Below are 106,897 nucleotides of genomic sequence, written 5' to 3'. Positions count from 1 at the left end.
GCCAGGAGTAACTGATAGGTCAAGATTCATATATGGTGGCTGGTGGCCATTAAACTCAGAACTCGTGCTGACACAATTATTTCTCAGCATCTACATGGTGGCAGACTGCCCCCAGAGAGAGATTTATATCATTGATTTCATGGGACCATTGTGATCATCTAGTCTGAATTCCTCCAGGCCATAGGACTTCCCTGTATTAGTTCCTGCTTCAAGTCCAATAGCCCTGTTTAAACTACATCTCTTTTAGAAAACCATCCAGTCTGAATTTAAAAACTGCCACTAACGGCGAATCCACCACAATGGAGGTTCCAAAGTCGTTACAATGAGGAACAATTTGCATCTTATTTCCTGTCTGAATTGGTCTAACTGTGGATCTTGTTGTACCTTTTTCTGTCAGACTGAAGAGAGTGCTCATGAAATTTCTGTTCCACACGTAGGTACTTATAGACTATCAAGTCACCCCCTAAACCTTCTCTCTGATAAGGAGCTGAGTCTATTTAGCTTAAGTCTTTCACTATAAGGAATGTTTTCTTTCAATCCTTGACTCATTCTCATGGCTCTTCTCTGAACCCTCTCCAATTTATCAACATCCTTCTTGAACTGGGGACTCAGTATTCCAGCAGCAGTTGCACCAGTGCCAAATACAGAGGTAGTATTACTATTACTTTCTACTCTTACTCAAGAATTCCCATTCATACATCCAAGGATCGCATTAGCCCTTTGGCCACACTGGGAACTCATGTTCAGCTAATTATCTAGCATGATGCCCATGTCTTTTTCAGTGGCACTGCTTCCCGGAATCGAGTTGGCCATCCTTTTAGGATGGCCTACATTCTTTGCGCCTTTGTATTCTTTGTGTGGCCTTATACTTAGCCATACTGAAATGCATATTGTTTGCCTGTGCTCAGTTTACCAAGCAATCCATACTATTCTCTATCAGTGATTGTCCTCTTAATTATTTACCACTCACCCAATCTTTGTGTCATCTGAAAACTTTATCAGTAATTATTATACATTTGTTTCCAAGTCACTGATTAAAAATGTTAGCATCGCACCAAAAAACAATCCTTGTGGACCCCCATAGTTGCTTAATGATGATTTCCAGTTTTCAGTTAAATTTTGAGACCTATCATTTTAACCACTTTTTAATCAATTCATGTATGCCATGTTGATTTTGCATCATTCTAGTTTATCAATCCAGATTATGTCATACCAAGTCAAATACCTTACAGAGGAATATTACATCGACACTATTACTTTTATTAACCAAACTCATCAAAAAGTGATATGAAGTTAGTTTGACAAGACTTATTTTCCATAAACCCATATTGATTGCCATTCATTATATTACCCTCCTTTAATTCTTTATTAATTGAGTCCCATAGAAGCTGTTCCATTATTTTGCCTTGGATCAATGTCAGGCTCACAGGCCTACAGTTAACTGGGTCATCCCACTTGCCTTTTTAAAATATTGGCACAACATTAGCTTGCTTTCAGTCCTCTGGAGATTCCCCAGTGTTCAAAGGCTTATTGAAAATCTACATTGCTGGTCCACAGAGCGCCTTAGCCAGCTCTTTTAAAACTCATAGATGCAAGTTATCTGGACCTGCTGATTAAAACATGTCTAACTTTAGATAGCGACTGTTTAACATCATCCTTAATTACTGTGATTGGAAAAATCTATCATCATATGATATAAATACATCATCTTTTTTTCCTCAAATACAGAACAGAAATATGGATTGAACACTTTGGCTTTTTCTGTATTATTTACTGGTCTACCATAGCCATACAGTAATGAACCAATATCTAGGACTGTTAAGATTCCTTTTGTTTGTTATATAATTTAAAAACCTTATTTTTATTTGACTGTACTGCCCACAGATTTCTCCTTGTGTCCTTTTGCTTTCCTCATTAATTTTCTATACTTTCTAGCTTCTAATTTATATGCATTGCTATCAACTTCTCCTTTTCTTCTATTTCTATTGTAATAGATGATTATCCTTCCCCTTTGAGCCAGGCTGTTTTTTACCAAAAACCATAAGAGCAAGAGAACATATATAGAACGAGCATTGCAGTCACTCCAGTTTTGTCCCCCATGGTTTGCAATGTCCCATGCTATTGAGGACAATACCAACTGAGTCAAACCACTCCAAATATATTACAATCGAAAATTAGAAAAGGTCTCAGAAGTGAATGAAGGATACTAAAATTACTCTTTTTCTTCAGGGCTGCTGATTAAACATTTGCAACACTACCATGGGGTCAATTGGAAAGCCAACATGCACAGTAAATTCATTAACACAAACAGGGAGTGATGCAAAGCCCAGTAAAGTCAATGGAAAGATTCCCACTGGCTTCGGTGGGGGTTGGATCAGGCCCATATATAGCAACTATAGTTTTCCAACAACAGATGTTTAAAAATTGTAAACGCTTTGCGTGTTTTAGAAATAGCAGCCTTCCTTGACATCAGATTGTGGAAAACCAAGATATTACTTTAACCTCCGAGCAGTCAATAGGATTGGTTTGTGCTTCGTGTGGGCATTAGCAGGTCTTCTTAAAATACAATATCCTGTTACATTAAGTTCACAATAATAACTCCTGAAAGTCACTCATGACAAAAGTACCAAATTATATAAAAAATATAAATTACATGGTTGCTCCTTATTACAGCCTCCATCCATCTTTTGTAAGAACATTTGCCATTTGTGAGGTCCCCGAAGTTTGGTAATTTTTAAGAGGTAGTTGCTGTCTTCCAATAATTCATAAATAAAGTAGAATATGTAAACAGCAAACTGTGAGTACAATTTTTCATGCTTGAAAGCATCAATGTCTGTATTTCTCATTAGCTCCAGCCAGTTACATTCTTGATAAAAGTGCTAGTTGTGTGATTAATTTATGATCTTCCCCCTTTAAAATGTAGATCATGTAGGCCTGGCTAACATGCTTAATGTATTTATATATTTGATCATTCAAAATAGAGATGAACCCACTCTTACAACATTATGTTTATCATTGACACATATCTGAATAAATTCAGATTAATTAAATTTGAGTGTAAATGCCTTAATCCGCATTAGCTTTGTCAGGCTACAACACAGTAACTGAGTTTGCATGAGTTCACTGTGGATGAAATCCACCCCTGTGCACAAGGAATAGCCCTCTTTTGAGGCCCATATGATCCCACAATATTAAGAAATTGACAAATTCTTGATTTCACTGGTGCCGCCCACCACTGGAAACAGGATGGTGAACTGGATGGACCACTGGTCTGATGCAGTATGTTTGTAAACTGGGTAAAGTCAAGTGGAACAATATGTCCATAATATGTGAATTTTTTTCTTTAAAATAATCTGATTACAGTGCCACCATTAAAGTGATACAGAATAAGGTCAGTTTCCACATTTGATACCCAATGATTCACTGGAGTCTCAGGACAAGATTTTGATAGGCCTCTCTTTCACAGTTCCATGAGTGGTGTTTCTTCACATACGCTTTTGCCTTTGACACAATTTCTCTTTCCAAAGTGGGGTCATTCATCAGACTTTTGGAAAGCTGGACAAACTCCTAAAAAGTTAAAGAAAAAATAAATGTTACTTGAGGTTCTACTGATCCCGAAACAATCCTGGAACTGCAGTAAAGCAGTTGAACTTAGAGTGAATACACACACCAAGCAGTTCAAGAACCATTCTTCAGAGCTAAGCACCATTTTATATATACGTACAGATCAATAAATAACACATACAATTTTTAATCTTTTAAACAGCCCACCAACTAGAGAACTTAAAACCACGGTTAAATCCCTAGAGCGCTAAATCAGATGAAAATATAGACAATTTAATGAGACAGAAAAGTGTTTGAACACCCGACATTTACAGCAATGAAGTGTGCCATAGCTGGGTAAGAAGTTACAAATTCAACTGGTTTCCTGGATGACGGAGAGCTGGTAGCAGACAGTTTTGATCTAGGCTCAACTAGGCATATGCCTGGTTGCAAATGAGGCATCTTTAGCTAACTGCATGCTTTTAATGAGGTTGAGAAAAACACTTCACAAAGATGTCTATTGTATGAAGTAAAGAACACACACTCAGCGGCAAATTATCTGTATTGTGCCAGGGCCTGGATGCAAGATTGATCCAAGCTAATAAAGAACTGTTGCACTGTGTGGTGCTGGAGGCTCGTGACCTGGAAGCTAGGCAGCAGCTGCTGCACGGTAGCAAAAGATCTGCAAAATGCAGTATATGAAATCCCTTTAGCCCTATGGGACTTGATAGAACAAGACACTTCCCTGGCCAGTTGCTCTGCCATTCCAATTTTGTTTTTAAGAAGTGAAGATACCAAACTAGTGAACGTGAGAGCTGATGTCACAGTTGGAGGCTTCTAAGTAAACGAATCCACTTCTGCACGGCCAGTCTGATTTTCTGCCATTAAGGGATGACTTTCAACATTGAAGCTGGATTATAGAAGTAGCTCAAACCCACTACAGCAATGTGCACTAGCTTAGAAATGTCAACAGCTGTTAGATCAATAAAAAGTGAAGATCATTAGTTGCTACACAAATCATGATGAAAATCAGTGATAGATTCCAAGTGGAACATAAGGGCATTTGGACACAGATGTCATTTTCCTGACAATAAGCTGTCAACTGTTAAGGAGAAGATCACTGAGGCCCTCCGACAGAGAGCTGAAAATACAAATAAGACTGAAATTTGGTCAACAACTCATTCATTAACCAACTGTACTTAAACTAAATTATACAGTTTACCTACAAAAAACTTGGTTATCAAAGAGTTAAGATTGCTGATGTAAATTCATATGGTCCATGTGCAAAATATGTAACTACAGCATGACCACTGGGAACCAATGCTGATATGTGAAATCATACTATACACATCCCAAGCACAGCCTTTGATACTCAGTGACAAGACATGCAACGCTTTCAATATATGTATCGCTATGACATGTAGTTTATACAGTCAAAGAGGCACATATATTAGGGGTGCCTATGTTGGGTTTGCAAGTAAGTTTCAGAGTCAGAGTTATGGTGGATACTAGACTAAGTAAGGTGAATTCTCACACGTCTTACATTCAGTCAAAGTATAGCTTCAATCTTGCATGAAGATCTACATTGGAAGACTGCTATGCTTGTACAGTGCAAAGGTAGCAGAAAATGTACATATGTTACCTTAGTTGGCCATTACCAGTCTTTTCCAACCTTCCAGAATTTTTTTCAATGGCTATGTGACGAAGTGGGACTGTTCTTAATGTTTCCTCTGAATACTGTGTGGGTGCCTCAGTTTCTGGCCAACACTCTGTCTCCTGGCAACTAATGACTGGGGCCCTTCCCCGCTGCAAGGGAATGCTAAAGGTGTGGAAGAACAAAGAGGTCAGGTAACAACCTGGCCCAGGAAAAAACACAAAGGCCAGAGAGGAGGGGCTGGGGAGGTTTCAGTTTGGAGCTGGCTGGGGACGGGAAGTGAGTGCAGACGGGGTTTTCTGGCTCGCTGGGGCTCAGAATGGGCCCAGCTGAGGGGTCCCGTTCTCTGTACCTACAAGCTCTGTTTTAGACCGTGTTCCTGTCATCTAATACACCTCTATTTTACTGGCTGGCTAAGAGTCATGTCTGACTGCAAAGTGGGGGTGTATGCAGGAACCTCTGGCTTCCCCAGGACCCCACGTGGGCGGACTCGCTATGGAAAGCGTACGGAGGGGCTTATGCTAAATGCTCCAAGGTCAAACCCAGGAAGGTAAAGCCATGTAACCTTTTTGCCCTAAAAACAGTCTGTTCCAAGAGAAAGGAGGCTCCCCAAAGTCCTGACTGGCTTTGTGGGGAGCAGTTCCAGAGCATCGCCTGGGGACTCCGTAACAGGCCATGCCTTAGACATGTGGTTAATATTAAGTTTATATGAATCACATCAGCAGCTGTAATTCTAAATTAACTGAAGAAATTCCCACAAACAACTTTAATTAAAAAAAAAAAAGACCTCTGAAAATGTAACCTGGATTGGGGGATGAAGCTTCATCTGTGGGATGTATAATATTACCTACCACGTCAGGCTACTAGGTGTTCATGCAGGAAACATTATGCAAGAGGTTTATAAAGTTTTCTACATCACCAGGCTCCCCTCCTAAGGTTCACAAGAAAGAGCAAAAGAGCTTCCTTACTTGGGCTAGCAGAGAGGACTGCATTAGTAAGGCTCCCATCCTGTAATGATACACAGGAGGGCATTTCACTACTTGAAGTGCACAGAAGATGAGCTCCTCTTCTGCATAAATGCCAAAGATTCATCTGAGGAATTCTCTGTACGTATTATTTCTTCTGGGTCCATTTGTCTTCCAGTCAGCATTATTAAACAGAATGACCACTTGTCGGAAAGGTATCTGATTAATTCACAATGGGGCCCTTCACGAACTCAAAGATTCCTACTGGTGTGATCATCTTTAGCAATATCTGTAGTTGTGAAGCCTCTGAATGGAATAAAAGTATTCCTGCAAAATGCTTTCAGAATTCAGGGAAGTGCTTCCCAAAGGATCTTCCAGCCAGCAGTGCAGATTAATAAGTTTGGTGCTATAATGATAACATCAGACACATTTAATATATTCTCTTCTAAACCCCCTCTGCTTTCCCCATTCTCTGTTGCAGTTGCCAGCACCAGCATTCTCCATTGTCGTCCAGCATTGCAGCCATCTCTGACTCTTCCTTTTTCGTCTCCCGCTATATCCAGACCCTGCTGCCTTTTTTTCCCCTTCACAACACACACAAAAAATCTGATCTTTCTTGCCCATGTGGCCAAAATGCTTGTCCATGCCCAAAGCCTCTCCCATCTTAACTATGGCAACTTACTACAGTCTAGCCCTCTAGATATGTACATTGCCTGTACCAGTCCATCCAAAACATGACTGCAAAGGTTATTTTCCTTGGTCAGTGATCTGACCATGATAGAACACCCCCTATTCACCCCACTCCCTTGCATTCATCTACTGGCAACTCTTAAAATACAACACAGAGTTCTAACTTCACATTCTCCCCTTCAAGGCACAGCACAACCTGGACAAGCTTTCAAGACTTGTCTCCTACTGCGTTCCCAATTATTTCTTCTGTTCCCCCAATGAGTCCAATCTTGATACTCCTTTCACTTCCGTCTTCCACAACCCATCTCTGTGCTCTTTTCCATACTGCCAAGAACACACGGAAGCAGGATAAGTGGGGAAAGCCTTTAAATGCCTTCACCTATTTAAAGCCAATCTCTTACGCTATCATAACAATAAATAATCATTTTCACTCCACCACATTCCAACTTTAATTTTATGCTCCTGTGGAGGATTTTATTTTGTTTAAAAACAATTTATGTAAATTATACATATCAGAAGCCGCAATGTACCATTGCTTGATGAGTAGTTCAATTAATATTCTTTAAAAATATGTGGATACAGAGGATGAAAACTTGGAAACATGTAAGTGATAGAAGCAATGAGATATTGCCACACAGTTAAAATCCCTTTTGCTGGTGATCATTTCAGCATAATATTAAACATGAATCCAAAGAGGAAAGGGAGAGATGGCAAATGATAAAGCCAGGACTTCAGCTGTAGCTGTTCTACTGACTCAGAGTGTAACCTCAGGCAAGTCACTCAAGATGAGATCTGAAGCCACGGTATTCTGCATTCATGTCACTAGGTTTCGGATCCTGCCCCTGGAGCATCGAATTTAGGGTCCCTCCATTTTTGGATGCTGAACTTAAGACTGCAAGGGCCTGATATTCAGGTGGTCCCCACAACTCTCACTGATGTCAGCTGGAGCTGCAGTTGTTTGGCACCTCTGAAAATCAGGCCCCAGGTTGCTGAATCTGAGCATCCAAAAATGGAGGCAACCCAACATTGGATGCCGCTTCTGAAAATGGAGGCCTTAATTTCTTTCTGCCTCCGTTCACCCATATAAATGTGAGTATAACAACATTTACCTACCTCACAACTGATATGTGATGTAAAGAGTGAAGGCTGAGTTGTTAATTACAGGGCAGAAAAGTTGGGGCAAAGACTAGGATGCTTAGATTTATAAGTAATGTGACGCATGCCCTATTTCTGGACAGTAGCTATCCTTCTTATCCCGTTATCTTCAAAAGTAATGTCACTAATATGTTTCTCCCTCAGGCAGACTGGCAATTAGCTTTAAAGAAAATGCAAACAGCACATATAAAAAAATTCAGTACAGTATTTTGCAAACAGCCCTACAGACCCAGATGTCTTTGGCAGATGAACCCTGAAAATACAGCAGGCACCAAGCTAATAAAATGCATGTCCTCTGAATTACTGTAAGAACCAGGCTGGTGCCATTTCACAGCACAGACACTAGGCAATTAAGAAGTGTGTTTACACACACACACACCATTTCCGCGGCAGGAGAGGAAAGGAACATGGAACTTAGTTCAGTGTAAACGCAGGGAAGACAAATTCCAGCTATAAAAGTAAATGAACAATTAAGAATAGCAACGCACCTGCTAGTTACGGCAGCGCACAGCAGCTGCAGGGCAACAGATTGGTATTTCCCAACCACCTGAACAATCATTGCTGGCATTGCCTAAAACAGCAAGCTGCTCTATTCAACCCTGTCCTGACAGCAAAACTAAAGTCCTCAAGACTAGAAACAGCCCCAGGGCTAAATGCTGGCCATGTGGCCATAACGCCTTACAGTAGGAATGGCAAGCACCCACACTGCCACAGGAGGGCAACATGCCCCTATCTGTAGCTCCACTAATCGGTTCAGAGGAGCCTCCACTTCTTCCCTGCCTCCCTTACACAGGTTAGTGTTGCTGATTCCTGCTGCTCCATTACAGCTAGAACCACTATTTTGCCTGGGGCTGGAGAGGTTTATATACCCCCCCACACCCTCTTTTTGTGAGCCTTCACAGATGCTGGGCATTCCATAACCCTAAAGCTTAGGCTGCTGAATAATGGTGCATGTCCTCCATTTGAACATGCTTCTGTGATTATTTATGGCCTAAACATGGCCCGCTACTCCTTTATTTCTTAGTTATCCATTTTCCTTTCGGGTCACATTAACTCAGTGTCACATATTCCATAAACTTGCAAATTTGAGTAATGGCAGGAATAAAACATGGCTTTAAAAGAAGGGTGCATAATAACTCAAGCATCAAGGTCAACATGTTTTGTGACTTTTCACTTTTATGTTAACTGCTGCGGCCAGCTGGATATTTCCTTTGTTATATTCCCTTTGTTGTCTATGTACACGGTCATGAGGGCTCAGAATACCCACCAAGGATTAAGTGTAATGAGTATAATTAGACAAGAAAAGTTGGCTAATTTCTTTGTAAGCCAGGAGAGGTCACTTTTTTCCACTAAAAAGGGAAGTTTGTGCTTCAAATTATTATTGTTTCATAAATCAACTCAAACCCATTTAATTTAGTTTCCCAACATAAGAAGACGTAAAATAACCACAGACTGTTCCACATACCAGGTACAATAACCCAGCCCCTACGTTATCTAGCTTGCTCCTTTTCAGAGTTACTATTTTGGGGGGAAGGAAATAAAACAAATGTTTTTAATAAAGTAGATCTAGGTTTAAATACACAACTCTGCTACGTCTGCCGCGTATCCGAGGCAATGGAGCAATAAAAGAATAAATCCAGTATATCCGTCAAACAGGCTAGAAAGTCAGTTCTGGGGATTGCAAAGGAGGGCACCTCCTGAGGAAGAGGAAAAGCAGCATGAACAAGAGGCTTATCTGAAAGCTGATTGATGAAGGAGTAGGGCTGTGCAGTAGTTATGTAAGGAGGAAGGACACTTGTAAGAAACTACAATGAAAAAACCCTCACAATTTTACTGGACCTTCAATAAGGCCACCCAGATTGCACCATAATGTTTACTGTGGAAAGGAAAAAATACTAATTGTAAAGAAATAAGACTCAAAACTAGATCCAATTATACTGGCTACCCATCAGCTAAACTGTGGACAGGGAAAGAATGATCTAGGATACTGCTTCAGAATGCAAACACCAGCAGGAACATGACTGAGGGTGGGAGTTAACCTGCCCTGGGAATAAACCTTTCTTGGCTGACTAAAATCTGGACAATTCAGATAATGTATTTAACAGCTAGCAAGTGGCGTCTTCTGCTTCCTGAACGATCTGAATCAGAATCAGACAGGGATGCAACTACATGTAAACCTTTGTTCTTAAAGGAATTCCAAAGGAATAGCTCTAAACAGTTGGTTCTGACAGACAGCTAATTTAGAAGCAAACTAACTGAGGTTACTGTGGGAAATATTTTATCAAATACTTAAGAGCACGTGAAGTACTCGGAAGAGGGTGAAAAAACATATTGCTTTCCAGCATGTAGGTTGTCCTGCCTCTACTCGCATACCAGGTCCTCTAAGAGGAGACAATGCGAAGTGCTACAAAATGTATTACTGCCATTTCCAACAATACAAACAAGTTTTAGCAACAGGTTGAAATTAGAAGTCTTCTAATTTATCTGAACTCTTTGATCTATTATCCCACTCTTGATTTCATGATATATTATATATGGAGGTTTGAAAAACTGTATTTGATACAGATCGGTGGTGTCAAGAAATATGGGATAATCCTGTAATTGTCACTTTATCTTTAAGATTTAGTGAAACTGATTGGCATTCTGTCAGACACTTCAGCTGAAAGTTATCCAGCAATCCCCTGGTGAAATCAGACTATTAACATGCAAACAAACCTTATTCTGACACATTGTAAACCTTGATACTTTATACAATATTTAACACCAAAGAAATTTTAAAGGAGTGTTATTAAATGTGATACAATTGCTAGTGTACAGAGAAAGGACAGAGATTACTTCACTTTCCAAGATAGGGCACTTGCACAAATATTAATTATCCCAATGTAAATACTACCTAGGAAAATGCTAGTTCATATGGTAATACAAGTTAACACCTTTACTTAGAAGACACTCAGAGATGTAGAACAAGAATATCAGGAAAAAAGGGGTTACTGATCGTAGAGACAGTATTTTGGGGGAGAGCAGCAGAAGACCAGACTGAAATGGGATAGAGAAATTGAGAAGTACAGAACTCTAGAAATAACGACATCATATTTACAGTCTTTCTGTACTTCTGATCGAGTAAAAAATTTAAGCATAAGAACAGCCTCACTGAATTCGGTTTAAACACATGTTTAAAGTGAAGTGTTTTGTCACAACTTTACGGTTTTAGGTGAAGGGGTCAGTGCTTAAGTATGGAGAAATGGTCTGAAGTAAATGGGATTCAATAAGGACAAATGCAAAGTACTCCACTTAGGAAGGAACAATCAGTTGCACACATACAAGATGGAAAATGACTGCCTAGAAAGTAGTACTGCGGAAAGGGATCTGGGGGTCTGTAGGGAGCCTGGGTGGCCCCCTACCGAGCAGGGCCAGGACGCGCCGCGGCCCCCGCCGACTGGGGCGGGGCCCCGGCACGTCCGCTCTGCTCCCAGCCGCAGAGCGGGCCAGGACGCACCGCGGCCCCCGCCGACGGGGGCGGGGCCCCGGCACGTCCGCTCCGCTCCCCGCCGCAGAGCAGGCCAGGACGCGCCGCGGCCCCCGCCGACTGGGGCGGGGCCCCGGCACGTCCGCTCCGCTCCTAGTAGCAGAGCGGGCCGGGACGCGCGGCACGTTCCCCAGGAGGGGGCGGAGCCAGGGAAGTTTCACCCCGTCCCCAGCTGTGGGAGGGGCGGAGCAGAGCGTACAAAGGGCAGGGCCCTTTGCTCCAGGGGGGGGGCGCCTTGGGTGGAGGTAGAGGCTGACGCCGGACTGCTTCCACCCGCTTCAGCTGCTGACCCCGGGGAAACGGAGGACCCTGAACCCATCGACGAGCCGGAGCTACCTGCCGCCACCTACCCGACCAAGTCGGAGGTTTGTGCATCCGGACCTTTGCCAGCGGCCCCCTGCTAAAAGGGGCCCGCTAGAGACTTTTCCCGGCGTTCCCCTGCCTGGGGCGCGCCGTGGGCCACTGCCCGCGGTCCCCTGCCACAAGGGGTCCGCCAGAGACTTTTGCCGGCGTTCCCCTGCTTGGGGCACGCCGTGGACCACTGCCTGCGACCCCCTGCCACAAGGGGTCCGCCAGAGACTGTTGCCAGCGTTCCCCTGCCTGGGGCACGCCGTGGGCCATTGCCAGCGGCCCCCTGCTAAAAGGGGCCCGCCAGAGACTTTTTGCCGGCGTTCCCCTGCCTGGGGCGCGCCGTGGGCCATTGCCAGCGGCCCCCCTGCTAAAAGGGGCCGCTAGAGACTTTTACCGGCGCTCCCCTGCCCGGGGCGCGCCGTGGACCAGTGCCCGCGGTACCCCGCCAAAAGGGGGCCCGCCAGAGACTTTTGCCGGCGTTCCCCTGCCTGGGGCACGCCGTGGACCATTGCCTGCGGCCCCCCGCCCTAAGGAGTCCGCCAGAGACTTTTGCCGGCGTTCCCCCGCCTGGGGCGCGCCGTGGGCCATTGCCAGCGGCCCCCTGCTAACAGGGGCCCGCCAGAGACCTTTTGCCGGCATTCCCCTGCCTGGGGCGCGCCGTCGGCCACTGCCAGCGGCCCCCCTGCGAAAAGGGGCCGCTAGAGACTTTTGCCGGCGCTCCCCTGCCTGGGGCGCGCCGTGGACCACTGCCCGCAGTCCCCCGCCAAAAGGGGGCCCGCCAGAGACTTCTCCCGGCCCTTCCCGACCGGAGGGCGCTCTGTGGACAATTGCTGGCCGGCCCGTGCTAGAAGGGCGTGGGCCGGGCTCCTCGCCCCGCCCCCTCCGCCAGCGGAGGTAGCAACGGCGGCCCAGCTTACAGTGGCACCTGACCAGGGACCTCGACCCATCCCTGCTGAAAGGGATCCGAACCAGGGTGCAGTGATTGCCCTGGGCCGGACATGGAGGTAGAGGCCCTGATCAAACTCCTGGCCGAGAGCCAGCAGCAGCAGCAGCAGCAGCTCGTGCAGCAGCTGGGAGCCCACCAGCAGCAGCTGCTCCAGACCTTGGGGGTCCAGCATCGAGACCAGCAGGCCCAATGCCTTCAGCAGCTCGCCACCCTATGGCCGAGCCCCGGCGCCGCCGCACCCGGGGGGGCTGCGTCCCCCGCACCACCCGCCCCACCGATCCGTCTGGCCAAGATGGGGCCCGACGACGATCCCGAGGCATATCTCGTCACCTTCGAACGGGTGGCGACGGTAGCCGGGTGGGCCCCGGATCACTGGGCGACCCTCCTGGCCCCCTATCTGACGGGGCCGGCGCAGAAGGCGTACCGGGGACTCCCGGACGACGAGGCTCGGGTGTATGCGCGAGTGAAGGCCGCGATCCTCGACGCTCTCGATATTACCCCCGAGACCTTTCGGCGGCGGTTCCGGGGAAAGCGATATCCTCCCGGCGCCCGGCCCCGAGCCGTCACCCAGGAACTACAGGACGCGGCCAGCAGGTGGCTCCAGCCGGAGCATAGAACCGCCAAGGAAGTAATAGAACAGGTCGTTATCGAACAGTTCACCCACATCCTCCCGACCCCCGGGCGGGCATGGGTGCTGCGGCACCGACCCCAAACCCTGCGGGCGGCCGTAACCCTCATGGAGGACTTCCTAGAAGCGGAGGCCCCCCTAGGGCCGGCAGCCCGCGGCCACCCGGCCGGGCCAGGCGCCCAGAGGCCAGATCGGGCCCCCAGCTCCAAGCCGGGAACCCCGCCCCGGGCTCGGCGCCCAGAAGGCGGGGGAACCTCTTTCTCCCGACCCCCTGATCCGCCACCACGTACCGGCTCCGGACGCTGGAGCCAACCCCCAGGACCGGGCCAGCCCCGCGGGGCCCCGAGCGCCCCCACCCGGGCCGCGCGCTCAGAGCTAGGCCCCTGCTTCCGCTGTGGCGAGAGCGGTCACCTGCAACGCGACTGCACGGCCATGGAGTGTGACTTCGGTCACGTGGATACAGGGGAACGACGAGCTCGCCCGCCCTCAGCGGCCAAATTGACGGCCCCCATGGAGGTCGCCGGGAACCCCGTGGTGGGTCTGATCGACTCCGGTTGCGGACAGACTCTTGTTCGACGGGCACTCCTTCCGGAGGGCCAGAAAACCACGGGGGAAGTTCGAATTCAATGCATCCATGGGGATGTGAGGCCGTATCCCACCGCTCAGCTCCCGCTGACGATAGGCGGAGCAACCCAGCTGCTCAGCGTGGCCGTGGCCCCGTCCCTGGCCTATCCGGTCATTTTAGGCCGAGACTGGCCCGAGTTTGTCAACGTGCTCCGGTCCGTCGGCCCGGCCGAGGCATTCGAGGGCGCGTCCTCTGAGCCTGATACCAGCCCCCGTATCCAGGCCGACCTGGACGACGCCTCTCCCCCACCCCCTGGTCTGGACGAACGGGGGATCACGGACACCGCAGACGGCACCTCGGACTTTAGTCGGGATCAGCGGGAGGACCCTACCCTCAGGTTCGCATACGAACAACTAGCCCGAGTCGAGGGGGAGGTCGTGGACCCCCGCCGAATCACCCACTGGCCTAGGTTCGAGCTCCGCCACGACCGCCTCTACCGTCTTGAGCGAGACCCCCGAACCGAGGAGGTTCGGACCCAACTCGTGGTTCCCCGCATCCACCGGCGGGCCGTCTTGAAGCTAGCCCACGACATCCCCGCCGCGGGCCACTTGGGGCCGGAGAAGACCGCAGCCAGGGTCCTCGCCAGGTTTTTCTGGCCCGGTATTCACCGTGAGGTGAAGGACTACTGTAACTCCTGCCCGGACTGCCAACACGCTGCCCCCGCGGGGGTCCGGAAGGCCCCCCTGGTCCCCTTGCCAGTCGTAGGGGTGCCATTTGAGCGGGTGGCAATGGACCTCGTCGGGCCCTTCCCCAAAAGCCAGGCGGGGTATCAGTACATTCTGGTGGTGATGGATTATGCCACCCGCTTCCCGGAGGCCGTGCCCTTACGCAGTATCACCGCGCGCACTATTGCCGCCGAGCTCCTGAAAATCTTTGCCCGGGTAGGCCTCCCGCGCGAGGTTCTCACCGACCAGGGGACCAGCTTCACATCTAAGCTGTTCCGGCAAGTATGTGCCCTCCTGGGGATCCAGAAGTTGCAAACCTCCGTATACCACCCCCAGACCGATGGACTCGTCGAGCGGTTCAACCGCACCCTGAAGGGGATGCTTCGACGCTTCCCCACCCCGGACCTCCACCAGTGGGACCAACTACTTCCTCCGTTGTTACTGGCAATCCGGGAAGTCCCGCAAGCCTCTACGAAATTCTCGCCCTTCGAGCTCCTCTATGGACGACGACCCCGCGGCGTGTTGGACCTCCTGAGGGAAACGTGGGAACACACCCCGTCTGCGGCGCAAGGGCTCCTGCAGTACGTCCTAAAGCTACAGGGGCGTCTCGCCCAGGTAGGGGAGATCGCTAGAGAAAACCTGAGCACCGCCCAGAGAGCTCAGGAGAGGCAATATAATCGGGGCGCGCAAGCGCGGACGTTTACACCGGGGGACCGGGTCCTCCTCTTACTCCCCTCGGAGGAGTCAAAGCTTTTCGCCCGCTGGCAGGGCCCCTACGAGGTGCTTCGACGAGTGGGTCCGGTTACTTATGAAATTCGACAGCCCGGACACCGGAAAGAAAAACAGGTCTACCACATAAACTTGTTAAAACCGTGGAGGGAATCAGAAGGGCTACTGATTGCCCCATACCCCCCCGAGCCAGACCTGGGCCCGGAGCCCCCTGAGATCTCTGAAACCAGCCGGCCCCAGCTCGCCGAGACCCTCACCCCCGAGCAGCAGCACCAAGCCAGCCGCTTGATAGACGCCTTCCCCACGACCTTCACCTCAAGACCCGGAAGGACTACCCTGGCCCAACATGTGATCCGAACCGACCCCGGGGTGGTAGTCCGGGGGACGACGCGGCCCTTGCCTCGGCGAATGCAGGGGGCCGTGGAGGACGAAGTCCGAGCAATGTTGGAGCTCGGGGTTATTGAGCGCTCCCAGAGCGAGTGGCGGAGCCCTGTCGTCCTTGTCCCCAAGCCCGACGGGAGCCGCCGGTTTTGTATCGACTTTCGGAAGGTCAACGCCATTTCCAAGTTTGACGCGTATCCCATGCCTCGCGTCGACGAGCTCCTGGAGCGGCTCGGGGACGCCCGATATATTACCACCCTAGACCTTACAAAAGGATATTGGCAGATCCCCTTGGAGCCGCTATCTAAGGAGAAGACTGCCTTCGCCACTCCCTCGGGGCTTTATCATTTCACTCGAATGCCGTTCGGCCTCCATGGGGCTCCCGCAACCTTTCAACGATTGATGGATCGGGTTTTGCGACCCCATACGACCTACGCGGCGGCTTACCTTGATGATGTAGTCATCTACGGCAGCGACTGGGAGGGCCACCTCAATCAGGTAGCCGCTGTCCTCCGCGACCTTCGCGCCGCCGGACTTACGGCCAACCCCAAAAAGTGCCAAATCGGTCGAGAGGAGACGACGTACCTGGGCTACACCTTGGGCCGAGGACTGGTGCGGCCCCTCATAGGGAAGGTTCAAGCCCTCCAAGCGTGTCAGCCGCCGACTACCAAACGACAGGTACGGCAGTTCCTGGGCCTAGCCGGCTATTACCGACGGTTCATACCCCATTTCGCAACCCTTACGGCCCCTTTGACCGACCTCCTGACGAAGGATAGCCCCCGTCGAGTGCGGTGGTCAGCCGACTGTGATGGAGCCTTTCTAGCGGTCAAGGCCCGGCTGTGTAGCGAGCCGGTACTTTTCAGTCCGGACTTCCACCGCGACTTTGTCGTACAGACCGACGCCTCCGACGTCGGGCTGGGCGCCGTCCTCTCGCAGGAGGTCGATGGGGAGGAACACCCAGTTGTTTACCTAAGCCGAAAGCTGTTCCCCCGGGAACGGAACTACTCCGTTCTGGAGAAAGAGGCCCTGGCGGTTAAGTGGGCAGTAGACGCCCTCCGCTATTACCTCCTTGGTGCCCCCTTTACGCTTGTTACGGACCACGCCCCCCTGAAGTGGCTCAACGCCATGAAGGACACAAACCCCCGGCTGCAACGGTGGTACCTCGCGTTGCAGCCCTACGCCTTTACGGTTCGGCACCGGGCGGGGCGCGAGCACACTAACGCGGATTTCCTGTCCCGCCTCGGCGAGGCTGAGGACGCCAGCTCCGGTGATCGGGAGCTGGACTTGAGGGGTGGGGTATGTAGGGAGCCTGGGTGGCCCCCTACCGAGCAGGGCCAGGACGCGCCGCGGCCCCCGCCGACTGGGGCGGGGCCCCAGCACGTCCGCTCTGCTCCCAGCCGCAGAGCGGGCCAGGACGCACCGCGGCCCCCGCCGACGGGGGCGGGGCCCCGGCACGTCCGCTCCGCTCCCCGCCGCAGAGCAGGCCAGGACGCGCCGCGGCCCCCGCCGACTGGGGCGGGGCCCCGGCACGTCCGCTCCGCTCCTAGTAGCAGAGCGGGCCGGGACGCGCGGCACGTTCCCCAGGAGGGGGCGGAGCCAGGGAAGTTTCACCCCGTCCCCAGCTGTGGGAGGGGCGGAGCAGAGCGTACAAAGGGCAGGGCCCTTTGCTCCAGGGGGGGGGCGCCTTGGGTGGAGGTAGAGGCTGACGCCGGACTGCTTCCACCCGCTTCAGCTGCTGACCCCGGGGAAACGGAGGACCCCGAACCCATCGACGAGCCGGAGCTACCTGCCGCCACCTACCCGACCAAGTCGGAGGTTTGTGCATCCGGACCTTTGCCAGCGGCCCCCTGCTAAAAGGGGCCCGCTAGAGACTTTTCCCGGCGTTCCCCTGCCTGGGGCGCGCCGTGGGCCACTGCCCGCGGTCCCCTGCCACAAGGGGTCCGCCAGAGACTTTTGCCGGCGTTCCCCTGCTTGGGGCACGCCGTGGACCACTGCCTGCGACCCCCTGCCACAAGGGGTCCGCCAGAGACTGTTGCCAGCGTTCCCCTGCCTGGGGCACGCCGTGGGCCATTGCCAGCGGCCCCCTGCTAAAAGGGGCCCGCCAGAGACTTTTTGCCGGCGTTCCCCTGCCTGGGGCGCGCCGTGGGCCATTGCCAGTGGCCCCCCTGCTAAAAGGGGCCGCTAGAGACTTTTACCGGCGCTCCCCTGCCCGGGGCGCGCCGTGGACCAGTGCCCACGGTACCCCGCCAAAAGGGGGCCCGCCAGAGACTTTTGCCGGCGTTCCCCTGCCTGGGGCACGCCGTGGACCATTGCCTGCGGCCCCCCGCCCTAAGGAGTCCGCCAGAGACTTTTGCCGGCGTTCCCCCGCCTGGGGCGCGCCGTGGGCCATTGCCAGCGGCCCCCTGCTAACAGGGGCCCGCCAGAGACCTTTTGCCGGCGTTCCCCTGCCTGGGGCGCGCCGTCGGCCACTGCCAGCGGCCCCCCTGCGAAAAGGGGCCGCTAGAGACTTTTGCCGGCGCTCCCCTGCCTGGGGCGCGCCGTGGACCACTGCCCGCAGTCCCCCGCCAAAAGGGGGCCCGCCAGAGACTTCTCCCGGCCCTTCCCGACCGGAGGGCGCTCTGTGGACAATTGCTGGCCGGCCCGTGCTAGAAGGGCGTGGGCCGGGCTCCTCGCCCCGCCCCCTCCGCCAGCGGAGGTAGCAACGGCGGCCCAGCTTACAGGGTCATAGTGGACCACAAGCTAATTATGAGTCAACAATGTAACACTGTTGTAAAAAAAAAGCAAACATAATTCTGGGCTGTATTAGCAGGAGTCGTGTAAGCAAGATCCGAGAAGTAATTCTTCCACTCTACTCTGATTAGTCCTCAACTGGAGTAGTGTGTCCAGTTCTGGGGGCCACATTTCAGGAAAGATGTGGACAAATTGGAGAAAGTCCAGAGAAGAGCAACAAAAATGATTAGCAAACATGACCTGTGGGGGAGGATTTTAAAAATTGAGTTTGTTTAGTCTGGAGAAGAGAAGACTCAGAGGGGACATGAAACAGTTTTCAAGGACATAAAAGGTTGTTACAGGGGAAGGGAGAAAAATTGTTTTTCTTGACCTCTGAGGATGGGGCAAGAAGTAATAGGCTTAAATGGCAGCAAGGGAGGTTTAGGTTGGACATTAGGAAAAACTTCCTAACTGTCAGGGCGGTTAAGCACTGGAATAAATTGCCTAGGGAGGTTGTGGAATCTCCGTCACTGGGGATGGTCTAGATATTACTTAGTCCTGCCATGAGTGCAGGGATTGGACTAGATGACCTTTCGAGGTCCCTTCCTGTCCATGAATCTATGCTGTTGTACCATTCGTTTTTGTTAATTTGACCTCGCATAGGCCCTGCTCCTGCAAAGATTTATGCATGTGCGTAACCTGTTTCATGATCAGGGCCTAACTGAAGGTGTGTGGGAGGCATTGTGTGTGTTCCTGCTATTTATTAATACCAGGAAGGTCACCAGTATGAATTTCAATATTAGGCCCCAATCCTGCAACTACATCCATGCTGATGGACCCCCTGGGCCTGTGTGCATCCCCACTGAAGTCAATGGGACTCCATGTGGACATAGTAGCAGAATCAGGGTTTAATTACATAAATAGGTCTAGCTTAGAACAGTTTATGACAGCTCTGCCTCTGCCACCCAGAGAGTAATTAAAAAAACCCAAAGGAAAACAAACTGCCGTAATTAACAAAGATTCAGTTGTGAAAACCATAGAGAACAATGAGTGAATTCTCCAGAGAGACAAATGTTACTTGAAATAATTTTTTCAGTTAAAAAACTAATGAAAATAAAAAGAATCCACCTTCCCAAGACTATACTTAATAGCATACATTAATCACACACATACAGCAAAGCTGGTAAATGTAATGCATTTCCACTTTCCAAAATGAGCAAATAATCTGTTTGAGGAAGTTTTATTTTATTTGGGGTTGGATAAAAAACTACCATGTTTAGCTGCTGATTGGTATTAGTAAATTATGGTTTATGTAATAAACAGATTGATTCATACCCCCCTCCGAAAACCCCAAACCATCTCATTAGCTTAACTGGGATATTGTCTGACCTGAAAAAACAATGCTTTTCACATAGAGGAGAGCATGGAGACTTGGAAAACTGTATATTAAAACTCTAATAGATTTTCATCACAGCCACTAATAGAATTCCTTGGGTACTAGGGTATTGGGTGTTTTAGGAATACACAGTAATAGAGCAATAATCCAATACACTGACATGCCAAACAAATAGAAACTACAGTACAACCTCTCTGTCACACTCATGATGAGAAGAGATTTTTGCAGTTTAAGGAATATCGGCCCAGCCCAACTCCAGTGGGACTTGTATCGGAGCCCGGGTGACTATCTAGGGATACCACATTAAACAAATGTCCTGCAGAATAAGTTTGTCTTTCTAATCAAAACATTATTCGGCTCTGTCTTAGATTATGAATTAAAAATATTGGTGTCTATTTCTAATCATTGAGTCTTCCCTCTTCATTATCAAAACTAATGACTGCATGGTGAATAAGCAGGTTTTTGACTTCACAGAGCCTTCATAATAAAAATTTAAAACGTCTTTAGATATAATTAAGCTTGAGTCTAGCCGTTTTAATTGTCAAAGCACTAATTAACTTTTGCCATATTCCTATGGTATTACCGTCTCTGTTTTAATGATGGGGAAAGTGAGGCAGAAAAATTATGTGATTTACTCAAGACTGGAAGGAATTTGTGGCAGAGTCCCTTATGCACACAGTGCACCAGGGCAATGGCAAACCACATTGGATAAAAACCCACCCAAATCAAAGAATCTCTAGGACGTAAATATATACAGAGTTCTCTCCCACACCCACAGAGTGCAAAACATAGTCTTTATTTTCTATGTAACTGTTAACTATTTTCTGCCCTACTGTTATTCATGACCTACTAATTCTTTATATTAACATTATCTGTAATCCCACCAATGACCTTATCATCCTAAACTTTGGACTCACAGCCCGTTTTGATTCTGTGATCCACTGTTTCTACGATATATGTTCACATTTCAGCGAGTGCTTGAAGGGAAATATGACATCTGCACAACATCTATTCTAGGGTTTGCCTAAGAAACCCCCAAAACTAAATTAAAGCAGCTAAGAGCTCGACGGAAGTGCATTCAAGCAACTGGCAGATTCTTAAAGCTAGAAAGAAGCATTCAGTCAGGCCGACCCCCACCCTCCCCAGCATTCAGTGAACCTCAAAGACAGCATGAGATAGCAACAGCACTTCAGTAAAAGCAGGGTAGGCTTGTAGGTTTTTTAAGAGAATGAGAGTATAACCGCTGAAAATTACCACGAGCAGGGCACCGAGACACGAGCAGTTCATGGAAAAGAAAAATAATTTTTGGAAAGGGTTGTTTTGTTATGCTCTGGTTTTTATTTGATTTTTGTTGTTCTTGTTACCTGGGGATCTGTAAATAATAGTCCTGTTACTTTGTGTTGTATTATTGCTGCGTTCCCAGGAATGTTCCTCGCCAGCACTGGAACATCTAAATCCATTGCCTAAAGAATGTGGAGAAAAAAGATTTTGTTAGTTAGGGTTCATTTTAAGAGGAGTTTGTGGTGAGAAATAAGAATAGTCATAGTAAGAAACCTGCCGCAAAAACTGCCCCTTTCTACTCCCCACCCCCAAGTAAAAAAAGTAAAACCCAAAAGAGGGTTCCAAGCATGGAGGGCAGCTGGCATAAGCTAATTCAGCCTGTAACAGTAATTTGTATCAGATTCCTCCAGTTCTTTCTAACTTTATTTTTATTGTTTTTATATAAAATATAAACTCATAATGAAAAAAATATACTTCCATTCACACAATATAAGTAGCCTATAAATAAAATAAATTCACTGTTCATTGTTTGAAAAACCTGGAAAGAAACAAACCACAAACCAAATCCTGAACCTGCAGAGATCATGCAGGACATCAATTATTAAAGTGAGTGCATGGATAAATAAGTGAGAATATAACCTATGACTATCGGGGGGCTAATATGTACTAAACTGCAAAAGTATGCGATAGTTTCCTGTGTCACCAGACCTCCTCAGATTTTTTCCTAAGCATTTCTATTAGACAGAGTCATTTTTTCCATTAATGCAGTAATAGAGATCTCACTAAGCAGGCCTGTGTATGAGGGAGGAATTGCAGATTTTCTCAAAATAACTCTTTTGGCCACTAAAATAGTTACTGCAATCCAGGAGTTTTTGTGGGGAAAAATCTGGCCCATTCCCTCAACACCCACAGAGTCCCCAAGGCCAGGCTTTTGAGAAGTCAGGTAGCATGTTGCAGAAGCAGAAATGCCCTCCCCTTATGTGGCTGCAGACTCCCTTCTATATACGCATACATGGGGGCGCATGTAGCCTCAAGACGGTTCTCATATCATTTCAGGCTGTCTGTAGATTCAGGAGCATAGATACAGCACTGCATCGGTTCACTTCCAGTAAATCGTCTCCATTATAAAGAGAAGGGCTAGAAACTTTGGAATGCAAGTTTAAGTGTGCAGAAACCAGTGTGTAAGCCCCAGTCACCCCATCCCTGCCCACCGCCTACTCATGCATTTGTCAAGCCCTGATGTGAAATTTTAATTACCATTCCTGGATTTGGAAATCTTGAAATTCGCAAACCCTGAATATATAATGGCTCGTCTTGTACAATTATCACAGTGTCAAACAGAAAGAAATTCACTCTCCAAAATGTTCAATCCATTTCATACTGATTCACTGTCACTTTGGAGAGAACACATTTTTAATTACTGTCATTACAGTCTCTGATGGGGAGCAATTTTCCTTCAGCATAAGTAGCATGGGAAAAAAAGCTAAGGGGTAGGGGAAGAAATGAGGAAGACGAACACTTCTTTTGTTTTTGAATCTGGACAAGACTTGATACCCCAACCACTAGCGTACAACGCCAAGTGCGAGTTAAGGGTAAAGGAATGCATAGCGTAGCAACATGCATTCACAGTTTAAAATATCCAAGGTAAACATAGTTTACACTGTACCACTGTAGAGAAATTTGCCCTAGACATACAAATCCCATTGTCCTCTTGATGCTAACATGCCTTTCAGCAGATAGCTCTAAAAATAATATTAATAATCCTTAATGACATACCTCTTCTAGCCTATATACCAGAAATAGTGGGTCAACTGGAGGTAATTCAGAGCAACAGATTGATGAGAAGAAATTAAATGGTCTAATTAGCTTGGATAAATGAGTAAGGACCAGATTTATGTAGGGATTTAGGCACCTAGAGATGCAAAAAGGAGTCTAGAGCGATTTTTAAAAGTGAAAGTCAATGGGAGGCGCAGGCGCCTAGCCCACTTAAGTGCTTTTGAAAATCTACAGTATTAGGTGCCTAAATACCTTTGTAAATCTGGTCCTAATCACATGTATGGTGGGGGATATGACAACTGTCTCCAGATATGTGAACCAGGTAACCACTAGAGATGGGCTCAAGACACTGATTCAGGCCTAGATTGTCTAATGCCTCTGTTTTTTTATGCTGTGGCCCTCAAGGCCAGGATTCAGAAGTAAGGGACTACAGGTTGCCGCTTCTTTCAGACAACCACCTCGGCAATTAACATTTTGGAAGACGGGAGGGAAAGCTAGCGTGATGGCAATTCCCGAAAAGCTTCCTATCCCCCTGAGGATGACAAGGCCTTAGGGAACATTGCTTTCCCACTGGGTTAGAACAGAACAAGTATCAAAAGCACTATCAACTTAAACAGACAGGCTCAGAGTGAAATATGGTGGGCTCTAGAATGAATGGATGGGTTCCCTGTCTGAACTAGCTTAGTGACAGGAAAAGTCCTCTCTCTGAAAGCATCACCACAAGAGCAATATGACTAGGTGACAATGGACATATTAAAAAAAATTTTTTTTATATAACTCTTAGGGTCCAGTTCTGCACTGACTTACGCCCCATGGATTTCAGTGGGGAGATATGCACAACACAGTACTTGGCTCTCTGAATTTATATTTCTCCTTCACTTTAAAAAAATGCTGTGGTACTTCAAAACTGGCTACTTCGTGTAGATTTTTTCATATTAACAAGGCTATCCTGGATGCTCTATCCAAGTGAAAAAGAGCCTTAGTCAAAGAAATTATCCTTTTTTTTCAGAATTCCTCTCGGTGCTCCAGAATGGGCTGTTGTAACTGTCTGCTATCCACTCAAGTAAATTAGACAGACTGAACAAAAGGACATCACACACCACTTGATACATGAATAATGATGAACAACTCAATGTACTAGTGCCCCATCTCAATTCTGCCTTAGGTTGAGTTTAGTGTTGGGGCCTGGTACATTTATTACAATATTGCTGCACCTCCGTCTGGGCGAGTGTGTTCCCACATTATTATGCACTTTGTCATAGCACATTTATTCATTTTTTGTCTCTGAATGCCACACAGACTGCAGCTCATTAAAAGTGGCCACAAAGGCCCAGATCCTCAAAGGTATTTAGGCATCTAACTTCTATTGAAATCAAAGGGATATAGGCAACTACAAATTTTTGAGGATTTGCACTTTAGTTTTTATTTCATTTCTGAACCCAGTGGAGAAGGAGCGTGATGTTCTTGCTAGCTGGAGATTGAGGACGATTGAACGTAACATCTGAAAAACTCTGAGGCCTGGAATCATATAGGTATTGATGAATTACAACCACTGAAAGACAGAACAGATGGCCAACTGGATAAGACAAGAGTTGGCTTCGCACCAGCCAATCTTACACAAATGGATGGTGCTGTAAATAATTACTGCATCAAGTAGCCTTGAATTTAATTTAGATGCTTACTCTATTTTTAAGCAGTAAAAAGAATCATAGACTCATAGACTTTAAGGTCAGAAGGGACCATTATGATCATCTAATCTGACCTCCTGCACAATGCAGGCCACAGAATCTCACCCACCCACTTCTATAACAAACCCCTAACCTATGTCTGAGTTATTGAAGTCCTCAAATTGTGGTTTGAAGACCTCAAGCTGCAGAGAATCCTCCAGCAAGTGACCCGTGCCCCATGCTGCAGAGGAAGGTGAAAAACCTCCAGGGCCTCTGCCAATCTGCCCCAGAGGAAAATTCCTTCCCGACCCCAAATATGGTGGTATTGCTGAAAATATATATATAATTTACTGACCTGGGCCCTGCCAATAACAAGTTAATGTAAGAGTTTATTCTGGTGGCCCACTGTTTTGTTACCTTATCCTGACTGCAAATGTGTTTAAGAGTAATTTGAGAAGGATACAGGGTATAAAGTTACTTTTTCAAAGCATGGTACACAGTACACATTTCTAATTAGCAATGCTAAGTCTGGAGGAGGGAATTGCAGTTTTTATTCATTGTATGGTCTTTTTTGGAGTGTCCTTCATTTTCTGCCTTATAGCCCTTTCTGTTTGTGTCATTCTGGTATCCCCTCACTTTTTACCTCCTGTCCTGCAGCTTAATTTTTTCTTCCTTGGCTTTCTGGGAGTTGTTCTGAGACACCAGGTCTGGGCTTCACATGATGGCTGAGATTGGATTTTGCACCACAATACAGTGTATTGTATATTAGAGGGTGGACACCCAGTGATTCCTCCATTTCCGTGTTGTTTTCTTTAGTTGGTTCGTTGCTTTGGGGTTTTTTAATTCCAGCAGGATCTCATGATTTTTACAACAGTTTACATAAATTTTAGAGTGGAGGAAAGGTGCTGTGGTGAAAGGTTGTTAGAGTCAAAATCTTTCATTCAGCCATTACGCAGCAAGTTACTATATGGACAGTGATAGTAATCAATTCCCTGCACCCGCCCAACAATGTTTTATTTCTGATTTATAAGAGGTCAAAGATTATCTTCTAAGCCCACACTTGTCCCTTCTTCCGTGACTGTTAAGAAGAAAAGGTGGCAATTGTGACATTTTTTTGTGTGATCTGGATGCTAAAAACAGGTCTTAGATGACTAAATCAAACAATCAGATGGTAATGATTTCTGGTCACTTCAAACCAGAGCTAGATTTGAACCAGACATGATTTTATAGTTTGTAGGAACAACTGATGACTCATGAATAAAGTTAAGCATGTGCATAAACATTTACAGGATATATGGGGGGGAAGGCTAGCTCAGTGGCTTGAGCATTGGCCTGCTAAACCCAGGGTTGTGAGTTCAATCCTTGAGGGGGCCACTTAGGGATCTAGGGCAAAAATTGGTCCTGCTAGTGAAGGCAGGGGGCTGGACTCAATGACCTTTCAAGGTCCCTTCCAGTTCTAGGAGATTGGTATATCTCCTATTCAAAAAAAAAAAAATGACCTCACTACATTTTAAATTTCCCAGTTGACAGGAATTTGGTTTCTAAACCCCAGCATGTTTGTTCCATCTCTGATCGAAACATTTTTAGTTTGATTTGTCTTGTTAATAAAACAAGACCTTGACAGATGGCTCTTCCTATTGGTCACATCAGGTAGCCAGTTTGCCTAATTAAACTGAGACTTCTTTCAAGAGAGATGTTTTTAAGGGAGGTGGTTCCACTGAACCATCAAATCCTATTGTGTAATTATCCAAAGGGAATTAATACAAAACCAAAATCATTCTAAATTTATAACAGGCACTAGGTGGTTCAAGGGTCAATGTCACTAAAAATGCAAGCCTCATGCAGTTTCTTAATGGAAAACAAAGGACCTGATTCTGCTGTCATTGAGGTCAATGGAAGACTGTCATCAATTCTAAACTGGACTGAGCTTCCTACTGTCTTTAAAGTGAGCTAACAAATAAAAGTTACCACCCATACAGGTATTTATATGGCCTTCATTATTGTAATATCTGGGCACATCATAATCGTTAGTGGATTTTAGTCTCCCAACTCCTCTGTGAGCTATTATTCCCATTTTATAGATGAAGAATGAGATTAAGTGACTTGCCCAAGGTCATACATGAAATCTGTGACTGAGCCAAAAACTGGACCCAGATCTCTTGAATCCCAATCCAGTGCACGATCCATTAATCATCTTTCCTATACAGTTTGGGACTCTAGCTCGGTAACTTATTTGATGCGAGCTTGACCCAGCATGCTCAGACTTTTGAAGGGGACTAGCTCTGTATCACTGTCACATGGCCTCCAGGGTCAGCTCAGGTTATGTTAGCACACTCCAAAAATGGATGTGCCCATAGAATCAGACAAGCACTGGACTGGAAGGGACCTCCAGAGGTCTTCTAGTCCAGTCCCCTGCACTAAGGCAGGATAAAATCCATCTGTCTTCATTCAGCAGTTGACCCAGTGCTGGTTTCATAGAATCATAGAAGATGAGGTTGAAAGAGACCTCAGGTGGTCATCTAGTCCAACCCCCTGCTCAAAGCAGGACCAACCCCAACTAAATCAGTTTATGAGTGGTGGAAGGAAATTAAGTCTCCTTGTGGCTTCATGTCCCCTGCTCTCAGAGAAAGTACAAGCCCTGAAGGAGCTATTGATTTTTGAAAAATACTTAGCTGTGACATCTTCATAACTCTTTACAGTTGTTCATTCTAACATAGTCCCTAATAAGGTTTGAGTAAGTAGAGTGCTACCATAATAAGTCAACATTTACCAACAGATATCACTCACGGAGATAGGTAAAGGTTCTCTCCATTACTCCTGAATGGTAACTGGGGCTGACTTTAATAGCAGCACTGTGGAGACAGTAAAGAGAGGTTAATGGCCTGACTTTCAGAAATGCTGAGCGCCTTCTCTGGGGAGAGCTGGAGATCAAAAACAAATGTGAATTGTGAGTTCTCAGCACTTCTCAGGCGGTAAGTCACTTGTCCAAAGCCCAAGAGGGAGCCATTGTCAGAGCAGGGATTATTACTCAGGAGTTCCTGACACCAGTGACATTCTCAGGCCATTAGACAATGCGTCTTGTTATGAGAATATGTTATACAGTATTCACAGTCAAGTGAATTGGACTCAATAGCCAGGGCCATTTTCAAGCCTCCACTGTTAGATCCTATTTATCCCAACTGTAAATTATCAGGTAGCATTTTCTTAACAACACAAAGAAAACTTTGGTAAAATAATATATATAAAGAAATTTGGTGGAGGCAGAAATAGTAGCAGATGCTGCCTTATTTTATCTCCAGAATAGGAAGCAAAATAAACATATTCTGCATCAACATACATAAGAAGAAGAGGCCAACGTAAAACAATCCAGAGTCATAACAAGCTCAGTTTGGACGATTTGGAAGTAGATGCATTTTTTAATGCATGATTATGCATGAACACAAGCCAAAATTGGCTACAGGTTTTGAAATTATCCCATCAATACAATGATGGAAAATGGGTGGAATGATACCTCTTTAAATAGCATCATGTACAAGAAAAATGACACACAAACTACCACGGGTCAATTCTTGCACCTAGAGGAGGGGAGTTTCATTTTTCACTTCAATTACTTCACAGGTTATTTGAGCGTATTTAGCAACTACAAAAATAGAAGACTAGCCCTCCATTTTCAGTGTAGCGAGTCTCTGAAAATAGCTTTAAGTGGCTTAAACTACAAACAGTACTAAACTGGGCCATGTCTAGTAGCTACCCACCCCAAATTAGGGTAGAGAAATAATACCAAAGGATCTACTGTATGAGTAGGAAATAAAATGAAATTCAATACAGAGAAATGTAGATGAAAGCCTCTGGGGGATTATGTATCCCAAATACAATTTTTCAATGGGAGGCAAACACCCAGAAAGAAAGAAATTAACATTGTGAGTGACTGAGTGAGATGTGTGATAAAGGCAACGTGCACTGGTGCAAGGAGTGCTCCTTTGGCTTAGTAGCTTTGTGAGGTTTAGTGTACGGACAGGGTAATAAATGGGAAGCCATTTACTGTTCTATTTATATGCTGGTTTTCAAGGAGAATAGAGGTTTTGTGGCAGCCCTACACCTTGAAACTTACTCACTGGAGCTATGTAACAGAAATTTAGACTAAGGCAGCTTTCCCCTTGAAGTGCTGCTTGACTCTTTCATAGTACAATTATGAAAAGCTGCATATAGAGTAGTGATATACTATTTCTCACACACAAACCTTCATCAGAATCCTGCTGATAACTGATTTAGTCTTTCAGGCATCAGAACGAAACCTTGTCAGAACTGTGGCTTCAACAAAGCAGAGCTGAAATCAATAATCCCTGAACTGAGGTCAATAGTTTCTTTCAAGTAAATTCACACTGACTTACATTTTTCACTCAACAAACACTTGTTAAAATACTAACCTGCCTGCTAGGCCAGATTGTTCCTTCCCACATTAAAACCTAAGGGAGGGGACTGGAAATCTTAGTCAAAAGATCCTTGTCGAGATTATTACAAATATTCCACCCCCGTGGAAAAGCTATTCATACCCCCAGCAGAATCACTTCTGTGGGAGACCCATGGAGATCTTATATCCCCACGTTGGTTCTGTTCTCCCCCTCCCTCACCAGATAAATCAGGTTGAGTGTTGGTCATTTCTTGGATGAGAGACCTTTAAGGGAACATGCAAGTGCTGCAGGAGGTAGTAGTGGTAGTGGTGGTGACTTGACAGGTCACACTCATTCCTCTGATTTAGTACTGAACCACTGCCCTGGCATGATGCTCGGGGTTACTGTGCTGCTGTTTTCTGGAGGAGATCTAAAACCGAGTTCCAAACCACTTCAGAAATTAAAGATCTCAAAGCACTTTACATGTTAACTCTACACCCTGGCAAATTCAGATTCCGATGATAATATTCTACCTAGTTAACTTCTCTATATAATTTCAGTTGGATGTGGTTGGTATTCCTTGATTCTTCTTAGATCTCAAATTAGAGATAAGATGCTGTTGGTATGCTCCAGCAATTCTCAACAATTGGTGAACATTAAAAAAAAATGCAGCAATGAAAACTTTGGAAGCATCATAGCCTTCTTTAGCCCTCGCCCAAATGCAATACTGCTTCTGGTCTTAATAGGTCGCGGAATAAGAACATAATGTTGCTGTGTGCAGTCAAACAGTGTCTGCCTTCCACCCTAGAGGTGGCTGCAGTTCAGTGATGAGTGACATACTCCCTATCTAACATTTATCTACCATGCAGAGGTCTTATGAAGCATAATTAGTTAATATTTATGAAGAACTGTCATACGTACAGATGAAAAACATTTTAGATGTGAAAACTGCCGTCATTCGTTAGGAACAGCAATAGGAGTGTCACTATTATTATTATTATTACTAGTAGTAAAAATAATGTGGTAGCACCTACGAATGTCAGTCATGGACCAGGACCCGCATTGTGCCAAGCACTATACAAACGCAGAACAAAAAGATGGCTTCTCCCCAAAATGGCAGCATGCAGAGACTCTGCACTCCCAGCTAGCCTGGGTATAAATAGCATTGCAGATGGTGAGGCATGGTATAGGTGAGTAGAGCAGAGTGCCCTACATACCTGAAGCCCCAGGGTATATACCCTACACAGCTCTCTACATGCCCAAGCAGCGTCTCCCATGTCTACACTGCTATTTTTAATGGTGTAGTGTCCTGCTGCTTTCCCACTGCCAGAGCCTTTCCCGATGCAGTGAAAGGCTCTCGCAGCAGAGCAGTGACAAGGATGGATGCAGCTTGCCTTTCGCTGTGGCATGTAGTTACACATGCAGTGCCTGTCTTCTACATGCTGCCATAAGTATAGACAGAGCCTGAGTAAATTATGATTTTTCGTAGGAGACACATGAGAGCAAGCAGGACCCCACTTTGACTGGTATGAAATTAACCTGAGATTTTTTTTTTGCCACCAATATGGTAAATTAATAAAATGAGCTTGTCATTAATGTATTAATCACTTCAGTAATCCAGCCTCAGACTCACTTCTGTAACATGATGTAATAATAAAGCATTTTCTAGTAATTTTATAAGGAGATGGATATTAAACCAGGAATAAGTGACAGCCGCAAGGAATCCAGATCATCCTACCTAAGGTTCTGTAATATTAATTTAACAGGCTTGATGAAATTACAGCCTGTCTTTAAACAATAAAGTGTAATATTTAAATACATTTTTAATTTTTAAAAAAATCTATTCTTGTGAAGAAAACATTTTGGTTTTGCCTTCACTGGCTTTGGCTTTGAAATCTGGATAGGAATGTTGACATACATTTCAAGAGATACAAAGCAATTTCAGATTCACACGCTGCACACATTCAACACTTGGCTGTAATTACCTCCAGGATTGCAGCAGACATCCCCTCTGAAATAGAGCTGTTCACCACTGCAAAGCATCTTTTCACAGCAGCATGAAGATCATCTTGAGGTATCTCCTGTAACAAATGTACCCCAGGTGTCCTAGAAGTAAAGTGTGCATAATTAGGACAATTCCTACTGCATGCACTGTGGACTTTCCCCCTGAATTTAGGGTAGCTGGGTATAGCCTAGTGATTAAAACAACCCTGGCAGTCAGGAATCATGGTTCTGATTGCACTAAGTATCAGTACGTCTACAGTGCAATTGGAGATGACTGCAGCTCATGTAGGCATCCCCACACTAGCTATAATCTAATTAGCCTGAGTACCACTTACAGCAAACTGGCACCACATAGGTTAGCATCACGAGTACATATGCAGGGGGACTGGGTGGGCTTGTACCGACCGCACTGAAGCCCATGCTGCTGCATCTTCATTGCTAATTTTAGCTGTGCTAACTAGATTAAAGCTAACGGGGTAGACCTATCCAAGCTGCAATCACACGTTTGATTGCACTGCCGACAATCCCCAATGACTTGCCCATGGGAAAAACAAGAGAGGTATGATGAGTCGTAATTAATATAACTAGATCCTTCGATAAAAGATTCCGTGGGCACAATGTAGTATTATTACTAGCATTTGTGTAGTGCTCTCCACCTGTACTGAATATTCTGATTAGCTATTATTTGTATCACAGTGGAGCCCAGAGACCTCAGCTGAGACTGGGGCCTTAACAGCTCACAGGATGGGGGAAGTGACGCGCAGAAGCTCATGCAGTAGGTCAGTAAAAGAGCTACAACTCGAACCCTCATTTTTTTGGATCCCAGTCCAGCACCTCTCTCCCAGACCACGCTGCCAAATGCCACCATTCTAATTTTGTAGCATTTTCCACCCAGTTTGCACAGCTGTAAATGACTATATAAACTGCATGACCATGGAGAATAGCACTGTAACTTAAAATAACATCAGTGAAAAGCCCAGAAGAGACCCTTAAGGAGACTCAATAAGGATTGGAAGAAATTTTCTCTTGCAACAGAATATTACAGAGAACATGCACTGTGCTGATTCTTAACTGTCCATCTGGCATTGGCTACCAGAGTGAGGAACTGCTCTCTTGTTCTGTTCCAGTTAGGCAATTCTTATGTACTGCAGAAGAAATCTCTGTTTTCTAAAATTTATACGCTTCAATCAGAAAATACTTAAACTAGAGACAGAAAAGAGCTAACGCAGGTTATCTTGTCCACCCACCAACAGCACGTAAGACCTTGCAGAAACACGGGGGGAGAGTGGAATGAGAATATCCACATGAATTATAAATGGAAAAAATCTACTTCTAAATCAGTTACGAGTTAACACAAAACAACATACAGAGTTCTACTTAACTGCTGGAACAGTCAAACGTGCAATATTTTATATGTGAGCCTTATACACAAACTTCCAGAACTAGTTTGTTAGACATGCAGACAACTGTGCACATAAGGATTTGTGCACACACAGATATAGACAATAAAAGACTAGAATTTACTCCCTGCTTCCTTTTAAACTGATAAGGTGCATACCTGCTTACCTATTAACTTTTTCATTGACTTCACTTGTAAACTGTGTATCAACCTATAAAGAAACACATACACCGTTACGTCTCTATTTAGCAATACAACATACAAACTAAACACCTAAAAGGAAAATACAAATTTCCACGGTTCAGTATTTACAAAAATGTGCGACTAGTTTAAGCTGAAAGTCAGATTTTAAAATCATGCTATAGAAAACCATATTTGGTAGATTCATGTTCTTGAGAAGAAGGATGGTCTTATGATTCGGGCACTGGGCTGGGACTCAGGAGATCTGGGTTCTATTTTCAGCTTGGGTATAGATCTCTTTGTAACCTTGAGCAAGCCACTTCACTGCTCTGGTCCTCAATTCCTCAACTGTAAAATGGGGATGATGAGATTTCCTTTCTCCCACCCTTTGTTCCTCTTGCCTATATAGACTGGAAGCTCTTTGGTGCAGGGACTTACTCTTGTTATGTTTGTGTACGTTGCCTGAGACCATAGAGCCTTCATTTCAGGATGGTTCTCTAGAGCGACTGCAATACACAATATTAATAACTATGGGATGGTTTGCCACCTTGTAATCCAGCCTTAGCAGGGAACAGGGCATCTATAAGCTGCCCCGGTGAACAGAAACTGAAATTTGGAGGCAGGTAGTGGCCCAGCAGTAGCCCTTTGTTCAGGATCTGACCATTTGAATTACTTGTGAGGGAAAGTAAAGTGACTTCTTGGACCCCCTCCTCCCCCCCCCACACACACCCCTTGCTCACAACTGAGCCCGGCACTCTCAAACACATTTAAAGCATTAGTAGAAGAATCTGTTTGAAAACTAATGTAAAAACCTAAAATGTGTGACTATAATGGGAAGAATGTTCTAGATTTATTAAAACACTTCTGCAAAGGTGGGAAATTAAGCAGGCTTATTTACAAAGACTAACAAAATCAGTTGTTTTCATTTAGTAGGTTGAAAAAAACCCCTATAAATAGGCATTTGGAAATCATAACCAGATGAACAAGAACAGCAGAAGTTGGGTAGTTGTTTTGTTTTTGTTTTCTGGTTAAACGTGAGTTGATTAAGTTGATTTATGAGACTGTGCAAAACACAGCATTTTAAAGAGGTGTGGGGACAGTAGGGTTTAATTTTTGCCCCCATGTTAATATATTAGCTCTCTTTCTAGAATGAGCACATAATGCATAATTATTATGAAAGTCACTGTCTACAGATGAGCTTGTCAGATAAATATTGTACTTTGCTGTGTAGAACAGAGTATGAAACGCATACCCAAAGTATTTTAGAAAACACTTTTTGTTCTGGAAAAGTAATTCTATCGGTAGTGATTACAATATAAGCAGCACTCTAATACTTGTGTGTGCATAGGCATCCAGCCCCAATCCCCACAGAGATAAGTTTAAGTTGCATGCGAGCAACATGACTGAAATGATGTTGGAGACACACACAAAAATGTTAGTGCTTTCTGAGCCAATCAGTTGTGCAGGATGCCTAGAAACCTCGTAGCCGCAGCATTCAAGTTATTGGTCTCAGAAAGTTACTTCCAGTGCAAAAGATCTCCATGGTCAGATTCCTCCTACAGCCAAGAGTTCTTCTTGTAACATTTTATCTTGTGTTCCCTAACGATGCACCAGGTAAGAGTTGTCATCAGTCACCCAGTGCATTTTATTAAACAACTCTCCCTTGCAAAAAAAAAAATCCCAAACAAACAGGAAAGCTGTTGTGGATTTCATGTCTCATGAGATATCACTGAGCTTGTGTTGTATGAACAGTTTCTATAAGTGCAGATGAGGCAAAATGAAAATTCTGTGGATGCAGAGAGTGTAAGAAACCACATCTAACAGGCTGAGTTAGGCTATTAGGGAGACACTAGTTTGCTGACAGGAAAGAATCATCTCTACGACGTGTTCAACACTGTGGAAACAGCCATAGATCAATCATTTCAATGATGAAGATGTCTTTGCTTCAGCCCAGGGCCTAGCATGATCAAAATCCAGAGGGACTGTCTGCAAACACACTATATTAAACACTTGCCATTTAAAAATGAACTTAAACTAAAGAAACGGTCCAGAATGTTTTGATGATAAGACTACTGCTATTGTCTAAACCAGGGGTAGTCAGTAGGCGGACCGTGCGCCAAATCCGGACCACCACATGCTTTTGAATGGACCCCAAAATCTTTTTATTTACTACTTATTATCATCATCACTATTATTTTTATATTATTTTCTCTGGGGTCTGGACCTGACTATACCTTGACCAAAAAAAATTCCCTATCCCTGGTCTAGACTTTGTAGAAAGCAGAGCTCATAGCACATTTGCAGTCTGTCAACATGTTGCCCTGCGTGCTGTGCCTGCAACTTCAATAAGAACAGGTTTTTGCTCAGAGTGTAGGGAATGTGAGTGACAGTGAAAGAAGACTTCCTTAGCTTCAGTGCTGTGGGGGACCTCGTATTCAAATATGATCAATTACTGAGCAGGCTTGTACAACTAGGTTTTAATGGTCAGTAGCTTTAAGGAAAACTTTGGAAAGAACGCAAAATACAAATGTTGTCTTTAAAGGAGCTCTGTCTGTCTGTAATGAGTATCTACAAGAAATTTACAACTTCATCAACCACAAACTGAATCCTGTGATTCTAGATTCCTCTTCCATTATATAGCTAACAATTAGTATTTCTTAATGTCTTCTGATGGATCTGCACCACTACAGCTTCTTCCTTCCTTCCTTAACACAGCTTTGCCAGCAGCTGGAGAAAAAACTAGCTGGAAGCTGTGTGAGGTGAGTTAGATGAAGAGACTATTATTAACTATTAATTAGTTGTATTACTGAGCACTTCAGAGCCCTAATAACCTGGGAACCATAGTCCTGTGCTAGGTGCTGTACAAACACAACAAAAAGACAGTTCTTGCCCCTAAGAGCTTACAAAGGAGGACAACAGCTGGCCACAGACTGGGGACGTACAAGAGAATGATGAGATGATACGGGTCAGCATGATAGGCAGTGGTCTCTGCACAACAACAATCTAACCATTCTCCAATATTTTGTAGTCATCACAGTAAAGGAGAGTTTTGAGGAGGGATCTGTAGTTGGATAATGAGGCAGCTTTGAGGATGTTTACAGGGAATGCCTTCCAAGCACGTGGGACTGCAGAGGAGAAAGCACAAAGGTGCTTGACTGAAAATTTAGAAAGGGGCCAAAGGGAGGCTGGCATGATGGGCCCCTCAAAGGCGAGCATCAACAGCTTGATACTAAACAAGAGATGATAGATAGGGTGGAGATTGACTGTGGAGCCTTGAAAGTGAATATAAGGATGCTAGGTCCTCTCTATTTGTTAAACTATTAATAATTTGCACTTCTGCAGTACCTTCAGGTGCAAAGATCTCACTGTGATCACTAACTCTAATAAATTATAGTTCCCAACAGACTGAGCCTTCCTGCATGTTTGGGAATATTGTTATCCCCAATTTTCCAGCTGAAGAAATAGAAGCACTGACCAGAGAAGCAACTTGTGTATGGTCTCATAACAAGTCAGTAGTAGCCAAGACTAGAACCCACAGCTCCTGACACAATAGCAGGGAAAACCCGCTAGACCATGCTTACTCTACATTTTGATGAATACATTGTCTCCTGCTACTTTAGATGTCCTAACAAAGATAGCACATTATAAGAACCTGAACAAACGTGTAATGATAATAAGGGTTTCTTTAGGACCGGAGTCCAGTGTTCTGTGAATATTTAACTAAAGTCCCTTTAATTTAGGGTTGTTTTTATCTCACTGCCGGTTGATCATAGCAAACCAATTTGGTGTGTTATTACAATTTTTATTCAAAAGCACTAATAACTACAAAGTTATATAATTTCTTATACTTTGTACGCCTGGCTTAACGTAAATAATTGGACATGGGTAAGGTCTCATTTCTTGAAAAAACAAAATTGGGAAGGTAAATGAATCAGGCTAAAAACAAAATGTCTGTACTACCTACAATAAGGGGGAACACCCACGGAATCATTTACAATAAACAAAATAAGCCTAAAACCTATAACAAAGTTAAAAGAAGGTTGTGGATAAACAATGTGTGAACAAACTATGCTCTACAAAAATGGGTTCCTGCAAAGTAACCAAGCGACTCCAAAAGCATGCAATTCAATGTACAGTTAAAAATGCACATGTTGTTAGTGTTGGTAAAAATGCAATTAAGAAAAAGTTTTGCTGTGTAACTTTGGATGTATGGTACGCCCTAGACCCATCCCATATGCTTAAGTCTAATCAACTCAGTGTAGCTTTGCAGTATGCAGAATAAAGGAACCTGAGTGATGAAACTAAAGTCAAACTGAGTTCTTAGGGAACTGAGAAATCACAGAGGAACCCCAACATACTTCCCTTAAGTATTAACAATATGATAATATTGATATTACAATATAAATTGAATTAGTCAGTCAAGGAATTGATAATACTACAACTTAAAATCGGATAACAACAAAAAGCATAATTTAAGACCAACACTTGGTCAGGTTATTACATGAGCACAAACAGTAATCAAACCACAAAGTTAACATAACACCAATGACTAAATGCCTTATTTAATTTGCCTGCACCTATCAGTTTTACTTAGCAGCTTATACTTTCCCTTGTGGAAAGAATGGGCTACAGTATACATTTTTATGTATTCTTCACGATGTATGGTAAGATTTACTACAAGCCTAGGTTAGTTAATACCCAATGGCAGCTTACACTATGGGCTTATATGCACGTGCTATTACTATTAGTGGCCACAAACACACATATACACATCCATGCTTAAAAAAGGCTAAGTTAGCTCTTTCTTAGCAGACATCCCTGCACAGGTGTTGAAATGTCCTGTTAAAGAGACAAAAAGAATAAAGTTACTTAGAAAAAAAAAAAGTATCTGTTCTTTAGCTCGCTTGTCTTGTTAAGCTTCAGAGGCAGACAGGAACTGCAGTTTGAGCAACCAGGCAATGTCTTCTGGCTCAGGTATTGTCATGCTAGCGGGTGTTGCTCTCGGGTCAGCTGCCTAGTTTGAGATGTCTTTGTTTCTGCTTTCTTTAGTAGGGGAAGTTGCGGTATCAGCCCTTGAGTTATTGTTGTGGGGCCTTGGAGAGGAGCACACTTCCTCCTCAGTTACCTCATCTTGTATGGTTGGTGTGATCCCAGGACCACCTCTGTGCTCTTTGATCAGATCAAGGAACCATAGGTCTCCCACCTCAACTGCACTGTCCAGTTTCAATTAGGCAATGTCAATCTGATTCTTGGACCGCTTTTGAGGTTCTCTTTTCAGGATACATTTTCTTAGACACATCCATGAGTCTATGTTTTCCCCAAATAAGTTACATTGAGTGAATAACAGGAGAAGATTACTCTTGTCAATATGATCACAATCCCTTGAGTTTAGGTAAACAGCTGTAACTCTTCAATGGCCTCTTGTCTACTGGGGTCTGTTATCTTCCTGGTCATCACTTATGGCTCATTGTCCATTAACTTACAAAAGTAGTTCCTTACCCATTCATGCTTCCTTACACCTCATGCTTCCACTTCCCCAGATGGACACGATCTCATACATAAGAATTTTCAGAAGTGTCACAACATCTGGGATACTGGGTGAGAGGTTATTTCACTCTATCCAGGCTCAAAGTCAAGCTGCTTCAAAGCTACTTATTTAAATCCATTAACATAAACTTATTAAAAACATAACCACGTAAAGTTTATATACAATGTCCTGCAAATGCATTCTATGCAAATGCCATCTTGATTTCTGGAACTACTTTTGGGGTGCATCTGAAAGAATATTTGCCATATCAATTGCACGATGTTTTAAACAAAGAGGAAATATTGAAAGAATTGAATATATAGACAGACTGCTAAGTGAGAGGGGATATAAAAATCTACAGTTATTTGAGGTTGTAAACATCAAAGATGGAGGGGAAATATTTATTATAGCAGAAGATTGTGGGGGTGGATACAGAAGAAATGTGATGAAAAGAAAAATTTAGACTGCATACAGGGAAATCTTCCCAATACTGAGGTCTGGGAGCCTGTGGAATAATTTTGTACTTGAATTGGTAGAAGCGTCATTTGCAGATTCCTTTAAAACTAGATTATAAAAACCACTAGAAAACATAGAGTCAGGAAGAGTCCTGATTATTTAGGAGATGGGCTAGATGACCTGACAGGTCCTTTCCAGCTCTAGATTCTATGATATTCAACTCAACAACTGTGTGATGGGCACGGGAAGAAGTCAGACATGAAAAAAATAGTTGTCAATGAAAAATGTCATTATAAACATAACAATATTCTGTACTTTCCACATGTATGGTTAAAAATTACATGGTATATCAAAGAGGGTTTCAAGAGGGGTTTATTGTAGTACAAGAGGTGAAACTGCAGTAGGGAATGCTCAAATGGACAAAAGTTCTGCAACAGGATTTTATCTTTTCAGAAAGAGATTCTGTCAGCCCCTATCCTTGCAAGGCAGAATTGCTGAAAATCACCTTCTGCTACAAGTATCTTTACAATTTAAAAATAGAAATGGGGGAAAAGAAAAAAATTGTGGAGGGGCTAGAAGCAAAGGAGTGTGAATGGTATTATAGGACCTGTTCCTGCAACCGTTATGCATATGATCAATCCAATTCAAGTAAACAGGGCTACTCGTGAGTGAAGGATGCAGGATCCAAGCCATAATCGAACACACACAGAAAATAAAATACATTAGCCTATTATGTGATGATAACTTCTAAGAGCTAGATTGTGATACCCACGATGAATACTATCTTACACTACAAGTAACTCCATTGACTTCAACAGGATCTTGTGGTGTAAGAGTTAATGTAAATATGGTTATTACAATAGAAGTTAGAATGCAGCTAAGATTTATTTTGAGATATAGATTTCTAGTTGCCCCTCCTATGTGCAAATACATTTTAATAGTATTTGGAGAAAATTGCCTTGTGTGTGTGAGGAAATATATTTTTTTTAATGTTTTAGGAGTTTTAAAAGTTTGGTCAATCATTCAACCTCTCTGGATATGCTGCATATATTAATGTTGGGCTCATCGTAATGACGTTCAATTCATGAAAAAGTGATGCAAATTTAAAAAGACAACTGAAGTGCCTAAAGTCTTCATTTGAGGCAGCAAATGCATCTTCCAAGTTGCAAATACAAACTGCATTATACCTGCTCTAGATTTATCTTCCACTCCAGTTCACTTTCAAATCTTTTGGTGTACTAGAGTGGAAAGAAATGACGATAAAAAGGAAAACATAAAAGAGGGAAGATAGTGGCATTTTTAATAGAAATGTATGTAGTGAAATTTAAAGAGAACAAAAATGAGTAAGAAGGAGAAAAAAAAATCATATCTGCCCATTCAGATTTTATTCATTTTCTCATGTTACCTGGAAGCTTTTGGGGTCACGTGAAAATAAGTACAGCAAATTTAACTGTGGAGTTACTGTGTTACCCTGTTGTGAAACTTTCGCTACTGTGAATAAATTGTCACAACTTCCTGAATTCTTCTGCAAAAAAGAATACTGAGAGTGAGTGCAGCAAAGCATTTGGCCCACACGAAGCAAAAGCATTGGGGAAGTCTTTGGGTTAGATGAGCATTTCTTAAACCTCTGTTGTTGTTTTTTTTTAAATGGTTCAGTTTATCATCTTGTACTCAAACAGCTAAAAGCCATCTCTCTCTTGGCACTGCACCTGAAGCTTTAAGGTGATTATAAAGGGTAAAATGCATCCCTTTGAAGAGACCCAGCATAAAGTCTATGCAGCACTTCACTCCTATTTAGAGCTTCAAAATCAAGCTTAAATTCTGTGGAGGCTTTGTGCTGGGCTCCTATGCACAGGGATGCAGTACTGCCAACCTCAAGCATTCAAAAACCACGAGTCAAGCCCTAATTAGTCATGAGGTTGCTTAAAAATAATCAGATTTTAAAATAACAACAACAAATGCTGGGTTTTTCTTTTGCCTTGGTTTTAAGCCTGTGTGTTAACATTTTCAAGATTTTTCTCCACAACCATGAGGGCTAGCGCGATGGGATGTCTAAACCCCACACTGGCACTGAAGGGGTTAAGGAGCATCTCTGGGCCCAGGTGATCTCGCCCGTTCCCACCTACTGAGCATGCTCCAGCTGGAAGAGGAGCTTAATAGGGAGCCAGACAGCTCAGAAACATTCTGACGGGGCAGGGAGAACGACCAATTCTGAGAGCTGCAGAAGAGGGGTGCTGCAGAAACCTTTCCTGGGGAGATTCTGCCTGCCTGCTAAGCCCAGGGGGTAGAAGGTTTGGTTACTCTCTTCCTCTTTACTACTTTGTATCATGCCCTGTAAGAATGTGGTGGGTGGTAGGAAGTGGCCCAAGGAGGCAGCCATAAATCAGTCCATCTTAGAGGACCCTGGCCTGGGCTCCCCTACCAACCAACCTTGTTACAAAGAGCACAAAACCCCTCAATTACAGACTCCCCCTTGGGGAAGCCAGGGGAGGACAAAGGCTTTGAAAAATCCGTGGCTGAGACTGGCATCTGCAGGGGCCAACAGACCGACTGGAAGTCCCCCCCAACTGGGACGGCACCAGACCCAATATCTTCCCTGGGACTCTGTTACCCCAGAGGGGGATAAGATTACTCGGCGACCCGACACAGGGGTCAAGTCCACACATATCAAAAGGGAGACTGCCAAGGGGAGTGACAGTGGCTAGGGAGAGACATTGAGGGCAGGACACATAGAAACCTAGTGCCCTAACCACTATGTGCTGCTGCCAGTGAACATTGCCCATCACAGCTAGAAACTTACTTTTTTCATTATCATTTTAAATCATGCCCATATGATTCCAAGAGCTGGGCTTTAGGACAAACTACAAATATTGTGAGACATCATGAAATCCTGAGAGTTGGCAACACTGTAAAAAAGGCAGATTTCACTCAGACAGAGGGCAATCAAAAGTATAGTGGCCATTTATACAGACTATACCCTACACTTAAAAATCACAGTTATTAATGGTATTCATATCATTTTTCACCTTCTCTGTATAAAGCCAGTCTAATCCAAAAAAGGAACAAAAATTCCTATTGTAAAATGCAATCTAACACTTTCATTAAAAGATATGCAAGTCATTTCCAGGGATGCTGCGAATTCATATTTAGCTTGAAATATGGATTGTATAAGAGCCACACGTCTGTAAAACCTAACACCAATATAAATGCCGGGGGGGGGTGTGTGTGTGTTAATATTCTAAACCTTCCCCTTTAGTGTCTCCACATAAAACTTTACAGCACTCAGAATCTAAAAGTGAAACAGACATCACTGATTTTCAGCTCGAGTGCTGTGCTCACTGTCTGGTGTTAGAAATAAGTCTAACATCATTTTTTACCAGCTGGCGTCTGCTAATTGTTTGCAAATTCAGACTAGTACAAATGACATTAAAATAATCTAAACTGAAGGAAACAAAGGCATGACCCTCTGCAAAATCAGCAAACTCAATGGGAACAGAAACTGCATTACACCAAAACGGAGGAAGGGAAGACTTCATATCAGCAGACAAATACAAGTCATAAGACAGGCTATCATGAGTAGTACTATGCATGTGCAGGTAGCAAGACGTATGGCTTAGTGGGGGAAATAAAGCCATCAGGATGTTGCTTGCAGTTGAATAGGTAGGAGACACATTGAGAACAAACAAATGCACATACCAACAAACAACTCTTGGCGGTTAAGAAGAAATGGGTGATTAAAGGGACACTGACTTGAAAAGAAATCAATTTTTTCTGGATTTTTTTAACCTAATCTTGTTACAAATAACCCTAAAACAAACCTATCAGGAGAACTTTAGAAGCAAATAAGGGCTCAGTTCTGCAAGGTACTAAGCACTAGATCCCTGACCTAACAAAGCACTTGAGCATCTGCTTAATTTTGTCCCCCTAGAAGTTGGGCTAGTCACATGCTTAAGTACCTTGCTAAACTAATACCTATAGCTCTTTAAAAAAATCGTTATTAACAGAAAATCAGTCACACGTCTTTTGTATCATGTTAGCAACTTTCACACCAAATTCCACTACTCTCTCTTTGTACACTTTGCCTGCAGTATCCTATATGCCCTAAACACTGCAGAGTAGCTACTAGAAGTATGCCAGGGTATAGGTGGTGTTCGATATCACCTCCATACTATTAAAAATTTTCATAACACAAGGCTCTGGAAAAAACTCAGAAATGATAACTGCTGTCTTTTAAAATGTTGGATAACCTCTGCTCATAAAATATTCACACCGAAATATGAATTTCTAATATTTCATTTACAAGATTTGACCTTTTAACTCCTTTTTGAGTCTGCGGTAGAGATTCAGTGTGTTAAACCAATGGTATAAATACCCTAGTAAATATTAAAATTCAAATGTTAAACCAGCAGTTTTCCCCTCCAAAAGTTGGTCCCGTAGTCCAATGTGAGATTAAATCCTCTTCTCTGAGACTGAAATCAATGAATATCATTAACAAGTCTTGTGAATGTACAGAATTTAAAATTCTAAATTGGAGAGAGTATATGTGCTCCAGTCGCAACAGTGTCCTCTACATCTACAAACCTGACACAAGGCCATTGGATGCAGCCAGCTGGGCTAGCTCCACTGATGTCAAGGGACGTATGCCAGTTTGCACCCGAGGGTCAAATTCAGAGGTGACATATAAAGTCTAATTTAGAACTGCTTGCTAGTCGAAGGGCCCTGATTCAAAGCCCACTGAAGTCAATGGAAAAAGTCAATGGATCAGACTGTACATTGGTGGAACTTGTATGCCAAGGAGCTGGATGAAGGTGAAAGGTAAAACGGGTGGGGGCTACTTCGGCGTACACTTGCTACACTACTCATTCTTGTCTTTAGGCACGTGAGATAGACCAGCTTAGAATCCTTACATTCAGAGAGCCAAATTCAGATGTCATGGGCCAGGAAGTAAAAGGTGTAAGTTACAAGGCAGTAAGTGGGTCTGAGTCTCACTCTAGGCATCTAAGTTGGTGAACATACATATTGGAGACCATTACACCAACTCTGACTCTCTCTTAGTTAGACTGTAAGCTCTTTGAGGCAAGGACCACCCTCTCCATATATATCTATGTAATGTTTAGCACTGTGGGGCCCCAATCTTGACTGGGACTGCTAAGTGCTACCATATTACAGATAACTGAGGTCTGCCCAGCTGAATGAAGCCAGACTTTTGTCATTGACTTCATGGGGAGCAGATCCTTAGACTGCCTTCTAAATGTAGCTCTAATACCTCAGGCTATCAGGAAATCATCAGACCCTACTGAACCATTGGGAGCTTTGGAAATTGGAAAATTAGAATCTGATTGATTTCCACAGCTCAGAACGTCTTCTGAACAGCCATGGAGTCTTTGTAAAAGTTCAAACATCATTAACTCAGTTTCCATTTGCAAACAAGTGTCAAAAATATCTCATTTGTCCACTAAAATAAATCTGTGTGAGTAAACATAAATTAAAACAAGCAAAAAAAAACCCAACTTACTGCAGGTCCAATTATAACAAGGTGGATATGGGGCTCTCTTCTGTGCCACTCTAAAACACAACAGAAATTTTTTTTTAATATTAACAAATTATGCTTAATATTCTTACAATCACATACAGAGACTAGGCCAAGTCCTCCTCCCTTGAAAACAATGGGAGCACTTGCATGACTCAGACAGGTAGAATTTGGACAGTAGCATTAGTGATAGTGTTTAAATATGGAAAGTAGATCAGATTTTCACTTCAACATTCACACACAATATTTGATTCATTAACATTATTGAAGTTAGTGTTTATTTTTCTTTCACTCACTCTGTTATGATTCAAGTGTTATTTTTTGTGATTAAGCTGAGGTATTATTTTAGAATAATTTTAACAGTGAAGCGTTTTACATGATGCTGGTGAATGGGGTTACTTAATCAAGGTGGTTTGGATTCTTGTTCTGCCTAAATGACCAGGACTTATTCTTACCACGAGCACCTGCATGTGGCCCCCAGGAAATGCTGCGGAAATGCAATGTTTTGTTGTTACCGGTGGAGGGAAAGAATAACTGCAAAGTCATTACAGTTGTATAGTGTTTGTAACTCCAGAATCTAAAAAAATGCCTCTCTTCAACGATTCCATTGCCGAAATAGGGCCCACTCATGTGAACACTTACTTGACTTTAACAGACTACACATGGTAATAAGCCCTCCACAGTATAGTAAGGGTTTGCATAATAGGATCAACAGAATAGTGGCCTAAGATTTGTAGGGGGCTAAGATTTAGAATGCCTGGACTCCCTGCAGCCACAGTTCAAATCCTGGCAGAAGAGACTCATCCATTCACGCTTTTGACACAGCTACATTGAGAAACATGCCTTTGCTGTGTATGTGGGTCTTTCAAAAGTGAACACCTAGTAAAAGGTATGACTAGCTTTGATATGGATGATCTAATCAATTCCAAAGGGTATGCGGTATGTCTAAACTAGGAAAACAGGTTGTGTTTTAAAATATGTTAGGCTCTCCTGTAGATTCACCACCCACAGTCTAACAACTTTCTTTTAAGAAGTCAGACTTTGTCTATCCTTTAAAACCTGTTTTAAAATGTTTCAGCCGACCTCTTCAAATGTGGTCTATTTTCCTAGTTCAGACAGAGCTTGGAACTTTGAGAGTAACTTAGTGAATCTCATTGGCTGGTGTGATCTGTTTTCTGTATAATTATCAAATATATTGCTTTTTAATTGGTGTATCAAATTTCAGACCTGCCTTATTTTGGTTGTGCCTCACATGAACCTTCGTATCAGTGTTCGACTTTATACATCTTGATGTGAAATGTACCAAAAAGAAATACTGAGAACAAAAGACACAAAGGATATAAACATTACAAATACGAACTTTTACTGCTCTTCTCACTTCTGACGACCTCCCTCCTAAGCTGATCTGTTGTCATTACTTTCCACATTATATCTCTTTTAGACCCCGATCCTGTTCTCAGTGCAGGGATTCTGTCTTATATGTATGGTAAGCCCTGTGTGAATTATGATACTGTGATAATCATAATTGAACATGGAATAATTGTAAATCAATTTTCCAATTAGAAAGGACTTTAAAAAAAAATTTGTTGTTCATTTAAAAAAAAACCCACACTTTTCCAATCTACAAAATAAGTTAAAATTCAAGTTGGTCACTCATCTTTTTAGTTCATAATTTTTAGTTATATTTTAAAGTTTAATCTTGTTTTGAAGTTGAGAAATGATAGAATCACAGAAATGTAGGGCTTGGAAGAACCTAAGAGGCCCTGTAGTCCATCTCTCTGGACTGAGGCTGTATTAAGTATAGCTATGATGTGCTGACCGAAAGAAACCCTTACTACTTCTCACTTGTCTCATGTACAAACCTGATGAATCTCTCTGTCTCAAAAAATATATATATATATAGTGTCCTTGCCCATTCTTTGTTAGGGGAAAAATAATGAGGAAGTGGCTTTACAGAAATCTGATGATGAATACAAGAAAAGTCTACTCGCAGGGGATACTGGAGAGATTTTATACTGAATCGAGTGTATTCTGACACAGAGTTTGGGGAGTTGTTTCTGTTCTATGATTACTTATATGGAGCAACCATTCAATAAACTATTTCAGCTAGTGCATCTCATTATCTTGGGTCAGTGAACTGATTTATGAAGCTCCCAGTAATCTCAGAATACTCCAAAGAAGGAATAAACCCTGTGAAAGGCATCAGTGCTTCAGTTCAACAACAAAGTGAAACAATAGAGTAGAGTGTAACAAAGCATAAAAGTAAACTTTTAGTTTAGACAATTACCTGATTCTCTAATGTAGAACAGAGACAGGTTCATGATACTAATAACACCAATTTGAAAAAATGATTGAGATGTCTAAAACTTAAAGTAGCAGATATCTGCAGACATCACAGCCCTGGCTCAACCTCAACATCCACTTCTTTTTGCTCCTGCTCTTGCATTGGGGAGCATCTCTGGTGGAAATCCTGTGACCAGGTTGACTTCCTCCACTACAAATTTGTTCTCTCCTTCAGTTCTGCCATATTCCTAGCTAAATAATTTTACTCCTCCGATTTTAATTGAATCCAAACCTACAATCCCAGCTGCCTTTTTATCACCTATGACTTATTCCTCAAACCCTCCCTTCTTCCTGCCACCACTTCTCTCTCTGCACTGAATCTTACCAATTTCTTGTCACAAGAAAACTGACAAAATACAATGTGAGCTTCCCCCATCAGTCCCCACCTTCTCCTCTTACAATTCTCTCCTCCTTCTCCAACTGTTGTCTCTTGTCATATACTTAGATTGCAGCTCCTTGGGGCAGGAACTGTCTTTGTGTTCTGTGTTTGCACAAGGGGGTACTGCTCCATGACTGGGACTTCTAGGTGGTTTGATACTATTACTACTAAACCGTACCGCAGATAAAAACCCTGTAAAAGCAGGAAGAAAATAAAGGAGATACTGATGAGCACCTCGTTTAAAACATAGTTCCTAGAAAGACGGCCCTGCTTTCCTTCTCACTGTGTTTGGCTAATGTCGGGGGAGGGATAGCTCAGTGGTTTGAGCATTGGCCTGCTAAACCCAGGGTTGTGAGTTCAATCCTTGAGGAGGCCACTTAGGGATCTAGAGCAAAAATTGGTCCTGCTAGTGAAGGCAGGGGGCTGGACTCGATGACCTTTCAAGGTCCCTTCCAGTTCTAGGAGATTGGTATATCTCCAATTTTTTTTTTTTTAATGTTTTATGAAAGGCAGGGCTGTGGGAGATGAGCAATCTGAGTCCTGCTCATGGTAAGTGATGTCAACGGGCCCGAACTTTGGAACTAAATGGAAACTTTTTGTCATAGTTGAACTTGATACAGGAGTCCAAGTAAATGAAATATGTTTGTTTGCAACCCTTTCTAGCATTGTAAGAGCGTCTCACATGCTATGTGAAGAAACCTCAATTTAGATTGCTGCTTTGCCCTAAAAACACGAGAAAAGAATTTTTCTTGTAACTTTAATAGTATTCCTTAGTACACCTGCAAACATATGTAATAACCATGACACAATAAGCCCAAAAACTTCTTTTGAAATAGGTGAACTTCTTTCTTTTGTCTATTATGAATATTGTATGCTAGCAGCAAAATAATTACTCTCTCAACAAGCAAAAGCATCAAATATTTCTCTTTGATTGCAATGCTGTATTATTCCCAGGAGGCAGGAAAAGACACAGTACAGAAATAATGTGTTCAACAGATCAATGTTTATAGGAACACTTTTTAAAAACATAAATATATTATGAAGTATTCTGCAGAGAAAAACACAACTTACAGTAAAGTCATCACACCAAGAAATTTATCTGAATGGTGTTTGGAGGAAAAAACCAAACCCAGTGAAAATGCAGAGACATTTAAACAGCAGGGCACGTACCTGAAAATACATCCACTAAATAAAGAGGGTCCTTGACTCTTCTAAGTCCACATATCAAAAGAAACAGACGTAAATTTTCTGTGTCTTGAGGGATCCCTGTAACGCGATATTTTCAAAAATACCGAATGCAGTTAGAACAGTAAAATATCTTCACAACAATTGCTTCCTGAGTGAGCATGCAACTTGTGCAGTAATCCTAGGAATATAAATAGGGTGATATTTTTCAAAAGCACCCAGCATTGAACTAACTACTCCCAATGGGAGTTAATTTCAGTGGGAGCAGTAGGTCAACACTGAGAGTTTGTGAAAACCCTACCCTGTAACACTAAGAACGATCTATCTCTATGCATTTCCTCAGCATTAAGCGCCTAATCTAAAGCCCACTGCAGTCACTTTCCAGCATCTTGAGGAAATATTACTCTTTTTATGGATGGAAAACCGGACGCAGAGGTTAAATTTCTTGCTTAAAGGGAATATATGCCAGAGCTGGGATTAGTATCCAGAGTTTCTGGCTCCTAGTCCAGTAGTCAGTCAACTGGACTGCATATTTGATTAATGTAATGATAAATTCTAAATGATAAAGCCAAGCAAATGCCCACAATAATGCATATTATGTATAACTCATTGGGTGCAAGGTTGCGTTGTTGTATTTGTTGTTCTTAGCCTGCAGGGAATGAAAAAGATACAACTTTGCTGTTATGTGATGGAATGCTCTAAACCTCCGATACTGCAAGTTTACATTTATCTATAGTTGTCCAAAATCTCTTAGCCAAAGCAGACTCCACTTCTTTCCATGTGGTATTGAGTATAACGGAGTACTCCAGTTAGTTACTTTTACAGTCATACACATTCAGCACAGCAGTCTTACATTAAGAGTCTATAGATTACAAGGAATAAATATTTATACTGTTTATATCTAGAATTTGTTTCAGTGGAGCAACAGGCAATATTTTACAGTCTAGAATGTTAAGGTCTGCTCTACCTTTATGTTAGGTCGACATTGCTACATCAGTCAACGGTGTGAAAAGCCCATACCGCTGACCTAACTTAAACCCTACAGTTGATACATTTATGTCAAGAGAAGAATACTTCAGTTGCTGTAGCCACTCTCATTCGGGGAGGTGGTCTTCCTCCATCTACACTATGGGTTTATCCAGGCAATGTAGTGTGCTGGGATAGTCTCCATAGTGTACGCATACCCTAAGTGATGTAGCAGTTAAATACCAACCTATGCCATCAAGACCACTTTAGTTCTCTGATGAAAAATTTAGCATGTTGGTCTCATTTAAAATGACACTTATGGAAATGAATAATTCATCTGTCCCTAGAAAGGAAGATCGAGTCAGTTAGGGTTGATATTACCAGGGGGATATAATGGAGAACTTGATAGTATATAACAGGGGTTGGCATCCTTTCAGAAGTGGTGTGCCGAGTCTTCATTTATTCACTCTGATTTAAGGTTTTGCGTGCCAGTAATATATTTTAACGTTTTTAGAAGGTCTCTTTCTATAAGTCTATAATATATAACTAAACTATTGTTGTATGTAAAGTAAATAAGGTTTTTAAAATGTTTAAGAAGCTTCATTTAAAATTAAATTAAAATGCAGAGCCTCCCCCCAGGCCAGTGGCCAGGATCCAGGCAGTGTGAGTGCCACTGAAAATCAGCTCGCGCGCTGCCTTTGGCACGTGTGCCATAGGTAGCCTACCCTGGTGTATAATCATATGAACTATATTCAAAACCCATTCTGGTAGACAGGCAGTAATGCCTGGTGTATAGCGAAAGCAACTGGTAACCAAAGGTTCTACTGCGAACCCTATAAGAGTAGAGGCAAATTATATAAATCCTCTGTGCCTCAGTTTCCCCAATCAGTAACATAGAGATCATATGTATTTGGGCAAGAACATGGCCCCATTTCAAGAGGGTTGTGAGATGTGAAGCTCTTCATGTTTGTAAAGAGATATGAGTTCTTCATATGAAAGGAATGTCATAATAAGAGCAAAAACCTTACTATTGCTTCAGTTTCCAAAGCAGTATCTATCCTTTAAACACTCAAGCTGTCACAGAATATTTAACCAGAATTTAAATGACTGCAAAGCACTTATTTTAATCTTAAATTTTCTTTGTAACACACTGACAAGAAAACCTTTTGAAGATAATGAACTATACCCTTCACTATTTATTGTATATCTTTCTGTTAAAATGAATCTGTCAAGAGAAGTCCTCTCAAGTCGCACTTGAACTAACAGTTGGTGCGTTGTGTGGATAAGAAATGCAAATTAAAAATAATTGAAAAATCTCAATGTAAAAAAAAAATAAAAGCACCCACACTTAAATGCTGCTGGAAACACAGAGATAGGAACCATAAAATTCCATCGACTCTTGTTAGAATGTCGTTTAAAAACTGACAATCTAATGTATGCGATTGCAGTTGCTTGGTTCTGCAATAGCACAATTACACTCAGAATGTAATTCTGGGGATGGGTCACCATGTGATGTGCTTGGATCAAATGTGTTCACCGTAATTTAATATAATCCACAAACTGCTGAATGCATGTTCATAACAGAAACATCACTTAATCAATTCTTAGGGGTTGGTAGTTTCCATTTCCTGGCTGAACACTGCACAAAGCAGATCAATTCATTGTCCTTCCATGCACACGTTTATTGAGCCAGTGGCAAGGATAGCCAATATACCTAATTGTCGCAAAACTTTACAGCGGTAAACCATTTCATCAAGTGCTTTATTTATGAGGTCATCTCTGCCCACATCTGATTGTTTTAATTTTATTAAAGAGTTGCTGGCCTTTCAAGGATGACTGAAAAAATCCACACACACTTCAGGTGGTGGAGATAAACAGCTGCAGCAAATAGACTCTTCAGAGACAAAAAGATCCTGTTTTAAGTCAAGTGAGCTCTAGAATAGAAAGAAGAAAATAACAAAAACTGAGACAAGCCATGATAAATCAAAAAGAGTTTAAATCATTTATAACCACTTCTATGAATCATCAAGTACCTTTATTGAAGGGAAACAAGTCTCTAAAACTCTCTTGGTAAAACAAAACCTCAGCCTTATGGCCAGCTAATTTTACTGAATTGCTAAACTGAGCCTAAAAGACTGAACAAAATTGGCTTGGTATAAATTTGCTTATTTCTGACTGTTGATTGATTTGGCTCGCGTATTGTCTCATCATTACACAAACACAAAGGAATTTATCCTCTCACTATTCCTGTGAGGCAGGGAAGTAGTAGTATCCCATCTTACAGATGGGGAAATATTTAAGTGACTTGCCTCAGGCCATATACACGTCCGTGAGAAAGTCAGGAATTGAACGCAAATGTCCCGTGTGCTGAACCACAAGGCCATCTTTTCTTTCTGGAATAGCTTGTATGTATCTACTGGTTCCCTTGGAACAAAAAGCATCAACAGTAGTTAAGAATCATAGTTTATTTAAACAAGGACAATCCTATTTTATTCTTTGTCACGTTGGCTCCCTCCTCACACTTTCTGCTTTCCCAAAGATCCTGTAACTCTAGAAGGCAATAGGAAATGGAATGAAGCAGCTTTATTTAGATTGATCCCATATTCATGATTTTCCATTTTCACTGAATGCTATCTTTACATAGGGGTTTATTCTAATCTCACTTAAAAAGGAGTAAATCATGAATAACTCCCCTGCAGTCAATGGAGTTATACTGGTGTAAAACTAGCATGAGATCTGAACTGAACTTGCATTTTGAAAATGCCATAAACAATCGGTGGTTCATGACATATTCAAGTGATATTGCATTTAAAATTAAAATCTAACTTGGGGATTTAAATGCTCATTTTCACAGCATTTGCTATTGAGTCATTCTGATTTAATTTGAATAGTTTTAGCTGTCACAGAGCGGCTGCAGCAGACAAGGTAGATAATGATGCTGTTTATTGGGCCGAGAATAATTCACAATACACAATGTTTGGGCTAAAAAGGTCCTTTTGTCTGCTGTGATGCCCCATTAAGGCATTATGCTTTTAGGAGAACCAAGGCTGGTTTTGAGTCATAATCTAAACTTCCACAAAGCAAGTTGCTAGAAAAAGAGTCAGACTATGAGTACCATAGCAAAACTCTGCCTGAATTTTAATTACATGTACGGCACAGATATTTGATTTAAATTAAGCTCTCTCCACCTTCTGATGCTTTTTAACTTCTTTGGTTGCTGTGGATTGGAACATCAGGTTGGCACTAAAACTTCAGTCATACTGCAATCAGTATCCAGATCACAGTTACCATGAGTATAGAGTCCATCACAAAAGTTATGAAGATCCTTGGGTTTAACATAAAATCTGGCCTTAATAAAATCTAATATCCTTGCACTTGTTTCTTCCTAGCTCTTAGCATCTTTCTTTCTGCATTATCTTTTTTATTTATTTGTGTAAGTAATGTTTGTAAAGCAGTTTGAAGATGAAAAGCACTGCAGGACTAAATCTGGAAGGTGCTGAGCACCCCTGTGGTAGGTTCTGGACAACCTCAACTCACAGGATAAATAATAATACTTAAAGTGCTTTTCATCAGTAGATCTCAGAGCACTTTGATCCAGTATCGCCCTGTAAAATGCAGGAGTTCTCAGGACAAATTGTTTGGTAGCCTCAGAGTGCAGCCACCAACTCTTGCTAGTGGTCGCTCTTACACATTTTCCTAAAATACTTAATTAGCTTTAGGAAAAACAAATAAATATGCACATAGACATGTCCAAATGATTGTAATTTATTTGTTACTAGCTAGTAAGTCTGTTGTGAAAAGCGATATTAACGAACATACAAGTATCACTTTTCACAGCAGACTTACTCAGCCCTGGATGAGGGGGGTCAGGGGAGGCAGTTTGGGGGGCTGGAGCCAGAAATCCTGCAGCTGGAGCCCGGGCCCTGCCGCTGCACAGGCTGGAGCCCGAAGCCCCCGGCCAGAGTCTGCTGCCCCACCACCCCAGCGCTGAAGGCTAAAGCCTGAGCCTCACTGGCTGCCTTCTCCTCCAGCATTGTACCCCAGGTGTCTCCAGAGGGGAGCAGGGTCCAACCCCTGCTGGCAGCCGCAGCAATCAACACCAAGGCAGTGCATCCGGGACTGCTCTATGATCCCCCGCCCCGCCCCGCATCACAGCCCAGGAGGCTGTGGCCACAAGGAAAGCCCCGTGGTCGCCGCATGCAAGAAATACTGACACAGATGAAGTGACTTGCCTGAGGCCGTCTAGCAGGCTAGTGGTGGGGCTACGAATAGAACGTGGGTCTCCTAAACCCCACCATAATGCTTTAGCCCCCAGGCCACACTACTCTGCAGCTCTATGGTTTGGATCATCTGTAAATGCTAAGTGGTAATAGCTTTATTTTGTAACAGATTTTCTCCATCCTTCCAGTATTTAAAGCTACCATGATATCACATATGTACCTGTGCACTTTCTACACATCTTACTGGAGTTCTGTAGGACAAATTGCTGAAAACATGTATAATCTCTACTGATTGTATTTGGACAAACGTTCACAATCAGCTTTTCTTATGGGCAGGTTATTTCATAAGGCTGTGATTTTTTTTCAGTGGGGCTTAACGGAGTTAGGATTTTAATGGGAACTGGGTGCCTAACTCCCTTAGACAGGAAAACCCCATCCTAATAGTCCATTATGGGATTTCTTGCACCTTCCTCTGAAAGCTCACCTAATATCCACTCTGAGACATAACACTGAATTAAATGGACCACGGGTTTGATCCCATATGGCAATTCCTATGTTCCTAAAAGCTGTCAGAAAGGAGCTATCTGGGGAAGGAATTACCTGCCACTACAATTCAATTTATTGAAGCAGGAATCAGTCGTACAATTTTATTTTATTATATGCAGTAGCTCTTAGTCATTGCCCAATTCATTTTTATGACCAGACTTTCCCCAACTTAATCCTCTTAGGGACATATCAAAAAACAGTCCTGAGAAGATTGCTTCACAGGAGCATCGCAGCCAATCCGCGCTGCCGGTAGTCTCTTCCACTCTTGGGCTGCTTACAGTCAGACTTAAGCAACACCTGTGTGTCTACTTGGCTTTCTATTTATTCACTGAAGATTATTAAATTTTCACATCAAGATAATGCTACCATCAGATTTTCACCTCCTCGGTGCCTTTTTCAAGACATCTTGGAGCCCCTGCTGCGAAAAGCAAACTATAGCTATCTGTACAAGAAAGCAATCATTTCAGCATTCTCACTCTTGATTTAGCCTCACAAAATACTCAAGAGCCCTAATGCAGGGAGCACATTAATACAGTAAGTGCAACGCTGGCTTTTTAGGTGCTACAGCCATAACAGCTATGTGGAAATTGATGTCTGAAAGGAGGCACCTGGTTTTTGTTTTTAGCTTAAGTGGAAGCTTCACTTTCTGCTGTAGTACTGCGCTCCCAAGAAGCTTTACCTAATCTGTAATACAATTTTAATGCAAAAACAACACTTTTAACAGATCTGCCCCTTTGATGTATTCTTCTCGCGTTAGTGACAAAAATAATTTTTTACTTGTTTTTATGTTTTACTTCTGCTAGTGCTACTGAGTCAGTGCTTTGGGACAATGAGCTGGATTGTGTTCTGGCTCATGCATCATAAATAGGAAAAAAAAGTCTCAGCTACTGCTGGGCCAAATTCCACTCTCCACTTCAGATGTGTAACTGAGCACAGATTTGACCCACAAAAACTGTATTGCACATACCATCTTGATTTTGCAAAGGAAACTTGTAAATTAAAGAAACTTGATAGCCATTAACAGGCTATTAAAATAACTGCCCTACTGTGATATTTCAGAGTATAATTGCACTATAAAGAGGAGGCCAAATTTTCTATGGTGTAACTCCATTGATGTCACTGGAGTCACATTAGCAGAGAATGTGGCCCAAGAAATGTTGTCTAGTAGCTATAACAGAGGACTAGGAATTGTGACTCCTGTATTCTATGCCTGGCTGTATTCTTGACTCACCTGATCTAGGGCAAGTCACTTAATTGCAAACTGCCTATGTTTACCTATCTGTACAATGGATATAATACTTCGAGGGATATTATGAGGCTTAACCAAATAATGTTGGTAAAGTGCTTTGAACCCCTCAGCTGAAAGGTACAACGAAAGTACAAAAAGCTTCTCAAGATCAGGTGCAGCTTGTGCAAAGCATTTTGCTTAGATATTGCCCTGCTTATATAACACTTCTGCATGAAAACAAGATCTTTGTTGGTTCCGCTCCTACAGTTTGTTCCTCATCTGAAATCATAATCCTATCTTTGTCATATCAGTCACTTTCACAGCACGCAACTGGAATGTCAGTAGCAAAGAATTATGACTTTCGGTGGGGAACAAGAAGGCAGAAACAGGTACATTCTTTCTTAGAATCTCTGCCCCTATATTTGGGGAGATGTCCTTAATATTTTGCTTCCTTTGATCTTTATTTATGCTGTACAAGTAGACTTATTCCTATGTCCCTAAAATAAAATGTTTTACAAAGTTTTCCATAAGGTCAGAGCAGCTTTTTTAAATAAAACCGAGTAAATAATAGATGGTCTTTTAAGAACCAATTATGAAGAAATGGCTTCCTAAATCCTGGGATTTTGAATTTTCTTTTAAGTCCCTTATTCTAGTGGTTCTCATACTGTGGGTCGGGACCCCAAAGTGGGTCGCGACTCCATTTTAATGGAGTCACCAGGGCTGGCATTAGACTTGCTGGGGCTCGGGGCCGAAGCCTGAGCCTCACCGCCTGGCGCCAAAGCCCAAGAGCGAAGGGGCTCAGGCTTCAGCTGCAGCCCTTGATGGCAGGGCTGAGGTTACAGGCCCCCTGCCTGGGACTGAAGCCCTTGGGCTTTGGCTTTGGCCTCCCTGCCTGGGGTGGCAGGGCTTGCCCCTTAACTTTGTCCCGTCTCCCCCCATTTAGGACTCGGGCAGGCTCAGGCTTCAGTCCCCCCTCCTGGGGTCGTGTAGTAACTTTTGTTGTCAGAAGGGGGTCGCGATGCAGTGAAGTTTGAGACCCCCCTGCCTTATTCAAATCCAGCCAAGGCAGACAGTGCTCAAACGGTATTACCACGTGATGGCTGTTCAGTGCTCTGCAAGTATTGTGTTCTCACCCCAGTCCTTAGTGGATACATGTCAACACTGCAAATACCATCACTGCAGCGGGCACCATTACCAACAGGCTTTGCAGAACTGCCATGGACTTGGTGACACAATTACCTTCTCAAACGTGGTGGTGGTGCCTCTAGGTTTGAAACATGCTAGTGGGGAAATAACTTCAGGCTCCAGGGCTTTCAAATCTTTCTTGGCTACTAAACGGACAGGTTTTTAATTAATATTTTGGATGAAATCTTGTTAGTTTCCAGACACTTCAAGTTTTGAATGCTAGTGATCATGCTTTTTTTTTTTAAATGAAATGTTAGTATTTTAAAGGTAATTATAAAGACTACATTTTGCTGCCCCGAAGACAGAACTATCCATTATCATCTGGCTCCATGACTCTTCTCACTCTTGCTATGTGCTGAGGGCTAACAAAAAATATATTATTCTCTTTGCTTTGCAAAGTCTCGTGTGTGTGAATGCTTATAGTCTAGGCTTTAATAGAGTCGTTAATATAAGATGTGACTGTAAACTGATTTAAATGGATGTGAATGCTTTTATTTCACTTTCAATTATGCTTATTTCAGTTTAGCTTAAGTCAATTAGGAACAGGTTTAAGCTAAACTGAAATAAACCCCTCGAAGTGTCCACACAGGGGTTTGAACCAGTTTAACTTAAACTGATTTAATAAAACTGGTGGAAGTTTTTATGTAGCCAAGGCCTCTGTCAGGATGACAGCCTAATAAAAGCAATCTCCTAAGGAATCTATTTAGCTTGATGGTAGTAAATGACAATGACTGATACTTAATTGGGAAAGACTATGTATATTCTGTTTGAGGGAGACATTTGGTTAGTACCAACTACTTAAGTGGCACTAAATCCTAGGTGTTGGAGGATCCACTGCTACATAAATCCTCCAGTCCTTTTCTCCCTGCAGCAGGAATGTGAGGGTCATAGAAACTGGGGAAGATGTTGCCAAAGCTAATACATAAAAAGATTAAATAAAGAATATATATTAGGCAGCAAAAAGCAGGGGACTCTACTTCAAAATTGAGCTATAGCATGGCACTATATATATGGGGCCTTGAGAATATCCATGTTGTGGGTGTCAAGACAGTATAACAGAAACAAACTAAGTAGCATCTCAGGAATCATTTCTGAAGCATTCCTGAATACATTATTTTTATGATAAAGGCAAGAGTAAAATACAGCCCCCATCACTTAACAGGACTTTAAAATAGCAAATTTATTTAACACCATCCCAGTATGAACAATCAAGAAAAAAAACTGATAGAGCAATCTCAGATAAATAGTATAAAATTGTTCTTACAAATCTTACTGAAGAGCCGCAGGCTTCTATGTGCCTGGGTGATATCAGACTCTGACTTGCTGGAGGTAAGGATGCAGTTTGAGATCATCTTAGCTCAAGTGACCTAGTTTCTCACTGTTTGTTCAAATAAAGACATTTTTCTTATTTGAGATTTTAATGGCTGTTTTCATGAACTGTATTCACGAGTTTCTAAAGGGGGAAAACCAAACTTTAGATGATTTATATTCAAAGTGCTTGTTTTGGACAGGATTTTTTTTTAAAAATCCTAAAAAAACAAACCTTTAACATATGTTTTATCTTTTATAGTTTAAGATTTGAAAATGGTACATATTAGAGGTCAAATATATATTTTATATCAGGTATATTGATTGTATTTGTACATTTAAATAACTTAAGACACGAGGTTACACATAAGTGCACACTGTCTTCAGACAAGATTGCCCCTATGAATGCTGGGTCAAGGGCAATCAAAGTCTTCAGGGTTAATTTTTTTTAATCCCTGAATTGAACTTGATTTTCACTTGTATTCCAAAGACCTTTAGATCACCATACCAGGTCCACATTATTTAGGCTTATCCACCTGACTTCTCTTTTGTTTGGAAACTATGTCTAAGTTATGTTTGGAGGGCGAGGTTAAATCCCCTCTCGAATCCTCCTTTCTGTTCACTTTGAACCATATCAAATCTTTTATCTCTCTTGAAAAATTGTTCATTTTTCTGTCTCCTACACACTTCAAAGTATTAACTGATCTCCTACAAAAGAAAATCTATAGGTTTCTTGCTGAGATTTCAGATTCTGTCTGAGATGGTTATTTTATCTTCCAGAGTTTGAATCTTGGGTGACTTTGTCCACTACTGGAATATATCTTTGATATGCTCAGTAAGTCTTCTAACTCTGCTTTGTCCTTTACATTCATCTCTTCAGCCACATGTTGGAAGTGTCACAATAAATCATCTAATTTCTTTTGTATTTTCATAACTAAGAGTTTTACAGCATTAGGTCTTCAACACTGGCTTTTTTAAATCTTGTCTCTGACTCTCAAAATTCAACCCTTCATGATTTTAAATACTTTTAGCTGCTCAGCCCAGCCAAATTCCCCATTTTGTGTACTACAGTAGCATTACATGGCAGTTCCCATAATGCAATCCAGCTTTTCAGTTCTACCTTATCATCTGCTGATCCTGACGCCACTGACTGCACTGAGAACAGAATTAGGTCCATCATTAGTACAATCAGGTCCCCATTCAGCAACAAACTTAAGAACAAGTATATGAATAACTTTAAAAAAATGTTTAAATGCTTGGCTGAATTGGGACCTTAATCTACAAAGTAATCCTTTCCCTTGAAATGAAAGAAGGGGGAGGATACAGGGGACAGACTCCATTGTAACTGAAGAAACTAAAAGTACCGTATATACTCGTTCATAAGCCAAATATTTTTGGTAAAAAAGTGACGCGTCAAAGAGGGGGGGTCGGCTTATAAACAGTTCTACACCTAAATTTGATTATTTTAAACTCTATGGAATCATTGAATTGAATATCTAATACAGTGTCATTTTGTTTACCTGGAGCATCTGCAGGCATGGAGCCCCTCAGCTCCCTGTGGCCACGGTTCGCCGTTCCCAGACAATGGAAGCTGTGGGAAGTGGCTGTGGCCGCAGGGAGCTGAGGGGCTCCATGCCTGCAGACGCTCCAAGTAAAGAAAACATCCCGACCCGCCAGCGGCTTACTCTGACGGGCCGGGAGCCAAAGTTTGCCAACCCCTGAAATATAGGGTCGGCTTATGAAATGGTCGTACAGTTTTTGCTATTTTTACCTAACCATCTTGGGGGGTCGGCTTATAAATGAATGGGCTAATGAACAAGTATATATGGTAGTTTATCATAAATTAATTACTAGAGGGCCTTTGCACTTTCAGGGCCTTAATCTTCCTAGGTGCTGCGCACTCTCAACTTCCATTGATTCCACTGAAGTACTCAACACCTCACAGGATAAGACCTTATATGAAAAAATTAGACTGCAGGAAATGTAGCATCATATGGCTTCTATAATTTCTAGTTATCAGTAATAGATATGGCAGTATGGTTTCCACTGTATATGAACAAAACAAAAACCACTTTGAGATATTTTCCCCCAAAGATTCAATAATCAGACTTCACAACATTAGTGTGAATAGGACTACATTTCTTTTGAGCATAGGCCTGGCTTCCTACCCTACTAGTAAATTTAAGGCCAGTTTATGAGCATCTCACATTGAGTAGTAACTCACCCCAATAATCCTATTCACTCCAATGCAACCACTAGGGTGAGTAACTGCTGACTGGTGTAATTAAGGAGTTCATAATAGCCCTCAAAAAATGTCCCATTACTAGGAACATACCTAAGAATTGTGTTTTGATCATTGGTTAGATAGTGACTGTGAGGAAAATACCAGACTGCCCTGTGTTATGACCATTGCTTGCTGAAGTCCCTTGGATTTCTACAGAGACTTTCACCATCTGGTCTTCCTTAACATTGCACTCACCTCGTCTCTTTCTCCATAGTTTTAGGAAAACATAATGCATCTGTGCAATCCCATCTATGCCACCATAGATCACGTAACATTTTCAATCTTACTCCATAGCAAGGCATCTTCAGAAATTGCCCTAGCAGAGGGAAATTACACACCAAGACTGTCTGACGCTGGTTGTTTGATTCTACAGTGACACCTGATCCTAAGAGATCATGGGACTTTCCTGGAGTGTCTAATATTGGTTCACTTTCCTGCCAGAATAGGGTTGAAATCTAATCAATCTTTTTCAACTTATAACTAACAAAGTGCAGTACAGTAATCTACCATCTGAACCATATGCCCTTATTTGGATCTTAGGAACTTAATCCAATGCTCAGTGAAATCAATGGAAGTCTTTCCATCAACTTAAGTGGGCATTGGACCAGTCCCTACCTCAAGCAGCTATATACCATCGTTGAGCAGAGGACACAAATCTGGGTTTTCACGTTGACGTAGGTTGTGTTGTTATTTTCTATTGACAAATTTTCAGTGGAGTCTATGCTATCTCATTGTTTTAGGTCCACAGATGGGCATCTCATACTGGTGACATGACTGATATGCTTCGGATAGTTACTAAGCATCAACAGGAAAAGTTTCTCTCTTAGAAATTTGCTTCCAGGATAACTGTTGTTGTTGCAGTTTAAGTTTAAATCTGGGGGTGGCCATGATTTTTGGTTTCTCTCTTGATGTCTGCAGTCTTTCTTTTCATCATGCAGAAAAGACTGCAAAGTTGACAACAAATAAAACACTAATCAATTCCAAAAGTTCCCTCTTTGCAGATTTATCCAATAAAATGCTTCATAATCTCCAGTTGGTGAAAATTCTGCCACTGGGAGCTTAGGTGCACTAACTCTAAACAAGCATTACCGTCAGTCCCTTGATGTCTGCACGGAAGCCTAATTAGTTACAATACAGATTCCATGATTTTATGCCATTCTTTAATTGAACCCTCAAAGATTATTACAAAAATTAAAAATCCCTTCCTTATACTAGGCAATTGTAATTTATATCCACCATTCACTGAAATCTGCTAGGCATTTTGCAGGTGAGGGAAGGCTGGTTTTAGCACCAACTGTAATTGATCCACGCCAGATTCTGCCACCCTGTCTCTGCTTGTACTTCACTCCATGTACAGTCACACTGCTTTCAATAGGACTATTTGTGGAATAAAGTTCTATTCAGCATGAGTATCAGGCATCATTGTGGTTGTGGAACTCAATACCAAGTTGGACTATGTAAGTGGGGCATATACAAAGAGGAAAAAAACAAAGTTTTCAAAAGGGTCCACTGGTTTCATGACACTTACTTGGCACTATATGGCCTAATTTTCAGGGCTGCTTAGCATGTATGGCTCCCAATGACTTCAGTTGGAATTGTCGGGCTAGGTACTGTCTGACTTGAGTTGGGCACATAAGATGGAGAACACTTCTAAAACTATGTGCCAGTTATTGAGACGGGTTTTGGAGAAAAAACTATTAACCCTCTTTAGAGACGGGATAGAAGTCACAGTGAATACATGACAGAAGTCAAAAAGAAAATAAATTTAATAAAATAAACTAGATTGGGCAGTCACAGAACCACATAAATAGTAGATGATCTGGTTAAAGTGCACTGCATTGAGCAAGTATATGCTTTAACTGAATCAAAATATCACTACTTTCCAGGAAAATATTGTCACTGCTATATTTTCTAAGACTTGCCACTAACTGCTACTAGTTTACACTATTCTGAATATGAGAGACTGGCTCTAGAAATTGCAAACTCCATGAAAAGCAGCACCCCTTCTGCTGCCTTTGTTATTCTCCAGTAAGCACGGAATTAGGGACAAACAACCAGACCCGATCTGCTACAATGGGAGATGTTCTAAATGCTACAGTGATGCTAGGGTAGGGGGGGGAAGTGTTGATGAGAACTGCAGCCCATCCCAGGAGACAGAAATAGGAACAGGACTGATGATAAGACAAATGAGATGAGATACTTGGTCATAAAACCAATACACACTGAATAATTTTGTCAGTTTTCAAGTTATTACTTAGCAGGCAAGGAAGTGACAGTCACTGTTTGCTTTTGTCTGTGAATTATGAATTATTTTGCACTTTTGCATTAGACTACATTTGGGTAAAACTGCCCTTAATATATCAGACAAAATGCATTTATGAGGAATCTTCTCCTCCCCCGCACCCTCTGACCCAGCTGTTCCTTTAATCACAAAATAGTGAGACACAGGATCCAATCAATGTTGGGGCCATACTAGGCAAGTGACAAATCATTATACTTCTGAAAATTATTAATCTTAGTGGCGCTGTGCTGGTGTGCTGTGATTTACTGAGAACGAAATAACCTCACAATGCTCAATTTAAAATTGGACATGGGTTCTGAATAATGACACGCATTTACTGACATGATAGGGCAATTGAATAATGTGGATTCATTTGTAACAACGGAAGAGAGAGCAGTACTACTGAAGATCAGATTGATGAGTACGATGCAAAAAAAAAATTTCCAGGGCAAAATGCATGAACATTTTTCTAGTTGGGAAAAGGAGCCTTAATAATCAAAGTGTTATGGGGAGATGGCTTTTTGAATTAGCCTTTCCCCCAGATGTGCCAGTACAGGGGAAAGTTTAGAAGAGCTCGCTTTTACTTAAGCGTTGAGGTAGGAACTCAGTGTAACAGTGCTGGGGCTCATAAGCTTGCTGCACAGGTACAATTCACTGGCCTACATGGCAGACATATTGCACACATTAAGGAATGATTCAGACGCCTGCACTTCCCCCAGGGTCATTACATGAAGAAGTAGCATGTGTTGCATATATGTTTCAGAAGTTACTGGGCTCAAAATGCAAGATTGTTATGCAGGACGTCAGACCAGATGATCACAATGATCACTGAAATCTATGAATCTCAGTGCAACCAGCCAGGCTATTGTAACTCTTGAATTTCCCTATCCACTGGATACCTCAGTGCCTGCTTCTTTTTTGTCTCTTCTGGTCAAGCACCATAGATTTAGCTCCCCTGACCTATGGCAGTTCAGAAATTGAGACCCTTTAAACTGAAAGTTTAAGAAGCCAGAACTAGTCTGTTATAAAGTGGCATAGAGCCACTGAAGTCAATGGAGCTACTCTAGTTTACATCAGCAGAGGATCTGGCCCTAACAGACTTTTGGACATACTGTGAAACCAATCTCTTTTTGCAGGCTTTATTTATTACTACTCATCTGGTAGTGGATTATGACCAACCATAGCTATATGGTAGAAACACCTTCTCAATTCTCATCTAATGCTAGTATATGTCTTTGATCTGAGTTTAACAAATTTAGAAGGGTCCCCAGAACATGAGATGGCTGTTGACTGCCAGATTACGGGGGGCGGGGAGAAGAGAAGAAATAACAAAGCTATAAACCCTCAGTTGCCACCCCTCACTCTGCAGTCCTGATTTCCCCACCCCCCAAACATTAGGCAAACCCTTTGCTGAGTCTAGTCTGCGTCTATGTATGTATTTATTTGTATTCAGATAAGTAAGTCAGTGAGATTTTTTTTTTTGTTCTTGGCTGACAAATGGCAAAGGTGCTCTCAGCCCAGAAAACAGTTTGTGTTTCAATTTGAGAGGGGAAAAATTAACTTTCCAATTTTCAAGCTATATGAACTTTTAAAGTATTTATACTTACTATTCAAATGATGTACTCAAAGGAGTCGTGCTCCAGGGGTTAAATCAGGGGTAGGCAACCTATGGCATGCGTGCCGAAGACGGCACACGAGCTGATTTTCAGTGGCACTCACACTGCCCGGGTCCTGGCCACCGGTCCAGGAGGCTCTGCATTTTAATTTAATTTTAAATGAAGCTTCTTAAACATTTTAAAAACCTTATTTACTTTACATACAACCATCATCCGAAGAAGTGGGTATTCACCCACGAAAGCTCATGCTGCAAAACGTCTGTTAGTCTATAAGGTGCCACAGGATTCTTTGCTGCTTTTACATACAACGATAGTTTAGTTATATATTATAGACTTATAGAAAGAGACCTTCTAAAAACATTAAAATGTATTAATGGCACGCAAAACCTTAAATTAGAGTGAATAAATGAAGACTCGGCACACCACTTCTGAAAGGCTGTCGACCCATGGGTTAAATGTATAGTAGGCATACTAATTCTAAATTAATTAAATAGGCATTTTAACCAATAGGCAATTCAAAAATCCTTTTAAAATATATCATGCTGTATCTGGCACACAAATCTGCTTGTATGTCGTTTTCCCGTCCCCTGGTATTTCGCTGTTTGATTGTAAGTCCTTCAGACCAGGGACTATGTTTCTATGTTTGTATGGTGCCCAGCACAATGGGGACCTGATTAAATATTTAATAAGAATAATTAAGGATAGGCAGGAAGTCAGTTTTCCCATCCCAGGAAAAATTTTGAAAATCTTAAAAACTTTCCATCCCAAATCAGGACAAAAAGCTGCAATATTTTGTTTTAGAAACAAATATGCTCTCTGGAAATATATTCATCCAGCTGTAGATGCTGACTGAAATTGACATAAATGTCAGTTTCAGAGCTGTATATCACTCAATAGCAGCAGTGAAACTGAACAGACTCTTGCTGTCAGCCTGGATCCATGCAAAGTTCATAGAAATCTAATCAATCCCACAAAACATTTTGACAACTCAGCTAATTCCAACAAAAAAAAAGTTGTCTGAATTTTTTCAACCAACTCTAACATGCAGATTATGCTTGATTTCTATGAACTCTAGGTCAGGTGCTAGGGGTCTCATCCCGCTCTCCTTGAAATAAATGACAAAACTCCCATTGATTTCAGTAGAAGCTGGTTCATACCCTAACTGCCTATTTAAAAGACTTATTAATTTATTAATAAAACAATCTGTTATTTCCCTAAATTTTCTCCTGCTTTGAAACCAAGTTTCAGCCCTGACTGAAATATACAAGTTGGCACCATAAAGAGGTTGCCAGATAGTTTAGTGGCAACACAATGCCTGTCCAGAAGTCCAAGCATGCTTACCATTCTTGTTGAAAGTCTTCATAGTGAGGCCATATAGCGTATAGGCACAAATACTGAATGGTATCTGACCTCTCCAGGTCAAGAATTAGGCTCACTGTGGGGGTTAGATTGTGAAAGTTTGAACTGCTGTTTCAGATTCCCTACCCATCTCTTCTGTCATACTGGCCTCCATCACATTTCTGTGTATCACAAGCACGCTCAGATATCTGTGCTTTGGTCATGAGTGAAATGAGTGTCACTGCCAAATATGTTTCCAGGGGACATCTGTCCATATCTCATAGCCACTTTATTGTTTGGTGCAATTTCATTTTTGTCAGTTTAAGCACGGCTGTGACTAGGAATAGCAGGGGTAGTTTTCTGCTGTGATTAACAAGCAAGGGCAGAATTCTGACTGCATGATTTTAGCTAGCACTGTTAATCCCTCATTTTCAAGAGCACTAAAAAACATAACCATACAACAGATCAACTTACATATTCTAAGTAATTCTTACATAATTACATACTCATTTCACTCCATTCCAGAATGGAGACAAAAACAGAAAATCATTCAAATGTATCAAGAATATGTACTGAAAACTTAATTAGAGGAAGAGGCAGCATATGTAAGCTATGATCTTCATGCACTTTGTTCAGAAGCATAAAGCAGTTTTACATTATACCTGCATTTTGTAGAAATCTCTTCCAGTTAAAAGTTGCACTGGGTGTGGTCATAATTCCTAAATTCAAGGGAAGAAAAGGACAACATATTTTACTAGACCTAGGGTGGCAGAACTGTAGCTCTTAAAGTCTTGTACTGAGTGAATAATGTCTTTGTCAAATACTCTAAATCCCACTTGAAATTGCTCCCATTTCAAGATTTCCTTTCCCATGTACATTTCCTTGCCTAGAATTTCTGTAGTATTCAGTTTGATTTTTCCAATTTAGGTTCCAATATTTATACCTTGGGCCAAATGCACTCAGAGGGTGCAACTCCATGGAAATCCACAGAGTCATGCCTACTTGAACCAATGTTGGTTTGGCCTCTTAATACTATGTTGTTGTCTGGATGTCTCATAGGTAGATTTTACTTGATGGGAAAATCATCTGGATTGGTTCTGAAACATACACCAAAGTATCATGGAATAAAAAAACATCATGCCTAAATCCTTCGATGTCACTGCTAAATTATATGTATATTTAATCTCTTAATAAATCTTAAACCCTAACCCCATAATATACTTTTTTTTTTTTTTAAAAAATCTCTTTAGAAGGCCAAAGTTAAACATCTAAAATTTTATTTTCACATTCTGCAGTTGGTTAGTTTAGTAACATTAGCAGCAGCTGAAGCAGCCACATTTCAAATGCTAAGCTAGGTCTTAATTTTGACTAAATATTACTTAGATGGCACCATAGATGTATATGGCGCTTTACAAACAGAATGCATCACATTCCCTGCACTAATTGTCCAACCAAGATTTTCAAAAGCAAATACTGATTTTGGGTGCCTCTGGTTTTGGGACTCCAACTTGAGGCATGTCAAAGGGGTCTGATTTTTAGAGAATGGGTGCTCGGCACTTTTTGAATATTAGGAGTGAAAAGTTTACGCAAAGCTCATTGAAGTCTATGGAAGACTCTCACTGACTTCACCATGCTTTGGGTCAGGCCCATAAATATGTCATGTTGGGCAGCTGAAAGTTGAGTCACCCAAACTCAAGAGTTCACCTGAAAATCTGGGTGAAATCTTGGCCCAATGAAGTCAACTGCAAAACTCTGACTCCAGTGGAGCCAGACCATCATCCTATGCCTATTTCAGCAAGACTTCTGTATCACTTGAAAAATCCACCTAAGTAGGCATCACAAGGGTAGCAAGCTTCAAAACAAGCAGATACCTTGAATATTTCAAAACTTACCTTGAGTCTGGATGTATATTTTGCTTCTAGCATCTGGCTTTAAAGAGAGGAGAGCAAAAGAGTAAATGTCATTGCTCATTCCCCCCAAAAAACTGTTCAGATTCAAAATAATCTAATGCAGTAATATGCTCAACTACATAGTTGCCCTTTGAGTATTGAGAAGCAAAAGAGACTAGCTGTATTTCTAAAGGGTTTTTGACCATTAGAAAGGAACACTTCTGCAAGGTCAAATGCACACGAAGATCAGTGATTAAAATTAGGTTTAATCAGTCTTTATAGTATCAACCAACCAATTTTGCAATTTGATACAATTATCATATTAATATAAAACCTACTTTTTCGCTTATGCCAATGACACTTCTAGCATCCATTAGTCTGCTCATTGCATGGAGAGAGAGAGAACTAATTCTCGGCAGAAGGAAGGCTGTAGTTTCCAAAAACACTGGGACTAGCAGAAAAACCATAATTGGTTTAAAAGCCACAGAATCAGTTTCATCAAAGTGCGTTTATCTAAAAAGGGCCTTTCAAACATACCAAGCAAGAAACAAAACCCCACTTATCTCTCACAGCATCTTTTGTCAAAGACTGCTGCTGAATATATATGGACTTATCTACGTGTGAAAATTGACCAGCATAGCTATTCTGGAATAACTATTCTGCTATAGCTTCTGGAATAACTCCCCTCTGTGGACACTACTCCGCTTCCACAGGTATTCTGGAATAGCTATACAGTGCAGATATAGCTGTTTCCGCCATGTAGACAAAGCCTATGTGTTTAAACAAGGGCTTGCTCCTTCACAGCCTACCTTCTCTCCATAATTGATTTTATAGCAAATCAGGCTGTATAATATGCATTTTGCCATGAAAACAGCCAAGTAGGCCTTTGGTCAAGAAGTACCCTCAGGTCCTCTCTACAACAAAAAGGCATTGCAAACAACCAAAGGAGCAACGTCTGTACAAAACTTTGTGTTCACACAAAACCACCTTACTTACAAGCACTCACTGTAACACCTGTGAAGAGGCATTAAATTCCCATCTGGCTGAACTGGTGTAGTCAGTCTATGAATTCTCCCAAGATATCCCTGAAAGCTTCAGGGTTTGAAACTGCACAACAATTATGTTTTCTATCATGGGGCAAATATAACCCCCTCCTTTGCTGCAGGTCCTACTACCCACATAGGGGGAGGCACTGGCCTCGATTTGGAGGCAAGGGTGCACTCCTGTGAAGTACAGATCACTGGTTTGTGGTGTCTCCCTCTACAGCATGGGGCCTGAGGACCAGCTGCCATCCAGACAATCCTATCCGCCATCTTTTGGAGGATACTGGCCCCAGAGCCGTAGTACGCTGTACTGTAGTACTGGCTAGTGCTTGCCTAAATAGCTCAGACTGAGCATTGTGGTACGGAGTTGCCCACTGGGGCAGAGAGTCCCTATATTATCCAGAGTTTGGCATCCCCAGATATAAGCAATTTAGGATATTCACCTGTATCAGCAGATTGTGAACCTGCACATCACCCACAATTAAGGCTGTCCTTGGGCCGCAGCCTGTGAAATCACAAGTGCCAGTTTTTTCTCTTAATTAATTAGCCTCTTAGAGTTGGTAGGACAGCTCCCACCTTTTCATGTTCTCTGTATATGTATATCTCTCTCCTTACTATATGTTCCATTCTGTGCATCCGATGAAGTGGGCTGTAGCCTACGAAAGCTTATGCTCAAATAAATTTGTTAGTCTCTAAGGTGCCACAAGTACTCCTGTTCTTTTTAAGTGCCAGATAGTGACTTTCTGGCAGGAAGAGGAGACGCGCTGTTTTTAGAAGAAAGCCCCAATTCAAAAACAAATGTGAAACAACTGCACATATTGTTTTTCAGCTTTGTCCTATGTGACTGGCCCTCTCGATAGCTCAGTCACCACGTTCAGTTTCAAGTACTGAAAATTAACATCAACGGAAACAAGAGAGAAAGTAATTCAGGGGGAAGTGGTATGTCATCAGCCTGAAATAGCCCAGTCAAGGGGATAGGAAGTTCACTGGAAGTCATTGAACTGGCTACTTCACAAACACTGCTCAGATGAACACCAGTGCTGTAATTAAAGGGGGGCCGGGGCTGACAAGAATTATGCTGTTTAGATTAGGTCTTTCCATAGTCATGGGCTGCACCCTACAGATCCTGTATGAATACTCTTATTCCATGAGCTCTAAAAAAAAAAACCCTAAAACTTCTTTAAGAGGTATGCAACAACATACACACCTCTCAGATATACTGTAACAAATAACCTCTCATATTTCTATAGCACCTGTCTGTCCAAAAGAGCTCCAACACTTCATTAACTATACATGGAGAGCAACGGTGGGGAGGAGGATGGCAACCAATTGTTCTGCAATTTGATGTGTGGACAAACTAGGGAAGTTGGAAATCTGGGCTAGGAGACTGAAGCAAACCCCTACAAAGGCCAGGAGATCATTAGGTTGGGATTTTTAGAAGTGTTCAGCAGCATCTAACTCTGCTCCCCTTGAAATCAATGGCAAAACTCACTCTAACTGCAATGGGAGCAGTGAGGCCAATACTGAGCTTCTGAAAATCTCACCCTTAATGTCCACACAGAGCAAATAACTTCATTACACACACATGCAAAGGACCAAATCCTCAGATGGCATAAACTGGAGTAGCTGCATTGAATCTGATTTACACTAACTGATGATCTAATCCAAATATTTCAAGGACCTCACTGAAACCATAAAAAAAGCAAAGGAATGCCAAGTTCAAAATCAGAGCTAACTGTTCTTACTAAAATAAAAACCGCAAGCGTTGCCAAGAGCCCCACGTGTATTTATATATTTTATAATGCTCTGCGTACAGATTGGACTTTCTTGGCTCAGTATTTGTTCTTTCACTTGCCTGGAAATACCATAACTGCTTAGGATCTAGTATGTCACTTGCTTAAGAGCTAAGTTACAAACCCAGTGAGTGTACAAAAATTCAAAGCTAAGCATGAGTCTGAAAACTTTCAGTTACGCACTAAAGTGGAAAAAAGTAATAAAGAACATATTGTAACCTAGAATATTCTTTACAAGAGCACCTGTGGAGAGCACACTGCCTCAAACTATAGGTCTCTGCTGTCACCAGGCCAGGCATTCTTGTTGAAACAAAGATTAATGCATGACGATAGGTGAACTATACACTGAGCTGAGATTATGAAAGGTTGGTTGTTTTTTTAGGACCACAAACCCCTTTATCTGCAGCCTCATTTGTCAATGACACTGAAGAAACATAAAACAGGGATGCTCCAGTCAGTTCCAATGGGAACGTTAAACAGTGTCCAATGATAATACATGTTTAAATTGTATCATCTAACTTAAATTCTTATTAAAAATGTACAAAATGACACCCTCTCATTTCAAATTAACTAGATTTTATATTACAAATCTGGTAAGGGATGATCTATGTATGTATATCTTAGTGACTCTTTGGGGAGGTGAAAATTCACCATTGGCCTGTTCCTATGAGGATCTGGTTACTCTCAGAGATTTTTAAGGTCAGAAGGGACCATTAATATGATGTAGGCTGTGAAATTCATCAAGTAATATCTGCATCTAGCTTGTATCTTGTGTTTTAGAAAGACATCCCATGTTGATTTAAAGATGTCAGCATTCAGGTCCATTGTCTCCAATGGGAGCTTTTGGTGCTCAGATCTTTGTAGAATATACTTGAAAATTGCAGATTTGACCCCTCTTTTATTTAGCACAAACATAGGATTCAATTTCACTGTACTGCATGATATTTATTGTACAAACATGATTGTATTGATACAGCTTTTTTAACCATTTCTTGATTCGGATACTATTGAAAGACTGTGTCTCAGAACTATCAGATATAAACTCAGAGCCTTATCTTGCTGTTACTTATGGGATGTGAATTTCACATTTCCATGTACAGTGTAGAAGGCAAATCACATGGCTCTGTCCCATACAAAAATTATATTTAATACACACACACACACACACCCCATCATGCTACTGAGAGTTTGGCAGCTTTGCACGGGAGGACGTGTGTTACAGAATTAGGCTAAATTCTAATTCCACATTTTACATTGGCTTAATTGCATCCTCAATAGGTACACGTTTCAAAAATCATCACTAACATGAGCCTGTCCTCTGGCTGCCTTCAGTCTAATTTATACCTCCCTGGTGCAAATTATGCAGCAATGTGCACAAGAAAATGGTAGACAGGGCCTGATCAGGAATCGTATTCACTCAAATTCGCACACTATATGGCCTGGCTCTTAAGTCTTGCTTCAGAATGTGCCTCAACCCATGAGGACTTGCAGAATGGCACTCCTGCTGCTTTGGAAGGAGCTAGAATAGGGGCAGGCAGTTTCAACGCCACAGCTCTTGTCCTTGATCCCAATTCCGCAAAGCATTTAAGCACATGATTAAATCCATTGAAGTCAATGGGACTCACATATTTAAAGTTAAGGAACTAGTTAAGTGCTTCGCTGTGTAGGGCCTTTGACATCGTTTTTCTAGTAGATGTGTATATTTTTACTCTTGAGAGAACTTTGCCTATAAGGAGTGAACATAGGGGAAAATGGGGTGCATGTGAAATTGGCCACAGATAACATTTCTTTTGTTGTACTCTCCTTTTAAAAAAATTGGGGAGGGGAACAGTTGAGTGGTGATAAAACTGCCATTGGAAAGCATTTTTTTCTACTGAGATTACACTGTTGGAATAACAGACTGATCATAACCACAGGGCTTTTTACAATATTTCACGTACTTAGATTATGTATTATTAAAACGTAGTATTGTGTACTTCCTAATTAAAGATACTTGATCCAATACAATGAAAGGAGTTTGTGGAAGGATATGACCCTCTGAGTACCATACAATTTCTAGTACTTGCTAGGAATTTAAATTCTTAATTTACTGACTCACTAAGAAAGTGCACATTGGAGGAGTGATGCAGCTCACGTTAGTATGAAATAATGGGTAAGGAATCCTAATATTCTGAGGAGAATAGCACAGAAAAGTGCATTTGTATTTCTCAGTGTTTGTAGTTGAAATGTCCATGTCCTGCTCTTTTTCTTAGAGGATCGGGTGTTTTATTTGACATAACAGTACTTAAGAGCCAGTCACTAGCCTAGGACTCGGGAGACCCTTCTCTGCCACAGATGTCCTGTATGCTCTTGGGCAAGTCACTTAGCTTCTCTGTGCCTCAGTTCCCCATCTGTAAAATGGAAATTATAGCACAGCCATGCCTCACAAGAGTGAGGGAAGGATAAATACACTGAAAGATTGTAAGGCAATCCATTACTGTGGTGATCAGAGCCATATATACCTAAGACAGATTTACAGAAGCAATTAGATGGGTAACTGCTAATATATTAATTACTAATAGCCAACATTATCTGTGCCAAGATAAAAATGACTTGCCTAAGGTTACCGAAGGAGTCAATGTCAGAACCAGGGTTAGGAATTCCAGAGTCCAAGTTTACTCCTTTCCCCAATCTTTTGTCCAGCTGTTTGTTTTGTCTTTTTCAAGTGTAAGCTCTTTGGGGAAGGGACCATGTCTTTATAGGCTAGTATAGTGCCTGGCACATTGTGGTCACTACTGACAACAAATAATATAAAATTACTAGACCACACATATCTTTGGGTGTCCTTTTAAAGAACACGACAAAATCAGATTAAAATCAATTAATGGTGAACAAACTGTAGATAGTATTAGTGTGCAATATTAAACTGTTTGGACATGCGGGCTGTACCTCCAAACAGTTTTCTGTTGGTGGAAGGAAGGGTGGTGAAGCAAATGCCTAAGGAAAATGATTGCATGATTATGGAAATTAAAATGGAAGAGATGGTACATGCAGTTAGTTCCTATTGCTGTTGGTGATTATTAGATCAGAAATAAGGGAACACGTGGAGAGGAGGAGAAGGAATGAATTGTAAAGAGACAAATACCCTCTTAAGAAATGCCTGGAGTCAGTCATGTTGCAGCTCATTCAGTCAGGCTAGTATATGCAAACGGTGCAAATTTTCTGAGTTCATTTCGCCGTGTGAACAGTCCAGGTGGCAGCCAAGGGAGCTCTTGCTATCTGTAGATCAGTTTCCAAAGGAACTGCTGTTTCAATTAATGAATGGACCAAGTTCTGGTATACTGTGAGGGTGACTCCCAAACAAGCTTGCAATAATGTAAAGCAGTGGTTTCAAGCACCTGTATTTGGATCAAAATCACTCCCCGAGCAGAAGTATTGTATTGTCTGGAGCAACTGGAGAGCAGACCTGCTACACCAACCTCTTAAGCTATGCAGTATGTACTCCCCTTTGAACGTGGCGAGCTCTGCCGCCTGGTGTGGAGGATGGGTTGGGCCAGGGCCTCCACAGCTCTCTTTGGGTTTGTTAGAGCTGCTAATGACACTAGCCAGGTGCAGTCTTTGTACTCAAATGAGGGCAAAGACTACAGCTGTGCCCAGTTCCTTGTGCCTTCCCCATTCTCAAGCATCTGTGAAGGGTCCAGGTTCAGGCCTAGTCTACATTTGGCATTGGCCCCAAATACAGCCATTCGGTGGCCAGCCACAAGTGTAGCTGCTCTAGTGCAAACACCTGTTATAGACAAGGTAAAGAACGCTAAACTGCTGCAGCTTACCCAGCTTCAAGCAGAGGTTAGCCCCACCATTACAAATAACAGCGTTGCCTGGAAGGGAGTTGCAGTACTGCAGGTACAATGCTGGTTGTAATTGGGGGAACAAATACAGGCCCTTAAACTGGTATATTATGGGCCAGAGCCTCAGATGGTGTAATCTGACCTAACTCATTCAAATCAATGGAGGTTTATTGATTTACAGCAGATGAGGATCTGGCCTGAAGTTTGTGAAGCACTTCAAGGCCTTCAAAAGGAAGATGTTATCGAAGTGCAAAGTATTATTTTATTAGTACAGTGGATACTGTTGCATGATCTAAACTACTTCCACTCAAAACAAATAAAAAGGTTATTTCCTTTTAATATCTTCCAGCACATGCAGTGCAATTATAAAACAAAACACACAAATGACAAAGAGGAAAAAATATGACCAAACTAAATGCTTTCAATTCTGGATTATTGGTGTTTGGGTGACTGCTCTACTGCTTTTCTATTTGAGGATAATTAGTGGGATTAGCTAAATTATATACTGGGCCAAATTTGTTCACTAAGAAGGATTATTTAAACAAAGCAAAATCTGACGACAATGTAATTACACTAAACCCATGCCTTTACAAAGAATGCTCAGACAGAAATCGGCGAAGAGAATCACATTTCTTGCACAACTGATTTTGTCCAACCTCACTGTCTGATTTATTTGCAAGGCCTGTTTCTTAAACTTCTTTAATTTTAGTCTCTCTCTGAAATTTGTGAGGGACTCTCTGTAAAATTTCAATGTAAGTTTACATTTTTCTCTTGTCTTTTACTTTCCCCATTCGTTTGGTCTATTCAATATATTTTTAATAGTATAATTTTAGGAAAGTGGCCACATTCACCCATGGTAGGACTACACCTGACTTCAGTTCAATTACCCCCCAAATGAATTTGGAACAAGACATTTAAGATCACAGCCTCACTCTCTCACTTTAATTCCTTTTTGTTTTAGAGACTGTGGTGGCTTTAAATTTTTGGAATAAATTCTGGACTATGCAAAGCTTAAGTAATCAATTGGACACATCCACCTCACTAAAAAAAATTGGATGAGGCTACTGAACTCATTTCATATGTTACTTAAATAATAATTGAATATCAATCTCTAGAAGTAAATTACTTAACACCAGATCTTGGAAGAAAACTAACCCTAGCAATTAAGGGCCTGATCCTCTAGCCAATGAAGTCAATGGCAGAGCTATCATTGACTTGAGTGGTGAAGCATGAGGGCTTAGATGAATGTTACCACATTTAGGTCCCAGTCCTTCAAAGAGTTCCACACAGGTGGATTCCTATGTCCATGTGGAACTTCACTACAGTCAACAGGGCTACATATGGGAAAAGATGTTTGCCTATAAGATCAGGACCGTATGTATTAGGTGTATGGACTTTCATAAATACAATATACATTCTCCAGAAACACACAGTACAAGTACCAGAGAAAAAGCACAAAAGTTTTGTCCCCCAAAAATCTTTTGCTGACATCCATAACGGTTCAAAATTTATCTTTGAGCGTTACACAATTTTATTAGAAAACATTCCTTTTTAACAATCTTCTCCCGTTATAGTAAAGATTCAATGTAAAGCTTACTGTAGAATTGAATTCAATGTGGAAATACATACTTCATGCAAATAAAAATAATGCTGCCTCTAACAGGACTGAGAGTGTTTGGAAGAACTGGGCAACTATCAGTTAAATAATATATTCAGCAGAAAATATATTATTCAATGAATTTTATTTTGTTGTTATTCATCCAGAACTATTGCTGATCAGATAATATCCTTCAAATAATGTATTTTTATCTAATATGTTATATTACAACTAAATTTATCCAGTATTTGGCCAGCTGCAGCATTTAGCATAGAAAAGTTTTTCATTTTGTTTTCAGAAACTAACACAATTTTTGAAAAGGCATTACATATTTTGGTGCTGTATACCTTTCGCAATCTGGTAAATACGGGATCTCATATTGCTGGGGTTGGCCAAACATTCATTTTAGCTTTGCAATTCACCTTAAGGAGTTTGCTTTATTTTCTGTGTTGAAAGAGCAAGTATTTACAAATTAATTTAAAAAATTGCTCACTGTAAATAGAGCTGTTTAGTAAAATTGTGGCAACATCCAGGGGCTTAGTAAATGATGTAAAAGGAAAGAACATAAACATACTATCAGGAGATACTCAAAAGGCAAAGGCTAGTTTTAATTGCTACGGAGCAGTACTTTAAAAACAACTATAAACTCTTCTCAAATACTAAAGGCTTTCAAATGTCAGACCTATTTGACCCGGCAAAGTGCATAAATATAAAATGTTTTCTCCTCCAGAAAAAAATCAGAAATACACAATATGAAGATTATTAAAATTCTCCCGCATTATTTAGAATTACATTTTATGATAATGCCTAGTTGATAATGCTATAATAATCATATAAACATACCCACTCTGCTGCTGCCAGTTCCTTCATTTTCTCTGTGAAAGCCACTGCAAACCTAGTTAAATGGACAAAAATGGGTAGGATCATCCGCTTAAAGTCTTTAAATATAATAATAAAGGGGCACTTCAGAACAAAAGTATATAAGAACAAAGACTGGAAGCTGATAAAAATGATTACAGTAAGATGGAAATGCAGGAAGCAGGAATTCTATTTGTTTTGCCAAGTAGAGCTAAAGTGAGGATTTATTGCATTCAATGAAAGCCCAGACACTGGGGATGCCCACTGCTATTTATCCAGATTGACATTGTTGCCTCCAGGCTGCTCTTCCCACTTCTACTCCCAAGGTATGGTACACCTCTTTCTAACGAGAGATGGAATCTGAAGTCCAATACAGTTAGGGCATGTCTACGCATACCGTGCTGCAGCGGCCCAGCTGTACCAATTCACACCCCTGAGCAACATGAGTTATGTCGACATAGGTAGTGGTATAGACACAGCCCGACATATTGCTGGCAGATCAGCCCAGCAATGTGCACCTCTTTACCAGTGAGTACTTATATAACACCCCACCTTCCCTTCTCCCCCGTCTCCTTTTTGTTTCTAAGCTCCTGTATCAATGCTGTTTACTTAAATCAGCGTTGATGAGAGAGGAACATCTGTGCATCAAAAAGTTCACATTATAGAATATTTCCTTAATGGAAGAGGAATAAATAAAATTAATGAACAGGAGGAATAAATACATTAAATAAAGTAGAAAGATGGTCCACCGTTTAGGGTGCTAGCCTAGGACCCAGGAACCCCAGGTTCAATTCCTTCCTCTGCCACAGACTTCTTGTTTGGCCTTGGGCAAGTGACTGAGGGCTTAGCTACATGGTGCAACAATGTGCACAAAGGGGGTGTGAATTCTGAAGTGCACTGTGTTGCGCACTAACTGGCTCGTGTAAACCCTGCTGGTGCATGTCAAAAGTTCCCTAGTGCATGTTAACATACTATGTTAACACACAGTAAAGAACTTGTAACGTGCATCAACAGGATCTGCATGGGCCAGTTAATATATGCCTCCCCAATACTCCTGTGAGGAAGGTAAGTAGTATTACCCCTGTTTCACAAGACTGCTTAAAGCCAGAATTTACAAAAGCGGTCTCTAATTTTGGGTGCCCAAATTCAGACTCACCCGGCCTGATTTTCAAAGGTCATGAGTATATCAAGCGCCAATTAAAGTCAACATCAGCAACATGTTTAATACCTAAAGTTGTATGTGCCATACAGTTATCTTTTTAAACCTCAATTCAGGAAAATATCCCTATTCAGAACAGCTCTTAAACACATGCTTTAATTTAACTTTCAATCCCAAGGGGATTTACGCATGTGTTGGAGTTGCTGTCTTTAACTGAGTCCTTAGCAATAATGCTTTAGTGACTGATCCACTGGGGTCCTTAGTAACAATGTCTTAGTGCCCACTGGGACTTGAGCACCTGCACAGTGCTACCCTGAACAGAGCGGCTTTCTGAAATCAGCATGTAAGGCCTCAGTTCTTTTTTTCCCTTTCCCTATATTGGGGATAAAAGTATAGGCATTGGGGAGATGGCTTACCACATTAAATCTGTGATTCTGGGTTTGTCTTCCATAAAAGTAGTATAACAATTCTATCTTACTCTCTGTGGTTCTTATACTGCACCCCCATGGTATGTGGGTACCAATGGGTGAGGCACTATGGAAAGTCACAGCCACAAAAATGCTCTTTCACTAGAAGCTGTTAATGTTGTAATTTGTTGGTGTGAAGTCACAATCATTCATTAGAAGTCATAGTACTGAATTATTATACTTATTTTCACAGTCACAAGCCTGTTTCCATGCAGTTGCTCGGCAGTATCTGCTCTACACCATTACAATGCATTCCACATATACAATTTGACAGTTTAAAGGTTATTAAAGCCTTTGCAAATGCTTGTTTTCTCAAGTTGCATATGCTCCCTTTCAAGTTTTTACAATTATACTTTCAATACATCACATTAACAAGCAGAAAAACTCTTGCTCCCAAGTCCACAAAGTACTGTCAAATTGAAAATATACCCTGGAGGAGTACAACCACCATTTAGAGGAATTTGATTAAAAATGAAACACTCATTATAAAGCTAGACACAGTTCAATACTTTGTTTTATGGAATTTGGTGGTATATTGTGCTGGACAAGTAATCTACGATTCATGGAACTTTTCTGCTTAGAACCCTGAAATCAATAATAATAAATCAATTTTTATTTTAATAACTATGCAATGAATAATACTGCCAGGATGATCTGTTCACCGTAGCTTCTAGAAAACTGAATTACCTTTCCTATACCGGAGAAAACAGTATGAACTCTACAAAGCATGTGGTAATACATTTTGAAACATCAGAACAAATCCAGCCTAATAAAATACCTTTAAAGTTCCTAAGCTAATTATCACAAAACTGCATTGACTACACATAGAAGCTATTTGACATATGCAAAAGCTATGTTTTTGCAAGATTTCATATACTCTAAGTACAGAAACACAGGTCTCAATGGAGAGACTTCAAATTAAAAAGAATAGGGGTCCAGTTTTTATAAAAATGTTCAGTTTGCTTCTGTCTAATGTTCACACTTAATATTTTTGTATCAATTGCCACACTATCTCTTTTCTCCTCCTCTTCCAGAGTTATTTACCACGGGTGTTTCTGAAATGAAAACTACTAAACTTCTAAGGCCTCGATTCAGGTCAACACTTAAGCATCTTCTTAAATATAAGTCCAACTAGGACTTGAGCGAGGAGTGGGCAAACTTTTTGGCCCAAGGGCCACATCGGCGTTGCACAACTGTATGGAGGGCCAGGAAGGGAAGCCTGTGCCTCCTCAAACAGCCTGGCCCCCACCCCCTATCCGCCCCCTCAGAACACCCAACCCATCCAAAACCCCTGCTTCTCGTCCCTTGACCACCCCCTCCCGGGACCCCCCACCCCTAACTGCCCCCCGGGATCCCACCCCCTTATCTAACCCCCCCACCCACTCTCAGTCCCCTGACTGCCCTCCCGACCCCTATCCACATCCGCACCCCCGACAGGCCCCCCGGGACTCCCACTCCCAACCCTCCCTGTTCCCCATCCCCTGACTGCGCCCCCAGAACCTCCGCCCCATCCAACCACCTCCCTCCTTCCTGACTGCCCCTCAGGACTCCCTGCTTCCTTACCCAATCCCCCCGCTCCCCGCCCCCTTACCAGCAGCAGGAGCTCGCAGCCGAGACACCCAGCCAGAGCCAGCTGCGCTCTCCACACTGCCCAGCAGGAGCGGCAGGCCAGAGCGCGGCCTGCGCAGCGGCATGGCTACGGGGGAGGCGGAACATCAGGGGAGGGGCCGGGGACTAGGCTCTCCAGCCGGGAGCTCAGGGGCCGGGCAGGACGGTCCCGCGGACCATAGTTTGCCCACATCTGACTTAAGCACATGCTTAAATGCTCTCCTGAATCAGAGTGTTAGTGATAAATGAGGCGTTAGTGATTGTTCACTGGGACACTGACTCGTGCCCATGCAGAAAAGCTGATGTGAATAGAGATACTTTCCTGAACTGGAGTGTAAGGCCTCAGTTCATTCAGGTATTTAAGCATGTGTCTAACTTTACGCATGTAAGTAGCCCCTTAGCTTCAATGCGGCTACTCAGGTGCTTAAATTTCAGCATGTGCTTAAGTACCTTGCAGCTTCAGGGTTTAGAGTCCTAGTCTTCAGTGAGCTCCACCCCTGCATTCATGCAGAGCTCATTGTAGAATCAAGGGCTACAAAGCCTATTCTGCCACCATTACTTAATGTGACCATTACTTATGTTGATTAGTACCATATTCTATGAATATTCCCACTGAAATCATGTTTTACTTGCATGTCAGTGGGATGACTCACAGAGTAAAGCACTACTCAACATGAGTAAAGGTCACTGAATCAGCCTCCAAATAAACTGTCAATAAAAGTTAAATCAACTATTACAGTAATTTTAAAATACACCGCTACCTCGATATAACGCCACCCGATATAACACAAATTTGGATATAACGCAGTAAAGCAGTGCTCCGGGGGGCGGAGTTGCGCACTCTGGTGGATCAAAGCAAGTTCAATATAACACAGTTTCACCTATAACGCGGTAAGATTTTTTGGCTCCCAAGGACAGTGTTATATTGAGGTAGAGGCGTACCAATAAAAATGTACCATGGTTTTGAAATACTCTTGAGTTCCAGTGCATGAAATGGAAGGTCCCACACCTGCCTCCAAACCCCACTGAAGTCAATGGAAAGATTCTCATTGACTTCGATGGACTTTGGATCTTTGGATTAAGACAGACCCTCCTTTTCTGTCAATGTAGATGCTGAAAGAGTGAAAAGTGTCATCAAAAAGTCTGTTCATTGTTACATGTATATTCTGATTCAGGAATTAGTTCTTGCAGTGTCTTGGATAGCTTTATAACTAGTCACTGGATTTTTTCTTTAATTGTAAAACAACAGGTTAACACGCAATACTAAATGACTTTTCTTGCATGGTCTATACTGCTTTGTTTATGCAGCTCTAAAAAGAAGCATATTAACAAAAAAAAATAAAAGAAGAAAGAACAAAAACACTTTCAACTTGAGTCTCAGACACTACAGTCAAGTGCACTGTCAACGTGACAGATGCAAGCACCACATGAGCCACAGAAAAAGCTTTTGTGAGGCATGGGGGGAATCAGATTTAAGTCTGTAATGTACTGATCCTAATGCAAATACTTGTTAGTTGTGGTTTTGCTGAAATTAAACAGTTGGGCAGCTTTGAACTTGGACTGCAAATGCTAATGGAATGGGGTTCCCAAGATAGACATTATTTGTAGTGTAGAAGGGAGGATAATAGAAAATAGACATGGAGCTTTAAAAGTATCATTTTGGGGCAATGATTATTATTGTTTACTATATGTTTGTACAGGGCCTAGCACAATGGGGCCCAACCCAGTTTAGGCCTGTAGGCACTACAGCAATAACAAATCATCATTATCCCGGTTTGGGTGTCAAATACCCAACTGTCACGTTAGGAATGAATGACAATTCTGTGGATCTCGTAGGACACTCTCAGCTGTGTTTTAGTCCTCGCAAACCACTGAAAATATACATTGAACTAAGTGGGGGCAGGTAACATTGATTTGCACTCACATACTAGGGTGATGAGCTTAATCAAAAAAACTAAGATATATACATCACATTTTTGCAAGAGAAAAGACATAACATCCCAGTGCAAACTCACTACCAGTCTACCATTACAGAGCAATAAACTGCCACAGGCTCTGCCTTAAAAAAAGCAAACCTATTATTTTCCAAAAAATTCTCCTCCCCCTACACACACACATCTGATCACATATAAATATGCTAGGTATTATTCTTACTGCATTTCTGATTATAAGTTTATTACACCTTTAACCTGCCCTATAATATGATTTCCTCCTCACATGCACACATCCACTATTCTCGGGAACAGTTGTGGTTTAGCAGACAAAGCACAAGGTTAGATAATTAGGACCACAAGTTCCATTAACTTTTAATTGGACTTGAGCTTCTAACTAACATTGGTGCTTTGGAAATCCCCAGGGCTCTTCCACCAGTTCCTTGTATGATTTGGGCAAGTCATTAATATAGTCAAATACCACAGTGGTGACTGCGGTATAAGAACAGAATGTTTACACATTCAGTTTTACAAAGGGTTTGCTCTGTTCTTATTGAAGTCTATGCCAAACTCCCAGTAACTCTAGTGGTAACAAGTTCAGGCCTTTAATAAACACCAACCACAATATTTATTTATTATTATAATGATGAACAATAATCTTCTGCATAAACCCTACATTCATTGTTACCTGGCTTCTTCTAACACTGCCCCCATCACCCGGTGTTTTTCTTCATGTTTGATGTCTTCATTTATATCCGTGCCACCAAAGATGATCCCAAAAGGAATTCTACTACCTACAAAATGAAAATAACTATGAGACAGTCAGGCAGGAGAGCTACATGTAATCTAAGAAGATTAGGACTTGAAGAAAGTACTAGTGAATAGCGTTGGTGAACATGAGATGTTATTCCTACAACAGTGTATATCTCCAAGCTATGTTTCTACACTCATCAGCACAGTCCTTTGATGACACCTGGTTAAGCTTGAATTTTAATGGGATCGTGCAATACGTATACTCTATTCCACACACGCTAGTCTATTATCTACCTGTAATGTTTTCTTAGGCCCTGCCTATACTCAGCCAAAAGGCTGTTTCAATAAATAGTTGGTTGGAACAGCCTGAGCTTCCATACTCAGCTGCCTTCCAAGCATTTTACAAGCATTGGTTGAACCAGTTAGTTGCTACATTTGAGAAAAGGTCTTTAGCTGAGATAAGGCAGAATAGGTGACGTCTGCTATAGTTTCTCCCTAGAGAATTGAAGCTGCTCTGGATCAACCATTCTACTTAACTCTGTCCCATGATACAGCACTTGCTCGGGTTTACAGATTATCCAGAAGCAGCTTCTGCAAGGAACAATGTTTGGTCACTACATGAAATGTACTTCAGGAGTCCCAAAATGTGCTGGTGCAACAACAATTGTAAGAGTGCTGGGTGTGCCAACATGTTATTTTATTGGGGCTGCTGTGAATGAGGCCTTGTCAACACTCAAGTTTTTAGTCAGAGGTATAGCTACATCAATGTACTGCACTGGTGCAAAAACCTTTCATAGACATACTGCACCGGTGTAAACTGGGACTTGCACCAGTGTAAGGGTAGGGTGTCAAAGTTTACACCAGGACAACTACATCTGCGTTTCTACATTGATGCTAAAGCCTTAATGTGAATATGGCCTAAGATTACTTAGAGGGGGAAAATTGTGATAAAAATGAGATTCCATTCTAATAGCATTTGTTTATTTGGAACCAGACGATTTTTAGTACATAGCAAGTTACCAAAAAACTAATCAACATAGCAGACTGAGGATATTATCCTCGATTCCTTAAGAATTACAAGAGCACTGAAAACAAGTGGTCACTTTTAAACTTCATTAAGCTACAAATAACAACCTGATTGCTGCTAATTACAACACACATGCTTTTAAATTCCAGATAAATGAGATTACACTTTGGCAGAACAAACAAGTCTCTAGCAACACTGGAAGAGAGGGATGCAGTTATTAGATCTGTCATCTAAGCTACTGATTTTGTGGGTTTCACATGGAATTGTGAAGTTCTATAGGTCAGGGTCGAGGAACCTTTACCAACTGTCTATTGCCTGGTGTTTGCAGCTAGTCCTTTGGGGAAGAAGTCTGTCATTTTGTCTCTAAAGCACAATTGTGCTTCATAATTGATAACTCAAAATATTGCACATATAAAGATGCTTTAAAGATGACCGAAAAGGGATGACGATGTAGTGCCACTCCCCTACCACCCCTGCAAAAGGACTTTTATTTTCTCCTTTTTTTCACCTTTGGATGGTAGTGGTGTCAATGATTCAGCAGATGGCACTCTTTCCTCTGAACATTAGACCGATGTACAAACATGGCTTGGGAGCAACATGCTTCTGAAGACACCATCTTTTGGAGGAGAGATAACTAAGGCCCTAACTACTAATCGTTGTTAATATTTTATTACAGAACCTCATCCTGCAGCCTCTCTCATCTAAGTTATGGTTACAGGATCAGGATCAAAATATTCACATATGGCACTACGCTGGTAAATGTTTTTTCAATTATGACAAGTTTTTATTATTATGAAAAATACAGGGAATAGATGTTACTGTTAACATGCCAATTACTAAATTTCTGAAACCAATTATTGCATCTCCTCCACATTCTGTTTTTCCCCCACTTCAAACACTCCGTAATCTCTTCTAGATTTGTCAGTTCAATCATCCTGGTAATCATATTACTGTACCTTTTTTTTGTGTGTGGATTTCCATTTTATTTTTCAATATAATTCTGTTTGCTGTTGCAGCTGTTTCTAGGAACAGTGGGATTGTGATTTATTTAGATTAGTAAGATTTTCTCTAAGTACTTAGCATGAACTGAACTTGGCTTCCATCAAAATCAGTATTGGTGTAAAGTTAGGCCAAACATTGAGCACTTTTGAAAATCCAACCTTATGTTCACTCCTCTACCTAACATAGCATGTAAAATCAGTCTTAACCTCTTTCATCAGCCTTTCCTGTAACCATTTGGTCTTGTCACAGAATAAAAATCACAATACACAGATTAACAGACATTATTATTTATTTGTATTCCAGAGTTCCCAGTCTGAATAGGGTTCCATTGTGACAGACACTGTACAAATGCATACTAACAGTAATAAATTAAACTTTGAAACTCCTAGTACCAGAAAGATAGAGACTTTGGGGCCCTGAAAACTAATGTTATTTCCTGGTCTGTTGAAAGTAATCCATTATCTACATTTGACCCAATGTATAGACTCGGATGATCTGAAAATGAGCTCTAGAATTGGACTGTATTTGCAATTTCAGCTGCTGACACTGTCTGTAATTCTGGAAGCCAGTGTTGCTAGCATGTCATTAATGGCAGACTAAAATTTTGTTCTACTTGGCCAGTTACAATAGAAGATTTTATTGTCAGCTAACATGCTGTCTCCTGCAGTTTAGCTGGCATGACTGACAACTCAAAGTTATTTCATGTCTAGAAAACATGATTCATTTTTCAACAGAAAATCAAATTAGCCTCTCTCTTTTCTTCTGTTTGACCTCTGCTATACTTAGCCAAGCTATTATCATCCTCTGAAAGAGCACATTTGTTGAAAGTATCTTAATGTTACTGTAATGCTCTTATCTTACTGGAGTAAAAGTATTTAATTATAAAACACATTGTGTCCTTTAAAAGTACAGTTACTTAGTTCTCTCTGCTCTGGATCAAGTCTCCCACAGAGAAACATTTTCAATGTTTATTAACATTTGTAGAAATGGATAAACTGAATAACTATATTATATATGGGTTTATGCACATTTTCCATTTGTAGCTATTTGTATTCATTCCTGCTTTCTTTCAGTCTCTTTCTTTTAAGGGTTATTTTTACTGCTAAATTGAAAGAGGATTACCTTGCAGAAGTCTGCCTCCTTTATAAAGATGAATAGCCAGAGCTGCTTCAAACTTCTCTGCAGAGATTAGATTTGCTATTTCAGATGGGTTCTCGTAGCCAAAAGCATCCTTAAGACTGCATATGTGACCCACAGCTTCTAGATGATCCCTTCATCACAAAAACAATAGAACAAATGGAAGATGATGAATATTAATATGCTGCAGACTTGCCATTATGTTAAATAGCTTAATAAAAACATATTTTGCTTAAAAACTTTTATCCCCTAGATTCACCCTCCTTATGCAACCTGGGTTGGAAAATACTCTCTCATGAAAACCCCTTTCTGATATCTCTGTGTCCTTCTGATTTTTATTCAACAGGGTGTGTGCTGCCAGCAATAGGATCTGCATCCCCTCACATGGCCCAATCTTCCAAGGTACTGAGAACCATCAGCTCCCTTTGAAATCAATGAAAGTTGAAAACATTCAGCACATTGCAGGATCTGGCTCTGTGAACCTGATCCAATGTCCTTCAAATCACTGGAAAGACTCCCTTTGATTGCTGTATGTGTTGGATCAGGCCCTCAGTGAACTGAATCCAGGGGGCCTTGTGAAAGAAAATATAAAAGCATCCAGTTAATTAATCCCATTAACAAAACTACCAAACCATCACCACCAAAAAAAAAAGTGCAACGTAAAACTTTGTTCAGTGCAAAAGGATTTTAGGCTCAAGCAGAGGACTAAAAATTGTATTCCCCAGCCTCCTGCTAACACATTATTTGACCTTGGACTTCATTTCTCTTTGCTTCAGTTTACTCATCTGTAAAATGGGGTTAGTTCTCTATAATTGAGCCATTTATTTAAAAAATTGTTATTTAACATGTTTTCATGAACATACCAAAAATTAACGCAACTGAGATTTTAAAATATCAAGACAATATTATTTTTTATTGTTGGCTTTCAAGATGGTAATGATATCCATTTTGCACAACATAATCTAACAATATTCTTCACATTAAAGCCCTGATACAAAGACTGTTAAAGTCAATGGAAAAACTTCCACCGATTACAATGGGTTTTGGATCAGCAATCTACTTACTACCAGTGAGATTTTACATCCCCCTACTGAAATTGAGATCAGTTGACGGTTGTGCCATTGTCATTAGCCAGTGGAGGAACATGCCTGTATTTTGATAGAAACTTGCATATTGTGTCAGTAAAATGTATATAAAATAACTTCAAATATGAAATGTTTACATTTCCAGCATCATAAAAAGAACACTACATTTTTGTGGTCATTAGATATTGCTCCAGTTGGTTCATTTCTCATCTACATATTAATTATTCTGGCGTTAAAATCCGTGACTTCAATAGCTTCTTGAATATTATTCTTTTTCCTTTCTCTGTCGCTTCACAGCCTCTCAAAGAATGTAATTATCTGTCCTGGGGAAGTTAGTTATCAGTGCAGAAATTGCTGCTAAAAATGCTATAAAACGTCTTGAGGCTCTGGAAAGACTATTAGCACTATAACAGACAGAGCCTTATTGGCACAACATATGGTACTATATTTCTCCATTATACTGAATAGGAATTCATTTTACTTTGGATTTCACCATTTGAAATAAAACTAATAAATTAGAGTAAGCATTAATAAATAATAAAATACAACCAAATTGTAAGGCCTTTATTCACATTGTTGAGCAATTATTCACATGAGCAGTCCCATGTACTTTAGTTGGGGTGTTTACCAATGTATGGGGTTTAAAATTTGGCCCTAATTAAATAATAATGAACTGCAAACCCCACAGCTGTAGAAATGCATTCTCTCAGGCAGGCAGGCAAGCAATCGGGGTGCTCATGCAAACATTTCACAAGTTCTCATGTGCTCATTAACTTGTCTAAAAGAATTTTTTTTCCCTTCAGTATTCCAATTAGCATACATCACTATCATGTACAAGCAATATGTTTGCATGTTACAGTTAATTTGAAAATAACTCCCTAACACCACACTCCAAGGACTTCAGAACCCAAGAAACTCAGCTAGAAATTCTGAGCTGACGCAGTCTTGTCTAACTACAGGAGGTGATCATATTTCCATTTGTCTTCAATTACCACAGCTCCAAATCACGTCGCTATTTTTTATCATTTCAGAAATTATGATGCAAACAAATACTCCAAAGTAATTTGGGTCACTCATGAAACTGTTCCTGGGTGTTGCTCAAATCAATGTTACTCTTTATATTTTGATCCCCTCTACATAACAAACTATCTGCTGAGGGACCCAGATGCAACATACTAAGGCCCTGACACTCATAGACTTTAAGGTCAGATGGTACCATTATGATCGTTCTAGCACAACGCAGGCCACAGAATCTCACCCACCCACTCCATAACAAACCCCTAACCTATGTCTGAGTTAGTGAAGTCCTCAAATCATGGTTTAAAGACCTAAAGGTGCCGAGAATCCTCCAGCAAGTGACCCGTGCCCCACGCTGCAGAGGAAGGCAAAAAACCTCCAGGGCCTCTACCAATCTGCCCTGGAGGAAAATTCCTTCCCGATCCCAAATATGGTGATCAGCTAAACCCTGAGCATGTGGGCAAGAATCACCAGCCAGCACCCAGGAAAGAATTCTCTGTAGTAACTCAGATCCCACCCCATCTAACATCCCATCACAGACCACTGGGCATACTTACCTGCTGATAATCAAAGATCAATTAATTGCCAAAATTAGGCTATCCTAACACTTTTCTATCCTCTGTCGATATGTGGGACTTTATGGTGTTATAACTGGTGTTTAGTGCAATTAAAAAAGCTTGGTCTAATCTACCCTATAGAGTTGCTATGTGCCCAGGTTCATCCTTTTTTCAAGGTAGCTGTCCCTTGAAATCTGTACGGGTGCTCAGTGCACACTACCATCTGTCCAATTTTATGGGCTCAGGATCATCCTGGATGTCCTGGGAGGGGGGGTTGTACCTCAGAGGTGGCAAGCCCACCTCTCAGGCAAGATTGAACCATGGTTTAATCATGTCAAGAAACTGTGACTGGTTCCCTAATATTTTAGTTTTTGTAGTGTAGAAGTAGGATTGATTTGACTTGCCTTTCCCATGAGTTCCGAGCAGTGTATGTGTTGTAAAGAGCAACACTCAAGCCAGATGAGAAAGGTGTCGAAAGGAGAGCTCTCTGCAGTTCCTGGCCCTGAACCAAGCTGATGGCTACCCAGATGACAAATTTCCCTACTCCAGCTCTAGCTGTTACATATGGGGACAGTGGGATCAATGGCAAAACCTGCCAACAGAGGTGACCCTGACAGATGCAAATCAAAGCAGAACAATGGTGGTCTCAATGGTAAATGGAAGGGGAGACTTCCTTGCAGTGTTCTAAAAGATGGCTATTTATGAAGGACACTCTTAAGGAAGCAGAGCCTTGAGTTGCCACTATTGAGGTCCTGGATATGTCTAGAGGTGGGATAAAAAGCTGCACTTCCTCGATGACTGGTTGTTCAGGGGCATGTAAAGGATAATATACAATTTAGGAAGTTAAAATGAATACTTTGAAAATTCTTTACAATCCCTAATCCTGAAAACATTTATACACATGCCATTGAGTTCAATGTAACCACTCACTCTCATGCTTCAGGTTAAGCACATGCATAAATATCTGTGGGATCAGGGTGTTAAATAGGATTTATCTAAAGTATTAGAATTTGCAGAGTGCAATTTTCGTCCTCCACGAAAGGCTTATTTTCGCTCAGGGAATGAAGAGTACAACTTCCTGTACACTTGAACACGCACCACCACTTCAAGGAGGATGGGGCGAGGATGCTTTGGAGACTATTTTTCAAGGTTTTTATTTTGTTCTGTTTTGAAAGCTCGCAGTCTGTGAAGTCACAGATGGCCCTGGATCAGGCCAAGGCATATATACACTACTGATATATTTTGTTTTCTCATCTGATAAAAATTGTGTATTTAAATTGTTTTGCCAATTCATAAACAAACACTTTTGGAATAAAAATAAATGCGTTCTCTGCTCTCTGTAAAGCGAACACACGTGACAGTGTTGAGCCTTGCAAGAAATACTGAATTTTGAGGTAGTGTTTTCTCTATTATTTCCTTGTAGAATGTGGGTAAATTTCCAAAGGAAATCTGCATTACTGACATTCTTTACTTCAGGCCAGATTTTGCCATCCTTACTTATGCTGAGTAACACATTACTCCATGAACGGCCCAACTGAATTCAGTGCCACAACGTGTGGAGTAAAGTGCTTCTTCACTGGAGTTTGGGTCTCAGAATCTGGCAGTCGCCTGTTTCATTGGAGAGAAGTCAAATCAGAGGAATTGTGAATTGTCCACTACTCAGGCTGAAACAGATCATTTGTTATGGTCCAGTTGAATAATAACTTGGAGGCACAGCTTCAGCTGCATCACTTACAGACTCCAGAATTAAATAATCCAGTATTTAGAGAAACACTGTGAACTCTGGATTCACTTTATTGGATTTTGTTCTCTGTCTGTGGGCTTCAGTTACTTTCATATTTTATCATCTAGTATTTTTGGTAATAAAATTTGGATGCTGATTATTCAACATAGTGCTGGGCATCTGGGACTCCTGCATTCCAGCTTTGGCTCAGCCCCTGATTTACTGTCTGGCAGTAAGTAAATCCCTTCACTCTTGTATAGGCCCAATTCTTCTCCTTTTAATTCTAAGGTGAACTTCAGGTACTCAGCACATTTCAAAATCAAGCTGTACGTCTCAGCTTCTTAATCTCTGGGAATAGGGAGAATACGCACCCACCACACCCACATAAGTGTTGTGAAAAGGCAAAGCAAGAGAAGTCTTTAATGCTGTGGCATACTGTAGATCTATACTGTGTTAGTAATACTGCTGGTAATATAAAATTAAAATGTGCAGTTCTTTTCTGACGTGTGCCCTATTCACACTTTAATGAAGGACTTACATAGGAAAGCAATTTTTGTGTAACATGGCTACAAAAACCCAGGTGATGTTTTATGATCCATTTCATACATTCTTTCCTACTCTTATTGATTACTCCTGGGGGAATTTTGCACCTCTGCACATGCACAGAATTTATGCCCCCTGCAGATTTTTTTGCTTCCCCACAGAAAAATGACTTTCTGATGGGGAAGCCATGGGAAGCCACAAGAGCGGTTACATGCGTCGTCCCCCCCTCCCCCGCAGTATGTTTCAGATGCCCAAGGCAGCCGGCAGAGAAGTAAATCACTGTGGGGCAGGGGGCAGAACTGGGGAAGACCCAGCTTGTGGCTCCTACCCTGCGCAGGACTCAGCTGCTAGTCCCTAATGGGCTAGAGAGAATGGGACTTCCTCTTCCTCTGCATGGCATCTGGGGATGGGTCAGACCAACCCCCAGATTTCTCCCCCAGCTGCAGGAAGCTCTGCAAATTCCTTCCCTCTCCCCCCAGCCGCACACCCACTTCCTGCACCCATTGCTCCTAAGCTACAGGAGGAGGAATCCCTGTACAGGGAGCTGCCCCCCCATGAATCCAGACCCCCTCATACCTAGACCCTCCTGCTGAGCTCCACTCCCCCTGCACCTGGATCCCCACCCCACTGAGCCCCACTCCCCCAGCATCTGGACCACCACACCCAGCCATCCCCCCACTGAGCTCTGTTCCCTCACACCCAGACCCCTGCCGAGCCTCAACCACCTTCACCTGGACCCCTTGCAAAGTCCCATTACTGTTGCACCCACAACTCCCCCTCCCCCCCAACAATCACCTGTGCATCCAGATCCTCCTCCACACACTTGGATCCCCCCACACTAAGACCCTTCACACTTGGATCCTGCCTTGCTGAGCCTGCCTGCCCGCACCTGGCACAGAGGGGCAGGACCCTGGGGTGTTTCTGGGGCAGGCCAGTCCTGGCGTTGTCAGGGTTGAGTGCAGCCTCACTGCGGAGTCCATGTCTGGGCAGGGAGCTGCACAGTGATCTCCCACCTCTGTGCAGCCAGGAGCCTGTGCTCCCCAATGTCGTGCTGGAGCCTCCAAATTTATTTGACAAATAACATTTGCAGAATTTTTATTTTTTTGGTGCAGAACGCCCTCAGGAGTATATTGATTGCTGCTTCTGGTTTGTCCCAGCTAGCAATCTGAAAAATGCAACACCAACACCCCCACCTGAGTCCAGAGTTCATGGTACTTCATGCACTGCAAGTTTGTTTTGTGGTTCCAAACTGATTGGGATTCCAAGGTTTCCTGTGAGTTAAAATAGTCTGTGGTTCTTACATGCTGTAGCTTGCATCGCCTGTGTTGCGTTTTGCACTATATCCACTCCTCTTCTTCGCTCCCCACCTCTGAAAAAACCCACTTTCTTTTATATTCTCATTTTGAATGGGGGTGTACTGTACAATAAGTTATGGGGATAGAGTGACTGCTGTCCAGGAACTTCTTTTTCTGTGTTTGTACAGTACCTAACACAACCAGGTCCTGGTCTATGATTAGGGCTCCTAGGTGTTACAGTAATAATAACGCCCCTTTTTAAAATACATTTCATACTACTACATTGATTCTCTTCCACAAAGCCTCGGTCAGCAGACTGGTTTCCAAAGCTGCTGCTGCGTGTAGAGGTCCTAATCTTAAACCTACTGAAGTCAATGAAATAATTTCTACTTCAGCTGGTATTTGGATCAGGTCTGTATGCCTGAGCCTCAGAGGTAGTGACCAACCGCAATTCCCAGTAAAGTCTATGGAAGCTGTAGGTATTTAAATTACAACTTTGAGAGGCTGTCACTGTGAAACCAAATCTGTCCTCTTATAACCTTTTTTGGTTTGAAACTGCCTTATCAGTGACCTCTCCCTTACAAAAAGAACGAGGCACCTTTATTTGCACACTATACACTATTCTTGTGAGTGTAACAAACTGTAAGGATGGCCAGCAGTTTACAATTACTCCTGTACACCTTCAACCATTCACTTAATTCATTCATACTTATTTAATCAACATCAATTTTTCTTTAATTTCTCCCTGCTTTGGACATCTCTTTCCAAACAGCAGGGGTGGAGGGAATTAACAGATGATTTGTGCTGGCTTGAAATGAGTACACCCCAACAGATTCATAGATTCTAGGACTGGAAGGGACCTCGAGATCCATTGTGGAGTGGGACTTTCAAAACTGCATTCGTGAGGGGCAATTACTCTGCTTCTAGGGCCCGAAGTTAGTAGTTTTCTCTCTAGAAGTAGAGCTGAACCCAGTGAAGTTTCACTCTGCTTGTCAACAGGTTCAGCTGTGTAAATCCTTTTGGAATGCAGCACTCATCACTTGCTGGGACTGTAAATGTTGGAATGCGAGGCCTCAGGAGTGGAAGATGAATGGGGAATACCTGTGTTCTGCAGGTTTCAGAGGGGTAAGCCATGTTAGTCTGTATCAGCAAAAACAATGAAGAGTCCAAACATGAAACCTAACTAGTTTTATACTTTTAATCATAATGCTCTTTTCTTACACATTTTATAGAAAAGTAAAACTACAAGGTAAACAGTAGCATCAGCTATGTGTATTTGTACAGTGCCATTAGTCCAAAGATTTCAGAGTACTTTATATTCATTAATGAAGCTTCACACTGCTTATAGGAAGTATGTACTAGGACTTGTCTACATGGGGAAACTGACCAGAATAGTTATTGCACTTTAAATTCACATCCTATCTTATCTTGGGTAAGTTCTTTGTGTAGACAAGCCCTTTGCAATCTGATTTTACAAGTGGATAAACAGAGGCACACAGGGTGGTTACCTGACATCACACAATGTAGAAGAGCTAGGGAAAAAATGTAAGAATCCTGATTCCCAGTTCCCTGCTCAGACACAGATAAAAATATTCCTTTTCTGGAAAGGAATCTTTTTAGAAGCTCTATGTAGCACCCACCTTATTAACCTGACATGCCTCAAGTCTCCCTGATTTAGAGGTTGCGATGCTTCTTTTGTGACTTATTTTGAGGTTGTGTTTATAGTCTCAACCTCTTCGAATGAAGGAATTTTTCAGGGCCTGAAAGAAGCCCTGATAGGAAAATACATTATGCTGCACCCACTCTTCACATGGCTGTCCCTATGGAAGTGGACGGGGAGGGGGGGGGGGAAGGTTTACACACAAAGGAATTCACCCACTTCTTTTAGAATGGGAAACAGAGACAGGCAGCGTGCTCTCTTGCCCATGTGGATAAAAGGGAGGCCAGGCACAAGGGAGATGACAGCTCCCCCTTGCCCTGGTGGGGAGGCAGGGACAACACGGGGAGGGGTATCCCCCTTGTCTCTGTGGATGAGGAAACAGGCATAGGGTGCCCCCATTTTTCCTATGCAAGGGGGAAAGGCAGACGTGGGAAAATCCTCCTTAAGAATGGAGAAGACAAATCCCAGGGCATCCTCCCCTTGCCCCTGTGAACGTGGGGAAGAGAAGAAAAGCGGGTCCAGGGGAGCCCCCGGCCCCTGTGAACGGGGGAGGGAGCGGCGGAGGGAGGCAGGTCCAGGGGAGCCCCCGGCCCCTGTGAACGGGGGAGGCAGCGGCGGAGGGAGGCAGGTCCCGGGGAGCCCGTAGCCCTGTGAACGGGGGAGGGAGCAGCGGAGGGAGGCAGGTCCCGGGGAGCCCCCGGCCCCCGTGAACGGGGGAGGGAGCAGCGGAGGGAGGCAGGTCCCGGGGAGCCCCCGGCCCCCGTGAACGGGGGAGGGAGCAGCGGAGGGAGGCAGGTCCCGGGGAGCCCCCGGCCCCCGTGAACGGGGGAGGGAGCAGCGGAGGGAGGCAGGTCCCGGGGAGCCCGTAGCCCTATGAACGGGGGAGGGAGCAGCGGAGGGAGGCAGGTCCCGGGGAGCCCCCGGCCCCCGTGAACGGGGGAGGGAGCGGCGGAGGGAGGCAGGTCCCGGGGAGCCCGTAGCCCTGTGAACCGGGGAGGGAGCAGCGGAGGGAGGCAGGTCCCGGGGAGCCCCCGGCCCCCGTGAACGGGGGAGGGAGGCGGCGGAGGGAGGCGGAGCCCCCGGCCCCCGTGAACGGGGAGGGAGCGGCGGAGGGAGGCGGGCCCAGGTGAGCCCGTAGCCCCGTGAACGGGGGAGGGAGCAGCGGAGGGAGGCAGGTCCCGGGGAGCCCCCGGCCCCCGTGAACGTGGGGAAGAGAAGAAAGGCGGGTCCCGGGGAGCCCCCGCGAACGGAGCCGGCACTTACCGTATCCTGCCCGCGGTGGTAGCGTTCCCCGTCTGGGCCCGGAGACAGGCCAGCAGGAGCAGCCTCATCGCGGCGCGTCCCACCGGGCCCGGCGGCAGCTACGGGCAGCTCCCCAGCAGGGCCAGGGCAGGGAGCCACCCTGGGGCCGCGGCCATCGCTCCGCAGCCGGCACCCGGGGCAGCGTTACCGGCCGGCGGCTGCCGCTGCCTGCGGTCCGGCCCCACAACGGCACCCCGGCCGCAGGAGCCCGGCGTTAGAGTTCCGCCTCCCCGGAGCGGGACGGGGAGACCCTCCCGCCTGCTCCCTACGGCGGGGCGGGGGCAAACAGACACTCCCAGTCCCTCGCCACCTTCCACTAGCCACGGACACCAGTGACACCTCACACAGGGCTCCAGCCCTAAGTGTGGGGCCAAGCCCTATTCTGAGTGGATCGGGCCCACCCAGGAGCGAGAGAGACAGACCTGAGGGGGGCGGACTCGTCTTTAAACTCCCCAACACTGATCTAGCCTGTCAGGCCAGTAAAGTCAGAGAGAGAGAGAGACTCCCCCCGCCCCTGCAGATTCAGGTCTCACAAAGCCAGAGTGTTGCTTCACTTGCACCACTTTTACACTGGTTTCAGAGTAGCAGCCGTGTTAGTGTCCTGTAGTAGGTGGCTTCTGGGTACTCTTCTGGCTCTGTCAATCTGTTTTTTCACTTCAGCAGGTGGGTATTGTAGGTTTAAGAATGCTTGATAGAGATCTTGTAGGTGTTTATCTCTGTCCGAGGGATTGGAGCAAATACGGTTGTATCTTAGAGCTTGGCTGTAGACAATGGATCGTGTGGTGTGTCCGGGATGGAAGCTGGAGGCATGTAAGTAAGTATAGCGGTCAGTGGGTTTCCGGTATAGGGTGGTATTTATGTGACCATCGTTTATTAGCACAGTAGTGTCTAGGAAATGGACCGCTTGTGTGGATTGGTCTAGGCTGAGGTTGATGGTGGGATGGAAATTGTTAAAATCTCGGTGGAATTCCTCGAGGGCTTCTTTTCCATGAGTCCAGATGATGAAGATGTCATCAATGTAGCGCAAGTAGAGTAGGGGTGTTAGGGAACGAGAGTTAAGGAAGCGTTGTTCTAAGTCAGCCATAAAGATGTTGGCATACTGAGGGGCCATGCGGGTACCCATAGCAGTGCCACTGACTTGAAGATATATATTGTCCCCAAATGTGAAATAGTTGTGGGTGAGGACAAAGTCACAAAGTTCAGCCACCAGGTTAGCCGTGATATTATCGGGGATACTGTTCCTGATGGCTTGTAATCCATCTTCGTGTGGAATGTTAGTGTAGAGGGCTTCCACATCCATAGTGGCCAGAATGGTGTTTTCTGGAAGATCATTGATGGATTGTAGTTTCCTCAGGAAGTCAGTGGTGTCTCGAAGATAGCTGGGAGTGCTGGTAGCATAGGGCCTGAGGAGAGAGTCGAGTTACTCCTGATTGACACCGCTCACATCTGTCCACACTAGAAAGTTGTACCTCTTTAACTATGCCGGCATAGTCAAAGTGATATTACCAGCCCTAGTTTGGACCCAACTATATTAGTATAAAGGCGGGGGGGCTGTTATACGAATCGGAAGTATATACCAGTATAGGTACACCACACTTGGGAAGGCTTTGCAGGTATGATATATGGGCATACCATATTGGCAGAGTACTCCTTATATGGGTCCAGTTTATAATGGCAAAAGTGGCATAGCTTATTCCAGTCCCCCTTGCCTAATACTGTGTTTACACTAAGGAATTTTGCTAGCACAGTTATGTTGGTCACAACTCAAACCTCATCACATCCCTGACCGACATACATATGCCAGTAAAAGTTTGCAATATAGACCTGACCTAAGTTACCTTTATACTGATATAACTGCTAGGGCTTTTACTGGTATAATTATGTTGGGATCTACCAGTAAAGTTTTTATGCCCTTAGTGAGATTAGAATTAGAACCTGAGAGAGAAACATATGCTTTCTTCCTCACACATGCACATAGCTGACAGACACACACCCATCCTTACTGCATACACATTACTGGAGCCAAAACGTTCTCAATATTAGAAGCATTCATATCTGGGATTTTTATTTAAGCCTAGCACAAATTAGCATATCCACGCTAACTGTGTATGCTCACATGCATGCACTTAAACAGAGCTGCCCAATGTGAATTAGGGAGATTAAAAATTGAGGCTCCCTCCAAACGAGTGAGATGTGGCAAATCAGCACATATTAACAAAGAAATGGCCCATTAGGAATATTTCATCAAACCGAGGGGTGATTTATAAAGGCTACATGTTTTCCTTTTTTCCTCATTGTTCTGTTTTGCATATGCAAAGAAACCAATCATCTGTCAAACAACAGCCCACAAAAATACATATCTTACTGTGCTCTGTAATAATATTTCCGCTGTATGTGTTTGCATTTTTTTATATAGTAATTGGATGTGAATGTATTATCCATCAAGATGAAAACCAAATGAAAAAATTAGTAGATCCAAACTTTCTCAACATTAGGCGCATTCAGATCTGGGATTTTGGTTTGAGCCCATCACAAGTGTACAAACTGCACCTTTCTTTCAGAAATATTTGCCACAGAATAAATTTTTAAACCTTAGGGGAGGACTTAGGATTTGTCTTCACTACTGCACTGCAGTGGCACAGATGTCTGGTGAAGACACACTACATCGCACTCTCCCATCGAAGTAATTACTCCACCTCAATAAGAGGCGGAAGCTATGTCAGCGGGAGAGGGTCTCCTGCTGACATAGTGCAGAGTAGATACTGCTTTAAGTTGATGTAACTTACGTGGCTCAGAGGGGTGGGTTTTTTCACACCCCTGAATGATGTCAATTACATTGACATAAGCAGAAGTGTAAACAAGCCCTTAGAAATCCTGGCCAAAGTGATTATACCTCTCAAGAACTAAGGCTTAGTAAGCCCTGTTTTGGAGAAGTTTTATCTGATTTAAATCTGAATATTCATCTTGAACAAATTTGTCATACGTGGAGGAAAAGTAAATTCCTTGTTTCTTAGAATGTAGAAATCCTCACACGGGGGAAACAGAGTCCCAATTAGAGAGATGGAATCTTGAACACTTTCAAAACGTAGTGTTCCTGAATAGATCATAAAATAGCCTGCATGGACCCTAGATTTTAAAGAATTAAAATTTCCAGGGTGATGAAGACCAATCAGTGGAGTATATTCAGGGAAGTTGTAAGCATTCTGTACAGGTGTGCCTGTGCTTTGCAAGGGTGAGGGCAGGGCGAGGAGGTGTATGTATGTGTGTGTGACCGAGGTCCCAGTGGAGGCCAACTGTGGTCACTCAGGGTGCTATTCTCCACAAATAGTGTCTCATTACACTGAGCTACTTTAAGCACATCACTTTTACCTGGGTCAGGCTGACTTTTACAAACTTCACTAGCCAACAATCCATCACTCACCAAGACTATACCCTTTCCTTCCTCAGTTAGGGCTTTAACCTGTCCATCAGGTTTAATCTGCTATAGAGAAACATTTCCCTGAGCCTTATCTAATGCCAGATTCACTTCTGAGATACCAGATAGACACTCAGAAATGTCTTCCACATATGCACTGCCTTTTTGTACAGATAAACAGCTATCTTTCTCAGACAAACATTTGGAGAAACCCTCCGTAGGCAAATCCTTGCCCCCAATAGATACAGGTTTAGGATTATTTCTTTCCTATGACTGGTTTATGTTATCAACTTGACTGAACAAAGCCTTTATACCATCCCCAATCAAAAGATCCTTAGGCGATAACTTCCTTACACCAGCTATAACTTCATGTTTAACACCATTCCATTCACGATGGATTCTGGCTAAAAGCACACTTACAGTAAACTCATAGAGGAGCAATATTCACACGCTGATCTGGTAAGTAATCTTCCTCTTTGACAAAATCTGCTTTAACGAGTGATGTTAGAAGCTCTAATTTGCCCTAAACAGCTTTTACCATTGACTTTTACATTCTCTGTACAAGTTATGAGGTTATTTTTACCAGAGCGCATTTACATAAAAGGTGTCACTGTTGGGGTATATTTGATTACCCTCTTTCTGGTCATAGCAAAACTGGTTACACACAGCTTTCAGAGTAGCAGCCGTGTTAATCTGTATCCGCAAAAAGAACAGGCGTACTTGTGGCACCTTAGAGACTTAAATTTATTTGAGCATAAGCTTTCGTGGGCTACAGCCCACTTGATCAGATGCATAGAATGGAACATATAGTAAGAAGATATATATATATATATACACACACAGAGAACATGAAAAAGTGGAAGTAGCCATACCAACTGTAAGAGGCTAATTAATTAAGATGAGCTATTATCAGCAGGAGAAAAAAAACGTTTGTAGTGATAATCAAGATGGCCCATTTTAGACAGTTGACAAGAAGGTGTGAGGATACTTACACACAGACAACAGCTTAGAGTCAAACAACATGTTACACCAATATAATAAAAACCAGCAGGATCTTATTAAGAGGGATAAGGCAAAGATGCCACATTTATTGTAAATACCATAACAAAACAAAAGACAATGTTTTCCCACTTGTTTCTATTACTACTTATTCCTTATACACACACACACACACATATATTCATCCACACAATCATTCATTCAGGTTCTGTATAGATGTTATAGTTACCAGCCTAGATGTTGCTCATGCCAAGTTACTGGCCAGGTATTTTGGTCATGAGGATGGAGCCGAGTCTGTGTCAGATGCATCTGATGCTCCTGGAGGCTGGCAGCAGAACCATAGACTCAAAGTCCTTATTCTTTAGAGTCCAGTTTTATAGGGATTTTTCCCTATGTTAGTTCATAGGAGTTGCTTCATTCTGCTGTTGCTAAATCAATCAGCAGATGGCTGGCTCCATGTTATTAGATGTTTTGTTTTTCCTTCCTTTGAGGTGTGGTGGGTGGATTCCAGTTTGCCCTCCGGGGGTCATCTGGTTGATCCCACTTGACACCTTCTTCAGCCGACACTGAATTCTTCAGGCTGGTGACTCCCTAACCATTCAGTCACATACATTCTCTATCTTAATCACATCTATTTCACTGTCTCTTTACTTTTTGGGGTGTTACCAATTTATGTGAGACTCCCTGTCTTTTAACAATCAAAGATAAAGTGAGATGAAAACTTACAGAGGGTGTGGGTCTCTCTTTATACACTATAACAGCTACTGGTTTGGCTTACTTAGAGTTAATTAATGTTTAACAAGTTTTATACAAAGTATTTCTTTGAGCAGGCTTCACACAGACACAGCTGGTGGCTTGCAGGTTAGAATCACAAATTTACTTTTAACATAAACCTTTAGTTATGAGGCATCAATTAACAATAAGTCATTTTTCATATAAACCATGTCTAATATAAACCTTCTTTAATATCCCTACATAATCCCCCTTTTGACACTACGATATACATATACTCGTTAGTGTCACTTTCTATGTAACCTGTTTAAAAGAAGGTACTGTGAGGCAACATGGATTTGTGAGTCCTATCTATTGTACATTTTTTTTTATCCAAAAGCACATGCGAAACATTTTAATAATACAAATAAAATTCAATACCAAGACAACTATCAAGGGATGTAGCATTACTGATAGGATGCCAGTGGTGGTTGGGGACCATCCAGAGAATATATCATACCAGTGGTAGGTTGTAATTTGACATTGCATTTACATTCATTTACTCGGGGGGGGCTGATAACACTCTGCCCCTTGATCTATGATTATTACAGTCATTGTTGTCATGGTAGGGCACAGGTGATCTGTTGTAAACAAACCAAACAATTATAACCAGGTGAATATAACTAAAACCATTACAATTGACTAAACACCAGATATAACCTAAACACAAATCCAAACAATTATAGTTATTATAATTGGGAATACAATAAAACCATAACCATTACAATAATTGGGTACATTGACACATAAGATGAGGTCCAAGTTTGATGCTGCAATAGCCATCAAACAATAAAAGTTTCTGAGGTTCTTAAGCACACACAAGAAATAAGATTTTGTAGGAGGACCACAGTTGTCATGCAAGATTAAGCTGATTTGGACTTAAACTAACATTTATTTGCTAAAATGTTGCAGAAATCCCTGTTTTTAACAGTTGTACTTAAGAGGTTTTTGGGGACCTGAAAGATGGGGCCCTGCAATTATGGGCCAAGGTCTTACAGGTTATGGGGACCCAAGAACTACCCTTTAGGACTTGGGGAAGTAGAACCAGAGTGTATAGAGAAAAGTGTGGAAAACCTAACAAAAAATAAACCTGATGCACTGGGGACCAAAGTCTTTTGGACACAAGTGGTGATTGATAAGTTGGATGGACATGGGGGAAGTAGAGAGAGAAAAAGACATTTGCTCTGTCTAGTGTAGTATTTTTTTTTTTTTGGGACTCAATGCTAGCACAGGACACCACTAGAGACAGACACAGAACATGCAACAGAGAACATGCAACACAGAACACTGAACACAGACTTTGTCGCGACACTATCACCATGGTATTTTATAACTCTTCAGCTGGTACCAGCTCTCCTGATGTTTTGGTTTTAGAGCCTGAAAGATAAAAGCTTAAAAATAAATTAGCACAGTGCTTCCACATGGCAGACCCTGCTTAGTCTCTGCCACAGTGTGTTTGGTACTCGGGGCTGCACAAATGCTAATTAAGTGGTGCAAAAAAAATTTTTTTATTTTAAAATCCCCAGCCACTTTGCCATGGCCTGGAGGTCTGAGGCAGAAGCAAGCACTGTTGTTACTGTTGCAATGGCATTCTGCCCCTGGGAGGAGGAATCTACCCAAATATTCCCCTTCCTACTCTCCAGAGGGGTCCCAAAAACCTGCCCCTTCTGGGGTCTCATATGTTCCTTCTTCTGATGTTACTGCTGTTGTAGGATTTGAGAGTGCTGTTTTAACTCTCTGTAACCAACCTTAAGGGCATCTAACTGGGTTTGAGTACTACATACATTTTTATTTCTCTGCTTTTGCAGCAGAGGCTTGTAAATCTTAATGCAGTTTTTTGTTTTGTTTTTACATTTAGCCAATTGAAGGAATACCTTATTACAGGTTTCCCATAGAAGCCAAACTGCAGCTGCTTCCTTTTTCATCGGAGTTGAGGGTTTATATATTAATAGGTACCTAGCCAATTTGTTGTTTTGTTTGTTTGTTTTTAAGGATCTCTTTAGACAGTGTTTTCTTAAACATTTTCCCAACAGTTGTGAACAACCACCAAGCACAACAAAACCAAATTGGTAAATATTAAGCACTATAACCCCTAATTCCTAAAAGAGCAGCTTACAATGGTTGTTTCACATATTTTCTTCCCAATGTGCCATTACTTTTCAATTTTCTACCCCTTTTTCCAATTGGGATAGTTTTTCTTTTAGAGATATTTTCTCCTCTTTACAGGCTGCTAGGTGGAGGTAGCTGTTATTACAAGCCTTCCACAGCAGCCAGATCCCTGCAGCATCTCTTTTTAGTGCATTTGGGGGTTTACATATGAGGATATATTGGGCCAATCTATCCTCTAGGTCCAAAATGGTGCAGATATCTGCAAGGGCTTGTTCAGTCCAAGGACTGTGCCCATATCTTTGAAGGATTTGTTGAAAAGACGTTCTCTCTTTAATAAAAGGTGAGGTAGAAGCTACTTTTGACTTCATTTCTTCCTCTGGGACTGTTTTCCCTTGCCTTTTCTTAAACATTTTTAATTTTGCTCAGCGAGCAACACTGTCTGGTCCCTGGGACCCTCTTATTGCTCCTGATATATATATATATATAACAAGTTTCCTACTACCCACACGGGGGCCAGCAGGTTTTGTTAACAATTTTACTTTTCCTACTACCCACACGGGGGCTAGCAGGTTTTGTTAACAATTTTACTTTTCCTACTACCCACACGGGGGCCAGCAGGTTTTGTTAACAATTTTACTTTTCCTACTACCCACACGGGGGCCAGCAGGTTTTGTTAACAATTTTACTTTTCCTACTACCCACACGGGGGCTAGCAGGTTTTGTTAACAATTTTACTTTTCCTACTACCCACACGGGGGCCAGCAGGTTTTGTTAACAATTTTACTTTTCCTACTACCCACACGGGGGCCAGCAGGTTTTTGTTAACAATTTTATGAGCTCTTTATTTTCCTGCTACCCACACGGGGGCCAGCAGTTTTGGTTAACCAGGAATAGAACCGTGCTCTGTAGAGCCGGTTGTGTGCACACAGATTGGTTTACAATAAGTGAGGCAAAAATACCAATAATTCCCCTTTCGCTATTCTCCACCAAAATGTTATACCAATATAATAAAAACCAGCAGGATCTTATTAAGAGGGATAAGGCAAAGATGCCACATTTATTGTAAATACCATAACAAAACAAAAGACAATGTTTTCCTACTTGTTTCTATTACTACTTATTCCTTATACACACACACACATATATTCATCCACACAATCATTCATTCAGGTTCTGTATAGATGTTATAGTTACCAGCCTAGATGTTGCTCATGCCAAGTTACTGGCCAGGTATCTTGGTCATGAGGATGGAGCCGAGTCTGTGTCAGATGCATCTGATGCTCCTGGAGGCTGGCAGCAGAACCATAGACTCAAAGTCCTTATTCTTTAGAGTCCAGTTTTATAGGGATTTTTCCCTATGTTAGTTCATAGGAGTTGCTTCATTCTGCTGTTGCTAAATCAATCAGCAGATGGCTGGCTCCATGTTATTAGATGTTTTGTTTTTCCTTCCTTTGAGGTGTGGTGGGTGGATTCCAGTTTGCTCTCCGGGGAGTCATCTGGTTGATCCCACTTGACACCTTCTTCAGCCGACACTGAATTCTTCAGGCTGGTGACTCCCTAACCATTCAGTCACATACATTCTCTATCTTAATCACATCTATTTCACTGTCTCTTTACTTTTTGGGGTGTTACCAATTTATGTGAGACTCCCTGTCTTTTAACAATCAAAGATAAAGTGAGATGAAAACTTACAGAGGGTGGGGGTCTCTATTTATACACTATAACAGCTACTGGTTTGGCTTACTTAGAGTTAATTAATGTTTAACAAGTTTTATACAAAGTATTTCTTTGAGCAGGCTTCACACAGACACAGCTGGTGGCTTGCAGGTTAGAATCACAAATTTACTTTTAACATAAACCTTTAGTTATAAGGCATCAATTAACAATAAGTCATTTTTCATATAAACCATGTCTAATATAAACCTTCTTTAATATCCCTACAAACATACCAACATTGTTACACACTGGATAGAGTCTATCCCCATCTTTGTTGTTGAGAGGAGCTCGCTTTCCAGGATGATACAGTTCCTGTTGTTCCTTTATTCTTTTGATTGGGAGCTAAAGTCTGTTCACTTTTGCCTTAGCCAGCAGCGGCTCCAGGCACCAACACTCCAAGTGCGTGCCTGGGGCGGCAAGCCTCTGGGGGTGCCCTGCCGGTCCCTGCGAGGGCAGCAGTCAGGCAGCCTTCAGTGGAGCGCTTGCAGGAGGTCCACAGGGCCCTCGGATTCGGCAGCAATTCGGCGGCAGGTACGCCAAAGCCGCGGGACCAGCAGACCTCCTGCAGGTGCGCTGCCGAAGGCAGCCTGCCTGCCGTGTTTGGGGCGGCAAAAAAGTTAGAGCCACCCCTGGCCTTAGCTTCTAGTTCCTGCAATCGAATATATGCCATTTTTTGTTCATGTTCAAAACACAGGCGTTCTTATTCCATATTAGCTGTTTTTTGCTTTTCCTGCAATCGAAGATATACCACTCTTTGTTCATGTTCAAACTGCTGCCGGTTTCCTACTGCAAGCATTTTTGCTGGATCTGCTTCCTTATCACAGGCAGTTAACAGATATTTCAGTTCCTGCTCTGGGGCCTTTTTCTTTTTCTCTGTGAGCACAATTCTTCCAGGCTTTTTCTGTCAGGATCTCGATCTACATTAAAAGATTCGGATTCCCCATCAGGCCCAGATTAAAGAATTTTAGGACCCTGTGCACTACTGAAATTCCCCTCCCCTCCCCCTGCACACACACCTTCCTTAAACCAGATAGAAAACGTGATATACAAGAGAATTGGTGCACTAGGCAAACCTTCAGTGTGCTGCCCCGCTCCTACGCCCTAGAACAGAGATTCTCAATGCATTGAGCCTTCTGATGGTTTGATGGTTATGGTAGAAGTGGCAGGCCAAGCCCCAGGTTGCAATGCTACTCACTCAGGTTTGGCCCAGCACCTCCTCCATCATGATGGAGGGGAAGTCAGGCCAAATCTGAAGGACTGACGTTGTACCCTGATGCACAGGGTGGCAGCGCCAATCAAGTTGTTTCTTCTGGTGGCTGGGGCCTCCCCTGAGATGAGGGCCTGTGCAAGTGCACATTGGTTAATCGGTGCTTGTTCCCCACGATGGAAACAGTTTTAAAAGAAGGTGATGGGCAAATATTTTTGAAAGAGAGATGCTGGCTTCAAACTGGAGACAGCCTCAAGAAAATGGTCAAAATAAAGAAGAGTGACGAAGGAGGGAAAAATGTCAGAGGAGGGAAATAGGAGAGATAAAGGGAAATAGAAACAAATTCAGAGGGGCCTACTTATTTTATTATTAATTATTTATTATAGTGTTTAAAAAGTGCATGGTGCTTTCCAGACCCTCCGTAAAAGAGCTAACAATCTAGAAATCTGTGGCACCATTAAATATTCAGATGAAGGGTTTGCTTAACCCTTTGGGGAGTGACTCCTAAATTTGAGTTGCCAACACTCCCGGTTTCGCCGGGAGTCTCCCGGAATTGGCCTCTAACGCCCAGAGGCTACTGGAGCCACTAAAAGTCCGGCAGCACAGCGGAGCTAAGGCAGGCTCCCTGCCTGCCCTGGTCCCATGCCTAGGGTGACCAGCTGTCCCGATTTTATAGGAACAGTCCCGATTTTTGGGTCTTTTTCTTATATAGGCTCCTATTACCCCACCCACCCCCATCCTGATTTTTCACACTTGCTGTCTGGTCACCCTATCCGCGCCGCTTCCGGAAGCGGCCAGCATGTCCCTGCTGGAGAAAGGGTGGGGAGGAGGTCTCTGCATGCTGCCTCTACCCCAAGCACCAACTCCGCAGCTCCCATTGGCTGGGAACTGTGGCCAATGGAAGTTGCAGAGGCAGCCCTGCAGGCAGGGGCAGTGCGCGGAGCCCCTTGCCCCCTCCCAGGATGTGTCGGCCACTTCCGGGAGCGGCGCAGGCCAGGGCAGGCAGGGAGCCTGCCTTAGCCCCGCTGTGCCACCAACCAGGAGCTGCCCAAGGTAAACACCGCCCGGCCAGAGCTCGCACCCCTCATCCCCTCCTGCACCCCAATCCTCTGCCCCAGCCCTGAGTCCCATCCCAGAGCCAGCACCCCAAGCCCCCTCCTGCACCCCAACCTCCTGCCCCAGCTCTGAGACCTCTCCCACACCCAAACTCCATCCCAGAGCCTGCACCCCACATCCCCTCCTCCATCCCCCAGTCCTGACCCCTCTCCTGCAACCAAACTCCCTCCCAGAGCTTGCACCCCCTCCCACACCCCAACACCCTGCCCCAGGCTCAACCCAGAGCCCCCTCCCACATCGCAGTCTCCAGCCGGAGCCCAGAGCCCAGCCCTCTCTCCTGCACCACAACCTCTTGCCTCAGCCCTGAGCCCCCTCCTGCACCCAAATTCCCTCCCAGAGTCCACCCCCTCTGCCTCAGCCTGGTGAAAGTGAGTGAGAGTGGGGGAGAGCGAGTGATGGAGGGAGGGGGGATGAAGTGAGCGGGGCAGGGCCTCAGATGGGGCAGGGCAAGGGTGGTTGGGTTTGTGTGATTAGACAGTTGGAAACCCTATTCCTAATTCAAAAGTAAGTAAGCAAGGAAGGGAAAACAATTCTCCATCCATTTAGCTGGTGTTGATTAAGCTTTCCTGGAAAGACTTCATAGCTTTTTCAGACAGGTCTCCCCTGCTTTGAAAAACTCATGCCTACTTCCTTCATAAAATATTGACTTTTCATGGAAAAAACATTATTCTTATGCAACACCAATTGGTATAAGAACTCACTGAGTGGTACATTCATCCTGGGTATATCCTCATGCAGGAGTTTTAAATGTACTGTAGCTAAAAATGTTCTTGTTTGGAGAAAAATGAAAAATTTCTCTGGTGAAGCCACTTTATTTCATAAACAGTAAGTTCAGTAGATACAGCTGCTTTTGAATTTCAGTGCGACTGTCAAAACTTCTTATTTCTCAGTACTGAAAAGACAATAACATTTTTATAATGTGCATCTCTAATATTAACTATGACTATTTCAGTGTTACAACATGTTTTTAACAGTTGTTGGATGGGCCAATATAAAATGTCACCTCACTGCTGCTAAGATAATTTGTGCAGGGACTAGAATGTGATATCTGTGTTTATTAAAGTGTGCCCTAATGCAAAGTAATGTTATCTACTTGGTAGTCTCTGGGCAATGCCATTAGAAACTTTAGACGATGTAATCACACTAGTTGCATCTAGGTGCCTAGTATACAAAATTAGGTAAGTCATATAAAACTAAAATTTTGATCAGTTCCTGTTAAATTATTGGTAACTTTCCAA

The 106,897-nt window shown here is 42.6% G+C and overlaps 1 protein-coding gene across 1 annotated transcript; it reads right to left on the bottom strand.

Moving 5' to 3' along the window:
- Positions 1-1,129: 1,129 nt before the first annotated feature.
- GLT1D1 (glycosyltransferase 1 domain containing 1) lies at positions 1,130-94,513 on the bottom strand. The gene is made up of 12 exons (XM_044990215.1): positions 94,288-94,513; positions 85,130-85,278; positions 81,914-82,019; positions 76,046-76,097; positions 66,946-66,982; positions 65,716-65,772; positions 48,067-48,162; positions 44,160-44,209; positions 32,649-32,692; positions 31,064-31,184; positions 21,328-21,426; positions 1,130-3,567 (listed from the first exon to the last, which is right to left on the bottom strand). The coding sequence occupies exons 1-12, from the start codon at positions 94,353-94,355 to the stop codon at positions 3,421-3,423; spliced, it is 1,026 nt and encodes a 341-aa protein (XP_044846150.1). The 5' UTR covers positions 94,356-94,513; the 3' UTR covers positions 1,130-3,420.
- Between the last annotated feature and the right edge of the window lie 12,384 nt (positions 94,514-106,897).

This window comes from Mauremys mutica, chromosome 16 (assembly GCF_020497125.1).
Source record: "Mauremys mutica isolate MM-2020 ecotype Southern chromosome 16, ASM2049712v1, whole genome shotgun sequence".
NCBI classification, from domain to species: domain Eukaryota; kingdom Metazoa; phylum Chordata; order Testudines; family Geoemydidae; genus Mauremys; species Mauremys mutica.
This window is presented reverse-complemented; position numbering and strand designations above follow the sequence as displayed.

Coding starts and splice junctions, on each gene's coding strand:
- GLT1D1 (XM_044990215.1), bottom strand. CDS start 94,355: ATGAGGCTGCTCCTGCTGGCCTGTCTCCGGGCCCAGACGGGGAACGCT. Junction 85,279..94,287: donor ACCACCGCGGGCAGGATACG/GTAAGTGCCGGC, acceptor TTTGTGATGAAG/GGATCATCTAGAAGCTGTGG. Junction 3,568..21,327: donor TATTATTTACAGATCCCCAG/GTAACAAGAACA, acceptor TTAACTTTTTAG/GAGTTTGTCCAGCTTTCCAA.